The sequence below is a fragment of the Anastrepha obliqua genome, chromosome 5 (genome assembly GCF_027943255.1).
Source record: "Anastrepha obliqua isolate idAnaObli1 chromosome 5, idAnaObli1_1.0, whole genome shotgun sequence".
Lineage (NCBI taxonomy): Eukaryota > Metazoa > Arthropoda > Insecta > Diptera > Tephritidae > Anastrepha > Anastrepha obliqua.
The window spans coordinates 103,101,454-103,245,632 of NC_072896.1; the positions used below are offsets into that span (position 1 = coordinate 103,101,454).

Here is a 144,179-nt window from a genome sequence, read left to right on the forward strand (position 1 = left end):
AAGTTTGTTTTTGTCACACAGTGCTATTTCTTTACCACTTTTTTGTGGTCTTACTCTTTAATAAAAAGTCAATAATAATGCCACGAATATTAAGAACTGAAATATAAATAAGATTATAATAAACGCGATAATAGCACGAATGACAATTTTAAAAAATTCGACATTAAACTAAACCAAAAACTCTAAAAATACTGCGCTGGAACTTTTTTAATGCTGTCGTACGTTTAAATAAATTAAACTTTTTATCCACAAAAACATTATCTTATAGCGTACATTTATATTTACACGGCAATGGGAATCAAACAATCATATAAGCTGTCAAATACAATCTGCGCCAATGGCAATGCCGCCTTTGACCTGCTTTAGCCGCTGAGCTGTGCAACATGCCTTTGGCTTTGCCACATTTGTTTCTGTGCAACGTGGCGTACACTCGCATGCACTTGTATGTGTACTTACTATCATTACCATCGTCAAATGGGGGTCACAATTGCAGTTGCGGTTACACAGGGTCTTTCAAGATCGGATTTTTCAAAATAAGCGGTAAGCGAATTTCAAACTGTATTTCAAATAAAAATTGCTCTATGACATCACCAGGCTCCAGTGCGCAGCAAATAGCGAAACAAAAGAATTTAAAACCTTCTCAGCATATTACCATGAATTTTCCAATATCTAAATAACAATTTTTGAATTTACGTACCCATTTATACATATGGAGACGAGTTTCGTTTAAAAGTATGATTTTTCAGCAAAACCACTCGGTCTTGGATGAAGCAAATTAATTGTCAAAGTTGCCAATATTAATAAGGCTTCTACTTTTGCTTTTAGAGAACCTTGTAAGGCTTAATGGCCAAGTTCTTTTACTCAAAATTCGTCATGTTTTACTTAACTGTCATATTTAAGTAATTTTTTTCAGAATTTTTTTCTTTTTATTGCCGAATTAAATAGGACTCAAATACGTTTCGTTTGATCCTACTTGTAAAATACTTTGATTATCTTACCTATTCAATGCATTCAAAGTTTTTTAGTCAAGTGGCAACCTTTTTCAAAAAAAATATGTTTATTAAATCTTTCTCAAACTCTTTAATTTGACACCAACACTGCACTACATTACTTAAAAAACATATATAATTGAATAACTTTTTTGTAGGGTGGCAACCCTTTTTAAAATTATTCCCGTGTTTAATAGTACTCAAATATTTTCGTTTGATATTCAGCTAAAATACTTTTAAGAGCTTAAAAATTCGATTCATTAAAATTTTTTAGTCACATGGCAACTCTTTTTAAAGCTATGCCTGTATTATTTAACTCATATATAATTTTTTTGAATAAATAACACTCAAACACGTTTCTAGTAGTAGTATCAAATACTTGCAAAATATTTTTACCACATAGCTTACAGATTCAACTCATTAAATTGTTTAGTCAAGTAGCAACACTTTTTAAAAATATTGTAGCTTTCCTAAACCTTTAATTTCGTACCAATATTATGATATAAGTAAATTATTTGACTAACATATTTACTTAAATAATTTTGTTTAGGGTGACAACCCCTTTCAAGAATATGCCCGGATTAAATAGAACTCAAATACCTTTCGTTTGATACCACTTGCCAAATATTTTTACTAGTTAACGATTCAATTTATTCCGATTTTTAAGTTAAGTGGCAACTCGCTGTATTAAAACTTCCTTAAACTCTTTCCCTTAATATCAAATATTATATTATATTATTTACCATATTTAATTGAAATTACAAACTTCCACAGATCCACCATTTAAGTAGTCCTTTGCAATTTTTTTTATATGGAGCCCCCGCAAACTAGAACTCATATCCGTAAACTGTAGTTTTTTTACTTACAATTCGTCAAACGAGACTCCATCGCACTGCGAACAGAAATTCAAACTTGAAGGACCCTGTAGTTGGACCTCAAAGTAAAACCGCGCTTTCGCTACAAGGCACACGCATACGAATCGTCACAAACAGTAACACTCACACACCTTCACAAGTGCCTATAAGTGCTAGAATGCATCTAATTTTTCACCCACAGTCACACGCCGACGCTAAAAAGTATGCTTCTCTAATGCGTTTTTATGCGCTTAGCTACTTTTGCGTTAACGCTTCGACGCTTCTATGATGCTGCTGTTGCTGCTGCCGCTGCCAGGTCCCAAGTGCTCTACTCATGTGCATACAAATGTTGCTAGTGTTCTGCTTGTTAATTTGTTACTGATGGGCTCTTGATTGTCGCGATTCACCTGCTCAAACTCAACACAACATGTGGGTGTGTGTATTTGTGTGCGTGAGGGTACATCACCCACGCCATTAGATAGAGGACGCGTAAGTCCATGACGTTTCTAGTTAACACGCACTACCGCCTCCGAATGTTCAATGCATTTTTACTTTTGTTCTTTACATTGCCTGGGCAAGCGGGTACGTACTTACGTGGTAGCAGCCCTGTAGGAAAAATCCAAAGGAGTGCATTAAATTATAGTGCTTCTGAAATTATAAATACTACAATTTCCCCAACAGCCAACTAGTTTGCCATTCATCTTCTGAGTGTCTGTTTTTAGACTTCAGGACTTCGCGGTCGTGTTGTGTTAGCTGCAGATAACTTACCGATAACTAAGTGGTTCGAGTCGTGCTGGAAGCGGATGCGGTTCTCCCAATTAAATATAAATGTGAGCTTTTATACTAAATAAATATATAAAATACAAGTAAATCAGTAAATTGATTAGAAAAAACGAGCTAACTTATTTATTTAGTTTCGTTATTTGTAATAAAAGGAGGTCTAAACTTTTTGAATTTACTTTTGTTTGAAACCAGTGTTATATTAAGTGCTTTAACGAGTAACAATTCTATTGATAGGAATATTCCAATACATACCTAACTGCCAATTTATTTAGTTTAAGTATTTTATAGGCCGCCAACCCTTTTAAAAAATATTATGAGATAAATGATATTTATATACCTTTCACTGGATACACTTAGTGTAGTATTTGAACTAATTTACACATCTAATTTATTCAAATTTTTTAGACAGATGTTAACCCCCTTTTGCAAAAAGTTGGTATTAAATCTTAATCAAACGCCTTTCGTCTAGTACCAATGTAGCAGCCAACATTATTTAGCAGCCTTATTTAATTAATTTCATTTTTTTGTAGGGTGGCAACACTACTTTAAATTAATTTTAGATTAAATTGCATTCAAATATCTTTCGTTTGATACCCACATTGGAATATTTCAATTAACTTATATGTTAATTTTTTTAAATTTTTATAGTCGAATGGCAACCCTTTTAAAAAGTATGTCTATATTAATGCTTTCTCAAACCCCTGGCATTTATTAGCATTCTATAGCAATCTATTATTTAACAGCCTCATTTAATTAATTTAAATTTTTAATAGGGGGCAACCCTATTAAATTAAATTAACTTCAAATACCTTTCGTTTGATACCCACATTGGAATATTTCCATTTTCATATATTCAATTTGTTAAATTTCTTTGGTCCAATGGCAACCCTTTTCAAAATATGTCTGTAGCAATGCCTTCTCAAACCTCTTTCGATTGGTACCAATACAGCAATACATTATTTAACAGCTTTATTTAAAAACTTTCATTTGATACCAATATAGCTTTCACTTTGTTAGAGAGTTCACCTCTTAGATGTTCAATTTGTCGAAACATGAACATTTTCAAATGCAACACTTTTTTTATCTGTAGACTATTTTTCGCGTTTTGTACACACAACCATAGAAATAAAAGGGTTCTTAATATGTATAAAATCCTTTGTATTTAAACATAAACTTACCTTTAGGGTTTTGTATAATCTGGCAATATCAAAATATCTTTCAAGCTCAAAATTATCACTGGTATTCTGATTAGGTGATCGCCACTTTAAGAGATCTTACACTGTTCGCAGGCTGTTCACAGTAGTTCAAAAGTCAAAATTAAAACTGTATGTGAAGGTCTACCCTTACGTCTTTTTCCTGTTCTTGATTGGCGCGATAACTATCATACTTAGGCGATTTTGGCCGAGTTTAATAAAGCGCGCTAGTCGATTTTTTCTCCTGCCAACCGGCGGCAGTTGAACACATCAAGTGAATCCAAGGCCTTCTCCACCTGATCTTTCAAACGCAGAGGCGCCTTTCTTCTTCCTCTGCTACCACCAGCTGGTACGGGATCGAACACTTTGAGAGCCGGAGCGTTTGTATCAATTCGGGCGACATGATCCAGCGAACGGATCCGCTGAATATTTATTTACTGCACTATGTCTATGTCGTCGTAAAACTCATATATAATAATAATGAGCATAAGCATAATGAGAGCTTTATAAAGTCGAGGATCATTCCATGTTTAGAAGTCCATGTAAGTGGGGAAAGTCTCTGATTGCCATTCATTTGGGAGTGGCCTGGGCGATTCTTCTGCATGCAGACCATACACCTCACAACTTTCGGGCTTCAAGCAAGTATCCACTGCGTAGTTTCTAAACATCTGTTTGAGAGTGGGCTAATGCCAGAAGGCAAAAGAGTTTAGAATATCTGGTTGTTCGCTGAGTTTGAGACCCGCTACCAAAAATATTTCCCCAATGTAAAAGCAAACAAAGCCTAGAATGAGAACGCCAGAATTCTAATGGCGACCACGGTGAACGAACTAAGGACTATGACGTGCGGGTATGTACCTGGAATGTCGGCTGCCTGAATCGGGAAGAGCCTCTTCTCGATTGGTTGATCTCTATGTAAGGGACCTACGTAAAATTCACCAGTAGTTCATATAAAAAACAGGAGCACTGCGAAGTAGTCACTGTTCAAAATTCCCCGGATAGAAACGCTACAGTTCGGTGACCTGGACCTCCGTGCAGGGTTTTGCTTACCCACTTTCACTTGAATTCATGCCAGTGATTTCAATGCGTATCTGTATGCTTTCATTTATACGCACACATTCACACACAAAAGTAGAGAGTCTTCTTCAGCAAGTGTTTATCTGCAGCAAGCATTGTTGATGCAACAGGAAGAATGCCTTCGTAAGTTTTCAATTTAGCGTTTACCGTTACTACTCTCTGTAATTGCAAATAACAAGAAGCTATGGCCGTTTGATTACTCCGTTTTTCACTTTATCATTCCTTTGATTGCTTACGATTTGTGGCTATTGCCCAGTTAAGCTCAACAGAATTGATTGGAAGTCCTCAGCCAGTAGCGCCGACTATTGTGTTTACATTCACTTTGTTGCATTTTATACTGTGCTCAATTACCTCGTTTTTCATGCCTTGAAACTTTTAAAGGAAACATTTCCGCTTTTATACAATTTCGTTAATTATTTTCTCTGACTCTGGTTTGAGTATAAATCGAAAGTGCTACCTTCAGCTGGGTTCTATGCGCAATGATATCTTGGGTGTACACCGAATATCTCAATTGGTTTATTATCTGCCTAATTCATAAATATCATGGCGTACATCTTTTGTGTGGCAAATGATGTAGGACTGAGCTTCGCGTTTCTCCACCTTAATACTTTATAAGTAGTGTACATATTCGATGTGCAGATGTCCATGAAATGGAGGGCTTCCGACAGTTATTTACCTGGAAGGATGAGAAATGATTATTTCGTTATTAAAGACACTCGGTTGATTACGAGCTGTATTTGAAAAGCAAACCCTTTTTGAACCAGTTCGACTTACATAACTTAAGGTTTCCTCAGGCTTTGTGGTATTTGCTCATCAGTGGTTGAGATAGTAAGCGGACGTCTAACAAAGAGCAAGCGGCTCAATATAGAAATGTTCTAGTTGGCATAACGTGAATTGGCTACAAAGCTCGTATGATTAGACCCCACAAGATTCCTTTTTGCGAGTCTTTTTGTAGTTGGAGATCTTTGTAAATATGGTAAACCGCAATCGACCAATGAACTCATCATGATAGCATTACTTGGGCCGTTGTTCAAGTTAAGGATCCGCACTTATTGGATCCGTGGCACCATGTGAGGTCGTGGTTGGAATTTAAGCGATTTCACATTCCATACGAGTAATTGAGGCCGAATGGCTTGTGCGTGTCTAACGTTCGGTAGGTCCCGGGCTAGAAATCCATCAAATATGTTTTCTAATAGTGGCCGCCCCTCGGTAGGCGATATCAAACCTCCAAGTGCATTTTTGCTTTGAATAATTTGCTCGTAAAAAACCATCTGCCGTTTGGAGACGGCATAAAACTGTATGTTTCTCCATTTGTGGAACAACCTCAAAACGTACATCACAAGTACAAAGGAGCTGGTATATGGCCGAGATACCAAACTAAACGTGTACGCGCCAATTGTACAGGGTATTTTGTTACCGACTTTTAGATTACATTCCAGGGTTGATTTCGCGAGAAAGAGAGTAGATAATTTTATTGGCTTCGAAATAAATTCATTTTCCTAAATATGAGATTTTAACTTAAGTCGTTTTTAAACACTCCTTTATACTAAAGAAACATAAAAGTAGAAATGGCTGCCGTTTGCAAGGCGTTCGAGCTGGACCACAATATTTAAGTCTCTTCTGTCATGAAACTAACTACGAAATGTAAACCTAAAACCTTTGTAGTCGACAAAAAACATATTGCATATACACAGACGTATAATCGCATACTTGGATCTTTCAAACAAACCAAGAATTTCGTTAAAACCTCACATGCTTTGATTATGATACATCAGCTTTGACTTGGCTTTATCGTAAATCTTCTTAGCTGCTTTAATGACAATTGATAAATTAGCTGGCTCAATAGGAAAAAGAAATCAGCTGCCTTTCGTTATTCTTGTTCTTGATGGGCGCGATAATGCTTAAGCAATTTTCGAGCAGTTCAGGAAAGTTTCTCGTGCTAGTGTATTGACGCCAAGTCCTTCTCCACCCAATCTTTTCCTTGTAAATGGCTTTCGTCTTACTTTACTACCACCCGCGGAGACTACATGGAATACTTCATGCTGCTATAACATTGACAACAACACCATGGAATACTTTCAGAGCTGGAGGACTTGTGCCTTCGAGCGCCTGATGAAGTTATCCGAGCTGCAGGATCTTTATTCACTGCAGTGATGTCTGTGGCGGCTACCATAGATGAATGGGCTGGTGCGTAACTACCATTTGTAAGTGCTGTTAACTTTTCTTTGACTGAGAAGAACCACTTGAACTTACCGTATGCTGTACAAAATACGCTCAGGGAAAACCAAAACCGATTTGAAGATAATATATAGGAAATTAAGGGTAGTAAGAATGATAATAATAAGAATTCACGAGAATTTTTACACGGCATTGTGGACTGAATCATCGCCTTACTAAACTGGGCATATACGCCTGTCGAATTCGGAGGTTCCGTAAGGAGGAAGATGAAACCGCAAAATTTTCGTAGGCATTGTGTCCAGATATGTGATTTGTGATGCATAAGCTTCACAGACACTTGCGTAAACATATTTGGTCAGAGAAGGAAATAAAACTCAATAAAATAGGACAAATAGTAAAATTTCTTGAGGAAGTTGGACTCAGAGGAATACTCTGAATTCATGAAGCGGGTAAAATAGATTTTTTAGGTCGAAACATGTAACACGCAACTCCCTCATAATACTTATTTAATAATAAAAATATATAAAATAATAAAATATTAAAGAAGTTAAAAAGTTAAAGTAAACGAAAAGTACGCGGAATAAAAATTTTGGCTCCCTTTTGAAATATCCTTTATATGCATATTTTTTAACTTGTTTCACTCGTAATTGGCATTAACACATTAGTTGTGTGTTTTTGTTTTTGGTTTTCTGTGTGATTTTACGTTTTTGCACTGCGTGAAAAATGCTGCAACGAGATCAAGTTTCGCTGCGATAACAAAACAGAAGGAACCAAAAAAAAAAAATATTTTGAATTATTTGCAATTTCTATGTACCAGTAAAAGTTTATACGAAAATAAACGAGCATGTGGTTTTTCAATGCATATTTTCGCAATACATGCCATCGAAATGCTAATGTTTTGCACAAAACCGTTAAATGATGTCGAAATGCAATTTTCCAATTAAATTCGTTAGTTGTTGATGGTTAGCTACAAAAAGAAGGACAGAGAGAAAAAAAATATATATCTTCAAACCAAAGCATGATGGTAATGGAAATTAAATTTACTGCTTAGCAAAAACAAAAGTGCATACCATTATATTGCACGCACATACAAGTATGTGTGCGTGTGTGTGTATGCAATTGCACAGTTCAAGTTACGTATACGCAGCAGCATACTTGCCCGAACATTTGCTACTTTTACAAAAAAAGTTTGCTGTTTGTGCGTACTCGCCTTTGAATGCATTTGACCACAAACACTCTCCCACGCGCCCGCACGCACACATGCTCACGCTTTTTCAACGATTGCATTAACTCAGTCAAGTGCATACCGTACCTTTATAACCTTTAGTTTGCCTTTATTCATTGAATTACTCTTTCATTAAATGAATTTCTTCAATTTCCTATTTTTATCGAGCAGTTTTTAATTTATTTCCATTTATTTAATTTATTTCAATTTTTTCTTCTTTTTTCATTTTATTTCATATGTTTACACGCATTTTGAATTTTTTTAGTTCAATTCATTTTTGCTTTGCACTTAATGTTAGAGTTGTTGCTATCTTTTGGTTCGTTCTCATTTTCTTTGCCTTAATCACTATAAATACATTGTAGTGCTTACATGCAATTGTGTATGTATGCATGAATGTGTGTATATGTTATTTTCGCTTGGACTTATCTGCTATATATAAGTAGTACCACATAAATATAACCATATTTTTTTTTTTTAATTTAATTCTAAGTCTGTTTGTCTGCAGTGTTTGTGTATGTGTGTCTCCTATTCATTGTTTTACAATTTCTTCAATTTTCTATTTAAAATTACATTCTTGCATACGACAAGCTTTGTGTTGATTTTTTTTTGTATTTCTTTATTTAATTTTATTAAACATTTCTTCGGTTTTCACATTTACCGAATTATTTATATTATTTACTCTTATTTTTTTCTTCGCTCTTATGTTTGAGGATTCTTTTAGGCATATCCTTCTTCTCCTATTTGCTTTACTTTGCAAAGTTTTATTTTTGTTTTTGTGCTTCTCAAATAAATATCACCGAAAGTTGCCAGTTGGGAAAAATCGTTTACGCCCAAACGCCCGAAAACACCCGCCCGAATCCACACGCGCGAATGTATATTTCCCCGAATTGACAGTTTCCCGAATTTTTTTGCCCGAACGTCTTCGCCCGAACCCATTTGCCCGAATCCTTTTACCCGAAAAGAAAAAAAAATTTAAAATAATTAAGAATTAGTATACACTTGAAGTACATGCAAGAAAAGAACAAAAGAGTGCTATTCCTTTATTTATTCATAACAAATGTTGTCAAAATTCTTGTGTCAAATTCATCAGTCAGTCATTCGTTCTTAATTATTCATAAAAATGGAAGAAATTGAGGAAGTGGGACAACTTGTCGGAAAAAAATTAATAATCGGAGGATACATTTATGTCAGATCCAAACCGTCGAAAAATAATCAATTCTATTGGGACTGTCAATTGGTTCGAAGAAAAGAATGCAAAGCGCGGGCAATTACATTGCAGACAGTTTCTGAGTTAATAGTTTTAAAAGGCCCTAAAAAATCTCCTCATGAACATCCGCCCAATCAGGATACAGCGAAAGCGGAATTAGTGAAGGTTAATTTAAAACGAGTCGCGGAAGATCATCCGGAATGCCCTCCAGCACAAGTACAAAGTTTTGTTTATTTCTATTTTTGTTATATTTTTTCCCTCTTTTTTTAATTATTTATTAACATTTTTATATAAAATTTATTTTTATTTTTTTGGGCATTTTTCGGGCATTTTTCGGGAAAATTAATAAGATTCGGGTATTCGTATTCGGGCAAATTTATTCGGGTAAATTATTTTCGGGTGATTGGGTTTCGGGTGAATGTCCATTCGGGCATGTGTTTTCGGGATTTTGACCTGGAATCGGGAAAAATAACAAATCGTATGAAATATGCAACAAAGTGAGGCGATAGAGTAACACCAGCTTAGGAGTTTTCAACCTAAATCGATGTTTGGGTCCAAGCATGGTTAGTTAGTTAGGTGAGCTGACAACCCAACAAGCCATTAACACTTACGATCCTCAAACGTTAATCCTCTTGGCTAGCAGTGATGAAAGGTCGTTTTTTTTCTCCTCGACAAACTTTAGTAGTCTTTTAGTTCTTTTAGTGATGGCTGTTTGCTAACTTTGAAGTTGTCTTTCCCCAAGTATAGATACTATAAAATCTTTTTTTCAACAAAGCCCAACCCACGCTTCATTTTCCGCTAAATTGGATGAAAGGCGCTCCTCGAAGTGGATCAGCGAAAATATGGAGCTGAATAATATAAGTCTGACTCTTCTGACCGTAGCCTCATAATTGAGTCCATGAAAAGAGTACTTTATAAAGGCATCATTTTAAACCTGAAAGCTATAAAATATTTATCCGAAAACATAAGAATCTTACACATTTATAAAACTTAAAACAGGGAATTTAAAAGATTGTTTTTTATGGCTTACAAAATTCTAATTTGCTCATCCGACTGCTCAGAATTTGTGTTAATTTGCAATGAATATATCTGAGAAGATTCCTGAATTGGTAGCCTTGGAGTCAAGATATTTATATTATTTTAATATATGTATTTATCTACTTACAAAGAAATGTCCCCAGAAAAAATATACTCCCCAGGTAGCGCTGGTATAGAGAAGCTCTAGAAAATATTATATGATCAGACTTAAGTCATAGGTGAAATACCATTTGTATTAACTATCTAATCATAACATCATCCACCGTAGCCAAATTGGTTGGTGCATATCTAACATTCGGAAGCGCATCGACTCGAATCTCTGTGCATGAAACAGCAAAATGCTAGAAAAAGTTGTTTTCTAATAGCGGTCACCCTTTGAGAGGCAATGGGAAGCCTCCGAGTGTATTTTTGCCATAAAAAAGCTCTTCAAGAACAAACATTTGCCATTCAGAGTCGGCTTAAAACTGTAGGTCCATCCATTTGTGAAACAACATCAAGACGAACGCTACAAATAGGAAGACGAGCTGGGCCAAACACCTAACAGAAGTATTCTAGCCAATTATTTGTTTCTCCTTTTTTAATGAATTGACATACGTGAAATTTTTTTTGAAAACTCAAATTAAAACGTGATTGATGGGAATTTGTTAAGTACTGTTTTTTTTCTGTAATTTCTTCAAAGCCTTAAATTGGAATTTAAGTGAGCAATTGACGAAAAGAGGAGGCAACTGGTATAAAAAAAGTGTGTTGATGACACTGGTAAAGAGCTTCCAAAAATTACATTTGTCTGGAAGCGCTTAATGATTATAAGTAAGACTGCGTTTATACAGGTAAACATTTGCTGTTTCAGCTCGTTAATTGTGATGCTCATGATCTCTCAACATCCTTTGCCTTGTCGTTCTTTTCTGTCTGACTAAAACAATTGTGACATATCCGACTAACAATTGCAAGAAGTGTGAACACGACAGGCAACACCAAAAAAGAATTCGCAGGGCAACAACAAAAGTCTCCCAGTGTGAACGTGGTCTAATTAAACGCGGTTCAAAGAGAGTTAGTAGCATTGAAAATAGTGAATTTATGAGGTATAACCATATTCGCTAGCAGGGAATCTTGCTCGATAACTGTTTTGTTGCTTTAACATGCAAATTTCTCGTCAAGTGAGCCAGAGATAGCGAGCAGAGAAGTAGCGAATCGATGGCGCCTATAGTTTGTGTAATACAATAGAATTTACTATATTTTCATAAAAAGGGTATTGAAATTAAACAAAATGAATAAGTTGTCAATATTGGTCAAGAAGTCTCTGAGCTATGCAAAATGCTTAGGGAATGTGGGAGCGAGGGAGCTATTAACATATTTTTCGATAGTCAAGCCGCGATCAAGGCTCTCCCGAAGTCATGGTTTGTAAGTAAGTTTATGCAATTTTTGTAGAAAAGAACCTTCCAGCTGGTATTAGCTTCAAAATACAAAAAATCCTATCAAAGTGGACCATTCTGTACAGAGTTTTTAACATACATACGCAGATTACGGAAGAAAATAAACTAGTGACGTTAGCTGGCGCTAAAATCGCGAGATTTATGGAAATCGATGATTCCTTTTATCTATGCGCGGTTTTTTGGTTCGCATATGTCCCGATAGACTTAACACTTTCCATTTTTTGTGGAAATGAAGGGTTAAGCATTTATTCGGAAACAGGTAAATCAAGGGAATTTAAACCTGCGCTTTCGATTTAGCAGTCAGATTTTTATAAGAAACGCTGCATGTTCGGACCTATGGGTAAACATTTACAGAGAAGAAGAGATTTATGAGAGTTTGAGTATATTTTAGAAAATATTATTGGAATTAGTTAAAGTATTTCGATATAAAAAGGTAAATATAACCTTGCGGAGTCTGGGTTCCTGGCCATAGCGACATTGCGGGAAGCTGCGAAGCGGATGAACCCGCCACGCAAGGAACCTGTGAGGTAATTTTAACGCGAAAGGAGAGGATTGGGATCTCCTTGATCACCTGCGGTCTACTCCTGGAAAGATGGTTTTCGCGCCCACTCGGTGCGCGCTAAGCAAGTACACAAACTTGTAACGTCGCGAAATCCTTCTGGACACGTGTGGATCGAAGGTATTCGAGCGATCTTCGGAGGTTGACAAAATCTCAGCTCTCGAATTTCTCACAGGATACTATCTGCGAGGAATACAACTCAGCACCTTCCCCTAGTTATATGGCTCTAGCGCGGCTAAGATATAGGCATCTTTGTTCTCACTGCTTTGCTACGCCTGCTGATATAGAAGGCCTTGGTTGACGTTTGTGATCTGCAAATACTCAACCCCCCTTCTTCCCACTATCTCTCTTCCTCTCTTCCCTTTCGTCCCATCGGTCTTCCTCCACCTTACTTTCTTCGCATTGGCATCACAAAGGATGAATTTGATTTGTTCGTCCAAGTGTGTTTACTCTTTGGGCAACTAGTTTAACCTAACCTAGGGGGAAAAATGTAGTAAATGTCTGTCACCAAAATTTGATAAATTTTTTGAGGAACTGTATTTACATATTTTGAATTTTTCCAAATGCTCTGCATGTTTTTGTATTTGCTTATTGCCTGTTGTTTACCAAGTAAAAACGGAAATATTTATGGGCTTTACTTAATGTAGAACACGCACTTGTTTCCTTTGTTTCCCTCCGGAACACATTGCCTCATTTATTTTTATTTTCTTTATTTACTTTATTTGATACGATTTGAGTTTCTTTGTTTTTCGCAAATTTTTGAATTCCCTGTTTCACTCCATTCCATCCCAATTACTTACCTCACTCCCGAAGGCAAGCAATCAGCATTCAAAATAACCAACGTCCATAAGGACAAGAACAACAGAAGAGGTTATTGCCTAGTAATCATCGTGTCTTCAGCGCAATGTAAGTCAATACATACGCGCGCGACAACGTCTTCCACCACTACACGCACACTGTTATTGCGACCAGACAAAGGAAATACCTCAATGATACTTGTTGTTGGATGTGTAGCTGCCTTACTGCTCTACTGACTGCCTCGCTGACTGACTTACTGGCTAGATGATTGGTGGCCAGCACAACCTTAGTTATTTGTTGCGGCGTCATCTGGTATTATGTTTCCCAGTGCATGTCGCTGCAGCAAACTTCGCTGTCGCTGCCACCAGTAGAAGCTGTGTGCGCAAATTTCTCTCATGAAATACCTCAGCGCTGAAGAACAATGCGGCAATAAATTGCAAGCAACATGCAACAGCTTAGGAGGAGCGCAGCGGCGGTGGCAGCCACAATAACCGTAGTGTGATGCCACATTACAATTAGGCGGCTGGGCGGAGTGCTTGGATGGTGTGATGTGGTGTGCACGAGGGAAAGCTAGAGAATTCATGGCAATTGCGGATGGTCGAGACGCTAATGAGGATGCCAGTAATCCTGTTGCGAATACTCTAGCTATTTCTAATGATTACGCCAATATAGCTGTTTTTGTTGCTGTTATTGCTGCCATTGCTGGTGCTGCTGCTGATGTTGGTTTTGATGAGAAAGTTGCAACTGGCACTGACAAGTATATTATCCGGTATGCAGAAGCTGGCACCTGACATATCTAGTATTTTTATTGTTGCTGTTGTTGGTGCAGTACTTGTTATCATCGTAGCAGAGGTGCTAGCGGCTGTGGCAGCAATGATGTGAGCAAAGGCATGGGGGGCAACAATAACGTCCAATACAGCTAAACTTGTTACTAACGTAACAATAAAGCAAAAACAAAAACAACAACAATAAAAACAAACAACAACGTCTGCTGCTTGAGACATTGCGAAGAATACAACAAAAGATGTTGCAATTGGAATTGCTATTGCTGATGCTGATACCGATTGTTTTGTTGTTTTGCCTGCTGCTTCTGATGACCATTCACTGCTTCTTTCTTGCACTGCCACCGACACACTTCACAATTAGCGCGCATCATCGGTGTATCTGCTATTGTTCTCGTTATTAGATTTGCTCTTGTCATTAGTGTTTTTAATATTATTGTTGCCACCAAAAGCATGAGCATCATATTTGTTCTATACTTTGTTGCTATGATTGTAGTTGTTGTCGTGCACAATGAGCCGGCACTGCTTTTTTGCATAGCTGCTGGGTTCTCATCTGTAATTTGAAAGAGTGGAAAAGGAAGAAAAATAAAAAAAGATGAGTTGGAAAAAAAATATTTATTTTTATATATATAAATGTGTGCACGTACGTTAGGTCGGGGCGGTCTGCATTAAAAGGAACCATTTCCTAAAATGCCCCTTGTTGGAGTGCCTACTTAAAGTTAAAATTTCCGCCCAGCCCCCCTTAAACCAGTCAAAATCATTTTATTTTCAAAGTCATTTGATTTATGATTCAATTTTAAAGTGGAATATTTCGTCTAAAAAATAATTTCGAGTAATAGAGCTGCTACAAACTAGTGGGCCCATTGCAAAACTTGATATTAGTTTGGGAAAAAGAAGTCCATGATTTTTGTGTAAAACTTTTGAGCAAATGGTTTAAAATTGTTTTAAGGTCGATCTTTACCTCCTGGGCGATGCTTCGACTAATAACATGCCGGTCAACTTCGATTATTTCTGCGATTTTATCCACATTATCGACATTTTTTTTATAAAAATTGCCTGAGTGGAATCGGTGAAACCAAAATTGCACGTAATTAACTGTTACAGTAGCGTGACCATAAACACTGTTCACAATTTCAGCGACCTGGTTTGCATTTTCGTCTTTATCAAAGAAAAACTGTGAAATTTACCGAATTTTCTCTTTGTTGACTTCCATTGTTAAAACCCTGTAACTCACAACTGAATGGAACACACAAACAGCAAAATATGTTTTTAGTGTTTTGACAGCGATCATAAACTTTAAATTGTTTGACCAATACTTTACGAGATATTGATCACTACAGCCATCTACCGAGAAAATTATAGACTTCTTTTTCTCCAAAATAATATTTTGACGTGAGGAGTGCTTGGTAGTGTAGAATTCAAAAGTCGACAATTCGAGTTTCAACACATTGGCTCTAATAATCACCTGGTTGGTCAGCGAAAGCATCGTATTGATGGATCATCCGCAACAAAGCTTCGTAGCCCATATTCATGAGAACAATAATGTGTATACAGATTTTTTTTATTATTGATAAATAATTATTCTATTCTATTTTCAGCTATGACTGGACCAGATGAACAAGTTGCGAATATAAAGGCGCGTTTTGAGTGCTCCGCGTATCTATTCAGCTCTCTCGAAGCGCTTGAAATCTACTCGCTTTTATTTGGAATCCGAAGGATCATAACAAACAAAATGTTTCTTGTCATAATTTCAAAGCCAAGGCGATTGATGATCGACAATATTTGAGAAAAGGAGCGCTTTCAATCGCGTGATCGCATCCAGATGGAATAGAATACGTCAGTTGACTACCAGGATTGTTGATTATTTCGGTTAATTTTAAAAGTGGCGCCATTGTGACGTCAAATCGACAATTTCAAACGAGAACTTGAACAAGAATGTTTAGAGAAGCGACCGACTGGTTTTCATCATCATCAGTATTCCCTTTATTTTCCATTGCAGCATAAGGCCTCAATAAAGACCTCGATTTCCTATTGGTCCCTGCCTATCAAACCTAATAAATCGTAAGCTTTCACTGTTCTGGACTCGCATTCGTGTTTTCGGTGCGAATACAAATTTTAAGAAATGAAATTGAAAAAAAGCGAGCCAAGAAGCACCGAGAGAATGATAACTTCTAAAACATTCAGGCTGAAAAGCCCATTGAAATCAAAGTTCAGGAAGGTAAAAGGGTAGGCAGAGATAAAGAATAGGATAAAAAGAGACAAAGACGGAGATAGAGGAGAGAGATAGAGATGTGAGAAATGACCAGATTCTTCGGCAAATCTGAAAATATCCTCCAGTTTGAAAGAACTAATATTACTAATTCTCATGACATCGGCACCCAAAATTCGTAGCCTTGCTTTAATAAAGGCTTCTAGAAAATGCTCAGTGCTATGTACCTCCTTTAAGCAAGACAGACAAATCAAGTCCTCAATAGTAATCAAGTGCTAACCTCTTCCGAACCGAACATCTATTCTACCAAGTTTTAGAAAAAAGTTGTACAGTTTTCTGTTCGGGATTGTCACAAACCACTTTGCAGTTCTGAAGCGTTCTAAGCTAGACCATCGCTCAATACGTAAATTGCATACATAATCACTGATTCAATTCATGATTCCTGCAATACTGATTCCGAATATTGGCTCGGATCCCTTTGGGGCAACCGCTGATCCAATTCATTCGCAATTTCATTGTCATTCTAGAAAAATCTTTGAGATTTACTTCGCATTCTCCAAGGGCTCCAGTGCAGCTTGACTGTTTCCCAACTGTTTCTCGCTCCATCTCCTCTCAGTTATCCATTCTGCTACTTTGAGAATGGCAAAAATATTCGTTTGGAAAACAGTTGCCATTCCTGCCATAGCGTAATGATACTTATTACTATTGTTTAAGTACCATCCGGCTCCAGAACCCATTTCATTATTGGACCCATCGGTAAAGAAAATGTCCGTCAAATTTCTTTGAATGCACTCTGGATTGCTCACACGATTTGGCATAAAATCTCCTTCCAAATGAAACTATGGGCGTAAGATCGCCCTTATTAGCCGAAAACAGTAGATATTGCTCGGATAGCGTCGAAAAGTATTGTGTTTTTCTGTCTCGATTTTTACTGAATTTACGAATGTTTTATCTCGGGAGCAGTCTCGAAATTTCGGTACTTCATTTAAAATATAGCATAACTTCAAATGACAAATATTTTAATAAGTGATCGGGATAGTAATAAAGGTTCATCTCGGGACCATTCTCGATATTTCGAGACCACATTAAGCATATACTGAGCTTCTGATATCAAAAATTAGCGTTAATATTGGCATCCCCATCTCGTTCTGTATAACTTTCTAAGATAATGTTGACCCGGGATTAACGATTATCGCTAATGTTAGTACCCTATCTCGTACCATATATATGTAGATGTGAATATCCTTTTAACACCATATGGATCTATAGTATTCTACTAATATCGATCAGTGCACTCAATCATTTCAACTTTTACGCCAAAGTGGAATTTAATCTTCAAAAATTTTAATTTCCATCATGAATGCTCTTATAAAAAAAATTAACTTAAATAAAAAAATATAATTAAATAATTATTTCAGTAAGTGATACATTTTTTTGCTTAGAATATTTCATATCATATTTCATATATACCAGTACTATATGTAACTAATACTCAAAAATGTATTTACACATAGAAATTGGATCATAAATAAACAACTTACGAAACAAACGCCATTTTGACCCCTTAGTGGAGCTTGAATGGGGCGGAAATTTCGTTGACGCTAAAAATTTCGCGAAGTAAGCTTTTCAACTAAGTGTGGGGGATTATACATTTTTTTGCAACACAGCCCCTAATGTACATAAATACATATGTATGTATGGTACATGTACAAATGTAAAAAATAAAAATAATACAATAATAAAAACAAAAATAAAATGAATAATCAACAACTGACGAATGAGCGGCCGAAGCAATGGCACCGGCATGATTTTTTGTATGTATATATGTGTAGATAAATAACATTATAAAATGCAAATGTTGCGCATAAAAATCAACAAACGGGCAGACAGCCAGGCTACTAAAAAAAAGCAAACAATTTAAAAAAATGAGCAGCGCTAAGGCTGTATTGTGAAAGGACAAACAGCGTTGAAGGCATTTGTTTGCTTAGAGCTTTCGAGATGCCAGGGGATACAGTGCTGGAGATAATTGTAGGAAGAGGGCTTCGTTTAATTTATTTATTTTTTCTTTTATTTAAAAATAGGAGGTGGAGTCGATTGTACGTTATGCTGTAATGTTTTATTTAAAAGGCGTCGCATAATAAATAAGCTGTGGTTTTTTAAATTAATTAATAACAAAAAAAAAAAAAAAAGAAATATTAATAAATAGGCTACTGGGTGTGGGATTGAGTCGGACCTTTTTTGTGGATGTTGCTTGCATCTTGGAAAATTAGAGAATTTTTTATTCAAAGGAGACAGTTACAATCATCGTTCTTCTTGCAGGAAAATTCATTTATATATTTATTTAATTATTAACAAACAGAATGCTTACAGACTATGAGATAGAAAGATACTTCAACTTTTAGATGTATGTATGTAATGCTAATTTATATAACCAAAACTATGTAATCAAAATTAACAAAATATTTAATTTTAAATTTTAAAAAATTCAATAAAAAATGTACACCTATTATGCTGAAGCACAAAATAATCAGATAGAATTACATAAGTCTAGTGAGTAAGCCGCTTAGAGCAGGGATTTGCTGTCCAGCTAAGCTCATATACCAGCTAAGCTCCTCTACCACCTAAGCTTCTCTGCCTTTGACCGCTTTGTACAGTGTGATGGTATATTCTCATCAACAAAAATCATTTCGTGTTGACTCATTTGATATTCTCTACGTTTTTGGAGCTTATCACATTTCAATGCGATTAGTTATTAACTTGTAACCTAACCGGAGTAGGTCATATTAGAATTAAAAAGAAAATAAAGCCATGAAAATGAAGGCACTCACATATTGTGGGTTTGGTTAGTTGCAAGATATTGAAAGCGAAACATATTAACCAAAAGAGAAATAAAAATAAATACAAAAATAATTAAAAATAAATAAATAAATAATAAATAACAAATTTGTCATATAGCATTTTACATCTGTCAATTTACTCTTTACTCACAAGTCATTCGACACACAATGAAGTTTTTTACAATGGGAATACTCGAATATCATGTATAAGTAATATTGCTTTTTTTTGTTTTTATTTTTTTACTTTTTATTGAAGTGTTATAAAGACTTAAATAGAATTCATTCTATTACATCTAGTTTACACTATCAGGAACTATTTTACTATAAAATGCGACAGTATTTACATGAAATACATGAAATTACATGAAATATAACTGGAAGACAGCTGACAGAAATTAACATCTGTTTAACAGCCGTTAGTTTCTGGAACAAGATATTTTAGGTTTTTTGTTTAAGTCCGGTTTTAATTAGTTTATGGCTTGAATAAAAGCTATTGCAGTTGATCCTGAAATATCTGCTATTTAGATATGAAGTAAATATGTCCGAAAACTCCATTGGAAGCAAGATTTTAAGCTTATGGAGTAATCCGTCATGTTATACTTTGTGGAAGGCCTGAGCAATATCGAGAAATATAGAAGAGCACTCTTTCTTTTTTTCGATTACTTCTTCTATCACGTGTGTGATCCTATACACTTGTTCAATTGTTGAGTGCTTTACTCGAAATCCAAATTGGTGAGTAGGAATAAGGCGTTTGTTTTCAATCAAAGGCTTTTACCGCTGTAGAATTATTGTTTCGAGTAGTTTGGAGAATATATAATACATAGATGGCAAGGAGATAGGACTGTATGATAACACTTCATGGGGCTTTTGCCAGGTACATTGGCACATATTTTAGCATGCGTTTATAGTTTTTGTTAACTTAGTTAAAATTTTTTGAGGAAAGATTTAAAGAGATTTATTTCACGCTTTGTCTCAGGAGGCGAAGACAAAATGAGCTGGTTTTCAGGTTGATGAACATCTGTAAGCAGTGGTGCATAATGAGCTTCGTGTGGCTTACATGTTTTTTTTTAAATGATCAGCAAAGACTTCCGTTATCGTTCTTTGCACACAAGATATTGAGTTTTTTAATTGGAGAGTTTTGTATAGTTGGTCTTTTGAGGTATTTTGTAGATTTTCATCGAAAGTAATCAGTACTTTTTTCCGCTGTCAGTTCCTTTATATACTGATTGAAGAATGCATTTTTTAGTTTATTCATTTCTTCATTTCTTCATGTAAGAAATTGAGTAATTTTTTTTGTGTGTGAAGTAATATAGGGATACAATTCTTTGTTTGGGAAGATTATCAGCAACAAAAATTAGAAAAAAATGCTACAAGCGTTAAAAAATCGTTTCCTTAATTCCCAAATGTGTGCCCATCAAAGCATTTTGGAATCCAGCGTTAAAAATTCAACAAAAACCTGCGGAGCCGTATTTGGCAGAGGTTCTGGAAAATCACTACAGAGATATTATAAAAAAATATTGGAGGAACATTGAAATAAGTTTATTGGTGTTGAGGGAAATTACATAAAAAATAAAAAAATAAATCATTTAAAACTTTACTTTCTTTTACCTTTAACTTTTTAATCAACCTATAGTACGAATATACAAAACTCGGCATGATTAGAGCAGGGGAAAAATGGACCGTTGCGAAAAAGAGAACAAAGTCATAAATACTTTCATTTGGTGCATTCCAGCTTACGCTATCTGTGGGGTATTTTTTAAGAAATTGAGAATTTAAAATGATAAAACAAAGCAGAAATATTGTTGGAATGAATTTTTTTATTGCTTGTATTGTATAATCGAATAGATAATTTCGTGTTTTATTTTTTGAATATAATATCCGGCATATGTCCGCCTTTGACAGTATCAAGTGGTGCCAATCTGGGGAGAAGAGGTATCCCTGAAAATTTGTTGCACTTATATGGGAGACTACAGAGACACAAATTGCTACGTCCTTCATACAGGAAAACTGTCGGACCCTTTTCACGAGCTTAGCGGTGTACGACAGGGCTGCATTTTGTCACCAATTATCTTTCTTCTTGTCGAAGACATCTCAAGCGTTGCCTTTAGCAACGAAAACCAACAGAGGGACATCCAATGGCAGATTAACAACACATGCGTCAGATATCTGGCACATGCTGCTGGCACCTCTTTGCTCACATACTCGTACAAGCTCTGTGACCTCAAATGGCTGGCACAAACCATGCAGGAGAAGTTTGAACCAAATGGCCTCAAAGTCAACGCCGGAAAAATGAAAATGCTCATCTCAATGAGACCATATCGGAAGCACTGATAGTGAGTGTACAACAATTCGAAACCGTTAACAAATTCTGCTACCTTGGTTGCATGGTCACCGCGGATGGCGGTTCTAAGGTGGATGTCGAATATAGAATTAGTAAAGCTAAATTAGCTTTCGGCATCATCGCTCCATTGTGGCAAAACAACAGTATCAGTCTATATTAGCCGTTCTATTATATGGTTACATCATTTGGAAAAGATCATAAAGCGCCTGCAAACTTTCATAAATCGCTGCCTTCGTCGGATTTTGCGAAGTTTCCGGCCTCGGATTACAACCACCGCTGAGTTGTCTCGCGCAAGCTAACCAGGTCAACGTTGCATCAGAAAGCCAAAAAAAAAAAAAAGAAATGGCAATGGGTTGGCCACACGCTAAAGAAAAATGACGACATTTTAACAAACTGGTAGAGAAATTCACAGACGCGGCGCTGAACAGAAGCTGAAATGAAGTCACTTGGATTATCGTGGAACACATTAAGATCCCTAACACAAACCGTGTCCGTTGGCCAAGAGCGGTGTTTGACGCCCTATGTTCCAAATAGAAGTAAGAGGATCGCTTATATATATATATGTACGCCCGCCCCTCGAGCAGTCCAATTTTTTACAACTTTTTCCAATAAATCTGACCATATAGCGTCCATCACCATTATCATTAGCACTACAGTCTTATGCATACCATTGCTTTCACAACACAACTACGGTTCCCCATTCCTATTAAACCTCTACTAGGTCTTTCCAGTTTGTGATCTCTATTTTCCGCAACTCGGCTGTGATCCCACCAACCCAACGTTTTACAATTTGGGACGTGCTTCAGTCATCTGATTCTTGGATTTTTATATAGCTTATTGTTTTTCCATTAGGTATAAATGCGTCCAGCTCGTGATTGTATCTCATCCCATATATTCCTTCATCTCACTGGAAGGGAATAAACAGATATATTGTTAGCAGCATCTGTTTTTTCAAACCTTAGTAGTTGGTCGATGTCTGTTGTTTTAAATTCCCATACCTCGCTGCTGTATTGTAGTATGGGTCTTATACATTTTGGAAACAAAAATTTAGTCAACTTTGCTCGATAGTGGTCGCCATTCACGCTAACGGCAGTTCCTTTCTCATTTGAAAAGAAGTAAGAGCCGCTGATGCCGCTAGTGCTTTACAGAACTTTCGAATGGATTTATTTTTTTCAAAGTTCGGGAGCGTTGTTGTGGTAATAAACGAGTGATGATGACTTGCCAAACATTTCTTTACTGTCAAAGCATAGTTATCGATATCGATAGTTCTGATGTAGCTAAAAAAACACCCGATATATGCAAATTCCGGTTTCATAAGTATTCAACTTAAGTCACTTATTTTCCGATAAATCCTCGTAGTTCTTTTGACAATAAATTTGCTTATTGATTTCCTCTTCGATTTGAATTTACTGGAATTGTATGAAGTTATTGAATAATAATTCGCCACATTCCCTTTAATATTTAATTGACATATCGCGCACATTGCCACACACAAATTCCACATGCATTCCAACAAATTTACCACTGATTTATATGCGCTCATATCTAATTATTATCACTTCCTGGCGTCTGTGTTGAGGATTGTTACACATATATACGGTATATTAACTCACACGTGCACACAAAAGAATGTATGAATAAATTTAAATGGAATACAGTATATAAGTTAATGACACTTGGCAATCTACTCCTACTAGGCGGCAGTCTTAAGCATAGTCATGATCTTTGTATGGTGTAGCGAATTTTATAGGGTGATAAAAATGCAAACAAAGCATGAAATTGGAACAATGAAAGGCACGATGGCTCTTAGAACATCAGAAAGAAATTTTAGCAGCGGAACACACTTACACATTGAAACATATGTATGTAACAAAAACACTACAGGGTGGTTTTACAGAGGAGTTCTCAATTGAGACGCCCTTACTCGATGCCCTTACAAATTAATATACTATCTGCCTATTCTATACCATTCGATGTCTATCTTAGCTTAACCTAATTTTTAAAACATTATAAGCGACACTTTGCTTCCTTCCAGAAGATCTTCAGTCAAGATATGACGCTAGCAGTGCGGCAATAAGGTTGAACATCTTAAGTAAGTAATCAAGCATGGGCTACGGCTACGGTAAGATCTTAACGCACAGAGGGGGAACGAGACAATGAAAAGCAGGGCGTGCCCATCCACGTATACACTACGTACACAGATGGCACAAAGTTTGAAGGTAGGTTGGGCGGACGTGTACATATATTCCGAACATCTGGGGATTTTCCTCAGTTTTCATCTTCCTGATTACTACACCGTATTTGATTTTAAACTGAGGGCAATAATAAGCGCTGTGACAATGGTGCAGTGTGATGCGATACCTGAAGAGGATATCTAATTTTCACTGATAGATAGGTGGCGATGAAATCCCTTACAAAGAAGTCGATAACCTCTAAGATGGCCATGAAATGACGCAGATCTCTTAACGAGATGGTAGAGCTATTTCACTCCAATATGACTTCCTGGCCATTGCGAAATTGAGGGAAACTGCATGGTCGATGGACTTGGCTCCGAGTCGAGTGATGAGTACACAGACAATGACAAGGTATGTCCTTCCAGTCTTGTTAGGTACTTATTTTTGAGAAATTTGTAAGAGTAGCAATTGAAAGACGGCGTAATGAACTCATCAGCGGAATCGCTCGACAAATGTGGTCGGCTCTCAATGATAAACGCACAGAATCTGTGCTAAGCCGAAATATGCACAATTTTAGCACACTGATTTCCGTAATAATGGGGTACTCCCTAATAGGCAGACATGTTCTGAGATTTGCGAAAAAATTGTTTAAGTGAGGAATGGGATGATATCGCACCTGCTGTGCCATTGTTCTGCTCTATCCAGATGTGGATCCACCATTTTAGGTAAAGAATTTTTTAATGATTTGGTAGATCTAAGTACTGTGAAAATGAGGGATCTTCTAAAATTTGTGAAAAGTTCACTCTTATTTCTCATCTAAAACAAGTTCTAAGGATAAGTTTCCCACACGGCATCACAATGGGTAATGAGCCTGTGTGTGCTCTTTAATGCACAACCCCTACAATCTAATCTAACCTAACTTTTCATTTCATTTTATTTTAGAGATGTTGGCGATTTTGACACTTTCTTCTCAGTTTTTTCTCCTGCAATCACTCAATCAGCAAACGAATCGCTTTATGCTTGAAAAATATTGTGAAACATTTCAACGTCGAATCCATGAACCGACCCCGGTTGCTGTATGCAAGTTTGTACAAAGAGTTTATCCCAGTCTAGGTTAGAGTTGATCAATACTCGTGCTCTTCTTTGATGGGTACCGATAAAAATATGCTATCGGCTATGACCGTGGGTGTGCAACTCAATCTAAGAACAGCGCCAGGCCATCGATCTGAGCACATCATCCATAGGAGATTTTACATATTTACTCACCAGAGGGGACAATTGAAGACAAAAGAGCACTCGCTTCTTCAAAAGTTCCTAGTTTGAGCAAAGATAATTTAGAGGTTAGAAGCTACAAACCCAGATTTTTCTTATCGATTGGCGCGATAACCGCTTACCCGATTTTGGCAGAGTTTAACCAAACGCCAAGTAGAAAAACCAAGTGGCAGTTTGAATTGGATGTGGATTTAGCTGACAAATTGGCTGCTTCATTCTTAGTTAACAAAATTTCCTTCTAAGAGACTTGGTAGTGTGTTCAGCATGTGATTGACAAGAAACCAAATTACGAATTAAATTTTTAATTCCAGAATATCAGAACAGGTGGTCCAGGGAACGTAGTGCTTCGGACGGAAGGTTAAAGGTGAGTTAATGTCTGATAATTTGGCTAGAGGTGGCACCTAAAGAGGTGTTGGCTATCGTACGATATTTTTTCACATGCGGTATTTTACATTGGTTTGGTATTTCGGGGTAATTTAAAGTGTATCCTGTTTTAATATCTGGTACATAGTTGGTGCCAGTTTTAAGCGGGTTTCATGAGGCAACAAGTGCTCTTCATCTGCGATATATAGTAGTTATTCTCTACTTACAGCATTCATGAGGCGAAAGTAAGCAAAGTTATTACAATATATGTGAGAATAACGAAGTAGTTGTTGGGTTCAGCGATCAACACACAGCCCTCGCTGTAGAAATATGATTTGGGAAACTTTAGAAGCTACTTGTTGGCTGTTATATGTGCAGTGAAGCTTCGCCCATTGCATTTCTAGCTGTGTAGTAAGACTGGCAAGCCGGTGAGCTTTTAAGCTATCTGAAATGTTTCTTATTCTTTACTACAAGTAGAGTTGCTCCTTCTACATGCTGTCCGGTGGCAGAATAATTTATTAAATTTAAACCGCTCAGAGTATGAGCATTATTTAGTTTCGATGTGAAGGGGTGAACAAGAAGTGTTTGCAATCGAAGCATATTTCAAGGACAATGAGTCGTGTGCAACTTGCGTAGATTTTGTTCACTTCACAATATGCGACGTATACGCGATGCCTCAAGTGAATATTTGATTTGTTACTCACGGACGGGGCCTACTATTAAATCAAAATGATAGTTTGGTGTGCATTATCAACCATTGTTCAGTACTCGCACATGATTTCAGCAAGACGACAGGAGACCATGACGATACTGCGTGTTTGCTTCCTTAACAAACTGTATGGATTGCAAATTTCCCAGATCTTGCTAGATATTTGACGCTATTTCTTTAAAGTGCAGGACATTCACATAGGAGATATTGTACCTACTCAATTTCTTCACAGCTCTTGCAGAATTCATTGAGAGGTACACCCATTCTTACACACCCATCCGTTCTTTCATTTCCCTCCACTCCAGAGTGGCCGGAGACCCAACAAAGAGTAGTGTTGTGTTGTTGAATAAGCAAGAACAATCTATTGCATTCTTTAACACAACTTGAATTGATGCGCGTTGAGGCCAGTGCGTTGATGGCTGCTTGAATATCAACTGGCATCAAATGTTAAGGTTTGCCGGAGATAAGTCTATTAGTCTTATCGTTTTTAGTTTTCTGCCAATAACTTAGATCTTAGCTTGGAAGACGCTACACTGGTTTGGGGGCCTAAAGGAGCAACTTAAGGATAATGGTTCCGAGTCATTTTTGAGTCATCAGTACAAATATGGTGACCGCTACCATCTTATTTGACTCTGGTCTGCCAATGCTTTCTGCCGGGTATTCCTATTTTATAGTCTTTGTTCAGCTTTATCTTGGGAACCAGATATTCTGTTTTCGATGCGTCGCAAGAATCAAGAAGTTAGGTCTTTTTCATTTTTCAATTTCTCGACTATTAATAGCTGTTCCAGCCTTCTTAAAGTTCTGAAATCGCAGAATTCAAGAAATATCAATTTATTTTATTTGCTTTCCGCGAAAATGTGCTCGTACTCGGAACACCCTTTATACACAAAATCATGTATGCCCTTTTACATCCACCCGAAGCGTGATTTATGCGGAGTCATTTGTAATATCCAATAAAATAGGCGCACACCGAGTCACCATCAACATCATAGGAAGCTACGTAGCTATACAGTGAGCCAGTCAGTCAATGGAAGTAGTTGAAGAGAAGACAAAGCATTAAAAAGAAATTTTATTAACAAGGCAGAGAATTGCTGACTTTTTCATCAACTCAAAGGCTCCCGTAATGGCAAACACATGCATACATACACACATACATACACATATACATATTGCTTTATAAATCGAGTATTTTATTAAATTTACTCACATTTGCCTTTCAGACGCTCCTTTCTTGTACTGTGTAAGGATCTGAGACAAATGATATCGGAGTAAATGTGTATGTATGTAAGTGGGTGTGTGAGCACACTTTTTCTTTGTCATTGTAGGCGCACATTGGCATGACAAATTAAATTAATTTGTTATACTACAAAGTGGCTAAAAAGAGCATGCATGTACTTATAAGTAGGCGTATGTGTATGTGTGTCCATTTGTTTGTATAAATTTATGCATAGATTACATTTGTTTAGTACACACAACCGTACACACGCATAGGTATGAATACATCCTTTGTTTTGGTGCTGTTGAGAAGCCTTCCATGACAGAAATGCACTCTGTGGTTTATCATTGCCTGCCGAGGGGCAGTCGTTATTAGAAACAACTTTTTCTACCATTTCATGTCTCATGTCTGGTCCGCACGGGTGAGTAATTGAATGACAGTCATACGCCAGCGCACATGGCTATGGCGCCGATACATAAAACAAACACCAAAACAAAAACAACATCAGCCCAGTAATGTGATACCTTACTGTATACATATTTTGTGGACTATTGCGCTTTGTGGTCCTTATGTGTAATGGATAAAATTATGTTGAGTGTTTCGCAATATATTATATGTGTCTATGCGTGTATGTGTGGGCGTGTGTTTGCATGTGCAAATGCATGCGTGACCCAATTTATGTAGGCATTTCATTCATCAGCTGCTACAACTGGCCGTAGATATTCATTTGTTCTAGTTACGTAGACAAAGAGCTGATTGGTTGGTCATTGTAGTCCTTTAAGGCCTCACGAGGATTGTATCCAAAGTGTTAAGCTCTGACTTCGTGTGAGTAGAGTTATTGTCTAATTAATTGCTTTTACTTATGTGCATTACCATTTGCAGGCTTAAGCTTGAAATTGATTTTAAAATACATTGTGATCTACAATGAGTAATTAGAATTGAGAACAAAGTAATAATCTTTAGTTAACCCTGGGTTAATCCTCTTTAACAATTTTAGGAGTTATTAGGGAATAATATGTTTATCTATGTCTATGTACATATGTATATGTACATGTGTACGATTATGTCTTGTCGCATCTGGTATGACTTTGGCTAAATACCATATAATTCAAAAACTCAACATGCGTGGAGTTGAGATGGCGGCGTACATGGGCGATGTAATCCCTATTATTGTGATAACAAAAAAGAATGTTCGAAAAAAATGGGGCTTAGTAAATAAAAAATGGCACAAAATTAATCATCAATTTTATTTTTGAGTAACTTTTTTACTAAATAAAAAACGGACAAAAAATTATTTTGAGTGATGGAAATCTTTATTAGCACCTTTACGTGTTCCACTGCTTGTGTTTTTGTATAGTACAGCTGTCTAATTCTAGTGTCAAATATGATTCATGACGCCATTTGCAAAAATTATAAATCTATGTTTTTTGTGGCAGCATATAATTTCGCTTGAGCTTGAGCCGTTGCTTACTAAGTTTTTTTTAAGGAAGTGGGAGGATTGACCTTAAGGTACATATTTCAAACTTTTTTTGCCTTTTTTCATTTTATAATTAAATATATAATTTTTGTATTATTAATCATATGAAATTAGATTATCTGAGGAGCATAACGGCGGCCACCGTAGCCAAATGGGTTGATGCGTGCAGTCACGGAATTCACAGAGAAAACGTAGGTTCGTATCTCGGTGAAACACCAAAATTAAGAAAAACATTTTTCTAATAGCGGTCGCCCCTCGGCAGGCAATGGCACACCTCCGAGTGTAATTCTGCCATGAAAAAGCTCCTCATAAAAATATCTGCCGTTCGGAGTCGGCTTGAAACTGTAGGTCCCTCCATTTGTGCAACAACATCAAGACGCACATCACAAGTAGGAGGAGGAGCTCGGCCAAACACCCGAAAAGGGTGTACGCGCCAATTATATACTTGTATATATTTGTGTTAAAGTTTCAAGTCGATCGGAGCAAAATTGACAAAGTTATGAGTATTGTGAGCGTCTGTTGCTCCAGGCCATATGTCTATACAGGCTCGACTGTAAAGCGTTTTTGTGAAGCTTGTAATTTTTCGCACATTAATGTTTTTACTCAATTCCAATTTGTGAAGAAAGGGCCTTACAACTATGTGCCACGCACTAAAAGTAGTTTTTTTATGTGAACGAATGACAAATAGTTTCTATGAGACTTTTTTGAATGTTAGTAATTCACTGTGGAATTCACGGTCAAGAGGCGATAGCTTTAGAAAAATCTTTGTCTGTACTTACTAAACAGTACGCATTACCCCACAGTGAACATCAAACCCTAGAAGAACTATAGGCGTCCATCGCCAATACGTTAATTAATCAATAAGTGATTTATTTTGCCACCTTTCAATGCTTAAGCGCACGATGTTTGTTTCTTTTGCTGCTAAGTATCTGGAATTTTGAAAATATCTCCACTGAGCTAAAAGAGGGCGTCATCGCATTCTTGCGGAAAGAGGAGAATCTAGCCGAATGCCGAAACTGAAGAGGCATCACGTTGCTCAGCATGGTGAACAAGATCATAGCCCATATAATCAGTACACGATTATCTGTTACACTGATGGATAGTTTGAAGAGCGAATAAGCTGGATTTTGACGACTATGATCATAAAAAAATAAGTAAATAAAACAGTCCGTGTAATGGCGTACGCCGCTTAACATCTGCTTCATCGACTTTAAAAAAGCGTTTGATAATATTAACCACAAAGCTATCTGGAAAGCACTCGTTTGCAAAGGTGTACCTGATAAAGTCAGCAATCTGCTAAAAGAGCTGTACACAGACACCAGATGCCGAGTTCGGCATGAAAACATCTTCGGCAGCTGTATCCAAGTGCACACAGCAGTAAGGAAAGGTGTGTATGTGTTCTGTATCAGCTCTTATTTAACCTATGCGGCACGCTTCTGGCTGAGAGAAGAGGCATTTCCTGATGCTTGGGCGACAGTCTTGAAGATCTCGACTATGTGGATGTTATTCGTTTGCTCTCGCACACGCAAATGCAGCCCAAGATGGAGCCGTAAACGCATTTGTAGTTCAGACAGTTTTAAAAATTAACATCGCAAAACGAAGATGATTTACCTACAACAACACCACAGTAGCTCAACCTTTAAAAATATGCGCTACCTAAAACTACGAAGTAAAATCATTTTGTTATCTTGGAAATGTCATCAATAAAGACGGCGGCTCGGCAGCTGATATTCGCAATGTCAGTTGTTGCCAATGTCAAGTTAGTTGTCTTATACGGATGCGAAACACGTTTGTGAGAGATATAATTGACCTACAAGTTTTTATCGACCGTAGCCTTTGCAGGATCACGCGCATTCGGTCTAAGACTATCTGCAACAACAATATTTGGGCTATGGCTAAGCAAACGGCTGTTTACCATGAAATTCGGCATCGGAAGTGGATATGGATTGACCAAAAAGTTAGTTTTAAATTATTTATTGAGGTCATATGTTCCACCTATGGACGACGGGAAAATATAAATATGTACATTTTTTTAAATAAAATTTCCATAATATAAATAATGTGGAAGATAAAATTCATAAATTAAAATCGGAGAGTCTTTTCAGCTTCAATTGTTTATAAAGTCAGTGCTTTCAATAGTCATGGATAATGTTAATTTAAGATTTTAAACTACCCATGCCCCATATTAGCTGCCGATTTGTTTTGTCCCAATTTTGCAAAAATTAATTTGAAAAAGTTGAAAGTCAAGTTGCCGTTTCTAGTTAGCTGCCCATGGAGTAAATATAAAAATACCCTTGCGCATGTATTTATAAAACTTTTTGAGCGGAGAGTTAGCTAACTATTTATCTTATTTATCTTAGCTTATTCAACCTTCTTTATTTTCTACCTAAGTTTTATCCTTTTTTGCTTTCTCTACTACCCAAATTTATTAGGCGGCTTTGAAGTGAAACAATATTAAATACTTTTAGAATAAGTTATTAATAGAAAAGGGATTTATAATTTACAATTTTCATTTTTGCACTTAAATACATAGGCACGTAGATTCGTTTGTATGCGTATATACATAAGTGTATGAGTACATCTGGATCCATACGAGATGCCACACTCTAGCATCGCTTCTAATCATTAATTTTACTGACAATTGCCGCATGTAAGGCGCAGAAACATTCAGACAGCACTCACGCACATACAAGTCTAACACACATATAGGTTAAGTAAAAAAGCCGACCAACCATGCACACAGGAAGTCATTTACAATCGACAAAAAAGCCATGAAACAAATTTCATCAAAACTGACAAAGGCGAAAGGCAAGTGAGTAGAAAAAGACAACAGGGTCGTTTTTAGATAGAATTTTCATCAATATTATATGTGTGGACAACTAGCTGAAATTTATACGAATTCAAATTCAAGTAAATTCATCCATATTTTTTCATACATATCTCTGGTCAATATACCCTGGTAAATTAAAATTCAAAGACTTAAACACTAAAAAAATTTATAAACTGAAGTTGAGAACTGGAAATTCACTGTCGGAGCACAAAATTAAATTCAATAGCGTTTTTTAGAGTAATTGATTTAGCAACGAGGCTCATCTCTGACTTAATGGCGATGTGAATGAGCAAAATTTCCTTATTGTGGCGAGGTACGATCTTATTGTTTCCAAAAGAAGAATAAAATATAAAAAAAAACGATGTGTGTGTTTTTCATTAGCATAAAAAAAAATAAAAAAATAGAACTCAAGCTGGAAGTTCTTTATGTTCATGTATTTCCCTAATTATGTATTTCTGATCTTTATTAATCCTTTTCCAATTATATCAGATCAGTCCATAAGTTCGTGGGTTTTTTAAAGGGGGTTTTAAAATGAATAAAAAAGAAGTTTAAAGTATCTATTAATCAATAATATATTTTCCTTCATTATTTACAATGTCTTCCCAACGTTTAGGCAAATTTTTACTTCCCTGCTCAAACAATTTTTTGTCCTTGGAGCTAAAATACTCTTCGATACCCCTTTTTATAGCTTCTTTTGAGGTGTAGTTCTTGTTACTCATATGGGCTTGAAGTCCACGGAAAAGGTGATAATCACAAGGTGCAATATTCGGAGAGTGTGGTGGATGCGGCATTAGCTCCCATCCGAGCTCGTTCAGCTTGCCTAATGTTTGTTTTGCGATATGAAGTCTTGCGTTGTCGTGGTGAAACAAAAATTTGCGTCTATTCACTAAAGACGGTCGATTTTTTTTAAGTGCCCCATTCAGGTTTGATAGCTGATGGGAATAATAATCAGCAGTTATCGTCTGGTTTGGTTCCAGAAGTTCATTTTAAACAATACCGGTCATATCCCACCAAATATGGTAAACTGGAGAATCTTCTTGGGGTGAAGGCCATCTCTAGGGGTCGGTTCTGGTGTTTCATCTTTATCTAACCATTGGCGTTTGCGAACAGGATTATTGTAAAGGACCCATTTTTCATCACCAGTAATGATACGGTTCAAAAAACTTTCATTTTCAAGCCGTTGCCGCAGCTGAGAACAGACATTCACTCTCTGCTGAAGGTTGGCGGCGAAAAGTCTATGCGGAACCCATTTTCCCATCTTTGAAACCTTTCCCAACTGAACCAGGTGCCTGTGAACTGTTCCATGCGATGAATTTAACCTCTGAGCTATCATATCGACTGTGCAATTTGGCGTCGGAGTTAAAGACTTCAGGACGACATGCGCGCGGGGCATCCTCCACGTCGCAGTTACCACTTCGGAATTTTGAAAACCACTTTTGCGCAGTCCTTACAGTCACGGTATCTTCTCCGTGAACAGTGTTTATTTCTGCAGCAGCAGTTGTTGCATTTTTACCACTTTTATAAAAAAAATAAAAAATATGCCTCTTATACGCGTTCGAAGATTCCATTTTATTTTTTAACATCACGTGCTTCTATCCGCGATTAAAATCACTTGTTGAATGCACAATATATCAAAGAAAATATAAATAGTTCCGTTATATTCCACGAATAATTTTTTGTATGCAAAAATCGTACAAAAGTGAAATTATGGGTAAAATACGCACGAACTTATGGACTGACCTGATACTTTTATTTATTTCAGAAAGTCAACTACAAAATAATGAAATAATAATTGATAAAGTTTTCTGCCGACTCCGAACGGCGGATGATGTTTGTTTACTATTTCATAGCAGAAATACTCTCGAAGGTTTGCCATTTTCTGTCGAGGAACGGCATACCCGGAGATTCGAAGCTGTGCACTGGTAGTCACGCACCAACCCATTCTGCTACGGTGTCTGCATTTATAAAATAACGTTTAACTTGTAAAAAGATAGAGTTAAATAGTACGGAAATTTCTTTCTTTGAAACTGGAGATCTCACTTAAAATCACGAAGAGCACATTCAATAGGAACATTGCGAGCATAATCTCTGTTGAACTATTTAGATAGAAAGGAAGGACGTTACGAGGAATTCTTGGAGTTGAAGGAAATTATAATTTTGAAACAGAAATGAGCAATTGATGTGAGCCCTAACAACAGAGCAAGAATCGATCTTCTACTTTTTAAAGGGATGCGTAAGATGGAATACGATCAGAAAACGGGTCCAAGCTGTGCTCATGGCTTTAGACAGCCCCCCAATCACATCAGAGGTAGTCGAGTCCTGTAAATCCTTGCTGAACTATATCGGTAGACATAATAGCCTGATGCTAACATGGGTCTCGGAACACGTGGGTTTCGTGGGCAACGGGACCTCTGACTCCTTAGCTAGGATGAGCTCTGAGGACAACTTCTTTGGCCCGGAGCCCGTTCTGTCACTCCCTTCTGCAGCCATCAAAGCCACGGTTAGAAAATAGGTTACTACAACCCACAAGTGAGCTTGGCAGGCTGGGAGAGGCTGCAGTTGAACTAAACTGCTGTTACATGTCATGTCCGACCGACTGTCGCAAACCTTCTGTCATTAAGAAGAAGGGCCTGCAGACAGCTGGTTGGACTGATGACGGGTCACTTTTTGTGGGTTGGGTGACGCACATGGAAAAGGTGGGCATTCCAGACAGTGTACGCTTGTGAAGAGCCTTCGTTCGAATCAGGCTTGAGGTCTTTGGCACTGATGTGTTAAGAAGCGACCACCTTAGGTGCTTGGCACTACAAGATCTACTTAGATTTCTTCGGAGATCAGATAGGTTTTAAGAAAATTAAAAGGGAATCCGAATGTAGGACAATGGACTTAATTAATGGCTGAGTGCTGTACGTGCTGGTTGTTCCGACAAAAAAAAAGGTTAAGAGCTACGAAGATTGTACTGTGGCATATTAAAATTGATTGTTTCCAAAAGAAATCAGCAGTCAATACTGCCATTGCTGATATTGTAAACAAACAGCGAAGGTGCTGATCTTCTTACTTCCAAAGACTTTATATGAATGAAAAGTACGCGAGATTGATAGGATGGAATGCAAATTATGCACGACTCTCGAAAACTCAGTATATTTTCCATTTTGTGAGAAAATGAATATAAAATAAAAATATGTAAATAGTAATCAAAAATGAGTATAAAACCAGCGTTATCGTAATTTCCACCTCTTCATCACAAAAAGATAGAAAAACTAAATGCGGCAGACACATTACTCTACAAAATTTCATTTCATTATCGCGGGCAAGCCAACTTATTGCTTTGATAACGCCGAGCGTCGGTTTGTATTCCTTTTATAACCGTTGGCAGGACAGTCGGCGTACATGTATGGAGAATGTTTATGATGCTACAATAACAACAACAACCCGTATCATAAGTTTTTTTTATTAATGGGCAACTCGATACATGTGTTTTATAACAATTTTCGTAAAATGTCTTTCATGTCAGAATGTCTAGACGAACGCCGTAAAAATTAGCAACCTAAATTTAACTTTAGATTTGCTCAGTTTACAGACTGAATGGCATAAAAACGTGCAATAGAAGCACTATCGACTGCCCGGTGCCGATATTGCACAATCTACAGACGCACTTATATTCATGCTTTGTGAAAATTCAACTGATGTCTTAGATTAGTTCTCGGCATTCTACTAGAAGTTCTTCTACTCTCTTTACGATGAAGAAACGCACGTTGCCCATTAATAAAAAGATAAAAAATGCATAAATACCACCTTGATTGAAAAGTTTTCGGAATATATTCAGAAAATTCAAAATACAACTGAAAGTGACATTATCACCTTCAAAGTATTCCCCATCATTTGCAACCCACTTATGCTAGCGTTTGCTTCATCTCTTGAAACATTTCTAGAACTCTATTTTCGGTAAAATCATTAAAGTCGTCTTCGATTTTTCCACTACTTCGTTTCAGCTGTTAAAACACGTTCCTCGTTGTGGGGAATGGGAGAATAGTCATTATCTATTTACTGTCATATGTACCAGAGGGCCTACATTCTATTAACGATAAATGGTAGTTTATATGTAAATATCAGTCAAGATGACATAAAGGTATAACCGAGGTTCAGCCCCTGTGATTTAGCATCCAATTTCACCTGTAGGAGCTTGATGCATTACAGTTATCTCTCCTAAGTTCTATATTTGAGATGAGCCAACAATAGTCAAAAGGCGAATGCTTGAAATTTTTTTATATGGGAGAAAAATTTAGAAAAATCAATGCGATTTTTGAGTCACTTTAAATTTGCACTTTGAGACACCAAAATTCAAGGGACTGTAATCCTGTATATCAATATTTTTTTTTTAATTCTCAGTAAAAAGTTTAATCTCAGATGAATTTTTATGTGAAATTTGAATGAAAGTTTTTTATATTAAGTTTTCTTTTTCGACTTTTTACACAATTTGGAACTTGAATTTATATGGTTTTTGTAGTGGAATGAACAACATTTTCATAAAAAATGATTAAAATTAAAGGAGAAATCCATAAATTGTCCAAACTGGTCAATAAGTCCCTGTTACTTAATGCAGTGTGTATTAGCAAGGTGAATGCATTCATGGAAATTCATTCTTAAAAAGAAACTTGAACTTGAATGACCCTGTATGTACCATAAACTTGCATAAAGCAATGCTCGCGTAATTTAATAGAAATGTAAATGTGCAGTGAAAAACCAGCACAGATGTATTAAGATATCTAGGCTGGCGCTATGTCATACACATTTCATAGCTTATTTTCATTCACACATACACATGCATAAGTACATATATCACAATACTGCTTTTTTGTGCATATAACAAATACATATGAAGAAACATCAAAAACACCAATTTCATCACTCTTATGCTTTTACACAAACACACACCCACACCCATACAAATGTTCATACGCATGTGTGCTCAGTTTACGTCATATCCTTACATTAGAATACAACTAATGACAAATGTGGCAGCGTGTGGAATTTAAAAAATTCATTGCTGTCATGTCAATGTAACCACACATCCCACCTTCAAACGAGTATGTGCGCAAGAGTCGGTGTGTTAATGTGACAGCCGGCAGCGACAAATGATGACAAAATCATTTCATTTGCTTTATAACTCTCTTTATAGAGCTGGAGCATATTCCTAGAACAGGAAACTGCGCGCATTCAAATGGATTATTACACACATAAGCATGTAAGTACATGTACAGATGTACATACGTATGCAGGCGTGCATGCATATACAGGGTGTTAGAAAATAATATAAAATATTTATAGAGGGAATAGTAGGGACGAAATGAAGTAAAAAAGTCGTAATAACAAAAATGAGTTAGATATTTTTTTGAAAAATTTAGTTTTTATTATTATTATTATTTAAAAAAGTAAAAAAATCACAAATTTTAATTTTAATTTCTATCACTAGCACCTGAAGGCCTAATCATCTGTTTATTTAAGTATTTTTTTGCTTCTTTTGAACCATTCCATTAACTCCTTAAATAGTTTACATTCCCGTTGAACACCCTGTACGTGCACACGCATACTCAAATGCATGTAGGGAATGCGCAAAATGAAGACAGAATTATTAACAATAATAGGTGTACCTAAGCATTGCATGTCTTGACTGTCTCCACTGTGGGCTGCGCTGTTCCGTTCATCTGCCGCTGGATATAAATTTGACTAAGTCGCTGACTAGCGCAATGATGTGGCTAATGCACAGTGACACATTTTTATTAATGATGAAATACTTTTTTCCAGTTTGCGTTTTTTGAAATGTTGAATATGACAGGAAGTAATGGCATTTCAAAAGTCGAAACCTTCAATTACCTAGGAGTAAACATAAATATTACAGCAGATCCACTTATCTGAATAAACGCCAGACTGTTAGCTGCAAATATAAGCTATTCGACACATCTCTAACTACTTAAAAACAAACTCTTGTCTTAGGACCCTTATAAGGCCAATAGCAACGTGTGGATCTGAAGCATGTGTTCTGACTACTAATATAGAGAACTCTTTCTCTTGCATTTTAAACAGAATTTTCGGTCCTGTACGATAGTTTCATATGTAGAATAAAACATAACAACGAGATCGATGAACTTTTAAATGGACAAACCATAGTACGTGTCGTGAAGCCGCAAAGTCTACGATGGCTGGACACGCACTTCGAATGGATGATAACAAAATTGCAAAGAAGACTTCTAACTCTAGAATTTCGGGCAGCGGGTAGCCACCAAAAAGTTGAATAGATGATGTGGTAGATGGCCTGAAACGCATAAACGGGCGAAGAAGCCGTGCAATGAATCGAAAAGTATAGAGCGCAATAGTAAAGCAATCATTGGCCTGGGCTGTGAATATTATGATGACGATGATGATGATGAATGGCGTAATATTTTTTGCAAATGGCGCTCAATATCAAAATAACTTTGACTTTTAAATTTGGTTGAAAGAAGGCCAAAATACAAAAACAAAAACAAAAAACAAAAAAAAATACTGGTACATAAAAACTTTATACACCGTGGCGCAAAATTCCGCATCCATTTCGTATTTGAATAACAAACAAAGAGATTTTAGGTAAGGGAAATTTTTATTTTGACCTTTACACGCTCCACTGCTTGTCTGGTTGTATGCTGCAGCTGTTAAGTTCACAAAATTGTAAACCTTCCGAAAGGGTGACTAATTTTGCACCACCTTGCACTTTTTAAGAAATAAAATTCGTCGAAAGATACCACATTTATAAAGAAAATAACGTTAGTTTTTGTAGCAAGATGACTTACAACTTTTTTTTCTGACCAAGAATTGAACAACATCATCTGAATTCGGATGATGTGGCTCTGCTTACTTTCCTGCCTTTCCAAGACACGAACTGCCAATTCGAGGCAGCTCTACTGAGTCCTTAGAAGGCGTAAAAGATAATTTCCGTTGAGAACTTAAGTCGATTTCGGAAAATTAAAAAAAAAATGCTCTGATTATTATGGATTTTATATCTTCGTTTGCGTTTCTCTAAACCACATTTTTTCGAACGGATAGTGACAAACAAAACTGTTTTCAACCGATTGATCTAAAATTTTGTGCAGAATTTCGTGACTCGTTTGATAAATAAAAAATTTTTTTTACTAATATAATTTTTTTAGCAAAAACAAAAAATAAAAATAAGTAGATTTCGGAAAATTAGAAAAAAAGATGTTCTGATTATTATGGATTTTATATCTTCGTTTGCGTTTTTCTCTAAACCACATTTTTTCGAACGGATAGTGACAAACAAAACTGTTTTCAACCGATTGATCTAAAATTTTGTGCAGAATTTCGTGACTCGTTTGATAAATAAAAAATTTTTTTTACTAATATAATTTTTTTTAGCAAAAACAAAAAAATAAAAATAAGTAGATTTCGGAAAATTAGAAAAAAAATGCTCTGATTATTATGGATTTTATATCTTTTTTTGTGTTTTTCTCTAAACCACATTTTTTCGAACGGATAATGACAAACAAAACTGTTTTCAACCGGTTGATCTAAAATTTTGTGCAGAATTTCGTGACTCGTTTGATAAATAAAAAATTTTTTTACTAATTTTTTTTAGCAAAAACAAAAAAATAAAAAATTTAGTTTGACTATTTTTTTCTGTAGAGAACTCAAAAGATCATACATTTTTTGAGATCCAAGTTAGCAAAAAGCGATATAAAAACCTTTCTTTGGGGCTTTCTTCGGGAATTCTTTTCTTTCGTCACTCTGTATATAATTTATCAAAATCTATAAAAAAATTTTAAATAACATTTTTTAGCAAAACAAAAAACAAGCGCTTATTTGCGTAAATTCTTTTTTTTTCTTTTCCCAAAGACGGCTACTACACCTACTAGAAGATTTATCAAAATTCTTTTTAATTTGGTTTCCTTTTTTTCTTTTTTTCTTTTTCCTTTTTACCTCTTTGAAAACATAACTTGAAAAAACTGCCTCACACGGAAGTAAAGTTTGAATTTTTTCCTTTTTTTACCCCCTTTTTCTTGTCTTTCCTCATACTGAGCCATGCCTCTCCGATACTTAAACATTTTTCTTGCCTTTGTAAGTGTTTTTCAGTTCGACTTCTAAAAATTTCCTCAAACAAAAAAAAGAAACAAAAAAAAAAATCAAAGAAATATGTAACCAATTCATTTTTATGCTGCCAGGATGGCACTAAGCACTGAACAAAAATTGTTTTGCACCTCACTTCATTGCCAATGCGACTTTATTGGAGACGACCCATGGGATGTCGAGTGTAGATGTCTTGTAATGGAGTTGCAGGTTCCTCGTTACTGTTGTAAGCACATAAAATATGCTTTACAACTTTGTGTGGAGTATTGCTGAAGTTCTTGGGTGGACATAAATCCAGTACACTTCGTCTGCACGCGTCTTCGTGGGATCTATCCGTCAGAATGACTTGTTGGTCATTTACTATAATACTATTGGAAAATCTATGCTTCCGTAGTATGTTGTTCTAGAACTATATTAGGTAAGAACTGCAAGAACTAAAGTAAATAAATTGCTGCAACGGAACAGGTGGACTGCTTAGTGAAATTATAAGTAACAAAATAATTTCAAGTACCAGAAGCCTTTTGTGGGCTGACTAAAGTGCAAACAAAGGAAATTAGAAAAATACGGAAGACGGGAAGGCACGGAATTTATACCATACTACTTGTAGATGCTGGACTCTTCATCAGAGACAGCCAAACCATTTATACTTTCTTGGAGAAGAACATCAAATGAGCTCATAAACCTACATTTCGAGAACCTACGAACCCTCCCTCGTTATTATACGCGATATTGTTGTCTTCGTTACATATCAGGAAACAGGTATAAGGAGAACAAGCAGTTTAGTCTGGCGTTTTTCAAGTTGGATGATGAAACTTCAGAGCACATTTTCTGCGAGTGTGCAGCTCTCGCAAGAAGAAGGCGGGCATACCTAGGTGGTGCGCCTCTATGTCCATTGCTGATATGGAACGAAACGCCTGAGAAAGTGGTCAAAGTCAATAGAAGCCTTTTTTACGGCATCGCGTGTAAGCTTAAGAGGCCGCCTTAGAGGTCGTAGTGCACTATGATTAGATAAAAATATTAATTTTAATATCGAGCTGACTGGATGATTGGCAAAAATGCAAACTCGTCAATCCTTTCGATATGTGGTGAACTCTATGCTTGTCGTGGATTTCTTAGTTTTTGCTGAAATACTTAGCTTGTTTGAAAAGCAAATTAGTATTCAAAGTCGGAAGTAATACAGGGTGCATATCTGATATTGCCTTTCCACGCCAGTGATATATTACAGTACTTAATATAACAACTAATACCCTCTGCATATTTCAAACATTTCGAAACACTGTCTAGGAATGCTGGTTTTCACAATCTTTCGCCCTTTTTTTACTATTTAGTATTTGAACCTTGCTCAGCTAATTCTAAGTATGTAGGTGACAGATGCTGCTGTCCTTTTCTGCGTACAAATTGCCATAACATTGCGACACCTAGTGAGTGACTTTGGTGTACATATGAATGTATGGGAGTGTGGTTGCTCATTGAAAACACCACTACACCCCTGATTCTCCATTGCCAATACGATTTCTAGCTGGCGCTTTACGATTTCCTATGCCGCAAGGATATTTCTAGGGAATCATAGTAAATTGCGTTAGCTTTTGTTCTTGTCATGCACACAAGCAACCTTACGTACTACTTAAGACTTGTAATGAGAAGAAAAAGCAAATGAAACTACTCACCATTAATCACATGCACCATGACGCTGGCGCTGCTCGCCGTTGTCGGCTGACAAGTGTAATTCCCCGTATCCGTTGTCTGTGCATTTGAGATGCGCAACCTGAAGAAGCAGCAGGAGTAGAAATGCAGAAGGTAGTAGAAATGGAAGCAGAAGAAAACAACGACAAATTGGAATATATATAAATAGGTATGTGAGTGAATAATTGGTATGACTGTGGGAATGAGTGTGAAGCAATAGTAAATACGAGTATAAGGCGATGCAACAGTAAGCGCGCCACAAATACATACAAGTGAATATGGGAAAAGTTGACATTGCGTGACAAAGTGAAGCCCCAGAGCACTGAAAGCAATGCATTGAAATGTAAAGGCTTAAACATTTATTTATGCCCGCTGCAGTAGCGCCAAGTAATCAAAGCCAAAGTGTCAAGCGTACACACATAAATACATAGTATATATGTGTATATATACATATATATAAATACAGCAATAAGGCATGTGGCTATATGACTATCTGCCGTTACTTGGCAACATTCATTTACATGCTGACACGGTCAACCGACCGTGGTGATGATGATAATGATGACAATGTGGATGATGATGATGGTGATGTTGGTGGTATTATGCTCACATGCACATGACTATCACCATCATCGTCCTGCATACAAGCGACCACATCCATGGCCTTTAGTCTGCGTCTTATAGCCTTCTGACTGCCGCTTACCTTGATTTCATTGTGTCACCCAACTGTGATTCCATTGCTATGCGCGCCGTGAAGTCCGGCGTTATTTCGTTTGTTAAGTCATCATGTTGAGTTGCTGCCGCCGCATTCGTCTCCCTGCCCGGACTGGCATTGCCTGCAGCAGCCAACGCATTGGCATTCGTTATAGTCGCTGTCACATCACCTTCCACCTCATTGTCTGCTAGTGCTGGCGCACCTGCGTCATTACCAACACCGCTGTCTGTGTTGCCGCTTGCAACGCTGTCGCTTTCGTCATTATCCACTTCGAAGGGCGTGATTATATGGTCACCGCGATACCAATAAATCGGTCCGATATCACGACTGCTCGGCTGTTGCACATGACAGTTGAGTATAATTGCGCTGCCGACTTTGAAATGCAGATCGGCTGGACCACTGATAACGGCGCGTGAATCGGCGGGTATCTCTGTGATGGACAAGAAGAGAGAAAGAAAAACAATACTCGTATAATAGTGAAAAATAACTGACAATATGATTTACTTATACAAACACCTGCATGTGTATGCGTGTGTGCGTGTATGTGCGTGTGTATGCATGACTGCAAGCGCTCAAATTTATGCAGATAAAGAGCATAAAATATTTGTTGTGGAGGAATGCAAAAATCAAGAAAGTATTAAATGAGTTAAAGAGAATTTATGAAAAGGAAAATTAACAAATATAAAAAATAAAAAACAAACGAAAATGAGCGTAAACAAAATGGCTTAAATACTTATAAAAAATATATACACCGTCAGTGTCCGAATAAAGTGTAAGCCACATATTGTTAAGTTTTAACTATTTATTTAATTACTTTGTGATTTCACTAATTTTTTATAAAATATAAATAGTTCATACTACATACAACAAGAAGCGTATAAAGCGAAGTTTCGTTTGTATAAGTTTGTCAGAATTCAGCGAATTTTCATCAAAATTTCAAACTTTTTACTTTGCTTTTACTTTTAGAAAAATTTCGGCAATGCAGTTTTATAAATCATTGAATTTTAGTATATAAGTGCAAGTATGAAGTGGCAAGCGGCCTGCGTAGTCTATCGTAAGTGCACTAGCCTGCCATCCCAGAGGTTGTGGGTTTGAATTCCACATAAAGAACTGTCCTCGCACTTTTACAAATTTACCTACTTTCGCAGTTTCTAAAAAAAAAAAACAAAAAATAAAATCTCATTCCTCAAACCCAAAAACTTATCCTTTCCATCCTTACTTCTGCACATTATTTGCATTGTGGCTGTTAAAGCAAGCAAAAACAAGCAGTTACATATCGCATCAGTGGTGCCAGCAAGAGGAAGCGGGGAACTGCGGTAATAGCGCATACACACCAAATTTAGCGAAGTTCTCAACCATCGGTGTGATCCTTCTGCCAGAAAAATGTGACGCACAGAAGGGGCTCCAAGCAGTAAGAAGGCGTTGTTCCTAGGCAAAGACAGGTGGGCATTTCCACCACATAGGACTAGTAGCGGGAGGCTAATCACCTACCCTGTCAGCAATCAAATAGGGTAGGTGCCAGGATCTGTCTTGCCTGCTTCCTTGGTCCACCGATAGTTGCCATTACCTTTGGACGAAGCTACAGTTGCAACCGCAGGTTTGTTGGTAGCGTTCTCCGAGTAATAATAGAAGCTAAGTCGATGATCTACCAATATATGAAGTAAATCAACTTTTGGACAGGTTCTTTTACAGAACTGGAAATTTTAGTCGTTAATAAATTCCGCATATGATATGTCGAATCTGCAAGTTGAGACTGACAGTTTTTATTCGTGGTGCGCTAGATCTTATCTTTGTTTAAATATTACTCCAAATTATTTGTTATTTATGAAAGCTCCTATAGTATTGCTAGCCATGTCCTGCAGGCTGCTGATCAAATAAAATACCTGGGTGTTACTTTTGATACGAAATTTACATTCATTAATCACATAAACCTTATCATTTCAAAATCGTATGCGATGCTAGGTTTTATTTACACATACACATTAAAATTGCTTCACACCTCTTTTATACCTTCTCACCTTGAGTATGCCACTATTTTTTGGTGGCCTTGGAATTGGTGACAATTCTCAATGACTAGAATAGAGAAAATTCAAAAGATTTATATGAAGTATGGTTTTTTTATTACTATTGCAATCTAGTTAACAAAACTAATAAGCAATTCATTTTACATATATTTAATTAAATTAAAACATCTCAAGTAAAGACAAAATTTTATGAAAAGAGATCATGCGGTTTCGTCCTTTTTAATCTTCTCGTGAGGTCATCAGTTACAAGTAGTTTGGCTGCTTCATCATTGACGTGCTGCTGAAGTCTCTCTTTATGTTTATTTGCGAATTTTTTATGATATCCGTAATGGTGTCTATATTAAGATTCTTATGTAGATTGCAATTACGAGTGTACCACGGCGCTCTAACGATGTCCCGTAGTACTTTATTTTGGAATCGTTGAATGATGTTTGTGTTGCTTTCACTGGTGCAGCCCCAGAGCTGTATGCCATATGACCACACTGGTTTCAGTATTTGGTTGTATAAAAGTATTTTGTTATAAATAGAGAGTTTAGAATTTCTCTTTAAAGGAAGTCAAGGGGATTTTATCGATTTTTTATCGAATAGGATGAGGTATATTTTCTAACTCATCTCCTTCGTTAGGATGAAAAATGTTTTGAAGATATTCGGCAAATCTCTCAGCTTTTTGTTCGTTAGATTTGGCCCAGCTGCCATCATAATTTTTTATTGGTGGGGAATGCATAATCGGCCTTTTCAAGGTTTTAGTTGCCTTCCAAAGTGAATAGTCCGTACGTTTATCGCTCGTTAAATTTTCTAGAGCATCTCTAATGGAGTCATTTATAAGTTGTTTTATTTCTTCTTTTAGTTGTGTAGAGAGTTTATTGAGTTTGGCTTTGTCTTGTGGTGCTCTGGTTTGTTGCCATTTTCTTCTCAATCTACGTTTATTTTTTATTAGCATTAAAATCTCCCTCGGATAACTACTTCCTTTAAGTCTTCTTTTTATTTCCGGTGTGCATGTTGGATAATTTTGATATATTTTTCGATTTCTTCGTCTAATTTCTTTCTCGATTTTATGGAAGCATTCAGATTTATATTTTCCTTTAGAATTAACTTAAAACTTTGCCAGTCGTTTTTATGATTCACGAATGTTGGTTTGTTTATTTTTGATATTAAGTATTCGCTTAAAGTGAATACAATTGATAAGTGATCAGAGTTTAAATCAGCGCTTTCTTCTACTTGTAGATAGTTGCAACTGATATTTTTTACTATGAAAAAGTCTATTAAGTCTGGAACTTTGTTTTGATTTGAGGGCCAGTAAGTTGGACTCCCTGATGAAAAAGTTTCACAATTATACTGGTTTATTGCACATAGTAACTCCTTTCCCTTCGTTGTTGTCAATCTGGATCCCCAATGAGTGTGCTTTGCGTTGAAGTCGCCACCTATAATAAAGCGACCTCCAACATGTTTGAAGAATACAATATAATCTTCTTTTTTAAGTGCATGTTTTGGTGGACTATATAGACTTGATAGCGTTATGCTGTGCTTCTTTGTATAAATTTTAATTAGTGTTGGCTGAATTTTTTCCGTTTGATGTTTTGGTTCTTCACTGTACTTTAACGTTTCTTTGATGATTATGGCACTACCTCCTCTTGCTGAATTTGATGGATGTATTGTGTGATACAAGTTGTAACCTTTAAATTTTATAAACGACTGTTTTGTGAAATGTGTTTCTGCTATTAAGCAGACATCTATGTTGTTTTCGTCTAAAACAATTTGTAACTCATGTTCATGTTTAGAAAGACCGTTTGCATTCCATAGCATTACTTTGAAGGTATTCAATATGTTACTTCTTCTTTTGGATACTCCTTCCGTTATTATATTCTTGTTGTTTTAATCGTTCATCAATATTTGTAATAGCTTCTTCCATATTTAATAGCTTTGACAAAATATTTTGTAAGTTTTGACTAGTATCAAAGTTTTCGGTTGGCTGCGGTGCATTATCAGTTAGACGGGATCAGCTGCTGTATACAGACAGCTGTCCCGATGTGAATTGAGCGCTTTTAATTCCGGAAAAGTTTATTTTTTTCCAAATTTATTTTTATTAATGTGTATTTACCTACGTTGTTTCCAACGAATTTGGCTTTGAGGTGGAAATGTAGGTGAATCCTTTTAATCACGTAAGTAAAATCGTATTTGTAATAGTTTTTTTTTTAATTATTTTCACTATATTTTACAGGAGTATTTTCTTTACACCTCTTTACACTCATATGAAGTATGATTTGAGGTCTTTATGATTTACTAAACCTCTTTCATCTTTAACGCTCGCTTAATTCTTTTAAATCTCAAACCTCTAGAAAGTAGAATATCTGTTCTCTCCTTAACTTTTGTATATCGCTTTATAAAGGGAGATTTTGGGCAGCACACCTTTTTGCAAAAAATAAATTTAATGTAATATAAGTAATGTATAAACCTCTGTTAATAACAGAGCTAATGTTATTAGCATAATAATAATACAATTGTGATGTTAAACAAATATTAAACAATACAAACGATGTTAAATGTTAAGATCTGTTAATGGAGAAACAATGTTGGGGAACCTAAACAGTTCTCGTAACAACAAATAAACAAATAGTAAAAAGGAATGTTGGATGAAAAAATACCATTGCAACTGAGCTGCATCAGAACTGCAACGGAGCTCAAGAAAAATGATAGGTGTTTTAACAGGTGTTTTAACTGGTCATTGTTTAATAGGCCGCCACGCTAGAAGGTTAGGACTCCCTTATGTATAGATTAGTCTTAAGTTGACGTTGAAGATGAAAGTCCTGTCTTCTGCAAACTACTCACTGTTTCATTTTAAAAATATAACTCGCGCTCCTGTACCTCAAACTTTAAACTCATTTATCTCCAAACGATTTTTTTCGGCCTGGTGTTGTCAACTAAAAAAAACTATTCAACCGAATCGTCTGAAATTTTAATATTTATAATATTCACTACATCAAAGGCTATCGCCGGTACAAGAATCATGTGATTATTTCAATTATTTCGTATTTTTATTTATTAAAAAACTGAAAAGAACCCGATTTTTAGAGTGTCAAATTCAAAACCGGGCCTGGTACGGTACATAGCTACAGTCATACTGATTCATATTTTTTTTTGGTTTTTGTGTTTCAGATAAATAGAAGAGCCAAAATGGATAACACCATCCATGACCAATTTTCAACTTAAGCGCCATTTTTAAAACTATTGATATTAAAAAAATATATTTTTTTCATTTTTGTATGTCAAAGCAGTTCAATTAAAAGCCTAAAAAATTTAAATATCGTTTTTCATTTTTTTATTGTAAGCAAAAATTACCGAAAATACCCTGAATTTTCGAGCTGTAGACCACCGGGGCCCCTTAATGAATTCAACCGGATCTAATCTTTTATCGAGCTTGATTTTTCTTTGTCTAACGTTGTTTTCATTAAACTTTTGAAAGTTTCTTTAAAATATTTTTTAATTTGTTGTTCATAGGCTCTACATTTAAATAAATAAATAAATATGCCTAAGTCCTTCACATATGCCTTAGTCTCACTGATATTGCCGTCAACTCTGTGCTGCACCTTTCCTACCCTCTTACGACTGCTGTTGAGACATTGAGATTTATACCAAGTGCTTTCTGGATTGTGTATATACCGAAAGTTCTAATTTCCCATGCTAAAAAGTAAGAAATTCACATACGTACGATTGCAAAAATCCCTCTGCTTCTCGTTTACTTACACACACAAGTGGATATACCTGCCCAGCTCGCTTGCTGCTGACCTTCAACAATAATTAACTTTACTGCAAGCATGCGTCCACAATTAATTGTTAATTAAACTATGGCAGCCCTGTGCGTTATGTGTATGTTAAAGCAAATTGCATTTATGTTACTTTGCTGCAGTGCGAATCGCGTCAAGCTGCCACCCAGTTGGCAGCACATCGGACCAAAGCGCAAGAAGTAAAAACAAAAGAAATGTTATACGAAAAAAAAAAAATATATATATATATAAAAGTGCCTGTTGCAGAGAGAGGGGCGAGTGCTGTTTCGCTGCGTTAAGACACAATCTCATTTGCATTGCAGCAAGTAGTTCCAAGCGCATCCTTTTCATTTTCTTTACTTTCATGCGGCTTTTATTAAGGCCTTTGTGCGCGATTTTTATCATGGTTTAAAAGCGTGTGTGCTACTATGCGAGGCACTGCTTTGAACTTGCGTATGTATGTGCGTGTATGTGCGAAATTGCCTTATAACAAGCGCCAAGTATTTTAAAGTTACCGTTGAGCTGCAGTGTTTTAATTAAGCTAACTGGTCCCGGGGCTACGGACTTCGAAGCAGAGCGTAGAATGAGAACATTTCTACTTTTGCATATATTTCTCTGCACATTTTTTTTAATTAATTATTTTTCTTCTTACTTCAGTGCCTAATTCAACTACGCGTTTATTACAAAAAAAATAAAATAAAATTTTCCCCGCAAAAAAGCCGCAAATTTGCGAATACGGAAGCTAATTGTGGCAAATAATATCGGGCACAGCTCAGCTGAGGCTTCAATGCAGTCGCTGCATGGCTAATTAGGCAGTGGATTGGCGGAGCTTGCCTGCTGTGGCAAAAATCTACGCAAACGGGCACTGCATTCACAACCAATGACGAGTATTTCCGCATCAGACACATAAATTGAATTGACTGGTTTTTGCTGAGGCAGCAAAAAAATAAAAATAAATAAATGAATAAATAAGAAATAAAAAAGTTAAAAAAGGTGAAATAAAAAAAGAAAATAAGTAAATAAAAAAGAAAATGAAAAAATTTATTTTTATTTATTTATAAAATTAAACTAGTTTTATTACAATAATTACTCAACTTAAATTAAACTAAAATTTAATAAAAGCCTTTTATACAGAAATAATTTGTTCCACTTTAAGGGGTTATATACCTTGTGTTTTTCAAAAAAATCAAAATAAATTTTATTTCTTTATCGTAAAGTACAATCCATTGAGAACATTTTCCAAAAATTTCATAGAGATCTGAGCAATAGATCGAAAGTTACAGCGTTTTAAATTGTGCGTCGTCACGTCCTGAGCGTACGGCCTCATGCGGCGCTTGAAACTTTAAACGCGATTATCTCAAAAACGTGTTTTTCCAAAAATGCTTTTGCGGTGGACGCGATTGCAAAAAAAGTATTCAACCGATTTTTATAATTTTTTTTTAAATTGTTCGTAATTGATGTCGCCTCTTAGTGAACGATCAACTTTTTATGTATAAATTTTTATTTTGCAGATATGAATTTTTTAATGCCAATTTTAGGACTGTAGAAGTGGAGTTTTTTAAAAACATGTTCCTATTTTCACAAAAATCAAAATATTTAATATATTGATCGTTCACTAAGAAGATATAACCCTATACTAATGAAATCTTTTCGATTTTTTGATTTCAGTTGACTTGGTGGACTTGAATCGCGTCCACCGCAAGCCTCTTCCAAAAAAAGGGTCTTGGGGGAAAACGCCATAACTCCGCCATTTTTAAATATTTTTACACAAACAAAGCCTTTTTTTCTTTAAATATTGTAATATCCAATAATAAAAACTTTTATACAATAAAATTATTGCTACATATCTTTAAAAAAAACCCAACTTTCGCTAATTTCACCGGACTACAAGGTATATAACCCCTTAATTTAGTAAATCTATTGCGTTTTATGCACAACAAAAATTTTATTAAAAAAATTAAATTTTATAAAACAATATCTGTGGCATTGCGAACGAAGCGCTTTTACGTTTATTTGTAATTTTAGTTTTTATTTATTTTTTATCGCAAAATTTTCGTCGCCACTCACAGAGAAAATATCTTAAGTTCGTTTTGCGTGAAAAGTGCTGCAAACCTGGTTGTGCGCTTGACTTAAGACCCGTCACTTAAAAACAAAGAAATTTAGTGTCAAGTTTTTCTTGAGTTATTTCTCCTTTGTTGACGACCATTACAATTGCTAAGGGAATATTATTTAAGAGCATGCACCAAGAATATTCATACTCTTAATAAGTTAAGCACTTCGCGCTAGCTGATAGGGACCCTTTTAAAAGTAAAGGTTGTCGTTATTACGGCCCTAGAAATGTGATGGACAAGGAAAGATAAACAACACTTTGATCTTACGAAGCCCATAGCAGCGGTCTTGAAAAGGAAGGCATATTTGGCTTCGCCATCTAGCAGCTTTGCTTAAACGGACGTTAGGCTGAAGTAATGAAAAGGGACTCAATCAAATAATTCTTCTATAGCGACATGAACTCGAATATTGGCAAAGAGTGTTTTCTTGCTCCCACAGTTAGAAAAATTCGCTGCCAAAACAATATTTCCTCTAACGAGCTATGGCTGATCTACTTTACTGGAGCCGGAAATGTAGCATCAGGTTGTAAGGCAAAAAATTCTCCTAGCGACTTGACTATCTCCTAATTGAAAAATTTTAAACAAAGTCTATCATATTGCGATGGACTGCAGGCACGCAAAACTCATACATCTAACTTCACAAGAAAAACTCGAAGTCGTAAAGCTGCATTTACAGCAGACATCCAGTAGCATCCCTACTCCCTTGCTTTCTGAAATATTCTTCATAAAAAAACTCGCGAGGGCAAAGTGAACAAATTTTTCGATCTCTATGAACTGCCGCCGAACAGAAGTTAGACTTGTAAACTACGCTGCATAGAACGAGGAGCGATATGTTGTCACATAATGAAAATACGTTGCCTACAGAGTCATGCCGCGATTTGAGAAAAGAAGGTAGGCGTATGATTCGAAGTAAGAAGAGAAAGGTCGAAACATGTAAAAGTAAAGAGCTTGAGATGATGGTCGTAAGAAAAAACGTCAGAAAATTTCTTAAAAAAAAAATTCTATGACATCCAGAAGCCTTAAAGAGCGGTGCGATTTTTTTTATTTCCATTTTATTTGTAAGAATAAATGCAGCAAATAATGGGATCAACCCTATTGTGCTCCCGTTACTTTGCCCACAGCGAATTTGACAATATAAGCGGAGTTGTGTGACGTCACACTAGCTCTATTGGTGATAAGTGTAACTTGATTTAGCAGTTATTTTGTTCTTTAGCCCCAGAGTATTAGTTCTTTCTTTCTAATATTTTTCTAGACTCTTCTAAACTCTTAAATATGATGTTTTTAATTATGTAAAATATAGATTTTTTTAATTAGTTCAAAAATTCACTCAATTATATTTAGCTTTACTTTATTTTATCATCTGGTTATATCAATTAGGTACTGATACACAGTGGCGTAAAATTTATCACTCCACCGAGAAGATTTATAGCTTAATAACTCTTGCAAATGACGTCCCATATGAAAAACTAAAAGGTTATTCAAAAATGAAACTAAATGACTAATTTTGCGCCACTTAATATTAAATAAAAAAAGAGAATAGAAAAGTAGATGTCTAATTTTTTTTTTGGAAATAGAACAAATTTAGGGGTTCATAAAAATAAACGATTTTTTTTTGTGGGTCATTCGAATGTTTATAGGCTGCCTTAGGGACTACATTGGAAGCAATAAAATAAATAACAAAGAGCAAGGGAACTATTTTAGTTTTATCGCCAAATTGCGGCTACATTTTGAGTCGAAGTTAAAAGAAATATTGATTTATTAATATTTTTAGGGACTCATTTCAATAGTTATGACAATTTTTTATTTTTTGGTTTATTTTTTGAAAATATTATATGGTTACAGAGGAGATGTGGCTAGTAAATAAATCAAAATAATCCCATCAAAACTAAAACAGTCAAAAATAAAAGAAAAAAATTGAATTTCCCTTTATTTATTATATATTATTAAAAACGTTTTGTGAAAAAAAAACAGCTTGAATGATTAATTTTGCACGCCTTTGTATAAATATCGATGCACTAAAGGCATTTGAATAAGCAAATTTTTGCTTGATACAAAAAAAAAAATATTTTTAAATACCAGCTGTGTGAATTTTTATATTCTGGTGTAAAACTTCTCACCTAACATAGATTTCCAATTGCTGCGGTATGAAAACAGATTTGAATATCGTTAATCAATCGTTGGGGCGCTTTGCACATCCATGCGCACACGCATACATACGTATATATGAGGGTGAGCTGAATACATTTGCATTTAAATGAAATCTCACGCATGCATTGCCAGTGCTAATTATGCCATTTAATTGTATTGATCTTTTTAATTATCAACAAGAGAATTTTATACCATTTTTTCACCATTTATGGCATTTCATTAATTCGCTACTTCAGGCAGTAAAAACTGATTTAGTACGGCATTTATTTACGTAAATATGTGCCATATAATTTAAATTTAAATTCTCCAACTGCAGTGACACATATTTTCGAAAATATTTAATGCGATAATAAATATATCTAAGAGATTTAAATAGTTAAATTTCGAGCAAAACAAAAAACAAAAAAAAAACATGCATTCAAATGGCTTTGGTCAGAATTGCAGTGGTGCTCCAGTAATACTAATGCCGATGTATGAATGTAACGAGTATTCAGTGTAATAAAGATTTTTTGTAATGCATTGTTGACTAAATTTATTTCTTTTATTCTTTTTTTGTGTGGAAAAACATTTAGACGCACACCAAAAATAGGAGGAGGAGCTTCAGATATCCCATTAAAGGTGTAAATTCCAAGTATATATGAAGTCTCTTTCAAAAGTGACGTCTCTTTAAAAAATGAATAGTTCGTGGACGTTACCTTTGAATTTTGTTAAGAAGAAAGATCTACATTTCTACAGGTAGAATAACGCGTTCAAATGATTGAAACTTATTATGAAAATCGTCGATCTTTCAGAACAACATAACTTCGCAAAAGTCGTAATTTTTTTGGTGAAATTAACTGCCCGAATGAGAGAAAACGTAGGTTCGAATCTCGGTGAAACACCAAAATTAAGAAAAACATTTTTCTAATAGCGGTCGCCCCTCGGCAGGCAATGGCAACCCTCCGAGTGTATTTCTGCCATGAAAAAGCTCCTCATAAAAATACCTACCGTTCGGAGTCGGCTTGAAACTGTAGGTCCCTCCATTTGTGGAACAACATCAAGACGCACACCACAAATAAGAGGAGGAGTTCGGCCAAACACCCAAAAATGGTGTACGCGCCAATTATATTATATATATATAATGAGTTATGTATAACGAGAATAGAAAGTGGCGTACCTAAAGGTCTAAATAAGATTTCCATTCCTCAAAATCGTTTTATTTTTTATTGAGTAAAAAAAAAAACATATGTGGGTATCATATTACGCTGTTCAAATATTTCAACCTTTTAACCCGTTTTTGCCAACATAATAAGGCAGTAGTTAATCGGAAATAATATTTAGTTTAAGGCGTTTTTTCAGATTTTTAATATAAAAAAAAATTAAAGGAAAAGAAAAAATTAAAGAAAATCAAAGAATTGTTTTTAGGTCTCACAATTTACCTTTTTTTAAGATGAGGCGTCATAGTTAATAACAAGAGCTTTTCATCTGAGGTATTCAATCATGTTTCTGGAAGCATACAACAAAGGCGTTCTCTTACGTTTCAGAAATTTTTAATTCTCAAGTTTGTATTTAAAATATTCCTTACTGAATTTACTGGGTTCACAATTTTAATTTATAATCCTGAAATTGATTCTTTAATTGATCCGAACCGATTTGATATCTAAAATCATTTTTCACTGTGCCTTTAACCTTTCAGAAAATGTTAAGTGTTATTTTTTAATGTATATCTAGTATAATTTTTTAGTGGTATCAAATTTCAAAAAAAAAAAGGATATTTCTCAAGTTCATATTGAAATTCATTCTTTGATTGATCTTCCGTTTTGAGGAAGTTTTAGTTTTCAAGTTGATATCGAACTAAATCTCCCAATTGATTTTCATCCTTCCAGTAGTTTATAATTCGGGAATTGATATCCACTTTCTGAGAAAGTGTTGATATCCAAAGCTATTTTCAAACTTATCGCAAGCCTTTGAGCAATTCATAATTCTCAAGTTGATATTGAATATTTCAATTGGCATTTGCTAAACGATTCTTCATAAATGCCCTACCGACATATGTATGTACCCTCACATAGAACGCCTGCAAACATAATGGCCTTTTGTATCCATCTAACCAGATTCATGAGAAACTTAGTTGGAAGTTATTTGGTTGAATTTATCCCTGTTTAAATAAATTGCTGGTTAAAATTTATTCAATAAGGCATTTAAATAAGTTACATTTTATGAAATTTTTTGTAATATACTTCTTTTATACATTTTTGTATATTTTTAAGAAGAAATTAGCAGATAATCTTAATTTAACTAATTGAAAAGCCATTGTAATCCAACTATATAAATAGAAGTTCTAAAATAGGCTTGAAGTGCTGAAATTGCGAACTGGTTCCCACAAGGTTACCAACCTTTTATAAATTTTGAATTTCCAAGATGATATTAAAAATATTCTTCAATTGATCTCAAGCCTGCTAGAATTACCAAGCTAATATCTAACTTTTCTCTATAGGTTATGTCAGGATAAAGGTCTGCCCGAGGGACGGACCTAATTGTTCTTTGTGGTGCCATATTCTCAGCCAGGAACAGGTACATGCCATACAATTACCAAATTACTAAGTTATGACCCGTATTTGCTGGGCTATAAAAGGTGTAACATATTGTACGTTGCTGAAACGGTTTGAAGTCTATACTAACAATTTATGCTGGCGGGTATTAAATTTCTGAAAAAATTATCCAGAATGGATAAATTGACATGCCGAGCTAATTTCTTTTAAACCATGTAAAGTAACTTATGACCTTGTGGAACAATTTTGCTCCTTTTAGCAAGATTTTAACTAAGATAATATCCTTTCTCTATAAATGGTTGACGATGATATTCCTCTAACAAAACACTTAGCTTAGTCTCACTCAGAAAACTTAGTCTCCGATTGATCGTACTTAGTTTAGTATCACCCCAATATATAATATATGTAGATGCAGTTCAATCTAAAAAAATAAAAAAATAAAAAATTTGAACTAAGTTCACAATAACATTCAGAATCTTCAATTAATGAATCGACCTTCAATTAAAATAAATTTCCCTAACTTAGATGCACGCGTACACAGCAGTTTTGAAAACTCAATTCAGTCTGAATTCAAATTTTTCGGCAGTTGCTACAAATCCAATTATATTTCTAGAATTCTACAAACAAGCAGATTAAAAAGCTTATGACAGCACTCAATTTGAATGGCGCAGTAAAAATTGCAAACGCAGTTAAAATGTTTGCTAACGCAGATTGGCGTTTAATGGCAGGCACATACGCCACACACACACACACACACACATACATTCGATTTGTAGAAGTGAGCCTGATCGATTCCAAATGTATTTGCTGCACAAAATTTAGATTTTTATAGTTGATGGTAAATTTAATGGGTGTAGCCGCATATATGGCAGGTAGTGCCAATTTCGGTGCGCGCATGGCGTTGGAGTAACATAATTGAGGTGGGGGGTAGAAAATTCACAGTTCGCGCAAAATTTGCTGCGATTCATGATACAAAACTTCACTTACTATTAAGGATATCGAAGTGCAAAATGCTACATGGTACTGAGCACTGAGCACTGCAAATGGAAAATTCACTTATTTTTGGAATTATGCAAAGCAAATGTAGCGATAAAGTTGAATTTATGCGAACGATAAAATGTGATAAACGCATATTTTAATAGATACAAGGTACTAAATTGAATTTGAATGCGCCAGTACAATATTAATGGCACTTGCTGCATGTTTTATAAACCAATTTGGTTTGCTGGGTACAACACGACGTATGAGTGATGCGATGACAGCACTTGTGGGCAGACAACGTGAATATATTTTTTATCTTATGTGTGTGCAATGCATTTTATCGATGATTGTGAGGTTTAAAATTTTTTTTGTTGTTTTCACGGCTGAGTTTTGGTTGCGAAAAAATTACCTATGAAAAATTGAAAAATTCGACGAGCTGTGCATCTAACTTTTCCAGGTAAATCCAATAAGTTCTTGTTGTAAGTACGCACTAAGTTTGATTAGTACGCACTGTTGGGCCCAAATTAGCACTCTGTGTGTAACCAGCTTATTCACTGTAAATTTTCTGCATTAATCAGCGCTTCTCTGCGTATTTATATGGCAAAATGATATCCTTTTGTTGTGTTTTGGTTCATTGGAAGCTGCTTTGTTGTTTTCAGGATGTGAAGTAATTGTTTACAGCATTTTAGCCCAAACTACAATAGAACTAATTAAAGTTTAATTTGGTTGTAGTTAATTTTATTAACATTTTTGAGGCTACTTGACTCTTAACAGCGTGAAAATATGTCGATAAGGGTAGAAAGCTCAACATTTTACAATTAAATTATTTACCAGTAAAAGCATTAACTCTATTGGAAATATAAAGCCTTCAGTCTTATGCCTCACTAGGCTGTAAACAAAAAATTACCTTTATTTGATGTCATAAAAATATGTTTTTACTTTTGATTAGAATTAGGTTTGGTGTTTATTTTATTTGGAAATCGCAATATGTTAAGCGAATGGCTGATATTTCGTATGGCTTTGCTTATAAAATCAATTTAATATTGCCTGCTTAAACCTCTAATAAAGTATTATTTATTTTGTTTATTACTTAAAAATTGTACTATATTACGGCATCAGTACATTAAAGTGTTTCACTAAAAAAGAAGCTGCAGTTTTTTCATCGAAACTATAAAATTAATTATATTTGAAAGCTTGTGCCAAAATATTTCGGAGAAATACTAAGATTTAGACACTCCAAAAAGTTCCTAAGTTTCAACGCTAAAAGAGCTAACATGGCAATCACGTTAAACAAAAAGAGCATTCGCACTCTCACAGGCGCCCTCAGGAGCCACTTCAACTGCAACAAACACCTACATAAATCAGGCATAACTAGCACCAGCACCTGCAGATTTTGCTGCGAAAACGAGGAGTCTATAGAAGTCTATAGAACATCTCATCATCGAATGTCCGGGGTTGGCGCATAGAAGAAAAAGGTTTTTAAATAAGTTCATGCTTACAGATGAAGACCTTCAATCACTCCCTCAGAAGGAACTGGTACAATTTATAAGCATACTTAACAGTCAATAGACAGCATAGGGTGCAAAATAGATCAATATGGTCGCAGTGCTAAAGGCCCATGCCTTAACCCTTTACTACCATTAACCATTAACCATTAAGATTTACCTGCGCTGTCTTGTTTAGAAAATACCTTCAAGAATGTAATTATTTATAAATAAAATTAGTTTTAAAAATTTTGTTTTTTTCCGTTCACCTTGGAGTATAAGAGACCATATGTATTAAAGGTCTTCATGAAAATATATGAAAACCCGTAAAGCATTTACACAATAGAACAAAACATTAAAAATATTGAAAATTATTATGAAAATGGTCGATCTTTAAGAAGAAGATTTCGCAAAGTTCCTGATTTCCTTGGTGAAAATAGTCGTCCGAATGAGTCGAAAACTCAAAAATTTTGTGAAAAAAAGAGGTTGTCTGTAAAGTCGGTTTACTGACGATAGCTTAACGTGATAACGTCATAAGAAAATACTGATTGAATGGTTGCATTTTCAAAAGAAAATTTTAATTTTATTTGTTTGATAGATATTTTGTATGGATATAGAGAATGAGTTAACATTAACATAACATAATATACTTTAACATAACATAACATAACATAACATAACATAACATAACATAACATAACATAACATAACATAACATAACATAACATAACATAACATAACATAACATAACATAACATAACATAACATAACATAACATAACATAACATAACATAACATAACATAACATAACATAACATAACATAACATAACATAACATAACATAACATAACATAACATAACATAACATAACATAACATAACATAACATAACATAACATAACATAACATAACATAACATAACATAACATAACATAACATAACATAACATAACATAACATAACATAACATAACATAACATAACATAACATAACATAACATAACATAACATAACATAACATAACATAACATAACATAACATAACATAACATAACATAACATAACATAACATAACATAACATAACATAACATAACATAACATAACATAACATAACATAACATAACATAACATAACATAACATAACATAACATAACATAACATAACATAACATAACATAACATAACATAACATAACATAACATAACATAACATAACATAACATAACATAACATAACATAACATAACATAACATAACATAACATAACATAACATAACATAACATGACATGACATGACATAACATAACATAACATAACATAACATAACATAACATAACATAACATAACATGACATAACATAACATAACATAACATAACATAACATAACATAACATAACATAACATAACATAACATAACATAACATAACATAACATAACATAACATAACATAACATAACATAACATAACATAACATAACATAACATAACATAACATAACATAACATAACATAACATAACATAACATAACATAACATAACATAACATAACATAACATAACATAACATAACATAACATAACATAACATAACATAACATAACATAACATAACATAACATAACATAACATAACATAACATAACATAACATAACATAACATAACATAACATAACATAACATAACATAACATAACATAACATAACATAACATAACATAACATAACATAACATAACATAACATAACATAACATAACATAACATAACATAACATAACATAACATAACATAACATAACATAACAAATTACCCCGTATTAAAGCACTTATCAACAGCTTTCATTTGATACCCATACACAACCAAAGGTTACCCGGGTCCACGTTTTGACCTATATCTCGAGACCCCAGTCACGGAGCGGCATGAAAAATACTCTGTACTAAAGCATTCACCAACAGCTTTCATTTGATACCCATATTGTACATACACGTCCGAAGGTTACCCGGGTCCACGTTTTCACCTATATCTTGAGACCCTATCTACCAATAGGTATTCAAACTATACGGAAATCATCTTCAATACCTACTTAACAATGTGTGTAAGTTTGGTTTAATTCGGTTCAAAGACACGGCGGGTCCACGTTTTGGCATATATTTCGAGACCCTAGTCATCAATAGGTATGAAAACTACCTCGTATTAAAGCACTTATCAACAGCTTTCATTTGATACCCATATTGTACATACACAACCAAAGGTTACCCGGGTCCACGTTTTGACCTATATCTCGAGACCCCAGTCACGGAGCGGCATGAAAAATACTCTGTACTAAAGCATTCACCAACAGCTTCAATTTGATATCCATATTGTACAAACACATTCTAGGGTCCACGTTTTGGTCTCTATCTCGAGACCCTAGTCACGGAGCAGCATGAAACATACTCTGGACTAAAGCATTCACCAACAGCTTCCATTTGATACCCATATTGTACATACACATCCGAAGGTTACCCGGGTCCACGTTTTGACCTATATCTCGAGCCCTATTTCCAAAATAAAATATAATCCATGTTACTCGTGGATGATGTAGCTTTCGAATGGTGAAAGAATTTTTAAAATCGGTCCAGTAGTTTTAAGCCTATTCATTACAAACAAACAAAGTTTTCCTCTTTATAATATTAGTATAGACAACATATCTTATAAGGTATATGGTAAATATTACCATACATTTTTTCCTTCATATATAATAAAAAAATTAATAATTATAACATTAAAACAACAGGTATTATTAACAAACTTGGTTTTATTTTAAATTCTTCAAGTGTATCAAATTAAAAATAATCAATAAGAAGGCATATGCAACTACAAATACGTGAATTTATATATGTACATTTGCGCATATACATACATACATATATACGCTCACTTAAGTAGGAGAGAGCAAGATATCGAACGTTGCCGTTCGTTTGCTTTGTTTGCTTTGTCGTTCGTTCCGCCCTTTCGCTTGCAGTTCATTCAATGCAATGAGCAAGGTAACGGCAATGAGCAAGGTAACACTAATATGAGCAAGGTAACACTAATGAGCAAGGTAACACTAATATGAGCAAGGTAACGGCAATGAGCAAGGTAACACTAATATGAGCAAGGTAACTACATATGAACAGTAATGAGCAAGGTAACACTAATATGAGCAAGGTAACGGCAATGAGCAAGGTAACTACATATGAACAGTAATGAGCAAGGTAACACTAATATGAGCAAGGTAACGGCAATGAGCAAGGTAACTACATATGAACAGTAATGAGCAAGGTAACGACACATTTTTTCGTGCGTGCAGCCTGTTAAATCGAATTATAAGACGTTATCACGTCAAAATTTAAAAAAATTGGTTCTCTCGAGGTTGAAGTGGACGTTCTATGGACGAGAATATTCCACATCAATATAGCGACCTTCTCAACAGTTAGGCATTCGCAAATCGAGTGTTTGGCAGATTTTTCGTCCTGTAGCCGTTTTCATGGGGGACATTTAAATGATATAATTTTTCACCTATATATGTTAAGAGCTGTTTTTTTAACAAAAATAGTGAGATCTGAAAGAATCTAAATTTTTATAGGCATTATTTTAATACAACATCAATACGCGCCTTTCGAAAAACATTTTATTTGGGCGGAAACTCTAAAATATAATATATTTTATAAAATCAAAAGATGATTTTTTTGTATGGAAAGTGGTACACTCTAATTTACATACATAAATACCAGTCTAGGTACCAAGCAATACATTTTATGTGTATACGTATATAGTTGGCTTACATTCTTTTGGTGTGTTGGCCGAGCTTCTCCTCCAATTTGTGGTGTACGTCTGGATGTTGTTCCACAATTTTACAACTTTAAGCAGACTTCGAACGGCAGATATTTTTTATGAGGAGCTTTTTTATGGCAGCACGAAACATTTTATTAGACGTAAAAATTTGTTTTTGCCAAATTTTTGCTAAATTCTTAAGGGGCCCTGGTGGTCTAGAATTTTCAAAAAATCGATTTGTTTTCGATATTTCGAAAGTATAGGCTTTTAATTAATTTAATTTTTGGCAGGATATTCCCAGTATTTTCGATTCTACATCCGTTTTAGCAGGTAGAGTCAGAGGCCGCACTCAGAACTTTAAACTCAATTTTCTCCAAACTAATATACTTTTTCGGCTTGGTGTTGTAAAAAAAAAAAACAAAAAACTATTCAACCGAATCGTCTGAAATTTTAATTAGTTGTTCACAAGATCACTGGCTGTCACCCGTACTAGAATCATATTATTATTTCAATTATTTCATATTTTTTTTATTAAAAAAAACTAAAAAAAAACCGATTTTTAGGGTGTCAAATTCAAGACCGCGCCATTTTGTCACTTTTTGTTTTTATTCTAGTAGCGGGACATAGCTGCAGTGAAACTGATTCATAATTTTTTTGGTTTTTGTGTTTCAGATAAATAGAAGAGACAAAATGGATAACACCGTCCACTTCCAATTTTTCAGGAGGGTCAACTTCAGCGCCATTTTTTAAATTATTAAAATTAAGAGGAAAATTTTTGTTTTAATTTTTGTATGTAAAGAAGCAAAATAAAAATGTAAATATCGTTTTTCAATTTTTTTTGGCAAAAAAAAATTCCTGAAAATGCCCGAAATTTTCGAGACCACCGGGACTCTTAAGACATTTTTTGAATAACGGATTACATATTAATTGTTCAAAAATAGGTATTGTCCATTATTTGTCACTGCTTTTCCTTATTTCTCGGGTTGAGCACAAATTCTACTCCAGAAGGACTCCGCATATTTAGAGCCAAACCACATATCGCTCATTTTTCCACTGTTTCATAAGGCCGAAAATCAGCCTAAGTATAACCTTCAATTTCCGTGTTTTCAAGTATGCTTTAATCTCTTTACAAAATGAGGTCGGAGATTTTTACGATAGAGGATAACTTTCTCTTATCCCTCTTGATATTGTTGCTTCGTTTACTCCAGTGCTCGACTAACAAACATTAAATGCATTCTATACAGTTCGGACATCAAAACAACGCTCCTGAAGTGTTAAATGACAAAGAAAATAGCATCTTGGTTTTCAGAACTCTTCAAAAGGCAAATTATACATATAAATTCGACCACTTGCTCTAAAAGTAAGTAAAAGGTCCATGAAAACAAATGTGCATATGTATTAATAGTGATAAATGTTCTGCTTTTCTAGCTCTCATTAAAAAATAAAAACTTAAAGCTTCTATTTGACTTTTTATTTATTTATTGGCAGGGCGGCCCAAAAATGGTCATAAATTCTGCTTCATTTCGCTCAAAACATATCCATGGTGCTCAAAATAGCTCCTGTTTAAAAAATCAATCCCTTCGAATGAAGGAAATTATTAAGTAACACTTCGAAAGGTTTTGGCTTAGCTGAAGCCACGTTTTGGCCACTCCAGTTTAAGCTGTTCTAACCTTCCCTGAGCAGGATTTATTATATTTCCGGCAGCTGCATGACCAACTTATCTTTTAATCTGGAACAATTAACAACTTCCATCAAGCTTAATGCTAGACATACAGTGCATTTAAAACCCTACAAAGACTAATTATTATAAATAAATGCCTGAGTAGAATTTATATGCTAACACCGTCAATTTCCGACTGCTAGATTGCTACTCATACGCACTGTTGGCCACACAACTGGTTGACTAATACTCTAATTAAGTCAATGCATTTAAGCGCACAGCTGCTTATGATTTTTGTTGTCGAGTATATAAATACGATTTGTAAAATTTTAAATAATCCCTATATTAGTGAATACACTGTGCGGCAAATCCTTAGTACCGATAAGTCACCAAGATGAGCGTTTAACCATTGAGTGGAGTTGCTTTGCAGAAGATTTTCAGGGAATATATTAGCCCTGATTCGTGAGGACTAACCTTATTCATAAGGAAGTAAATGTAGGTTAGGAAATATTTTACATATTCATATTTTTTATTAATAAAATTGGCGCATACATTCTTTGCTTGGGTATTTGGCCGAGCTCCTCCTCTTATTTGTGGTGTGCGTCTTAATGTTGTTCCACAAATGAAGGGACTTCCAGTTTTAAGCCAACTCAGAATGGCAAGTATTTTTTATGAGGAGCTTTTTTATAGCAGAAATACACTCGGAGGTTTGCCATTGCCTGCCGAGTGGCGACCGCTATTAGAAAATATTGTATGTTTTCTACCATTTTTGTATTTAATGCTCGAAGATTCAAACCTACGCACTAGCGAATGCTACAACCACTCGACTACAGTGCTCTATGGTGGTATCAAGTCACGGAGGCAAATCTTGATATTGTGTGGCAGTTGAGCTAGCTAAGCAAGGCGTAGTCTTCTTTAAATATCTAGGTCATACACAAGTCAGTTTAGTAAGCACAAATAGACAAATCTGCCTGCGCTGCCTTCTTCGATAGATAGCCTCGGGCTAGCTGGGTGAATATCACGCGGGCACCTTCACATGTAGAGCTCTCTCAGAGGAGAGATTTTGTAAGGTTATCCAACGGGTAACCATATGATGGGATTTCATATAGCTTCCAAAAGTTTTTGCTGAAGAATGAGGACGTAGATGAATCTACATTTTAGTATCTCTACTTTCGCGAGGCTTGGATTTGGCCTTGTACGTTTTAACTACGCTTGAAGTACTACCAATGGCTTTCCATTCACAACTTTTTATCTTATTTGCATTCGCTTCCTTCTCTTTTCGTTTCCTAATTAATTTGCTGACGAAATGACAGTTTTGCATTAACTTTTGCATGGTGTGGCCTCATAATGGTAAAGAGAAAATTTACGCTACTTACAATAAAAAAAAATTTCCATCAATGCATTAGCGAAGAACTTTCACGTGCATACAGTAACAATAACTCATATTAAAAAAAATGAGCAGCCCATAAAAAGTTTGTGATACGATCTAAATCCGATCCACGTAAAAGGAAAACTCTTAAAATTTTTGAGTTTCGAAAAATGGAAAAGGCGTTGTGCAATTGGATTACGAACAAAATACTTAGCATCTACAAGTGATATGCTAAAAGAGAAAACCAAGTTTCGCTGGCTAAAATTTGGGGAGAAAAATGATCAAATTAGTCTGACGCCATCAACGCATTTTTGATCAAATTAAACCAACCAATTATGGATTTATGCTTGACAAAAGCGCAAGTATGTAATGTCGATGAATCTGGCTTATTTTGGAAGCTCTTACCCGAAAAAAATATTGAACGCTCAAAAGAAACCTTGGCTCATATACATGAAACCAGTAAGGAGAGAATAACGTTCCTTGAAGGTACAGCTGCTGCGAAATCGTGGAATCTTCGTTCATTATAAAAATTTACTGATATGCATGCTGTCTACAAAGGAAATAAAAGTGCTTGGATGTCCTTAGCTTTATTTGAAGAATGGTTTTGCAGAACATTTGTTTCAAAGGTATTGTTATTTTTTGTCAAAATAAAGAATCCTGTTTTTATCCAAAAATGCTTAAATAAACAAGTAAAAGAGTTCATTCGTGCGCAGAATCTGATTGAAAAGGCACTTCTTCTTATTGATAATGCTCCATGCCATCCTAAAGAAGGCGAGTCAAAGAGCTACGATGGCCGAATATCGGTAATGTATTTTACTCCTAACTATACGGCACGAATACAGGATCAAAAAGCTATAAGACTTACTAAATTGAACTACAAAAAATCTCTGTTAAGTCACATTGTTGCTTCCAGAAAAACTATCGATGAGTGACTGGGAAATATCAACCTGAAAAATGCAAAATGCTTTTTGGCTGGTGCATGGAAAGCTCTTACAGCACCTTCAATTCGGTTATTCTTTCAAAAACTGTTTGAAAAAGCGTCTGACTAAGATTGTGACAATATTATTCCTCTTTCGTAGTTACGATTACCGATAGCTGATAATATTCAATTCATTGCAACTTTGCTTCGGGAAGTAGAACCATTGCAGTTTTCCAATGTGAAATCGAGAAATGTATTTTTGAACTTCATTTGGAACTCACAGCTTTAAATGAAGAACGCTGCAATGAAGACGACAAAATAGTCAGTGAAAGAGCTAACGGCGCGATGCTAAATACGAATAAAATTACAGTAGTGGATCCAGTATTAGCATTCAATATATGCTTGGATTGGGCAGAGCAAAATAATGCTTGCTTAAATATATAAGCATTTCAACATATAAGCATTTCAAAAATCACTTTGTATGTGCTATAGTTTCGTCGTCTACTGTACGCGATTTTATATTGTTTAATTAGCGTCACACTCGAGTGCAAATAAAGCAATCTACACAGAAAAATGCAAAAATAAAAAACAATAATAATAATAAATAATACCTAAATAAAATATAATGAGTGTAGCAAATTTTAATTTGATGCAACATTTTCACGGAAATTACGCGCAGTCGACCAAACAAGCATAATTATGGTTTTATTTATTTACCAACAATTTGTAATTATGCGCCCATATGCTACTGTCCTCAACTATGTCCACGCATATGCACATATCCGTTAACTAACCATTTAATTTGTATACACAGAAATATTTTTCACAAGCAAATAAAATAAAATAAAATTATATTTATGCGTATCAATGTGATAGTGAGGAAAATCGCACTCGAAATGAACTGGCAGTTGTAAGCAAGTATTGGATGTGTGTGTGAGTGTTGATACAGCTGTATGGTACTTTATATGTTCTGTATATGTATATATTTAAGCATTTAGTAATACTCGTTTATGGATGTGTGTAGGTATGTCGCACATCACATTTTTCAACTTACCAATGATGTTCAACTGAAATGCCATCGACATTTTCGGTTCCGTATTCACTTGACATTCATAGATGCCACTGTCACGAGCCTGCGGCGATTTCACATGCAATATCCACTCACGTCCATCTTTCGATGAACTCACCTGGAATCAAAAAATATACATTTGTAACAAGTGGGGCTACAAAGTGAAAACCCGTGGGGGAAACAGAAGTAGAAAAAAATTGCTTATGCATACGTACATGAAAATGTAAGTTTATACGTGGCTATGTATGTGAAAAATTAAAACGTGTCAAATCGGTATGAGTACCAACTTCACAGACATAAAACGGAGGATATAAGAGGGGCAGTTGCGTTTGGGGTATAAGGCTCCACCTATTTTATAACCATGTTTAATTTTGAAAAATTTAAGCAAAAACAAAATAAAAATAGTTATCAAAGTTATTAGTAGTATTGAAATGAATCCCTGGAAAGATTAATAAATCAATAATTTTTTATGTAACTTTGGCTCAAAATGTGGCCGCAATTTGGCAATAAAATTAAAATAGTGCGCTTGCTCTTTGATATTTATTTTATTGCCTTCAATGTAGTCCCTATGGCAGCCTGTGAACATTAGGATGGACCACAAAACAATTTTTTTTTAAATGAACCCTTAAATTGAAAATGAAACATCTTTTATTGTATTATTATTTTATTTTATTTAATATGTGGCGCAAAATGAATCATCCATTTTTGTTTTCCAATAATTTTTTTATTAAATAAAAAAAAAATGGCCAAAAAAATGAGACATATATTTATGTAGTTTTTCTTATTCAATACAAGGTGGCGGACAATTAAGCTCGAATTTTTTTTGGAATAATTTTTTACGAAATAAAAAGTAAAATAAATGAGACAGACAAGGTGGCACAAAATGAATCATCTAACATTATTTTTGAATAGATTTTTTAATAAATCAAAAGAAACGGCCAAAAGGTGAGACATCAATGTTTGTATTTTTTAATACAAGGTGGCACAAAGTTAATTACGAATGTTGTTAATGAATAAAAAGTAAAAAAATGAGACATCTATTTGGGTATGTTTCATTTTTTGAATTTAATATGAAGTGGCGCAAAATTAATCATCCATTTTGTTTTTGAGTAATGTTTTTATTAAATAAAGCAGTACGGAAAAAAATTAGACATCTATTTTAGTGTTCTGGATTTTATTTAATACAGTGTGGCACAAAATTAATCATCCAGTTTTGTTTTTGAATAACTTTTTTACTAAACAAAATGCAACATTTAGTTTTATACTTTATTCTGTTTTATTTAATACAAGGTGGCATAAAATTAATCATCCAATTTTGTTTTTAAATTTTTTTTTTACTAAATTAAAAAAAAGGGTTTTGAGTGTTGAATATCCTTATTTGCAATTGTCGGCTTTTATTCGCAGCTGTCCATTTCACAAGTGTCAAATATGATTGATTGACGTACAAAGCCATTAGCAAAAATCATAAATCTTCCGATAGGGTGATTAATTTTGCGCCACCTTGTATTAACCTGTGCCGCCAAGTTTGAAAGTTATCATAGAATTCCTTTGGAATATAAATTAAAATAGTAAATAAATAAAAAATGTAGTTTTGCACAAAAATGATTACAGACCGACATTACTTACTTTCCTCTCTTAATGTCCCTTCACCCTAAGCTTTGTTCAAAAAAAGTTTTAAATTTTTTTATAGGGCACCTGAAAAACTGCTGCTTTCTTTGTAAGATAAAAAAGTTATTAAATGTCAATAAATTATTATGCAATGCACTAATACAAGGTGGCGCAAAATTAATCCTTATACTTTTTGCTAATAGCGTCGTGAACAAACTTGTGAACCAACAGTTCCAGCTTTCAAACAAATAAGCAATCGAGTATGTGGAGTGTGAAAATAAAGATATTCACCACACAAAATCAATTTTTTATTTAGAGCAAAAAGTAATTTAAGAACCACATGGATGATTAATTTTATGCCACCTTGTAGTAAATAAAACAAAAAGAATATAAAATTAGATATTACTTTTTATTTAGTAAAAAAGTTATTCAAAAACCAAATTGGATGATTGATCGTCAATCAAAAATTGCAATTTTACGTCATTTGGTGTTGTTGTTTCGTAGTGATGCGCGTACAATGTACAGACATTTACCTTTATGGTATAGATATTTTTTTTATTAATTTTGTCTGGTATTCAGTCTGTTTGCAGCAAACATTTTTTAAATATTTTTTGTCCCCAATTTTAGCATGGGAACGTAAAGGCATGAAGAAAAACAAATGCTTAGCCCACCCTAATGCTAATATTCTAGCAGTTTCACCAATCTTCTAAGCTACGTGCACACAATATTCATGAACAATTTACTAACTACAAATACTACTAAGGCTCTCCTGGTACATTGTCAGATACGCCTTTGAATAAACCCTATAGTCAAAGCCACTTTTTTGCCCGTTTGCTTCGCGGCTGCCGCAGTTCGCCTTCTAACCTTCTTTAGTGCTAGCAGCTGGTATTTTTAATATGACGATGTTCCACGAAATGTCAATTGCGTGCCTCTGTATCCATGCCATATCAATTGATGAACTACTCAACCTACATATGTATCCCCATTAGTTCGTATTAGCTAGTGAACTACAAATGTGGCCTCTATAAGAGCTTTCCAACAGTTAGCAAGTCTTTCTATTGGAATAATTTGCTATTTAAACACTCTAAGTAGCGATTTATCCTGTGTAGCTTTCCTGAAAATTAGCTTTCTTATTTGGCCAGAATATATGTACATATACTTATAAAATAAAAAAATATATGTACATATACTTATAAATTAGCGCTTACACCCTCTAGGGCGAGAGTGACAGAGGTAGCAAAGATAGTGAAGGTGGTATCGTGGAAAGAATGCAGCAACTTTCCGTTTTAATCACAAGCTGGTACAATACATCTTCCTCACCTGCCGGACACTTTTGGTTGCCGACGTCTCTTTCACATCGTCTTTTTATTACATTTTAGTAAACACAAAATATAAAATTTAAAATAGAAATTGGTTTTTTTAGATATGGAAAATTGGAACAAGTAAGTAATACGTATCGTTTCGGTAGAAATAAATAAACCAAAAGTAAGGTTTGATAGAAATGTTTACGCAGTTGTATAGTGCGGTAACCACTAAAACCTTTTTGAGGATGTAAAATGAAAAGTAATCGAATATATTTTTTATTGAAATTAGAGACAATACTATGGACAAAAAAAAAAACAACTAGAGAAGCGCAAATAAATTCTAGTGTAATTACCTTGGTAAAGATGTAACTGGGTTTGTAAGCAGTCAAGTGGTTTTTCGGATATTATAGATTCTATGCTTAGAAATGATTTTTGACCTTTGAATGCTCTTCTATTCTTATTTGTCAGTGCGCAGACTTAAGCTCCGAGGTTCTTTGGGTCGACCTCTACGGCATGAGCCTTGTGGACTTCAGTCTAAGGACATTCTGCTGATGTCGGTCGCAAATTTTCGCAAAGTATGACCAGTTAATCTCCCCTTACGCTCGTGAATTTCAGTTTCAACTGGTCTTTGCTTACCTCCCGTATGGAGCTTATCATTTGACACTTAATTATCAAGACACCAGGATGACTCCAATGCAGCGGTTCATGACGACCTAAAGCTTTGTTGTTGTTGCCACGGCCACGCACCATGTTTCATAGTCATATAGGAGCACCGATTGGAATAAAAAAACCTTAGCTTTGCTTCCAAGGTTAGCTGTTTAGAATACCATATACTTTTGAGTAAGGCAAATATGATCGGGCTTTAATTATTCTGCATAAATTTGCAGAAAATTCTAAAGGGGCACACAATAACATGATACCCTTCCAGTTCCCGCAGTCAGCTGCCGCGTCTTTCTTTGGAATCTTCACCAAAACACCCTGCATTCAGTCCTGTGCTAGCGCTTCAGTTTCCCAGATGGTTGAAACAGGAGAAACAGCATTTCTGCCGAAGTTTTCGGATTGGCTTTTAGCATTTCTCCCGTGATGTTGACCACAACCTAGATTTTTCATTCTCCATTCTTCCTTTTCCACTTCCTGTCTTAATTTTATCCACACTTGGATGCTGGGAAGATACACAGGATATTTTTTGAGTACATCGCTCGGGAGTTTCCCAGCGACGTGCTCAAGAATTTGAGGCCTCTGAAAACTTCATCAAAGGGTACCTATTTCCCATCGTGTGAACTGTTCATCAGGGTCGGGTTAATTTTCCATCTTTGTCTTTGAAAGGCATTTCAGAGAGTCCTTTCGATCCTGTGAAAGAAGCTTTAAGTCATCGTTTTTCCGCTACCGTCTATGCTTCTTCTTCCTCCATTAAGTTCCTTTATTATTATTAAACTCGTCCAGTTAAGTTTTGTTTTTTTATTGTTGGAAAATTTATAACTTTCATCATATCTAACGTAAATTGACAATGAAGCGCTTTGCAGGTGGCTTCGATACGAGTCATAAAAACGCAATTTCGATACAATGCAAGTCTTATTATTTTTGTGAATAAATCGGAAAAACATTGCCGCATTGGAAACGGCATCGTATTATAAATCGAAATTTAACTAAATCAGCGGGCCAATTAGGAATTGAAATATTACACAAAACTTATTTTTTTTTTAAATTAATAAATAATTTTATTTTCCAAATTTTCTTTATTTTTTTCTTTCGTGAAATATGATTTCGCTAATACTGAAAGTCTCATTTTTAATTTTAGCGCTTTGAGTAATACACTTTTTATTTATTAGTCTGTAAAGAATTTGTGTTTTCGCAGCCTTAATTCATTTAAATAAACAAATAAATCAATAAACAAAGGCAATCCAAAATAAAAATCATTCAATATTTATATTCAAAAACATGGCAAACATTTAGCAATAAATTCAACAAACATAACATAAGAAATTTTTGGTTCGTATACACCTTTATTTGATCACTTTGCAACTAGTACAATTCGAGTCACTAACAAACTAGTCTGATTCCTGCCATCCAACAACAGTTTATGAACAAGAATATTTGTTAAGGCATTAGCATGCAAACGCTGAGATATGTGTGTCGAACAGCTGCACATTTCCTTTGATAAAAGTTAAGTTCTGCCCATATTCACCATGGAAATGGAATCTATTCTTAAGCAACTGAAAGTAGAAGCTACAACACAGTGCACCAAAGCCGAATATAGTACACGCATATACATATGTAATATACACATACTTACATGCATACACATGTGCTGGCCGAGAGACGGGTATGGAGAGAAGGGAGCAGCTTTTATGTGTATTATTGAGTGGAGGGCAATAAAAATAGACACTTGCATACTTCTACTTAAAATATACGTAAATGTACGAGAATTTGTTTGGCAAATAAATAGAATTTGTGGAAATAGAAAAACTTACGTATGACTTCATTTGATTGCAATTGGTGAATAATATACCCATACATATGTAGGAATTTAGTAGGGCAAGTTTATATGTAGTGTCTAGTTTTTAGGAATGCAGAAGTTTTAAAATATATGGAAAGGAATAAATTGACCTAAACTTTGATTTTATTACCTATTATTTTCGTGGCTTTATAAACGCATTTAAAAAAACAGTTATTGCTACAAAAATACTCATACTTAAGATCCCTTAACGCATCTCTTCTAGAAATATTCGTAACTTTTACCAAAAAACATAAAACAATCGATTTTCACACACTTTTGAGAATTAAGAATTTTTCTTCAATGTTGCTAAATGTTGCTGAGAAAGTCGTATTCGAATTTGTTGTTGTCCCATTGTTAGTAAATGCGGCAGGCAGATTTCTGAAACCCAATTCTTCAGTTAAAATGTTGCTTATACTGTCCAATGAGATGCCTAAGGCTTCTTTTAAATATCTTTCAGTCACTCGATGATTTTCCAATAAGATATCTTGAATTTTTTCTACGATTTCTGATGTTGTTGCTTTGTTTGGACGTCTTTGACGTTGATTGTCTGAAAAGCTTGTGCAGCCGCGTTTAAATTCAAAAACCCATCTTTTTACTGTACTAATTGATAGAAAAAAAGTCCTTATACATTACCGGTATTCGTTGATAAATTTCTTTGGCTTTGAAACCTTTTAAAAATAAAAATTCAATCACTGCGCGACACTTGATTTTTGCCTTTGTAGAAAATTCTGTTATACGTCAATACTAAATGGCTTGTATTATTATTGATAAATATTGAATTGACAGATTGAAATGAGACTTCACGTACGTTCATATGAAAAGTGTACCAACATAACAAAAATTTTGAAATTTAGGCTAAAGCAACGCCCTTTCTTATCGAACAACCTAGTAAAGTATGCCTAATGGATACCTGCATTTATGTTTCTCTTTTAAAATGAAATTGATAAGAAACTGAGTATACAGTTTTACTGCAAGGTGGCGCAAAATTAATCCCCCAATTTTGTTTCTAATATAACCTTTTTTTTTTATACACATTTGTTTCAGACATGGAAATCTTTATTTTCACCTTTACGCGCCTGCCCACCATTGTCTGTATGTTTGTATACTGCAGCGGTATAATTCTCAACTGTCAAATGTGATTTGCGTCATTTGGAAAAATTATGATACTTCCGATAGGGTGATTAATTTTGCGCCACCCTTTATATAAAATGTATAAGTATAGTGTCACATGCGTTTGCAATTTCTTTCGGATAAAAAAAGGTTGATTTTTGTCGCTTGGTGCTTTGAATCTCCCAATAAAGTTTAGAATGTCCCAATCAAGCTTCCGGTGCTTTTGCCAAGATGTTTGTATGTGATCTGCAACGCTCTGACGCAATGCAACTTATTTTCTATTGACCAAAGCTAGCCGCTTTGGCTGTTACTTCCTATAGTTGGTCTAGTTGTTGACTGGTTCGAGTTAAAGGAAGTTGCTCGTAGTGAATGATTAATTTTTTGAGAAAAATAGAAAGTCACTTTTTTTTAGCAAGCCTCTTATATGTGCTTAAGTTTCTTTTTGTATGAAAATCAGCCGAAGATGGCTCTCTCGAACACTTACCTACAGAGCACCAATTGAATAAATAAATTTAAGCTTCGTATAAAGTCGGAGGTGAGCAAAGGAGGGACCTGCCTATATTTCACTTCTTTCAATGCATTTACTCCGCTGCGGTCACTGTGTATTTTTCATTTGGTAATTTTTTATCTCCACTCTTTTTACTTTCACTAAATAAATACTCATACGAATGCGCCTCTACACAGACACATATACCTATATTAGATACATACACACATTTATTACTTGGCTGGTGGCAGTTAAGTACTTTTTTGTGAGAAAGAGTGCAAATTTTGTGTGCGCTTACCTGAAAGCGTTTGTCCGATGTATACGTGGCTGTGGCTACCGTCAGTATATGCAAATCACGTTTACGTATCCACGAGACCTGTTGACGACCATCAACGTAGAAAATCACATTCAGTCAGAGTCCAATCGCAGGTGGCCAAATGAGCAGCAACAGCAACAGACACATCCGGAGGTGGCGAAGAAAGCGAACAAAAGAAAGAAAAAAGGTATTTTGTGAAAAAATTTAAGTTTGACGGGGTGAGTAATGTGCCAGCAAATATGTAAGTAAAAATATGAAATGGCAGCTGAAATAATTTGCGGTCAGGAAGAAGGGCTTATGCGTACAAGCAAAAAATAGCAAAAAAATTGAATAAGAATAAGAAAAAATAGCAGTCACCTATGCCGCGAAAGTGACAAACGGAAATTGATTAATGAGCCTCGATCAGCATGAGAAATGTCCGTAAGGGTTAAGGGGAGATTAAATAAAACTACCATTGATGTGGCAGTAAAATGCGCAGCGCCAAGCAGTCATTCGTAAAGAGCACTTTCCGTTCACTTGCCCATTGCCCCTCAAGTGTGCTGGAGTTGAGTGGGATTTCGTTTTAGGTTTTATTTTCTTAGATGGAGCTGATAGCAAAACGGAAAAACCGCAAATGACCAGTTAAATGCGGGTAAAGTGTTTCTTTTTTTTTCGTCACTTCAGCTTGAGTGCGCCCTAAGTACACAATGGCTTGGTAATTCTGGTAGTGCTTATCGGAGAGTAAGAGAAGCGCAAAAGTAGTAATTAAGAACATTACTTACTTATACTTAAGGGTTTGATTATTTTCATTTGGTTCGAAAGTTAAAGTTCTTCGACTTAAAGGGAAATTTCTGAATTTGAAATATACTGCAGCTGAAAGCGCGCTTAGAATTTGAGTAATGCTGCTAGGGCGACAGTCCTTGCCCGGTTATAAGTCTTGGTAGTACCGGTAACGTAGTACCCATCCTCGTAGAAACTTTGGTTATCTTATAGACTTCTGTTGAAGTGCAAAGGCCGGGACACCTTCCTTAACTTTTGAAGGTATAATCTAGAAGCTGTGTCTATCAGTCTATGGAATTCGACTTTGAATACAACCCCGACGCCAGTTGCGGCTGGGAGTGTGATGCCGCACTGAGTCAAGAAAAACGTATGGTGTTTTATGTTTCAGGCGCTATAGCTTTTGCCGCTTTATTCTGCTATAAGATTTGCCAGATATATAAAGCGCTAAAAGTCACAACACCGCGAAAGTTAGATGTGTAGTTCTGGCTTAAATGATAGCAATCTTCATATACGTATCAAGGAGGGACAGGCCAATGGTTTCAAGTATTTCCTCCCAGTAGTTTCGATTAAAAGAAGCCTACAGGTGTGCATTTCTCAGTTGTGTTTTTCATTCAGAGACGTTTAGTAACCAATTTTTCGATTGCATATTTAATGCCAGTTAGTGGGTTAACTGCTGTAAAATAATTTTAAACAGGTAATATTACTTGTTGGGATCGACTATGAGTGAGGAAACTTATTGCATTAAGAGAGCGTAGTTTGAAAGGTCCGTGGAAAAGTAAAAACTATTTAATTGTTTGGGGAACAACATCAAGACACTCGTCATTAATAGGAGGAGGAGCACGCGCCAATTATTTATTTTTTTTTACTTTTTTATTTTTCGACATAGTATCCTTTTAAGCTTATACACTTTGTCCAATGCTGTTTTAGTTTGTTGATTCCTTCCCTTTGTTGATCCCAGATTCACCTCCTCATTTAAATAAAGTATTTTTCCTGCCAGCCGTTTCTTCAAATTGAGGAACAAATAGTAGGCTGAGGGAACCGGGGAAGCCAAATCTAGAGAATAGTGGGGATGTGAAACGAGTTGGAACCCTATTTCCATTCATTTTGCGACCACAACTGCTAAGGCGTGAGCTGGTGCGTTTTCGTTATGAAAAAGGAAAATCACTCGACTTCCTCAATTCAAACGAATTCCAAACACAAGGAGATAGACCAATCTAACTAAAACTTGCTGTGTGTTCTTCCAAAGGAAGCTACTAACTGAACATGATCTCAATACACTTAGGTCCAAAAATAAACCAGTTTTAGGAGAATTGACGGCAATGACCAAAATAGGTTCGAACCATATTAATTTTTAAAATTCCAAAATGAAAACTGCTTCGTTAATGTTATGAAATGGAGAAAGCAAATAAAAATTTAGCGCTTTATACGTCACATTGCAGTTTATCATAAATAAAATATTATATTTAATTAGAATCACATAAGTGATCCAAAAGAATTAACTGCCGGCCTGGGTGTAATATCCAAACTCTTCGACTTAAGTAGGAAGCTCTGGCTCTCTTTGTTAGGAGTCTGCTCTAATGAAGCAAGTAACATAGCCATTGATTAACTTATTTCATAAGTCAGTTGAGAACTGCAGACTATATGCTAGGCGAATGAAGTAATAAGCAAGTACTGCAACTTACTACAATCCATAGTTTTAGTTTTCTAGCACTTTCAGCACTGCAATTTTGCCTTTATACATTTAATATTTATTTCTCGATAAATTTGCTTTATAAAAGCGTGAAACTTCACTGCTCTTCCACATTTAATCCACCCTTTTACTATTTTTCTATTTCTATTGAGTGTGACTTTTCACGCTTTATTTGTTTCCTTTCACCACATAACCCACCCACTAACTCACTCACTCACTCACCGATTTATCATCCAATCGCTCGACACGACATTTAATTGTAGCTTCCGTTTGACCGGTACGTGCCGTTATATTACGCGGCAGTCCAAAGTCAAAGATTGGTAGCTGATTCATGTAGCCCTCGCCCATATCCGACGCCTCTACAATCGATGAAAGACTCTTCAAGTGGTTTGCGTTATCACCGCCGATGATGTTGTTGTTGCTACTGCTGCTGCTGCTGCTGCTGCTCGCATTCAACACCTCAATATCCATTATTCGCAACGTTGCTGGTGGAGAAGTAGGCGGCGTAAGTGTGGCCAGTGGCAGCTGTGAGTGTCGACGATTGTAATTATGTGACGAAGCAGAAATAAAAGTACTGATGTTGTCACTAATGCTATAATGATGGTTGTTGTTGGTGTTGCCGTTGTGAAAGTGTTTTTGCAGCGTTTGTTGTGTTAACGACAACAGTGAATTTTGCGTCACAAATGGTGCCGCCGTCACGGAGGCCATCGTTGCCGCCATGGCTGTTATGAGCACACAGCGTAACACTGCAAAGAGTGAAAGCAATCGAGAAGAGAGATAAGTAGAAAATTTCTAGGTGTAAATGAGTTTAAGTATAATATTAATTTAAGTGAAAATTATATAAATATTTATACAGCAGCAGTGCGCTATGCCTTAATTCAATTCTTCAGCGCAAAAGTTGTCAGTCAAGAAGAAGTTGTTTTAATTTAATGATATTTATTCAGTTTCCCCTGAGTCACTTTATTAGTTTGTTAGAAGATTTGTTGGAAAAATTAAAATGCAGTAAAACTTTTAAGACTGGTTTTCTTGTGGAGTTTTCTATCAGTTAGTTTACGCATTTTAATTTGAATTTTATTTAATTAAATTTTTTATTTTATTTCATTTTATATGCCGTATTTTGTTTACGTTACGTTGTATCCGAATGGGTTATTGCATAACGAACGGGAGTGCGTACATTCGAATCTCCATGCATGAAACAGCAAAGTGATAGAACAAATTTTTTCTAATAGCGGTCGCTCCTCGGCAGACAATGACTCATAAAAAACAATTTACCGTTCGGAGTCGACTAAAAGCTGTAGCTCCCTTTGCTAGCGGAACTACATCAAAACGTACGCGACAAATAGGAGGAGGAGCTCGGCCAAACACCTAGCAGAAGTGTACGTGCCAATTATTGATTTATATTTTTACACTCTTTACATGCGTTTGCCTACTTTTAGAGGATGCCTCTACGAATACTTGGACACTTTTCGCACCCGCGCACTTCTTAACTATAGCACTAGAACCTATTGAAAAAGTATAATTCATTATACTACAAAAACCGTATATATACAAATGTGAAACTGTGTGCAAAAAAAAAATAAATAAATAAAAACAAAAAAGTTTAACAAATTTGCATAAAAATTAAAATGGAAGATATACTTTTTAATCACTTGTTAATTTTTGAAAATATTTGAGTATGCAGTGTTTTAGCCTATCGGATGTTGAAATTTCTTTGGGTAGAAGAAAACACCCAAAACCGGTAGCACCGATCTCACATGAAACTTGCACTTTATTATACCATTTGAGTATAAGAAAATCGGACTAAAAAACTGCATACTCGAATTTTTTGTAAAGATTGTGATTAAAAAGTGTGTAAGTTTTATGTTGTTCCACAAAATGGAGAGATCTATATAAATATTTATGCCGTCTCCGCATGGCAGATGGTTTTATTATGACCAGCTTTTTCATGGCAAAAATACACTCGGCGGCTTGCCATTGCCTGACGAGGGGCGAAAGCTATTAGAAAACACTTTTTTTCATTGCTTTGGTGTTTCATGCACGGACATTTGAACTTACGCATTCTCGAATGATGGCCACGCAGCAACCCATTCGGCCACGACGGCCGCCGTTTACTGTTTTGTTCTATCTTATAATTTTTTTTCCATTTAATTTTATTTATTTTTATCCAAATTAATTGAATTTTATTTCATTTAATGTAATTTTTTTCTATTTAATTCTACGAAATTTTTATTTAGTTTTGTTTTGCGGAAATGTATTTTGTAATTTTTATTTATTTAATATTTTAATTTAACTTTTTTTTAATTAAATTAAATTTAATTAAATTAACGAAATTTTGTTTAATTTTATTTTGTTTCAATTTATTTTATAATTTCTTTGAATTTAATTCAATTTAATTAATTTTTTTAATTTAATTTAATTTTTTACCTTTTTATTTTATAATATAATATTTTTGAGTAAATTTCTTCTTAGCGTTATTCAAATTAATTTAATTTCAATAAATAAATTTAATTTAAATAATATTTTTTCTTAAATTTGTTTTATTTATACATATAATTTTATAATTTTTTTCAATTTTATTTCATTGGGTTTAATTTAATTTAATTATATTTTTTATTTTGTTTTGTTTTACATGTTCTTATTTTATAATTTTCTTTTAATTTAATTCGAATTAGTTTAATTTTATTTTGTTTTATTCTTTTTTTATTGTATTGTAGGCGGGCCTGCAAGAAATTTAGAAATATCATGCGTTTTCACGACTTATATGAAAAGGTTATTGAGATTTATAAATAGCTCAGTAATATTTCTACGAAGTTCTAAGAGATCAGCAAATTTAAGTGAGGCTTCCAAAAGATGCTCGCAATACATGAATTTATTCCATTTCCAGAATCACGTCCACATATTCTAAGAACTTTCTATAATCTACCAGGTCGCTGCGTAAAGCTAATGATTTGGGAGTGCTTCTGGTTCCAAGATATTTCAAACAACAAGTAAGTGTGGACACCACCACCTATGCATCAGCGCTTCACTGATCACAAATTACACTATAAATACTCAACAGTGATTGCCAAACAGAGGACATGACTGATTGTAGCTCCCAAATAGTGATAAACATGAGGACAAATACAAAATGGCAAATCTAATTTTAATGAAAACCATGTAAAATGCAAATGCCATAACAAAATAGTTGATTTTTTTAGTAAGCAGATTTAAAAAGAAATATTTGCATATTAAACAGTTTTTACCCGCTTTTGTTTCTCTTTATTTTATTTATTCGTCTGCTCTTTCCAAACGCTACTCATACACACACGCATTCACCCTTACATATGTAGAATGTACTTTACAACAGTTTTTGTGTCCAACTTTCCACACAAATCTAAATAAATGAAAATACTGTCAGTGCGGTAGCAAATCAGTTAGTTAGATATTCCAGTGAATGGCACTTTTGTTGTTCAAGCTGACAAGTTGACTGTCAGTGTGGCAATGTGTCACTGTGTTAGTAAGTCAGCCGTAAGAGAAAGTATATAAGTATTTGTCATTGCAAATTTGCTTAAGTGTGTGCCGTGTGCCTTTGTCATTAAATTTTAATTACAATTCGTATTTTATAGCATTAACGAGAGTACTGGCTACACAGATACACAGATGTAATTAAAGTTTTAAAACTCCTTTTTTACGGTAAAATATATTTTAATGACCACTAATAGCTTTTATGTTATTATGAGGGGTTTAGCGCAGCAACCTGAAAGATCTATTGTAACCCCTTTATGGATATAGAGTATTGCTCTGAGCCCAACTTTCTGAATAATATTTTCACGTAGATTTTTGCTTATAACTTGAAACTATGAAATATTTATTTTAATTTATGTTCAGCTCCAATGTTTCTCTATTCGTGAGAAAGACCCTGTAAGAAGTGTTTCCTAAGAATTGTCTAAGCGCTATCTTCGAACTGCTGAACTGTCGCATGGAAATTTTTGAATGCATTTTGCGCCAGCTTCTGCGAAACTAGTGTGCGGTGCTGCGAACTTGACAGGTATATGTTCAATGATTGAGTTACTCGTTGGTGATCAGCGAAGGCAAGGCTTTGAAGTTAGTTTGACTAGAATAAAGGAAAAGCAAAGTTGGTTCAATGCTTTGACTCAATTTATCGAGGACATAGATCAGCATATTTTTCCGAATAATCACTGCGCTGTTATTATCAGCCACTGAATCCTTGTGCTCTTATTTAGGAGAAGATTTGAAGGAACATCTGGAATTCTTGTAAAATATTCTTGAACGACTTCGAGTTAGTTGCCAATGACGAGGTAGCTTTGACTACCCACAATGAAGAGAATAGAATTAAGTTACATCGCACTTAGTTATTTTGCCAAGCAGTGGTTTCAATGCAGATCTTGTAAATTCCTTTTCATTTCTTTTTGATGACACTTTCGAATAATTTCTTTTAAGGCCACAATTGATTTGCCTCCCACTGTTGGATACAGCTTCGAACTTGTCCTCTACGCTTTGATATATGACGTAAAGAAACAAGGTAATCGATGATAAGACTTAGACGATTGTTCGCTATTGTAAAGGCCTACTCTAGCTAGATCTCCCCTGTTGCAAAACTGTTGTTAAAAACGTATGGTACTTCAGACATCTTATCGAGAAAACTAAAACTATTTACTAAACTAAACTAAACTATTCATTTTTAGCTCAAATGTTAAGTCTGTTTTATTGCTCGGCTGGCCAACATCACAGGAAATGTGATATGGAAAAATTATTGAAATCCGTAAGAGGAAATTGGTGGGCCTAGATCGGGCATACTTTTAGAAAGCCAGCGCGAAAAATTCCGGTGATGGACTAGATAGATGGAGTGGAAGCCTCTTTGGCACTGAGGACGGCCCAAAGCATCCTGACGACGCAACCGGCAAATAGCCAACGATAGAAGAAAGCAGAAGTCATTGACTTTGGCTCTATGCGCCTCATAATTGGCGCTTAAGCAAAAAATAATTAAATAATACAAAGAGATTTGATGCCCTCTCTCTAGTGTTTTATTTAATTTTTCCACTTCATATTTATTTAGTAATAATAATATTAATCAACTTAATAAAATTTTAATAAAAGTCGCATTAGGAGGTAACACTAGTTAAAATTGTCGGTCTCAAATAATTCCCACGAATTCACATATTAACATTTCGTTAAATTCACATATTAATATAGTATTGTATATATTTATATTTTTAATTATATTTTATACATATATTTAAGTGGCAACTCTATTCTAAACGAATACTATATTAATAGTATTTCAGAAGCTTCTGATACCAATATTATGATGTATCTGTTATTTTACTTTTAATGAGTTAACTAATTTTATATATTTAATAAATTAATGGATAGTTGGCAATCAAAATTTAAAGCATTTCTGGTTTAGAGCGCTCATTAACACCATTTTGTTTGATATCTATTTTGTAATACTTTGACTGCACAATTTTCCATAACTAATTTTAACTTTTAGGTGGCAACTCTATTCAAAACTATGCCTATATTAAAGATTCTCAACATCTTTTGATTGATATAAAAACTTGGAGTGTCAATTATTTATCTTTTAATTAATAAAATAATTTTATAATTGTAATGCAATTGAAATTTTTATGCAATTACATTTACCAAGTTCTTCTGGTAAGCCACTGTAGAGCCACATAAGCAGAAGAGAGAGCTCGTTGGCCCTGGCGGCCGTGGAGCGCTTATCGCTCAGATTCATAAGTGGCTGTGAGTAGCCATAGTAACTGTTAATATGAAGCTTATAAAAAGACCCGAGCAATTCACGCCATCATTTAAAAATATCGTAAGCCAGTTGAGAATTCCAGACATGCGTACTATGTAAATGAAATTTTAAGCAAATAGCGCTATTAGCTTAAACACAAATTAAAGTGTGCTTGTGTGTATATAAGTGTGTGCATATGTGTGCGTGTGCTTTTATAGCTGTTGATTGCTCTTTTCTTCCACTTTCTATGCACTCTCAACGCCTTAAGCTCTATTGCGTTTTCACTCTTTCCACACCTCATTTATCTATTTCATTGTACATTGCACAATACATGTATACGAGTATTTGTGTGTCTTCGTATACAGCTTGTGCGCTTTTTTCGTTTTTTGTTTGGTTCGGTACAATAGATTTTCCTGTCATTTGTTTCACTTTCGCAGGCATTTACACAACGCCCTGCACATACAGCCACATCAACTTTTCTACTTTTTTAAAGAACTATTTTATTCATGCCACATTTTTTTTATTCATTGCGTTTTTGGTTGCTGCTTTCCTCTTTCTCTGTTGTGTCTTAAGCTTATGTGCTACTTTGTGTTTTTTTTTGTTTAATACAAATTACACTTGTGAAACATTTTATTGCCTGCAGGTGTAATAAAAAACACAGCTTAACTGGGGGGATACAAAACACAAAGCAACAGCGGCAGAGATATGTTAAGCAGGTGAATGAGTGGTGTGAAAGGGGTTCAAAGTGAGCATCAGTGCTTTCAGCGTAAAATGTATGACTTACAACTGAAAATTAGAGGATATTGCGTCGATTTGAAAATGCGGTTTTTGTAAGTTGAGATATACGGGAACATATAAAGAACTCACTAGTACACTGACAGTTAAGAGAGTTGTCCCATTTTTATTGTTCGACGAAGAATAAAGAAATGTTTCACTTAAATTTGTATCTCAGATATCGGAAGTCATACAAACTAACTTAAGATTATTCCGAAGATACCAACGAGAACGTGGCGAGACGTCAAGGAAGTGTTGAAATTGTTATTATTATAAATGTACGAAATATTCTCCATAAATTTATTGAGGATTGCCACTGAACTGACAGTCGTTGGTCGGATATAAGCTGTCTCTATTTTTGGCGGCCAATTAGAACGTATTTAAGCTTGATTTTCTTCACATTCTCAAAAAAAAAAGCAAAAAGGGGAAACAATATAAATATAAAGCTTCTACAACTTTTAAGCAAGTATAGCATTTTTTTCTGTTTGTTTCTAATCTTTTGTTAAGCCCTTACAAATTTTAAATTTTACGATTTCTTCGAGTTCATCTAATAAAGGGTGATTTTTTAGCTATTATCTTTTTAAACAGTTGGCTTAAACAGCTGACGCACGTTTCGTGTTTTGTTCCACTGTCAAACATGTTCAGTTTGGTCCGTAATTTAACCATGAATCTTCTTACAAACGAACAAAGTTTGCAAATCATTGAATTTTATTATAAAAATGGGTGTTCTTTTAAGAAAGTTTAAAGTCGGAAAATTGTGTTCAGCGACGAAGCTCATTTTTGGATCAATGGGTACGTAAATAAGCAGTTTTGTCGATTTTGGAGTGAAGATCAGCCAGAAGAATTGCAAGAGCTACCAAGGTATCCAGAAAAGGTCACAGTTTGGCGCGGTTTATTTGCTGGAGGTATCGTTGGACCGTACTTCTTCAAAGATGCTGCGAATTGTAACGTAACTGTGAATGGTGAGCGCTACCGTGAAATGATATCCAACTTTTTTTTACCCAAAATGCAAGAGCTTGACTTGCATGACATGTGGTTTCAGCAAGACAGTGTCACATGCCACACAGCACGCGTAACAATGGACTTGTTGAGAGGCGAGTTCGGTGAACATTTTATTTCACGTTCGGGACCTATCAATTGGCCACCCAGATCGTGCGATATAACGCCTGTATATTATTTTTTGTGGGACTATGTTAAAACTCATATCTATTCAGACAAGCCTGCTTCAATTAACGCATTGGAAGACAACATTAAAGCATTTATATGTGAGATGCCGGCCGAAACATTGGAAAGAGTATGCCGAAATTGGACTAAGCGGATGGACCATTTGATGCGCAGTCGCGGTCAACATTTGCATGAAATAATCTTCAAACATTAAATTACATGGCCTGTACTATCGATTTAAATAAAAAATTTCATGCATTTTTTCTGAATTTTACGTGTGTTTTTTTGAAAAACTTTCCTATAGCTCTTAAAAAATCACCCGTTGGAAAGATATTTGAAATTTGAAATTTTTTTTAGAACTTTTGACATGGTGTAGTCTCGTCCTCAAAAGTAAAGTCACTACTTAAACAACAGTAGGTCCAAAATAATATTTTTTTACGGGTGAGCGTTAATACTTTCTTCAAAATGTTACAGGCATTTAGGTTTCTCTGTCAAAGCAAAAAAAAAAAAAAAAATCAATCACAGTTCTGAACTCTTTACATTATCTGTTTACACACTGCAAATTGAACTTACTTCCGACCGTCTACTTGATTTGTCTCTGGGTGAAGCATCTACAAATAGTTTCGCTAACTTTGCTATTGACTTGGATAAATATTAGTAAATTTTTTTTTTTGCAGACTTTTACTTTTAACGCATACTGATTTGGTCCGATTGATTGTTTTTTTTATCCTTATTCACTCCGCTCGGGAGCATGGAACCTCGACAAGACTCTTTCATCGTCCATAGTTCTGGGCTGTTGTTATTGCGCCATCCTATGTGATGACGGCATTTACTAGCTCGCGCTACATCGACCTTCTCCAAGTAATCTTTGGCCGACCGCGACCCACTGGCAGATTCCAGTCCATTCCGTGATTCTATCTGGTTTGCTAGGTGGCTTGCTAAGCGTGTAACCTATCTATTACCATTTTCTGCGTTTGAATTGCCATAGGATGGGTTCTTCATTCGTTGATCTCCACAGCGCGTCATTGTTCAGGGTCTTCGGCCAGAATATTCTACAGATGATTCGGAGGAATTTGTTGACGAAAAATTGTAGCCACTGTGTGATGGTGTTAGTTGAGAATCCCCATAGTGAAATTTTTCGGGTAAGTATTCTTTGGAATAATTTAACTAAATTCGGACTTTTCAAGAAAGTGGTAAAAATTGGTGGTTCGTGCGTGTGTTAGTAGGTTAAAAATTTTACAAAAATATTCCTCTACATGCGCCAAAGTGTGTCCTTCACTTATTCGCGCATTTTAACGTTTTTTTCAACATTTTCGAGAATTGCCATAGGCCTGCCAAAATTTACCTGAAAACGCCAAAGGCTTCAAAGGTTTTGCTATATGGGTCTAGTAGGTACTTTCGTCTTCAGTGGGAATCATTGGCTGTTTTTTTAATATAGAATGGAATCCTTTCAATACAGAAAGAAAGTTTTGCACTTTGCTTTGATATATTATGAAAAATTCAATAGCGCTGCCAATGTCACTGTATTCATGGCCCACATTGTATGAGTTCAGGAAACTCTTTTCATCTTGAGTACACCAAATATGTTTGCATTTGTATATGCATATTTCTTTCCCGGCACTGTTCCTTCTTCTTCTTCCCTGACAAATAGAAGTTTCGAAATTGAAATAACTCATACGCCACAGTGGCTTTTGAAATGAAGGCAGGCGTACAGTGGTTTGAAACTTGGAAAAGACAGAGTAATTAGAAAAGAGATATTTTTGGCTGAGATCTTTTGTTTGGTATGTTGCGCAATATTATCTGTACATCAGTATATTTTTTATCACTCATTTCAATACTTCATGCGTCCATAGATACGAAAATGCACTGAATAGAGCAAAAAGCATAATGAATAAGTAGCGACTTTTTAACTAATACGGAAAAGAAGGATTTTCGTTTTTCAATTTTTACTTTTAAATTTGTATCCAAATAGCTTGAAATATCATCAGAATCAGTACAGATAACTTTACGTTTCGCAAAGATCCCTGCTCTTCCTCAAGTTGATCAGGCAAAATACCTGATACTTGCTGAAGCGTAAGAAACTGGGATTCAAACTTCGCTCACTTTACTGGCTACTCAATAAGAATCTTCATTATCTCCGGATAGTAAAATTTTGATCTGCAAACCCATACTAAAGCCAGCCTCGTAATCAGTCATTGAAATCCTTCAAAGGTTTCAAGCCAAAGTACTACGCTTGGGTACAAATGCACCTTGGTATTTAAAAGTGTCAACTGTATTTGATGGAACTAGCAATAATAATCGCAAATATAATAACCGGCTTGCTATCCATCCAAATCATGAAACCTCTAATTTAATATATAACACCAACTTACCGTATAGACTAAGATAGTGTATACCCACTGATTTACCACAAAGATTTAAAATCTGAATTATATCTGATGCCTTTCTGCTCATAAAATTTCTTTGATCAAGCATCTTTTGTAATACCTTATTCATACAGTTGGTTAAGGAAATTTAGTTTTTTGCCTATTCTATCAATTTTATAAGTCGACATTTTTCATTTTTTATAATCCGTGGAATGGTTCTACCATTTTCATACCATCATGCAAATATAAAATAAACAAATAATAGGACTATGAATAAGTTCCTTGCGGTTTTACAACAGATGGCGTAACTTGATTATTATTCCATCGATCCACATTTCCAAACATTCATTGGAGAGCTACTGTCGTAAGGCACAAACGTCAGTATAAGTTTTTTATTTGAAGCGTAAACAACAATATTTTTACCACACTTGAAAATGTCGAATTTCGTGCCAAATAATGTGTTTTTGCGGGGAATTCTTCTTCATTATTTTAATATGAAGAAAAAAGCAGCCGAAAGTCATCGTATCTTGGTGGAAGTTTATGGTGAGCATGCTCTAGCTGAGCGAACGTGCCAGAAGTGGTTTGCACGCTTTAAAAGTGGTGATTTTGGCTGGGAAGACGAAGAACGCGAGGGTGCGTCGCCAAAGTTCATGGATACCGAATTGGAGGAATTGCTCGATCAAGATCCGGCTCAAACGCAAGAAGAGGTTGCAAAAACTTTGGGAGTTGATCAATCAACCATTTGCAAACGTTTAAAAGCCATGGGAATGATCCGAAAGGTAGGCCATTGGGTGCCGTATGAATTGAAGCCAAGAGACGTTGAACGCCGTTTTATGGCATGCGAACAACTGCTTCAACGGCACAAAAGAAAGGGTTTTTTGCATCGAATTGTGACTGGCGATGAAAAGTGGGTCCATTACGACAATCCAAAACGTCGGGCAACGTATGGATACCCTGGCCATGCTTCAACATCGACGTCGGCGCAGAATATTCATGGCCTGAAGGTTATGCTGTGTATCTGGTGGGACCAGCTGGGTGTTGTGTATTATGAGCTACTGAAACCGAATGAAACGATTACGGGGGATGTCTACCGACGACAATTGATGCGTTTGAGCCGAGCACTGTGAGAAAAACGGCCGCAATACGCCGATAGACACGACAAAGTTATTTTGCAACATGACAATGCTCGGCCACATGTTGCACAAGTGGTCAAAACATACTTAGAAACGCTCAAATGGGATGTCCTACCCCACCCGCCGTATAGTCCAGACCTTGCGCCATCCGATTACTATCTCTTCCGATCGATGCAACATGGCCTGGCTGACCAGCACTTCCGTAATTACGATGAAGTCAAAAAATGGATCGATTCGTGGATTGCGGCAAAACCGACCGAATTTTTCACAAAGGGAATCCGTGAATTGCCAGAAAGATGGGAAAAGTAGTAGCAAGCGATGGACAATACTTTGAATATTAAATTTGTAACCATTTTACGTCAATAAAGTTTCAAATTTCGAAAAAAAAACCGCACGAACTTATTCATAGTCCTATATAAAATATAAAAAGTTAAAGAAATCAATATAATCGTACTTTGTCAAAAATTTTATTTCTATATTGGATTCACAATTTTAATCTCAAAAGCATCCGAATTATTGCAAATCTCTACATATAATCCACCCCTCGCAAATCAGTGATTTAAACAAAAAATTATCCGGAGTTTAAAAATATCGAAATACTTTCACTAAATTTTTTCATCCATACGAGCCTTTCGTTATGAATTTAAAAAAATTGGAGTTCACTAATCGGAATCAATGACATACAAAACAAACACAAAGTTCGTTTGAAACGCTCACGCAAAGTCAGAGAGATAAGCACTTTAAACGCGTATCGAGCTAATGTTTAGTTAGTAGTATCTCTTCAAAAATCACATAATTAATTTCAGCCAGATTGGTACATTTATTTATGCTTGGCATTCGTTTGAGTCGATAAAGTTGAGTGATTTTCGCATAGGTCGTTTTCCATTACTACGATGCACCAGCTCTTGCTTCAGTAGCTGTGGTCGCAGAATTAATCCCACCCACCCCTTATTCTCAAGACTTGGCTCCTTCGGATTCCTCGGAATACTAGATATTTGTTCCCCAATTTGAAGAAATGGCTGGCGGGAAAAAGGTTTTATTAAAACAAGAAAGAGATTCCAGAAGCTAATGGCTATTTTTCTGACTTGCACGAATCCTATTATTCGGAGGAGATCAACAAACTAGAATAGCATTGGACGAAATATACAATAAACTATATACCTAAAAAGAGACTATGTCGAAAAATAAAAGTTTTCATGTTTGCATGGACTTTTCAAAGGCCCCTCTTAAACGACCTACGTATAGATTTTTAAGGTTCTCGAAATACACTCATTAAACTTTTCTCCCCATTTTGAATCTACTAATTTGAGTTTAAAAGACTCTGTCAATCGGGTTTGAAATTGAACGAAAACTGGTCTCCAAAATTCTCAATTCATATTGAGTTCACCATTTTGAATTCGAAAACATAACTTTGATATCATAATCCGCGGATTCTGAAACGTAAATATGGTATATCGATTTTAAAGCAGGTCAAAGCATGAACAAAATTTTCCGAATTATTGTGTGCGCCATTTTGAATACTTGCAGATATCAGAATAATGGATCTACAGCTTCACAGGATTATTAACCACTGTCAGGCGTGTGGATATATTGGCTCTTCAATGTATTCGTTAAGTGGCACAAAAGAAAGTTACACAAAAGCGAAAATAAAAAACAAAGAGAGAAAAGAAAACTCACAAGCGAAGAAACAGAACAAAAGGAAATTACCTGAAAGTATAAAACAAAAAAAAAAAAGAGAAAAATAGGGAATCAAAGCTAAGCAAAAAGAAGAGGAAGCCTAACTGAAACTTAAACACGAATAAAAATCAAAGTGACAATTGTCATACTCAGGCTCACGCATACATACTAAGAAAACACATACCCTGTAGAAAAACTTGCAGGCTGATGAGCGGTTTTAGTTAGTTTGAGGTCAGTTAAAGAGGTGCCTATCCATAGTACATATTATTTTAAAACATGGCGCTTATTCTGACTAAACTACAACACGTATAGATATGAAATATATATCAAAAGAAATGTTTTGATGAGCATATTTCCGGAAAATTATAAAAATTAAAATTGGTTAATTTGTTCATGAAATATTTGCGTGTAAAGTTATCAAAATTTTCATATTGATAACAGCGATGTCTATGCAAAGCGGGATGACACACAAATATACGCATATACATACATATATGAGTACGTTTGCATTGTATACATTTGGATTCTCAATAATTGTTTTGTTTTGTTCTCTTTACTAATAAATATGTATTCATGAACATAGTCCCAACGGGTGCTGCGAATTTTTTTCAAAATTTTGTTGTGATGGCAATAATTGGTATGAATTGACAATTGACTTGAAATTTGTCAATTCACTTCACAAATTAGAAAGAGTTTTGGACAGACGCAAAATAGAATTTATTTTAAGAAAAAAGTACATCCATATTTAATTTTAAAATATGCCTAGAGGACGACCAAGAAGAGTTCGTAGAAGAGTTCCTACTTTAAGTGGAGGAATAGAGCAGGTAAGTAAGTGATAAATGTTTGAAACGTCACGTATTGGATATGATTGGTAGAAGCATCCACTTTTGTTTTCGTTCATATATGGTACAATTGAACTACAATATATAAACGTATGTATGTATGTATTTAAAAATTTTGTGTGCGTTTGATCATTTTTGCAAAACTCAAAATTTTAAATAGTTTTAAAAAATGAGGAGAGAGAGACAAATTAGTTATTTATTTGATACTATTTCAAAAGTAAACTGTATTTGGGCTATTCTCAGACAAATTTTATAGTAATAGACGATGCCCAACGCCATTTAAAATGGCACAGATATACATTTTTAAGTGCTTTTTTTTCTTTGTATTGTATTCTATGTGTGTACATGTATATTTTTATGTATGCAGCCATTATCAAATCATATATGAATATGAACTTTGAAAATTTTTTTTACCATTGTTCTTAAAATTTTTAAAACGTAAAGATCTGTGAAAAAAATGTTTCCTTTTGCAAATCCAAGAAATTTTACGAATGGCAAAAAAAAAAAAAATGTTATAATTGTGTTGGTGAATGGCACACGACTTATCATAAAACAAATGCATCCGAATTATTTGCACGCGGAAGTGTTATGCGGAGAGGCTCAGGGAGGCGATTTCTATTGCCTCGTATAAATTTGCAGCCGAGCGAAACCACACTTCCTTTTACGTTGAAGCGCCGCAAATTTCCCATTACAATAGCCTTCGCCATAACAATAAATAAGGCCCGGGGGCAAGCATTATCAAGGGTGGGGCTTCATTTAAAGGAGGATTGCTTTGCTCACGGCCAACTTTATGTTGCGTAGAGCCGGGTTAGATCCTGGGAAAATATACGAGTTCAAATGGGCAATAACGAAAACTTGACGTTGAATGTAGTTTATAATGAAGTAATTTAAAAAAAAAAATACTGATTTAACTGAAAAAAATTTTAAAAATGTTATATGCATATGTTATATGCGGCCGCCGTAGCCGAATGGGTTGGTGCGTGATCACCATTCGGAATTTACTGAGAGGTCGTTGGTTCGAATCTCGGTGAAAGCAAAATTAATAAAAACATTTTTCTAATAGCGGTCGCCCCTCGGCAGGCAATGTCAAACCTCCGAGTGTATTTCTGCCATGAAAAAGCTCCTCATAAAAATATCTGCCGTTCGGAGTCGGCTTGAAACTGTAGGTCCCTCCATTTGTGGAACAACATCAAGACGCACACCACAAATAGGAGGAGGAACTCGGCCAAGCACCTAACAGAAGTGTACGCGCCAATTATTTATTTTTTTTATATGCATAAGTTCTTACATATTACATATGAATAAAAATATACACTTTTCTAATCATCATAACTTTTAATATATAAAAGTGTCACATATGCTGTTTACTTTCCGTGGGAAAAAAGTCCACCCGATTTTCGGGGGTTACATACTAGTTTCGTTATATTTATATGCAAAGAAGAGTGGGATTAATGAAAGTAGCTCTCTTTCAGAAGTCACCACTGATTAGTTTCCCGACACACATACTAGAAACCTCGGTATTGAAAGAGCATTTGCTTAAAACCTAGGATTCATAAATTCGGGTCAACCGGGAATTATAATTAGAGAAGATTACTTACATCAAACCAAACTGTTCAAGGTCCATGAGTAAGAATATAGCATCATTTTTTTCGCTAAAATAAACCAGTTCCTCGAATTACTCTTCAGTGAAATATTCCCACACCTATTCTTTGCACTGCGTTGTGCTAATATGAAAATAAAGTTCCCAGAAACGTTGCGTTCATTAGCGTTAGTTCTCTACAGGGTACGTACAAAAAGCGCGTTCACCAATACCTACATAAGTATTATATTTGTGATTGGCTGCAACCAACAGGCGAGAAAATCTGTCACGCATATAACTTCGCATTCTTTTTTCGATTGTTTTCGTAACTTTCTTCATTTTCTAAAGCGGTTGTTGAGCCTGAGGATGTAAAGTCATTGCATTTGAAACTTTTTCATTACGTTTTTTTTTGACTTAGTCTTGTTATTGTTGGTTGCTTCTTTTGTTGCGGGCTGTATCTATGGAAGGCAATGCGCAACTTGGATTTATTCATGCGTGCACACACATTGACAACAAAGTTATTTTACAGGGAGAGAAATAAGTTTCCTATATTTTAAAGTTCCATTTGACAAGTTTGAAGATTGCAAAGTGCAAGTTTCAAGTGACTATAAAATATCATTGCTTTTCGGCAATTTTTTTATTGACGATGCTAGGCATTTCTTCAATACAAAAACGATTCGAGCATGTGCTCGAAATATAGAAAAAAATGCGACCAATGCGTATATGGTTTTGTTGTAGTATAAACTATATTTCTATACAATAATAGTCGTGTGATTATACCCTTGCAATGGGGTGTATGTGAAAATAAACCATAAGGCGCATTTTGCGCAAGACAAATTTTCTTCTTATTTAACTATCATTTCAAAAAAGGCAAACAGAGGTACTCCACAGGAAAGAGTACTCTCTCTTCTTCTATGGAATCTAGTGATGGATCAGATTCTCATTAAACTTGGGGTTAGCGGACCAAAACTGATGGGATATTTTGACGACTTGGCTGTTTTCACCTCAAATATATGTCCTAAAACGTTGAGTGAACTACTCACAAGGACGCTCAGAGAAATCTACAAGCGGCGAAATTTTTTGGACTGCAAGTAAATCCAGATAAGACGGGCTTAATAGAGTAAAAAGCACAAGGTTCCCAACTAGTCACCACCGATGCTTGGAGGAGGTGAATTAACACTTAAAAGATCGATTAAAAACATAAGGATTAATATAGATAGTAATTTCTCAGGCGGATTTAATGTTGAAGAAAGAGGTAAGATAGCTTTTAAAGCCTTATACGTATGCAGGGAAATGCTCGATAAGACTTGGGGGTCATTAGACCAGTAATTCTCTATGGTTCGCTAGTATGGTGGGCGGCGTACGATAAAGCGACTCACTCCAAAGGATTGCATGATTTCAACTCCAACAGTGACAATAGAAAAACTTCTCGACTGGTATCCAATCAAATTTGTTGTAAGAAATTCTGCCAAATGATCTACCCTAAGGCTGAGAATGACAGGAAAATTCCTACAAATCCCTTTTGCTCACAGTAATATACAGGATATAAACAGAAGGTCAGACTACATTTTCAACAAGTAAACTTTGGCCTCCTGGTTTCCTAATAGAACGGATTTGCTGGCAGAAGGGTTTAGGGTTAGAATTTCTTTAGAGATGGATCCAAAATGATGGAAGGAGTAGGAGCGATTGTTTTTTGCCCACAGTTTGATCTCCAAAAGTCTTGCAGGCTTTCTCATCACTGTAGCATATTTGAAGCCGAGGTCTATGCTGTAACCAAATCAGCTGATTTAGTGTTGGAATGTACTCATCTCGACACTCCCACAAACATTTTCATCGATGCTCAAGCTGATATTAAAGCAATAAGGGCTGTAATGTCTAGCTCGGAATACGTGCAGCACTGTAGAGCGCACGAGCTCTGCGAGTATAGACAGGCCACATTTCACTGAGTACCAGGAAACAGGGAATAGAGGGAAATAAGAAGCTTGATAAGACAGGCACTCGTTTACCTAGGAAGAGTACGTCCAACATATATCCCTCATTCTCAGTTTTGAAGACGGAACTGGACGTGGAACTAACTCGGGAAGCACAGTCTATATGGAAAGACTCGAACTTCCACAAGATTGTCAAAATAATGCTACGAACTTGAAACACAAAAATAACTAACTTTATTTTATCACTCCCAAGGAAGGAATGTAAAATATTGGTAAGAATACTGACGGTACATTGTCTCACGCCATGTCACGCAGCTCAAATAAGGTTGGCCCAGAATGACGCGTGGAACTTATGCGAAGAAGGTGAAGAAGAAAGATGTACGTAAAACGCCTCCTTTGCCACTGTACTGCTCTAAGCAGAACTTTTCATTTCTAAAGGTTATTGTTGATAAAAGTTTAAACTGTTTATTAAAACTGGCCAAGACATATTTAACAAGGTTCTTATGGCCTATGCGAATCCTTATGGCCTATAAGAGATCTATTCAGATCAGCCAGACATACCTAATCTAACCTAATCTAACTTCACTATCGTAATAAAAAACCATCTGCCATTCGGACATGCTATAAAAGTGTAGCTTCCTCCATGTCGAAAAACATCAGGACGCATAACAGAAAGAGGAGGAGGAGCTTGACCAAACACCCATTTGGAATATGAACCAAATATGTAATACATTAAATATGACTTTATAAAAATTTCGTCAGTTCAACGACATCTGGCGGATTAAAGTAAACCTTTCCAGTTATGGAGTGGTTGGATGAATGCTTTAGATAATCAAAAACTACAAACAAACTTTCACATTTACAAAATTTAAGATTAACTGGGATTTTCAATTATTAATTTGCTTTATTTTTAGAGAAAGATAATGTACGGATTCTTCCTTGGCATATTGAAATGAGAATATTTTTTGGTTTCAAGAAAAAGTTCATTTGCCATACCTAATTTTTTTTTTCAGCCACATAGTTCACCACATCATAATTGATTGTAATTAGTTAAAAATAAAACTAATTTTAAAAGGCCAGTAGGCAATTTATTTGAACCATTTTCAACCTTGATAAACTGTACCTACTCAAAATGTTTAAGTCTATGTATGTAAGTAATATTTCGTCTACGCACACAAGTCAAATTCAATTTGAGTTAAATTTCAACAGCCGGCAGCACACACCAGTGCACATATACAAATAAGTACAGGGTAGTCCGATAGGCTTTCGATGTTTCCTCAAACAGTCAGAAAAAATAATATAAAAAGATATAAAAAAAATATTAAAAAAATATAAAAATAGGATGGTCCGAAAACTTCTATTCAGCACTAATAAATAGCGCAATCGATCGTGCAGTATTAAACTATATGCAAGGGGAGGATTTCAGACCAGCGTTTAAAATGCCACGAAGGTATTCGTACAACGTAATACTAACTGAAAATTTCACTTAATCTCAAATTTTGTAAATGTGAAAGTTTGTTTGTAGCTTATGGATTCTTAAACTATTCAGCCGATTTTGTTAAAATTTTTATTGGGAGCATAACTGCAGTTTTTTTCATTTCAGTTGCTACGGCTATACTTAAGCTGCGAAAATTGCAGCTTCCACAGAAAAAAAGCAGAGTAAAACCAAAAAAATAAAAATAAAAATACGGCAACCGAAGCCGTGCTATCGCTCTGTTACGTCGATTGTTACAGAACGACAGCACTTGAGAAAGATTAAGAACTTTGCTGTGGCGATTGCTGTCGTATGGTTTTTATAATTGCTGTCATTTTGCTATCGTACCAGCACCCAAAACCGCTGTTGTACTCGCTATTGTCTCACTTTTTGTGTTACAAGATTTTGTGCACAGTAACAACATCTGTTGAGGTTAAGATTGAGAAGGGAACAGGTAGTAAGCCTCATATGTTTTAAAGTGCTGAAAATAATTACTTGACAATTTGGAAGGATTTTTTTTTTCGCTGCTGAAGTCAGGAAATAGACCATCGGCGCGTAAACATTTGAAACTATGTTGTGGCTGAGCTGTTTGGAATAGTTCAGCAAAAGAATAGTAGCTGAAGCCACTGCACAGCTAAACGAACAACTTATTTGTGATGTAACGACGATTGCTGAAGCGTGGTTCGTGCGTAGCGTAGCTAAGCTGAAATTGTACTCAAATAAATTAATTTAATTAATATTTTTCGCAGCTCAGTTCTAGCATACTTTTTAGTGCTACTGCTGTAAAAGCAAGCAGTCTTCCGAATGCTGCTCAGGAGTGATTAACTGATTGGCATGCAAGCCATGGATTGCATTCAAATATTAAAATAGGAGCATTACAGTCTTAACATTAACATTTGACGGTCAGATGGCAGCATATAGGCATCATGTCCCTTATACTTATTGGATCCCATGACTCTTGTATGGCACCAAAAACCATTTCATTATTTTTATTACTATTACGAAAACCCTTCTTCTGGGGCCTTGAAATATTCAAAAAGAAAAGAACGAAAAAATACTTTTACATTACGAATTTATAAGAGAATTGGTTGATCAGTTAGTAAATGACTTTCGTATGTTGGAAAAACCTCGAGGTCGCGCTAATACTGAACAAGGCCTGCAGTGATTATTTGGTAACCTCCGAATCATTCGCTTGAATCTATAGAAAGACGAGAAACAAAACTTTAGTGCGATATTTCCACCAACAAACCAGGGATTAATATTGGACAGTGCTTCGAAAAGTATTATAATCTAAAAAATATAAAATTTAAATCTTATTGTTATTGTTATTATCCTATTAAAAATTAATAAATTTGCACTAAACTAAAAAAAATCTTTCTCTATTTCTTGATTTCCTAGGAAAATTAGCTGAATCTGTTGGGAAGTAAACTTGAAATACCTCCAGACCATTAAGGGTTAAATATCTGTACTTTAATAAAACTGTAAGACGGTCGATTATCTATAATATTCCTGCGAGTATTATTTTAAAAATGTGGTGTGTGTGGTTATGTGTTTGAATTTGCTAATCTCCGGAAAGCCACATCTAATTTGACTTAACTTTCTCTAAAACCAATCCACTAAAACCAAAACCATTTTTAACACCTATCTCAAAAGTAGAAATTCTCCCAAGGTTCGAATTGAAGATTCTACATCACGAACAATCAATTTAACTATTTCTTCTGAAATTAAAAAGCCTTTCCAATCAAAAAATTCTTAATTACCCAAATCCACTTATTATTTCAATATACACTTCTCATACAGTGTTTTTTTAGCGACTTATGAGGAAATAAATATTAGATCTGTAATGTTGGGTTTGAATTTAATGAATTTTTAATTTTTAGTTTTTAATTTTTAGTTTTTAATTTTTTATTTGAAATACATATTTCCTATTGCGAAAATCAGATTGCAATAAGTGAAATGAATTTATAAAAATCATTAATAAGTAGAGAGGTGACTTAAATTATAGGCAACTTTTTATGCTGAAAATGTAGTATCACTATCCAGGTGACTTGATGAAATGAAATATTTCTAAAAAATAGTTCCTTCAGTGGATATTTGGTCGAGCTTCTCCTCGTATTTGTGGTGCAAGTCTTGATGATTTTCACGCCTTTTGGAGGCAGCTATAATTTTATAACACCTCTGAATGGCTTTTCATGAAGAGATTTTTCATAACAGAAATACACTTGGAGGTTTGCCATTGCCTGTCGCGAGGTGACCGCTATTAGAACCAACTTTTTTTAACACTTGGTATTTTATAACCGAGGTTTCGAATTCATGTAGTCCTGAATCATTGGATTAGTCAGTGCAGTCACCAAGATTCACTCACCTACCCATTCGGCTATGGTGCACGTCTTATCAAAAAATTAGTCCGCTCAGATCGAAATTTCGAAATATCGTGTATTTGAGCTTTTTTAGTGGAATTCAAAAAATGGTTCCCAAAGTATTGCTGAAGAACAGCTCACAGTATTTGAAAGCGTATGCTAAAGTGTCGGCAAAAATGTGGGACAAATTCAGTGTTTGGATCCACTTGATGTGCCACGAAAAGTATTTCTCGCAAAAAATCTTTTGGCATAATTATGAACCCAAGGAAAAATAACCCTTGCTATGCCTAATTTTACATAATTACATAATTTTTATGCAAATATATTTACTTCTATAACAAAAATCACATAAATCCAGGTTTCACACTTTTTAAAAAATTTATAATTATTATGTGAAAACTTTGGCACCACCCTGTGCATTTATAATATACCTAATTGTGTATGTAAATAGACACAATACAAATAGATGTCGGTAGCATTAAATTTCTCAAATAACTGAAAGGCCTTGAAAATATGCATTCACGTTCGCACTCACATTCACATGCACACTTACATTCACATTCCCATTCACATTCATCACATTTGCATATATCACAAAACGACCACAGCCAACATTGACGCTATTGCCTTCAAACCACAATTCAATTCAAATAGCTGTGTGGGAATTTCGTAGCAAACTTTCAGGTGAAAAATATTCTTTCGTAATTTTCGTGCATTTAAATTGATGAAATACTGCGTTTTTTATTTTCTAAATGGTTTAGTGAAAAGCTCTGCATATGCAGTAGCTGAGTGCGCTTGTGCATGACTACCATGCGGTTCATACTGAGTTCGTTACCTACCATGTGCATGGAATATCGAATGACAGGAGAAGTTTTTTGAATAGCGTTTGACGCTCGCCAAGCCAAAGAAAACCTTTACGGTCGGCACAAAGCTGTAGGCCCCTCCACTTGCAGAACAGCATGAAGACGCACACCACAAATTGGAGGAGAAGCTCGGCCATGTAGAAGGCAAAAGATATAACCGCCAATTATAGGCAAATATATTTAGCATTGAAAAGATGCAGCCAGCCAGCCGGTTTTCAACGGTTCACTAATTTATTTCGAACATTCACTTTAAATCCTGTCTGGCTCCCATTTTTTGCTTACTCATTTTTGTTAAAATGAATAAAAATGTTTTGCTCTTTTTTTTGGTCTTTCACTGCCTTGCCGTGTTGCCACCGGCCGTGCGCATATTCCCCATGCAGCCAATCAACATAAAAACTTGACTCTAATTGTGTTGATTTCCTTAGTAGGCGATACTTTTTACTTGATTTTGCTCAATATTTCACTTCGAATGCCTATTTTATTTATTCAGTTTTATGTTATTTTTAGTTTTTTTTTGGTTTTTCTCTTCTTTTTTGCCATTTTCTATTCTCTAGACAGTGTTAAAATGATTTCGCAGCTTGAATATTTACATTTTTATGCAAATAGGAGTAGCAAAGTGCTTGACGGAGTCTCGACTGTATGTCTGGCTGCCTTCAGCGTCTCAAATGGCGGCGTTGTCTTGTGAGGAGCTGAACTCGATGACGAGTCAATGACCAAAGATTGTAGGAAACCGCAAAAATATTGTGAAAAGCATACTCAAGGAATTTAATACAATAGCAATAAAATTTTAAATGGTATACTGAAGAAAATATTTCTATTTTTACGTGATTTGAAATGCGTTTTTATAATATTTGGTATTGAGTCTTTAAAATGCATATGGTGGATATTTAAGAGCGGCTAAAGAAGGCACCGCTTACTTATACCAAACGCCCGTACCGGAATTCCTATATGGAATATTACTTTTTCCAGGTTCGCATATCTATAACTCTATTTAAGCTTGTTCGTGAACATTGTGAACCATCGCAGGCGCCCCGAAGATTTATTATGATACCACGTCAAAGTGAGTCTAACTTGTAAATTACAGGTACAAATTCACCTACTTCTAAAAGTCTCTAAAGCGCACCCAGGTAGATCGTTTCTTTGATAAAGCGAATAAGATTCTTCAGACACTTAGGCATTTATCTATCCGGGCAAAAGGCTACCTGTCGACAAGCAAGCAGTAGATATTGCCCTCTCATTCCGTCTAAGCTCCCATAGGTCTGTGAATCCTTTTTAGTCTGAGCGTTCCGTTGGTAAAGCGAATAAGGTACTTTTGTTTAAGTTTTATAAGATGGCCATCCATGACGAGCATCTTGCAGGGACAAACGTACTTTAGTCGATCAAGGGCTTGATATTCGTATATGCTGCTTAATGCAGTTTCATTATCTTTTATGCATATTTCACTAAAAGCCAATTTCGCTGAGCTGCTTGGTAATAAGAATGACACCAAGATGCACGTTTTTCCAAGTCAGCAGCAGTTTAGTATGGTCGCTGGGAGCATCGAGAAATATTTTCTATGCCAGCAGTCAGAGTGTTTCTCTGCCAAGATTTGGTTGACTACAGTCTGAGCTGCATCACGCCGGATCAGCTCCAACAAGTTCCTCAGCTTTTTCATCGCTCTTACATATTATATGTATGTATGTCCTGGCATGCACCCAAGTGTAATAGGGTTGTACCTGTCAAGTTTGCTCAATCTGTATATGGTATCATGCATCTTCGGGTTTAACCATACATCTGAACAGGCGTTGGTAGATGTTTGGCTATCAGAGCAGAAGGATACTTCAACTACCTTTGGCCATCTCTGTACCACCTCCGCAGCTGCTGCAAATATGGCGAATACCTCTGCTGGTAAGATCTTCAAAGAGAAACGAGAACGTATTCACTTCTCGAAAAGGATTGGGAGATGCAGTTCATTGCAGATACGTTTGTGTACACAAAGAGAGATTCAAATAGTAGCCCATCTTAACTATCCGAGTTCCACTTTGATCGGAGAACGATCAAGTGACGAAACTGCTCTAATGAAATTGTATAAGCTCCATAATCCAGGTATTAACATGCGTTTGACTTTCTAGTAGCAGGATACTAATAAGAACCCTTCTACTATACATCCTTGACCCAGCGCTGATAACCAGGTGTCTTCTGAACAACACATAAAACGATATGTAGTTCCAAGAAAGTGTAACTTAAAGTGGGCCATATTGTGGTTGCTGATAATCTCGAAGCGAACCAACAATTGTCTCTTATGATGGATTATGGGTCTATAAATATAACCAAGAAGTGAACCAACAATGCTCGGGATGGCGCTTCTTAGATATTGACATATGGGTCTTTGAATATAATCCCAAAGCGAATCAATACCATATTTCTGTAATTGAGCTAAAATTCCAAAAGCCACGACAAAATCCAAAGTCAATGTTTTGCTGAGCGCGTAGTTCTAGATGTATTCGTCGCATCGGTTCACGCTAGAGCTTTTTGGAAAGCTCTTTTCACGTGCTAACACGTGTTTGATTAATTGTTGTTTGCTTTTAGTCGTTCGTGAGTTATAGCGTCGCAGACATGGAGCAAAATAAAGAGAAAATACGGCATATTTTACAGTACTACTACGATAAAGGCAAAAATGCATCTCATGCTGCCAATAAAATTTGTGCAGTTTATGGACCCAATACAGTTTCCATTTCCACCGCACAACGACGGTTTCAACGTTTTCGTTCTGGTGCAGAGGTGATCGAAGATGCGCCACGGTCCGGAAGACCTACCGCCGAAAATTGCGATAAAATCGCTGAATTGATCGAAAGAGACCGGCATAGTAGCAGCCGTAACATCGGCCAAGAGCTGGGTATGAGTCATCAAACCGTTATAAACCATTTGAAGAAGCTTTGATTCAAAAAGAATCTCGATGTATGGGTGCCACACGACTTGACGCAAAAAAACATTTTTGCCCGTATGGATGCATGCGAATCGCTTCTGAATCGCAACAAAATCGACCCGTTTTTGAAGCGGATGGTGACTGGCGATGAAAAGTGGGTCACTTACGACAACGTGAAGTGCAAACGGTCGTGGTCGAAAAGCTGTGAAGCTGCCCAGACGGTGGCCAAGCCTGGATTGACGGCCAGGAAGGTTCTTCTGTGTGTTTGGTGGGATTGGCAGGGAATCATCCACTATGAGCTGCTCCCCTATGGCCAAACGCTCAATTCGGACCTGTACTGCAAACAACTGGACCGCTTGAACGCAGCACTCATGCAGAAGAGGTCATCTTTGATCAACAGAGGCCGAATTGTCTTCCATCAGGACAACGCCAGGCCACACACATCTTTGGTGACGCGCCAGAAGCTCCGGGAGCTCGAATGGGAGGTTCTTTTGCATCCACCGTATAGTCCAGACTCGCACCAAGTGATTACCACCTATTTCTGTCCATGGCGAACGAGCTTGGTAGTCGGAAGTTGTCCTCAAGAGAGTCCTGTGAAAATTGGCTCTCCGATTTTTTTGACAATAGGGAAGCGAGCTTCTATAAGAGGGGAATTATGAAGTTGGCATCTCGTTGGGAACTCGTCATCGAACAAAACGGCGCATATTTGACTTAAATCGCATTATTATAACCAATTTTATGAACAATTGAAAATTCAATAAAAATACCGCAAGACTTTTTTGACAACCTATATATATATATTTTTTAACGGTATTCAAAAATTACATGAGAAAGGAGAAAATTAGTTTCATCAGGGAAAAAAAACTGACGAAACTAATTATATCTTTCAAACTCCGGTTTCACACCTATACAAGGTAGGTCTATGGCCATCCATATGCCATATGAATGCTTGATGCTTTTTTCAGATTTTATTTTGATTTCATACATCTTTGCTTTATATCCTCTTATGTTTAGGGCTTTCCTTCACCACTGTAATAATCCATGCGAATCTTACATTGATCGAAAGCTGTTTTTCAGCTCTTTCAAGACATTATCTCCTTCCTTCCGCCTTCCCTTCAAATTCTCAATGAACGTGAATGTAGGTTTTAACTTACGAAAAGCAATTTGTGAATTAAGGATGCAAAATAGTATTTTCCAAGAGGCCAATAGGTCATGGAGAGAAGAAAATGGTCCCAAATAGATGAAAAAGGTTAGGAGAATTGCTCAATCTCTCGAAGTTCGTGCCTTGTATCACCGTCATAGGCTGTAAGGTAGGCACTCTTCTAGGCTAGTAGTATTTTCTCATAAATACTGCAGAAGGTGTAGAGACAAGAGGACACTGGAAGACACTTCCTCTATAATTGTCCAGCCTTAGCTAGGAGCTAACTGAACCACACTGCGATACTGTTATGGGCAATCCGGGCATGTTCTAACAATATATTCAAAATCATTGAGAAATGAGCCGGCGCATTGGCTTGCTCTTCTATTTTAAAAGGCTTTAGAAAAAACGCGGATAGATGTTGTTTTAAATAAAACATGTAAAAATGTTGATTCTTTCAATTTCACTAATTTTATGTAAGGTGGAAGGGAAAAATAAATCGAGTGCTAAGAAGGCTGTGTCTATACAAAAGCCAGAGCTGCTGCTTTTGAGAGGGAAGGTGGTACGTAAAACAGCTGGCGGCCACTGTCGTTTGGCCCATGCGATTTTCTTCTGTGAAAATTTATTTAGTAGCCGCATTTCGTACATATAATGATATTACCATCACTTTTCGGCACTCAACATTTTCACGGTGCTTTACGATTATAAATTTTTACTTAGAAATCACAAAAAATATCCGAAAAATATTTTGCGCTTTCATTTCCATATTTCAAGCATGTCATTACACTTTTCCTGCCACCACCAATAAAATACTTCATTGGCTTGAATCAACGCCTGTTTGTTGGTGATATTCGCACAACGACCAACATAAAAAATTATTCTTTTTTTTTGGTGACACAAATCAATGATTTCCGCTAATACTCTGAAGCACGTAAGCAAAAAAAAAAAAGAAAAAAACATGTTGCAAAATTAAAAGACATCAAATCAAAGCACTTGCAAATTCGTTCACAGAAATCTGCTGTTTATCTGAGAAATACATATTTAAAATCACCAGCTGTGCATGCGGATTTGTGTGATTTGCGTGATAAGAATTATCTGGCTTATACAGCTTTCTCACATTTATCTATTTGACAATTTTAAGCCGCATTGCTTTTGTACTTTTATGCACATATTTTTGTTTCTCATTTTCACTACTCACACCTATTTTTCGAGAATTTTTTGAAGCACAATTTTTCCAGTTGCTTCACCAGAAGCTTAAGTGAAATTACATAGAAGCTGGTTGATACTTTTTTTCTGCTACCAACTTGAACGCGAGAAGGTCACATTGTTATGCAACCGGTTCGTCGGTCATTTGTGCAGTCAGTTAGTCGGCGGTCCAGTGATTCAGTTTGCTACTTCGCAGATTCGTAGTCGATTATGTAAATTTTATGAATATCATACATTTTTAATACCCTTGAATGAGTGCTACAAGACATTGAGACACAAGGCGCTTGTTTTCTTTTGCTGAAATGATATTTTGCAATTTGCTTATGGTTAGCAGATAACAGCATACAAAACACGAGAGAAACAAGCAAATGCACTCAGCCGGTTAATGTGGAAATAAATAAATAATCAAATGGCTGGTTTTATGATGAAAGCTGTACTAAAATGAAAGAAAATGTTCCATGAAGAAATGGCCATGATTATTTATAAAGGAAATTTTAATTTTAGTCAGGCGAAAAATTCGATTAGAATAGTAAACATGTTTTTTTGAAAAAACCAAAAACAAAAATGACGCAAGCAAAACAAATTAGTGCAATATGACTGGTTTTATTCATTAACTTCTCTAGTGCAAATTGAATGAGAGTGCACTAGAAAATTTGGCAGAACTTTTTTGCAAATAGAAAAAAATGTGACAAAAAGTAATTAATTAAATGAACTCAAAGCATATTGAACAAGTCGTTAGTAATAATGAATCTAGCGATGGGCTCCTTCTACTCAATTGACACGAAAACAGCCGCCCGCATGACGCACGGCTTATTTGGCGCTGGGCCAAGAAAGACAAGCATTTATTATTTGTTCAGGTACAGAAAAAATGCATTAGTTATCACCAGCGCAATGTAAGATATGCTTTTATAAATTTATTTGCCATTAAATTCTAAAAAGATGCTCCAAAAATGTTTTTAAAATCCTTATGCGCCTTAAGATATGCTATCTTATTTCATATGTTCATTTAATAACTATGGCACAGACACTTATTGACAAGTTTTTTGAATTTATTAACTTCTTACTAATTTTCTTCCTAGAAATTTTCAATAAAAATTACAATTTTATAAATTAAATAAAAAAATTTCCTTGACAAAAAAAAAAATATTAAAACTTGAAAATTAAAGCAAAGCAAAAAGAAATTAATTATTTTCATTAAAAAAAAAATCTTTTCCTTCACCAAAAAAATATTAAAACATGAAAATTAAAACAAAAAATAAATTTTAATTATTTAAATTAAAAAAATCTGTTTCTTGACAAAAAAAAACATATAATATTAAAATTTGAAAATTAAAAAAAAAAAAAATAAGTGGTAGAAAAACTAAAATTATTTAAATTAAAAAAAAAATATTTTTCTTCACAAAAAAAGATTTAATAGAAAATAAAAAAAAAATCTGTGGTAAAAAAAATTTTAAATGGTAAGAAAAATTTTCATAATTGAATAAATTTCGAAATTTTTTAATTTTTTTTTTTGGTTATTTCTTCATATACTCAAGCCTACAAGTAAACCATTTTTCAGAAAAAATTGCGAAACTAAGAAAAAATTGTTGAAAAATAACCCAAATGTACTGGAAATGGTGATGAGCTTTTTGATATTATTTCTGCTTAATTAACCAATAAATTGGTCAAAATTGAAAAATTTTGCACAAAGTTATTAAATATAAAATTGGCGCAAAGTAATAAATTGTTTTTGAATAACTTCGTTGCTAAATAAAAAAAATGAAATTGGGCGGTGAGTATCTTTATTTTCACAGCTCCTTTTCTTGTATGTTTGTATACTGCAGCTGTCTAGTTCGTAGGTCTCAAATATGATTGATACGAAGCCACTTGCAAAAATTTTAAATCTTTCTAGGAGGTGGTTAATTTTGCGCCACTTTCTGCCAGCATACGTAAATTATAAGTCTTTACTTATATCTGGTGTTTTTTCAAGAGCTTGAGAACTTGAAATGATAACACGAAACAGAAATATTGTTGGAAAGAATTTTTGACGTGATAACGTCTTATAATTCGATTTAACAGGCTGCACGCACGAAAAAAGTGTCGTTACCTTGCTCATTAGTGTTACCTTGCTCATATGTCGTTACCTTGCTCATTAGTGTTACCTTGCTCATATGTCGTTACCTTGCTCATTGCCGTTACCTTGCTCATTTGTCGTTACCTTGCCCATTGCATTGCAAGCGAAAGCGCGGAACGAACGACAAAGCAAACAAAGCAAATGAACGGCAACGTTCGACATCTTGCTCTCTCCTACTTAAGTGAGCGTATAAATGTATGTATATGCGCATATCTACATATATAAATTCACGTTTTTGTATTTGCATATGCCTTCTTATTGATTATTATTCATTTGATTTACTTGAAGAATTTAAAATAAAGCCAAGTTTGTTAATAATACCTGTTGTTATGTTATGTTATGTTATGTTATGTTATGTTATGTTATGTTATGTTATGTTATGTTATGTTATGTTATGTTATGTTATGTTATGTTATGTTATGTTATGTTATGTTATGTTATGTTATGTTATGTTATGTTATGTTATGTTATGTTATGTTATGTTATGTTATGTTATGTTATGTTATGTTATGTTATGTTATGTTATGTTATGTTATGTTAATTATGTTATGTTATGTTATGTTATGTTATGTTATGTTATGTTATGTTATGTTGTGCTATGTTATGTTATGTTAAAGTATATTATGTTATGTTAATGAGAATGAGGTAATCTCTATATCCATACAAAATATCTATCAAACAAATAAAATTAAGTTTTTTTTTGAAAAATGCAACCATTCAATCAGTATTTTCTTATGACGTTATCACGTTAAACTATCGTTAGTAAACCGACTTTACAGACAACTTCTTTTTTATTATAATCTGGTAAATAATTTCACGGTATTTACTAGTTTTTGAGTATGACATCTGACATGCGTCCTGCGCGGCTACGAGTTACATGATCCATTCGAACAGTTCAAATTTTGACTACTTTTTCGCATAAATATGGCCGTATGTTTGTGTATGTATGTGTTTTTTTAGTACATTTTCACAATTTGAAAGCGCCGTTCGGTCGTTAAACCATTAATGATGACTTGCCAAAACTTACTGAACAGAAAAGTCAACACAATTTCCCATTCTCAGCTGTCCAACCATAGTTATCGAGATCGATAGTTCTCATGCAGCTAAAAACGATGCCCGATAGTTCTCATAAGTGAAGTATAGTGGGAGCACCCTGTATATTTGCTTGCTTGTTATAATGATTTGTTATTGCATCTATTTTTAGGTAATTTCGTATTTCTCCTGTTTTCTCACTCGTGTAGGAAAGTAATTTCCAAATTATCTTAAAATTATTAAACATTTGCAATTTCCTGGAATAGAATGCAAATAATTATTTTACAGTTATTCACTGACCTAAATATACAACTAACTTACTACAGTTCCACTTTTTCTATATACATACAGATTTACATAAAAATCTCTCGTTCATCATCAAATTGAGAAATATTACAAATAAACACAAGCGTTTTATTATAATTCTCGAAATTCGAGTTTCGTTTTTCCGGAGCAGGAATCACATTAAGACCTTAAGTAAATGTTCACAGTAGTAATGTAAATATGTACATATGTATGCAAATATGAACAGACAAACGCACTATTCTTCAAAAAATCTGGAAAATTTACATAGCAGAAATCTGCTGAGAAAAATGGGGAAAGAAAAAAAAACAGAAAAAGCATTCATGCTTGTCCAAGCACTCTGTGAAACTGGAAATATTTAATTCAACAACTGGATAATATGAATATGCAAACCCAATTCATAAAAAATATTTATGTACATATGTAAGTACTTATTTGCATGCAAATTTTACTAAATATATACACTCTTGACCAACATTCATGTGCATGTGTTTGTGCCTTGCTCTTATAGTAATTCCAAGAGTTTTTGTTTGCCAAAGGAGAGTATACTTTAGTATTGTTCATAGAATTTTCTAATTTAAAACGTTTCTTCGAGTTTATTTTTTCACTTATAAAATGCTGCATTCGTTTTATTTTTGTTACTTAATAATAAAGGTATGCAAAAATTATTTTTTTTTTTAATTTTTTAATCTAACAAAATCTTAAATGTTAATATTATAAAATTGAAAAAAAAGAAAAATAAATTATTTTAGATGTTGTCGAAGGACATGTAAACTAATGTACATAATAAGAGCAATTTTAAAATCTTTGTCTATTAGTTTGCCTATTTGAAGCCGTTAAACTCAGAAACGGTTGCATCCAATTTGATGTTACTTTCACTGATAGGCAGAGAGATTTTTAAGCCGTTGTATGTTACCTTTAATACTAAAAATTCTACTCTTCGCTGGATTCCAAATATTTCTAAAAAACCAACAATTGCAGCCTAAATTCAGTACATATTCAAAAACATTTAATGCCTATGTAACGCGAAGTGCGTTGAAATGCGAGAAAGGAGTGCTGGCTTCAGAGGATTATCTAGCAGTTACAGGAAAGGTGCTGCAGTGGGGAAAAATACAAAAACTAAGAACAACTTAGGTTCTCTCCTTTCTTTTCTCTCTCTCTCTCTCTTTCTCTCTCTCTCTTTCTCAGTTAGAAGTTCACTGCTTAAACTGCAACTGGTGCCGTAGCCATAAGCCCATAGCCGCTTCATTAAAGGATTTGTCGATTAACCATGCCGTAACCATTAACAGTTGATATTAAAGTGGGATTAATTACATAATTTCCTTTTGTCATAGAAAACAAATATACACTAAATCAAATAATCCTTCGTCGTTCATTTCTAATATTCAAATCATTTGTAATATTCAAATTTATCGCAAATATTGAAATAATTTTAAAGTATTTCACAGTTGCTTATGGTTATGGGGAAAAACCAAAATTCAAAAGATACTTACGGCTACGGTTACGGTTATAGCGTTGTGGTGCGGTGCAATTTAGACGAATGGAAGCCAGCAATGACACGTTGGCATTTTAAGAAATTCTTCTTAGTTATTTAAAGCAATCGTTTTTAAGGCTTTCATAAAGTTTCGGGTAGTGTAAGTGAATCGCACGCACAGATAATGAAATTGTTGAAGATTTGAGTGAATTTTCTTCTTTAAACGCATTTTTTTGTCTTTATGAATTTTAAGCCAACGATTTCTAGTATTAGCAGAACTTGTGGATTTATCAAATGATGGGATCTACCAACTTCTAGTTGACCACTCTGAACTGAGGATGATATTTTCAATGAAGAAATATTTAAATCAAAGGAAGGAATGCCAAAAATCGGTATTAATATTTCAATTACCAGTGCACCCACATGTGAGGAGAGTTAAGAAAAATTGTTGGCTATGCCTTCTAAATTCTTTTGTCCAACATCTAGATTTTAGTAGAAAAGTATCCAATAATATTGCCTGTTCAAAATTCAGTTATAAAGCGGTGCCCAAAAAGTATTTTCGGTGAGAGGGATGCTATTTAGATTCCTGGTCTCTGGCCCGTCTTGTGCTGTCAGGTGCCAGCTAACGATTCTATTGGAAAGTTTGATATATTTTACCATAAAATGCTCAGAACGTTTTGGTGTGTCAACCATATTAATTTTGTTTACAGTGGCTTGCAAAACTTATCAAGATCATTAAATATTATTAAAAAATGGAAATAAACCATACCATTTTGTGCGACGATTTTTCACAATTTACAATGAAGAATTTTACTCCATTTTCACAATTTTCAATTCGGATTGACAAGCTAAGAATGCATCGGTGAACTTAAAGCGTTATACCATTATTTAGCTCCGTAAAAACTGGTTGCAATGGAAATACTGATGAAACCGGAGGATTCAGGAGGATATATACTTGAGAGTGAAGAGCTTTTCCATGACAGAAATACACTCGAATACTAGAACCCTCTAACTCCTCAATAGATGGGACTCTTGATGCCTACTTTGCGGAAAGACGCAAAAAAACTCTTAACTAATTCTCATAGTGGATTAAAGTACACAAGAAAAATATTTTGAAGCAAGCCTAAAAATTTAACTTAAAGACCAGAAATAAGTCAAAATGAAAGAGGGTATGGGTTAATAGATTATTTTGGTAAATTTTCAATATATACGAATACATGAATTTCCGAATAAAAAAGTCCGGGGCTAATATTGTTTGACCTTGAGCATAACTATACGGTCAAGTGGGTTGTTGGTCCAGCACTGTTCAATGTTATTATGGACGAAATCATATAAGTAGAACAAATTACAATAACCGCTTCAGGTTTCCACATGACAAGTAATGAATTTGAAATAATATGCTTCAGAAAAGGTGCTGTATTGATAGCAGAATACAAAGAGGACCTGCAGAGATGACTGTTCAAATTTGAGAAAATGGCTTTATTCCGGTGGAAATGGCCAAGGCAATGGTAATCTCCAAACAGCCAAAAACATGGAACTTGGCGGATGTTGCTGGATGTTCTAATAGAACAAGTCATGGAGTTCGCAAACTTAGGTTCAAAAATTATCAGCAGTAAAGATTAAGGAAAGTAGTGAAAGCAGCAATACCGTCACGCTGCCTAATATTGTCGATATGGAAGAACAAATACATTGAAACATTGAAAACAAGCTAAGGGAATATAAGACATGCATTCGATTCTAACGTATGGGGCGGAAACAAGAGCAGACACTTCCATAACCCGACAGTACTATATATAGCATTAGCACTGTCGCAATGAAAACAGTACGAACTATAACAGATCACACGTGGCATGACTGAGACTAAATGACGGAGTTAGAGAGATTTGTGTTGTAACAGACGTAAGCCGGTGTCGAGAACATGTTCGCAGAATGTCGAGCGAACACATAACGACTACGGCGATGATCGGCAGAATAATCAACACTAGGCGATCCGGGCGGGCAGCGAAAAAATGACACGAATGCTGGACATCCTGCCGTAAAAGTCGTCCAAATATATTGTTTTAAACAGGAATTTTCTTAAATAAACGAAGAAGAAGAGGAAAAGAAAGAATAAAAAGTTATATTAAGTGTATATACTTGCAAGGAAAACCTTTTTTGTGCGCGTTTCTGCGCTGCTCCCGATTGCTCATCTGCCAGTCTCTTTCTCTGGTAAGAGTTATTTTGAAATTTAAAAATTCTAAAGTTTTTAGGTCGAAAATTGCACGCATGCACCTCATAAATATTTCTTCACTAGATGTCTGGTATACCTGGGACCATAACGACCTTCACCTTAAATTCTTGATACAAAATTTTTTGGAGAAAAATTTAATTTATCAAAACTTTTGAAGAACTGAAATAGTCTCTTTACTACTTGTCCTTTCATCAGGATTTAATTACAAATAGCGCTTATTTTCCATTTTAAAACTTACCATTTTATAGAAAGTGGTTGGGAATATTGGCCCGGTTTACCTATTTTAAATGTCAATCTACCAAAGTTTCATTAAGATGGAGGTCAAATGAAACGGGTCAACTGCCCCTATTCTTAGACCAACAAATATATATACATATATATATATTTATATTCCCTCATATATATTAATTTTTACTAGATATATCCATTGCACAGATACATAAGCGGTGTAAGAGCCGCTCTATTACTTTTTCCTCCATCTCCTCTGTAGGTGGGATATTTTTATTATGAGTGCAACTTCAATCATTTTAACTGCCTGGCAAAATATCACAAACTTTATTAAACTAGCATTTATGTAAATTAAAATATCAACACCATTAACTTATTTGATTTTCAATACTTATTTGATTGAAAACTGTAAATTAAAAGTAATTACTTAAAACGGAAACTTTTTTAATTTTCACCAATAAGTAATACAAATAAACTTTCATCATTGCCACACTTTCTCTGCTCACATATTTTTTTAATAAATTCAATTTAAATCTTTTGGCAAGAACTTTTCTGAAAATTTTGTTTTGTTTTTAATATTTCTTTATTTTCTTAGCAAATTACACCGCACTTATTACACAAAAATACATCACGCAGTGTTTCGAGTGTTTTTAAGCAACAAAACTTCGTTGCAATAAAATTTAAAATCGCTCAATATTCGATGCCAACAATTCGGTTGCAACTACCACTGCAACTTGAATTCAAACAGAACTTTCAATCAACTTGGCTCAACTTAAGAGCTCATTTAATTAATTACGTACAAGTAAAATGTTGGGTGTGGAATTCCCAGAAACGTGTCGTAACGCTGGCATATCAATTTGTATGTACGCACGAAGGTGGGCATTGTTTTGCTTCGCTGTACGAGTATGGGGTTTGCATTGGCAATTGTTGTTGTTTGCATTGTATCGTTCAGTTTTTCGCCTGTTGCACAATTTGCATCGACAACTGCAACAAATAGTTGCAAACAAACTTTTGCATTAATTAAATGAATGCATTTTCACCTGCATGCCTGAGAAAGAGTGAAAGAAAAAGCAGGCGATTGAGCGGGTAAAGCCAAAAGAAGAGGAAATAGGAAGGAGTCGGGCAAACTTTCACTGCAACATTCAGCTTCGCTAGATTGGGAAGGCTTGTTGTTGCCATAATTGCTCGAGTTGTTTTGTGTTTAATCAAAAAGATTTGTTGAAGTTTTTCAGTTTCATAGTGATTTGTGATTTATGTACTCTATTCGGTGAAAATATTTTTTTTTTAATTTCCATTTTAATTCTCTTCAATACTTTAAACTATTTCATTTTCCCATATTTTATGCCGGTTCCTTTTATCGGGTATGGAAAATCAAATGATGGAAAAAATTTTTTCTAATAACTTTCGCCCCTCGGCAAGCTATAGAAAACATCCGAGTGCGTTTCTGCCATAAACCATAAAAAAGCTCATCATAAAACGCATTTGCCATTATGAGTTGGCGTGCATTTGTGGAAAAGCATAATGGCGCACACAACAAATAGAAGGAGAAGCTCGGCCAAACACCCAACAAAAGGTGTCAGCGCAAATTATTATTTATGTCATGCCGTTCTAGTATTTTCTTTTAATTTAGTTTATTCTATTTTTAATTAACTCAAAATAAATTTATTATATTTTGTTTCTTTTTTAATTTAATTTATTATTTTAATTTAATTAATTTAATTTAATTAAAAGTGCACGCATTTTATTTTTCTTCAGCTGCATTAAACTATTTCATTTTTTATGTTTTACGCCATTTTATTTGATTTAATTGATTCTTATTTATTTAGTTGCTTTAAGTAATTAATTTGATTTAGTTTATTTGAGCTCAATTCATTTTTTTTATTTAAATTACACTTATTTTATTTCTATTTTTATATAAGTAAATTCGATTTAATTTAATTTCGCTCAATTCATTTTTATTATAGTTAAATTATTTAATTCTTTTTTGCATATAATTCAATTTAATTTTGCTGTGTTATTTTATATTATTTATATTAATTTAAACGTTATTTTTTTTAATTTTTAATTGTTTCATAACTCTATTGAATTGAAGTTAATTTAATTTTATTTTATCTTTGGCTTACTTTATTTTGTTTTTATCTGATTTTTATTTTCGGTTTCATTTAATTGGTTATTAATTATTTAAATGTGTCAATAAACTAATTTTATTCTAATTTAATATATTGAATTGAATTATTTAAATAAAATATATTTTTTGATAAAATACATTTTAATTAAATAAATTTAATTAATTTTAATTCAGAATTTAAAAAATATTAAATTATGTAGCATACTTACATTTTATAAATTATTAACGTATTTATTTTTATATGGTAATACCGTATATTTGTTAAGATTTAATTTAAAGTTTTTCTTATATGGCAATGCCCTAAAATTGTAATGACTACTAGATGTCTTTTTTCAAACAATTTCATTAAAGGATTGCCTTTCCTATGAAATGTCTGCGCGCTTTGGTAATTGGCGGTGAGTAGGGCTTAGGTGCTTGCCAATGACTACCTTTTTAGTATGGACAGCGTTGGCTGGGCGCTGCAAAACATGTGTTGTTCTTGCTCGCGCAGCTTAGCTTACTAAACGCATTTATTTTAGTTTTTCGGCGTTTTTATTACGGTTAAAAATACAATAGTTATATTTTATAATAAAATAAATACAACATTACAATTATGTAATATGAAAAAATGGAGAGTTGAAAGTACATTTTAATTTTTGGTTGAATAAAAGTTTAACTTAATTTAACTTCTCTGCATTTTTTGTTCCTCATTTACTGTAAATTATTTTAATTTGCTTTGTTATATATTTGTCATTTTATTTCACTGCTCTTATTATAATGGTGTTGTCGTATTTTCTTTTATCCTTTACACAATTTTATTTTATTACATTTTATCCTTTTTAATTAATTTATTTTAGTCACAAATAAATATTTATTTTTGATATTTATTTTGAACTCGATGTAGCCGTCTGCACGCACCAAAAAATGCGCCGTTACTTTGCTCATGCGGCGTTATCTTGCTCATGCGGCATTACCTTGCTTGAACTGCAAGCGAGAACGCGGAACGAAGGACAAAGAGGCACAACTGGCCTCCGCGTTCGGCAACGTTCGACATCTGGCTCTCTCCTACTTGAGTGAGCATATATATGTATGTATATGCGCATATGTATATAAATTCACATATTTGTATTTGCATATGCCTTCTTCCTGTGTGCATAGTAATCAACAATTTCTCTGTTGAGAATAGGAGTGTTTCGAGTGTAATGTGTCTTGAAAAAGTCAAATCGATGATGGTTCCTCTTAGTGTTGTTGACTTATTAACGTCTGATGCGCAATCGAAATTGAACATATATTTCATGAATTTGATAAAGGTTTCGTCATTTTTCACGTTTGTTTAAATGTAACTTGATCAATTACATTGCGATTCCATTTACCTTCTTCTCTATATCCATACAAAATATCTATCAAACAAATAAAATTAAAATTTTGTTTTGAAAAATACAACCATTCCATCAGTATTTTCTTATGACGTTGTCACACTAAACTAGTGTCAGTAAACTGACTTTACAGACAACCTCTTTTTCATTCTGATTTTATTTACTATATTTATATATAGTACATATATATTTAGATACATATATAATTGGCACATACACTTCTGCAGTTTCTAGCCGAATCCGAGCGGCAGAAAGTTTTTATGAGGAGTTTTCATGACAGAAATACACGCGGTGGTTTGCCATTGCCTGCTGAGCGGCGACCGCTATTAGAAAAAACTTTTTCTTCATTTCGATCTTCCATCGAGATTCCTACATTCTCTCTGAATTGCGAATGGTAGCCACGCACCATGGTGGATCGTGGATGGTTCCATGTGTAGAAGTCCACGCAAGTGGGGAAAGTTACTGATCGCCATTCACTTGGGAGTGGCCTGGACGATTCTTCTACATATGGTTCAAACAGCTGACAACGGTCGGGATTAGCCCAAGTATCCTCTGGGTAACTTCCGAACACCCGTTCGGGAGTGAGCTAAAGTGAGAAGGCGAAACATTCCAGGATAGCTGGTTGTGCGCTGGGTTTGGGACCCGCCACTTAAAAACCTCCCCCAATGAAAGCATATACAAAGCCTCGGATGAGAACTTCCAACACTGATGACGACCCCTGCAAACGAACTAAGGACTATGATTTGAGGGCATGCACCTGGAATGTCCGGCCCCTTAATGGGGAAGATGCTTCTGCCCTCCTGGTTGATGTCCTCGTGAGAGTAAAGGCTGACATCACTGCCCTCCAAGAGATGCGATGGCCGGGGCAAGGTAAGAAAAACATAGGACCTTGCGACGTCTACTACAGCTGTCATGTAAAGGAGCGCAAATTCGGTGTCGGATTTGTTGTGGGAGAGAGACTTCGTCGCCAAGTACTGTCGTTCACTCCGGTGGACGAGCGTCTCGCAATAATCCGCATCAAAGCGCGATTTTTTAATATCTTGCTAATTTGCGCCCACGCCCCGATGGAAGAGAAGGACGATGCGACCAAAGATTCCTTCTATGAGCGCTTGGAACGTTCCTATGAGCGCTGCCCCCGCCACGACATAAAAATCGTGGTTGGTGACTTCAACGCCAGAGTGGGCAAGGAAGCAATTTTTGGTCCCACAGTCAGAAAATTCAGCCTGCACAACGAAACATCCGGTAACGGACAGAGGCTGCTCGACTTCGCCGGCGCCCGAAACATGGTAGTCTGCAGCACCAGATTCCAGCATAAAAAGATACACCAAGCTACCTGGCTGATGGAAGATTTTTGGAACTTTGCACGTTGGCAACGGCGAATATCGCAGACGATGGAACGATGAGCTGTATGAGCTTTACGACGACATAGACATAGCGCAACGAATAAAGATCCAGCGGCTTCGTTGGCTGGGTCATGGTCCGAATGGATACAAACGCTCCGGCTTTGAAAGTATTCGATGCGGTACCAGCTGGTGGTAGCAGAGGAAGAGGAAGGCCTCCTCTGCGTTGGAAAGATGAGGTGGAGAAGGACTTGGCTTCACTTGGTGTGTCCAACTGGCGCCGGTTAGCACGAGAAAGAAACGGCGCTTTGTTAAACTCGGCCAAAATCGCGTAAGCGGCTATCGCGCCAATTAAGAAGAAGAAGAAGAAGAAGTCACGCACCAACCCATTCGGCTACGGTGGCCGCAAATTTTATTTACTAATTGTTATTTTTTTTAATTTGTTTATTTTATTTTATTGATATTTTTTTTAATTAACTATAATTTAATTTCCCCGTATTTTACTTTTCTTCTTTAGCTTAAATTATTTTTATTTTCATTTGGGTTTTTTTTCTTGTATAGTTTAATTTAATTTTATTTCATTATTGATTTTATTTTGTAACATAGAATTCTCTGTAATATCCTATAAAGTTTTACCGCAATTCCTTCTCGTTATGCCATCTATCCAATTACTCTCACTTTCCTCGTATTACACAATTTTTTTCTAAAAAAGAAACCATTCCATTTTCCTAACAAACCTTCACTCAAGTTGTTGCAACCGCATATGTTGTTGCTTTCAAAATATTGCTGCTTAGTTATTTTGCTATTTCTAGTTCTGTGGCAAGTAAAACCTGCAATTGCAACTGTAGTTTATTCAGTTGACACTTTTATTTGTGTACCTATGTATATTTAAGTAAACATAACTGACAGGCAGCACAGCATATTTTCTATGTACATACACATGTAGTTGTAAAGCTAGGCAAACTATTCCCACACGTCTAGTGCTGTTTATAAATACGTAACAGTAGTAGAAATATAACTCTGCATCGCATTACATACGCACAAGTACACCGACAAGTAAGTATTTGTGTGTTTTTGCTTTCACCTCATCATCCGCTATGCCGTCATATGAGGCGTATGAGCAACATTATATACAACGAGTAAACTAGCAAATTTCAATGAACGCATTTATGTATGTATGTATGTATTAATGCCCATGTATGAATGTGTGTGGTACACAGGTAGCTGGCACTCGAATGTTTGCTGAAGTAGTTTGGCATTTTAGTTGCTTATTTGCGGGTATACAAAGAGAAAATTGTTGTTGTTGCAATGGGTAATGCCACTTCGGTTGCTCTTGTTGTAGTTATTGCCACTGTTAGTGTTGCCGTTAGTGGTATTTGTACACATATGTAAATTATAACATTCAAACTATACTGTGAAATGGTGTAACGGTACACGCCAACTAGGCGTAGCAATGTGGTTGGCAAGCTGTTGTGGTTTATTGGCAGGTAAATGTACGAGCATGAGAAGTGAGCACACAAAAAACTTTATACAACATGTGTATGTGTGTGTGTACATGGAGATGCTAAATATTATTTAGAACATGTAAGTCTTTATTTGTTTAGAACAACAGTTAGTGGCAGAAATTTACACCTGCCGGTAGAATGAAATTGAGTGGTTTGCTTCGATATCTTCGTTATCGTAGTGGGGCTGCTTAATCAAATCTATACTTTTTTCTTGGCTTGTGAGTCGGGTTTTGGAACTTTTAAATTAAATTAAATTGGAAAACTTTCAGGTGATAACTTATCTGCTGCCAATAGAAAACTATTTAGGTGCACATATTCTTGTATAAATGTGCAAAACTACGATTTCTTCTCCTTAAAAATGGGAATATTCGTTGCGGTCAAATAGTTTTACACTTATTCTAGAAAATATTATACAATGCCAGCAACAATGTTCAACCATTTTTTGTTTTTTGTTTTGTTTTTTTGGGTATACATGAAAACTGGGCCCAAAAAGACTCTTCAATATTTTGTCAATCCTAGATTTGGACCAATTTTGTGCCTTTATAAATATAAGACGGGAATGCGGCTCAGACAGGTTCAAGAAAGGCAAAAGTAGTAAAGAGCGATGTTTGGGCTGAGTGGTCCAGGAGTAATATTTCACATGACAAGTTTGTTACACATTCGGCTTCGAACTGAGTTACACGTGAGCGATCATTGTCGTGCTGGGAAACGCTTTGTGTTTCGTGTATTCCTGTTTATGATTATAGAGGTTAAAGGCTTAATTGAGTTCGGTAAGAGCGAAAATTTGTGTTGATTATATCACTAGGTTTCTACAGTTTCTGATATACGCCGCCAAGTTGGTTCTACCCTCTATTATAGATGCATATTTACGGATACCAGCGATTTCTTTCGATCTAAATTATACTAAATAAGTCCATTTTCTATCACAAGCCATCTTTATGTTTGCTCTTTCAGTAGTTTTAACATTTCCTTCTTAATTGAAGTATCAGCGAGCGAAGCCGAGCTCAACAAAGCGTCAAAGGTTTTCTTGAAGTCAGCCAATTTATCTATTTCTTTTATACTGCCGAGCACTGCTAGTATTTTCCAGACAAAAGTCCTTGCGGTCTTACAGGCATATAGAATCCTCAGAAAATGCTGGAGCGAGGGAGATATTAATGTTGATAATCACAACGCCATGGTGCAGATCCAGGCTGCTCAACTCCTGTAAAGAGGAGATCAAATCTCTTGGGTGTACAGGTAAAAATTTTCTGATATGGGTTCCGGGGCATAAAAAAGTAGCTGATGAGCTTTCCAGGAAAGGGTCGACTGAATTGGTCTCAGAGATCTCCTACCTGGTCATCGACATACCCTCGTCTGGGAAGGAGTCTGTCGAGCACTTGGCAGCTATATGGCCTTCGGCGGCCTGAGGCAGGGCTCCAACAATATCAGCTCTAGTTGGCTATAGATATCAGTCCATTGGACCCTCACGGCACTTTAGTACCCGTGAGTACCAGACTGGTATTTTAACTATTTAACTTACCTACTACAAAGCGCGCCAATCAAGTGTTTCTTGTCAATTAAGATCACCAAGTGAAACTAAAAACTAAAAACTGGTTTTTCTTTTCTTCTGTCGTCACCTGCTAAAACCGTACGGGATAAAGATATTTATAAAAGCTTATATCCTTCAGCAGTTTGTTAAGTTTGACTTTTTGCGACAGCAATTGCTTGAAAAAATTTTTTTCTAATAGCTCTCTCGGCCCTGGCTAACTTTGGGATGTATTTCTGGTATGAACAAGCTGCTCATGCGGCATATAAAAGTTCAAAAATCGTTCGCTGAAGCTTTTCTCGAAGGCGCTAAGGGCTGCACCATCAAATATAGAGAACTTTTATGAGAAATTAGATTCTTATAAATCATGGTTTTTATTCGTCGAGTCAACTCAAAGTAAAACCTTTCTGAAAGAACGAGCATTTCTTTGAATGCAAAATCTCACATTCGAGATGTATTGCTCAGTCATTCATTGGTCTTTCTAAGCGCATCCTCTCAAGCTGAGGGTCCCCAAGCTTTTCCCTGCCTGTGGATAACGTTGATCTTACCTTTAAGAACTTTAATAGTACTAGGTGTATTTTCATTTTGCTGAACTTACTCTGAAAGTCTTCATTTTCCGTCCCATTTCCGTTATGTTTGCATATATATGAGAGACCGTTTTCAATTGGCAAATGTGTAGTCTTATATAATACATATAACGCAAGCAGTTTTGTTTGTATCCATGAATGGCCTGTTTGTAGCGTTTCTGCTTCAACTAGTCGCCTTTACGTGTTCGATTTTCGGCCGTGACAGTAAATCCCTTGTCTAGAGCTATTTTTGCAATATCTTCGCGAGTCTTTTGAAGTGTATGCCCAATTCACTTTCATTTTTGATGTGTTGTCTTGCTCCTTGTGAATTCTATGATTTTCGCTATTCACTCTATATTTGCTTTAATGCTTCTTTTGTAAATTCGGCTCGTTGAAAATTTATTTTTTGATTGTATAATTTCTTCAAAGCTCATTTACTACATCTACTAATATAATATTTCTCACCATATTGTAACAATTTTCCAAGCTAAACAGGTTTGGCAGCCTTAATAATGAAGAGATATCCACTGCGTATACTTTACTTCATAGGAGGAAAAATTCTCTTACGCTTTAATAAAACTCGAAGAAGAATGAAGTTGAAGTATGCATTACTACTTTATATATATAATTTTAAAGTATATTTTTTCTAAAACAGTTTATTAGGAAATTTCACGTTTGTTGAAGAATAAATTTTTCAAATTATTGTACTATACGAGTATATGCCTTGGGTAAAAGTAAACAAAACCAAAATTTAAATAGGTGCATGTAGTGAGAGAGTATAAGTATTTAAAATATTGATGAGGCAATGAAAATCTGAGAATATATGTGACAGTACTATATAAATTCCATTGCTGTAAGGACATACGAGGGGTGCCTTTTATATTTCGGGATTTGACAACCCTGGTGTTGCAATCTGGCAACTGACAGCTGTATCGCAAAGTTTGACAGTTTTTGGCTTTTACGTACTCAGAACGTTTTGAAATACCAGCGCTATTTGTGTTGTGGTCGTAGTTCACTCCAAGACGAATTTTGTGAAGGCCGTCCAAAATGAGTTGTTGTTCCGAAAACCATTGATGCTGTGCGCGAACTGATATTGCAAGATCCGCTGGATCGCTGAAGGCATTAGTGGGACCAGCATACATTCAATATTGCTTAAACATTTGACTGTCAAAAAAATTTGTTCGCGTTGGATCCCACACAATTTGTCAATCGCTCAAAAAAAGGCTCGTGTCGATTGGTCGAAGGAAATGCTCAAAAAATACGATCGCGGGCTTTGAAACACGTCTATGACATCGTGACAGGTGATGAATCATGGATTTACGCGTATGAGCCCGAAAGTAAACAGCAGTCGACTGTATGGGTGTTTCAAGATGAGCCAAATCCAACAAAAGTGGTTCGCGCACGAAGCACTTCCAAGCAAATGGTCGCCTGTTTTTTCGGAAAAACTGGACATGTCGCAACCGTACCACTAGAACAACACAGAACCGTAAATTCTGAGTGGTACACAACCATTTGTTTGCCAGTTGTCTTCCAAGAAATTAGGAAAACCAATCGCCAAAGACGGATCACTCTTCACCAGGAAAATGCGAGCTCTCACACATCGGCTCAAACAACTGCATTTTTGAGCACCCAAAATATCGAATTAATGGGTCATCCGCCGTATAGTCCTGACTTGGCGCCGAGTGACTGCTTTTTATTCCCGTACGTAAAAAACAAACTTAGAGGTCAACGTTTTCCGACACCTGAAGAAGCGGTTGCGGCATTCAGAATGCATGTTTTGGAGGTACCTCATTCAGAGTGGCAAAAGTGCTTCGACAATTGGTTCAAACGCATGCAAAAGTGTATAGATCTTCATGGAGAATATTTTGAAAAACAATAAAGTGATTTTCGGTGATTAAAATTTGTTTTTGTTCTCTAATCCCGACGTATAAAAGGCACCCCTCGTATACATTTTTTCTAAAAAACCGCCGTAGCCGAATGGGTTGGTGCGTGACTACCATTCGGAATTCACAGAGAGAACGTAGGTTCGAATCTCGGTGAAACACCAAAATTAAGAAAAACATTTATCTAATAGCGGTCGCCCCTCGGCAGGCAATAGGCAAACCTCCGAGTGTATTTCTGCCATGAAAAAGCTCCTCATAAAAATATCTGTCGTTCGGAGTCGGCTTGAAACTGTAGGTCTCTTCATTTGTGGAACAACATCAAGACGCACACCACAAATAGGAGGAGGAGCTCGGCAAAAATATGTAGTGAGCGAGTATAAGTATTTAAAATATTTTTTTTAAATTTTGCGCTATGAATTGAATTTGAATTTTTAATGTTTTTTAGAATATTAAATTGATGAGGCAATGAAAATCTGAGAAGATATGTGACAGTACTATATAAATTCCATTGCTGTAAGGACATATACACTTTTCCTAAAAAACTTTTATTGCTACACGGCGTAATATTCCCTTGTGTTCACTAAAGTGAGAAAGATTTTGTGCACACCAGTGCAACGCACAAAAAAAATGTACTGCGTGACGAAACACGTAACGAGTAGGCTGATTCTCCTGCATTGTGCAGAATTTTATTCGAGAATATTATTCAATCGTATTTCTGTGCGGGTATTTGAAGCAATTCTGCATTGGTAATCAATTACCGCATTGGGATGTGTTGAACAACTTTCTTGTGCTCGGAAAATTCATTCACCATAAAATATTGTAGATTCACTAAATTTATTCAATTCATATCTTACATTTACCAAAATGCATCTCCACACGCATATATTTGAGAAAATATGGTCACATAGACCAGAAGCACACAATGCGCTATCTATTCATGAAAATAAGGCAATTGGAGAAAGCTGTTAAGTTAGCCTGCATCATTTTGCACAAATACACCCATAAGCATTTAGCTTAATGCATTTAGTGGTATTGCACAGGGTCGTCCAAATACAGGCATATCTTATTTAGAGAACTGGCGATCGGTGAATTCGTATGCGATTTTTGAATAGTCAATGCAACTGCAGGAAGCAGCAGTTGGTGTAAATTTTGGAATTTCGGTGGCACGGTCTGCCATTTCTGTTTACCCGAGCTCCTCCTCCTATTGTGGAGAATTAAAGTGGAGGGACCTACAGTTTTTAGCCGACTCCGAACGGCACCATTTGTCTGGTGTTTGGATTTTTTTATGAGGAGCTTTTTCGCGGCAAAAATCTACTTGGAGTCTTAGCATTGCCTGCTCAAGGGCGACAGCTTTAGAAAAAGCGTGTTCTATTATTTTGGTGTTTCATGCACAGAGCTACAATTTTAACGCTTTAAACTTTTTGTTTGCTCCAGTAACGATCTAGCCTCTTAATCGCGGAGTATCGCACAAGTCTTTCGAAAGTTAGAGACAAGAAGCCAGGAAAAAAGTTCTGAACAATTTTATGAACAAAATATGCTTCTGCATGCATGACTTCAAACGTAATGTGAATGTCTGGTTTTTCTTGCCTTAGGTTACACCAAGGTGTCTCACCCTGTATACTAGTGTATGTATGCTATGTGCTGCTCTCGTTGAGTATGCTGCAAATGGCATTTTATTTTGAATGCATTGGGAAGCCAACCACACATTCGAGCTCACCGAAGCATCTTTAAGCTCTTTCGACTTTTATCGAATTCTACCAAAACTTTTGTTTTCAAACAAATATTTATTTTCAGTTTTGGCTCTTACGTACACGCATACACCTTCATGTATATATATATATACAAACATGCAAGCGGGCATGTGTTGTGTGTAGTTATGCGTGCATTTTGTATGTGTTATTCTCCATCAATTCCATTGTACTGCTGCTGGCATTGCCGCTGCTGCTGTTGCTGCATTTGGGGCAAAGTTAAAACAAATAATTTCTTTATTTTCAAACTTCACACTAAATGAAAGAAAACGAAAGTTTGCTATTGAAATGTGTATTGTTGTTGCTTTTTGGTGTATTCAACTGTAAGACCAAGCGAGTTTCAGAATAATTTGCCAATGGGGAATAGAAAACCACATGTGGCTTTGAAATATTCAAAATATTTTTTTTCTTTGTTTTTTTTTCACTGATAACAAAAGCTATAAAAACTTCCAAATCGATCATGCATTGGGGTCTTTCTTAATCATTTTTATTGGGATTTATTTATTCGGTGTCATGCGAATATTTTTCTAAGCTAGGTGAGGTCTGTTAAGTATTGATATTTATACATAATTGGCACGTACACCCTTTTTGAGTGTTTGGCCGAGCTCCTCCTCCTATTTGTGGTGTGCGTCTTGATGTTGTTCCACAAATGGAGGGACCTACAGTTTCAAGCCGACTCCGAACGGCAGATATTGTTTATGAGGAGCTTTTTATGGCAGAAATACACTCGGATGTTTGCCATTGCCTGCCGAGGGGCGATCGCTATTGGACAAATTTTTTTCTTAATTTTGGTGTTTCACCGAGATTCGCACCTACGTTCTCTCTGTGAATTTCGAATGGTAGTTACGCACCAATTCATTCGGCTACGGCGGCCGCCTAGTTAATAGTAAGAATTATAAGTTCGCCGTAGCCGAATGGGTTTGTGCATGAGTACCATTCAATAGTGCCCGGGCCCAAAGACTAGAAAACATTTTTCTAAAAGCGGCTGCCTCTTGGCCGGCAATGGCAAGCCTCAGAGTGTATTTCTGCCATGAAAAAGCTCGTAATAATAAACTATCCATTCGGAGATGGGGTAAAATTTTAGGTCCTGCCATTTGTGGAAAAAAATTTAGCTGCACGCTACAGATAGGTGGCCAAACAGCCAATTAAGGATATAAGCGCCAATCATTACTGTAATTAGTAGTAATTAATAGTTAGTATTGATAGTAAGTAATATTAATTGTATTTATAATTCATCCTAGCTTAACCCTTTCAATACTAACGGGACACATATGTCCCAATGAGTGTTTTCGTTTGTAAATGCCAAATATTTCTTTGCATCGCTGTGTATTTTCTTCCCATCAGTTTTTTACGAGATATACCATCAATTATGCTCCGTATGACCCGTTATACTTTGTATTTTTCTCTACACATGTTTTGCAGTCGTAGTTAAATCGTAGCACGTGCTAGGTCAGTAAGTGGAAAAACGACAATTATAGATCTACTGAGTGTTCATTACAGGTGGGACAATGTTTTCCCAGGACATTTTCTCAATTCCTAGAAATAATTTCTTTATTTATACAAGAGGATATACTATTTAGATCACTAGTAATAACTTTTCATGGTTAAATATTTTTTCCCCTTAAAAAAAATTCGTATTGAAAGGGTTAAAACTGATGCCGATTTGTCCACCGTTTCCTAATGGTTTTGCGATTATTCGCCAGAAATTCTACCTGCCAAAGCAGCAGCAAAGAGTAGACATCTCGACATAGTATATCCAGAAGAAAAACACCTACGCACATCCCAACCCTAGCCTATCCTAGGCTTACAGAGGAAACTGGGCTCTGCTGGGTTATTGTGATTAGCAGAGGGCACAAAAGGTGTTTAGATCAAAGTTCAAAGCTCAAATTATTTTATATTGACAGTTTATTTAACAAACAATAAGATGCAATAAGTGATTTAAATAGAGACCTTGGAATTGCAAAATGAAGACAATAAAGTCGATTACACTCTTCAAGTCATTTTGTTAGAGGGGCGTAATTAAGATAAAATGGATTATAAGAGCGAAGTATTCTATTAAGAACATTCAAACTAATTTGGCAAGTCAATCGTGCCGGATATTACATCGTATATAAATATTAAGATTTGAGTAAGTCGTCGAATCTCAATGATAAAACATTGATAAGCATGTCCCTAGCACTGTAGGATGGCAAGGGACTATCAAATTGTAAAGGTTGGAGAGAAACGTAGAACCTGCGTTGAACTTGAGCTTTTTCAATTCTAAGATAATGTGAGGAATACATCTGCTTCCAGATGACGGAGGCATACTCCAACTGCGAACGGAGTAAAGCAGGATATACGATTTTCATTAACGAATTTCATGAACTGAGCCAAGAGCCACATTTGGAGCATAATAAGTTGAAGCTGGTGAAATTCATCAGTAGCTTGAAACGGCTAATACGAACGTACATAGCCACTGTTGGTAGCCACCAATTTCTAAGTCCTTTCTTCCTTTTTTCCTGTATGGTAACACAACGGACGAATTTTGAATATGTGTCCAAATAGGTCGTTTGCCTGGGCAGCAATTTATCCTAACCTAAGTTGAAGAGAGGGGATCCATAGAATTGGAAAACGTCATGTCATAACACTAACTAGTATTAAGGCATAATTTGCCTTGAAGAGCTCAGCCATTCAGAGCATTCAAGTCTTTTAGTAATAACAATGTATCCGATAGACTGGAGATGCCGCGAAAAAGTTTCAAGTTGGAGCATAGAGTAAATATTTAGAATACTTGAAACAACGGCCAACGTCGTTAATAAAAAGTATAAACAGGATAGGACCAAGAATGCTATTTTGTGGTACTCCAGAAGTTGACACAAATGCATGAGATTTAATATTCCCAATTTCAACAAATGAGATTCTATTTGACAGATATGATTTCAGCGATAAAAGTGAAACCGAGTGGAAGCCTAGATTTCCAAGTTTCCAGAGGAGAATTTTGCGCAAAACCGTGTCAACCGCTTTCGAAAAATCGGTGTATGTGGTGTCAATTTGAGACTTGCTCTTGAACTCAGAGACACAAAACTGAGAAAAAACAGCTAAGTTTATCCATTAGTCTTTTCACAGCAAATACTAGCCTTGCCCTAGAGAACTTTCCCAACTTTCTAGTTATAACTTAATGCAAAGTATTCAAGTTTTAACAGTTGAGTTTATGGGAATTACTCCCAGTGTACATACTTGTTTATGTGAGTACAGACATGTAAGAAATGCCAAAGTTTTCAACAAGTCCCTAGATTTTGAACCAAAAGTATAAATAACTTTTTGTGCTTTCACTTTAAATTTAAGAAATTCATGTAGGTATCACTTTTTGTTTGCGCAAAATAAAATAAATTCGATCTATTTATGGTTATACATCTTATATGCACGCGTGTGTGTATATATCTGCTGCCAAACTGATAATTAAATTTTTCCTTTATATGCAAGCACTGGAAGATATGAGTTTGTGTGCTTCGATAAATAAGTTGTTTACATTCTTCACGGATAATCAACTAACAGTAAATAATATATTTGTGAAGTCATTTTGTCAACATATCAGCACAAACATAGAGGAAAACATGTACGTGTGCACTTTACGTCCATATAATCTGGAGTATGCCCGTACCATAACGCCCCTAGCGTGCTTTGCAGATGAAAGTAGATAAAAGAGAAATCAAGAAAGAAAAAGAGAAAGAGATTCACGTGAATCTAGTGAAAGGAAACACGCTCCTTTAAATTTAAATTTATTTTTATGAATTTATTTTTTTTAATTGTGGAAAAAAAGCAATGCGATGTCGAAAGTAAGTAACGGAACTGAAAGAAAATTATTTAGAAAATCTAAATCCGATAAATGAGATCTGATGCATACGGAAGGTTGGTCGTTTTTAAGAGTCGTTCGATACGTGGCATCTAGTGTGTACGAAAGCATCCCTTTTCAGCAGCTCAGAAGCTTGGTGGTTCAAAACTGGTACTAAAGCCGATAGGTGAGATCTGATGTATACGAAAGCATTTCTGTTTCAACGAGTTTAATTTAGTAGTATACCCGATAAATGATTTCTAATGCATATGAAAGCTTGCCTTTATGAACAGTCTACAACTGGTACTAAATTTGATATATCAGGTCTGGTCCTTACGAAATCATCTCTTTTTCTATGGTTATAACTTAGTACTAAATTTAATAAATGAGCTCTTGTGTACATGTAAACTAGCCATTTTGGAAAGTTTACAGCTGGTACTAAATTTGAGAGATGAGGCATAGTGTATATAAAAGCACTCCTACTTCGATAGTTAGAATTGAGTACTAAATTCAATAGCTGAGATCTAGTGTATACGAAAGCATATCTGTTACGACGATTTTAATTTAGTACTAAACTCGATAAACGATTTCTTGTGCATATAAAAGCCTTTATACCATATTTGAAGAGTCCACAGTTTGTACTAAATTCGAGAGATGAGATATAATGGAAGCACCTCTACTTTGATAGTTAGGAATTAGTACATAGTATACATAGATAATGTCTTGACCATACGAAAGTAACTATTTTCCATGGTTATAAATTTGTACTAAATTTAGTAAATGAGCGCAAGAGTACATGAACGCTTGGATTTTAGGAAAGCTTACAACTAGTACTAAATTTGAAACATGAAGTATAGTGTAGATTTTGTACTCTGATAGTTAGAAATCAGTACTAAACTCTATAGATAAGGGACCCTCTATACCAAATCACCCTTTTTTGATGGTTATAATTTAGTACTAAATTTGATACATAGGCTTTAGTATATATGAGAGCTTGCCTGTTTGGACAGTATACAATTAGTCTATATGAAAGCACTCGTACTGTGATAGTTAGGAATTAGTACTAAATACTATAGATAAGATAGGAAATAGCCTCTTCTTCGCTGGTTATAAGTTGGTTCTAAATTTGATAAATTATTTTTAGTTTATGCGAAAGCTTGCCATTTTTGGTGCTGTACTAAATTTGTATTAGTAATAAATTCGGTAAATGAAGTCTGATGCATACGAAAGTATCTCTTTTTCGACGACTATAAATGAGTACAAAATCGGGTAAATGATATTTGGTATATACAGAATCTGTTTTACCTCTATAGTTCGGAAGCTCGGAACTAGTACTAAATTGTATAGAAATATCTTTCGCGACGAAAATCGAAAATAGTTCTAAATTCGAAGGCTGCGATTTAAGGCTTAATTCTTTGGCACTTAATTCCTTGGACGTTTTAGATAGTTCCGTAAATAAATCAGAAACTAGTTTATAACTAGTCTCAAATTTGACTAATCAGTACCGCACCTAAATCTAAAATTCCTGATGCTTAATAATAAAGCTTTCGTATGGCAGAGCCGGTATCGTGAGTGATATGCTTAAGCATTTATTTATTGGTAATAGAGCTTTGATAATTTGTGATCAGTTTAAATGTTAAGACCATCAACCGTAGGAGTATAGGATAATTACTGTGGCGCGCAGGACAGAGATACTCTCATCTGGGTACCTGGCCACAAGAGCATAGAAGAATATTAGAAATCCAATGAACTGGCAAGACGCAGGGCATCCTGTAACGAATCCGAAACGGTAGAAATAGGAGATCGCCAGAGCGTGTGCAAAAGGAAGATCTTCTCGCTATTCCAGAAGTACGCCATTGACAGATGGACTAACACGGACACCTTCAGAACAATTAAACAAACATGACCCAATTTAAACAAATTCAGAACTGCAGAGTTGTTAAGAAAACAACTAGCAGTCATATTTAGAATTACGTGAATAATAACCGACCATTGGCCTTGGAACACCATCCGAGGAAGATGGGGAGACCGTAAAATGACAGATGCAGAAGCTCCAATCAAGAAGAATCTAAGGAAGTAGTGTTTCACTATCTGTGAGAGTGCCTAACTCTGGGTGCTCTACGACATAGAACGCTGGGGGAATTCTCGATGGTTAAATCAAAATCGTTCGACCAATAAAAGCCAGTGGTTCTACAAGTGGTGTATCAAAATGGCATTTTTGTGTAAATTAGGTGTGGACTGTGTCATTCAGCAACACTCCCATCAGTACCATGACTTGTGACTAGGGCCTTTGCGATACAATTTAGATTATCAAATATTTAGATTCTCCTCCTTACTTTCACTAGTTCGTAGAATCTTAGCAGTTGACATATCTTGCCTTTGCGCTCAGAGCATCGACAAACTATACGGGCAAGAATTTTTGTATTATAAACTGAAAATTTATGCAATCGCAGGGTAAGAAATCTCAGCTTCTGATTCTTCTTCATTTCGCTTGCCGAAGTCAATGAGGACCTAAAGTACATCAACTTGGCTATAATTTGGTGTTTGTAGCTTATAGTTTACAGTGATTTTTTAGAAAGCGGCTGTCTAACCTCTTAGATAGTAAAAGCAAAATGGTTAACGGTTATCATTCCTTAATAAAAATAGAAAATTTTGAAGATAGATAAATATTGTAGTGATGATCTTTGTTATTGGTTACCGCCGTAGACGAATGGGGTGGTGCATGTCTTCCATTTGGAAGTGGACAGGTTTATTTTCGAATAGCGGCCGCCCCTCGGCAGGCTGTGGCAATCTTTCGCGTGTATTTCTACCATCGAAGAGCTCCTCATAGAAAATGATTTGCCACTCGTGTCGGCTTTTTTTCTTTTATATTTGCAAATTTCTAATCTATTTGTTAAAACACAATTTATTTTCAAATTTTCCGCATTCACCTTGCCTTAAACTGGTAGGGAACTAGTCACTAAAAAAATAGTTGCTGGTTTCCAACGAAACAGATTCAATGATTAACCAGAAACATGTTGTACCGTTCAAGCATTTCCCCGCAGGTCACCGCCCTTCAATACCGGTCGATTGCACCCAAATAAAACATCATTAAATGTTATTCGATGCCAATAAACAATAAATTTACTTTAATTCTAGATTGCGCACAAATTGTTATTATACAAAATTATACAAAATGAGTTAGCTATTTATTTATTTATTTGCTCATTCGGTGGATACTTCGACACAATCAGCTACAACTGGAAATTGAAACGGAAATTCAGTTTTAAATGCGAGCAGTTATGGGTTGTGATTTTGTTATTTTTCGCTTGATTGACTGAAAATTGGTTATGCAACAAAAAATGCGCGAATAAAATTGTAGCCATTATAAATGTGTGTGTGTGTGTGAGTAAGTGAGTTGTATTTGTGCAATTGCAATTGAAATAATATTTTAAAATAATTTTTGAAAATTTAATAGGAATAAAAGTTATTTTTTATTTAGGCGCATATTTACATGGCATAGTGTTGATACTCGTATTTGGACGCAATTTATTGGGAATTTTTCAAAAATAATTTACTCAGATGTGTGTTTGCAGTTACAGGTTGATATTGTTTAGCAGCCATTTTGGGTTTGAGTACTATTTGTCAGTTGGCAAGGTGTTGCTGAATGTACGGACACCTCTCATTGGCTCACTGAACAATAATTCTAAATATTTTCGTACGATATTTGTTGCAAAAGAAAAAAAATATTTACATATTGTATTACCCATATAAAATTTAATTGACACAAAACAGCGTCGTCAAAGTGACCATGAGCGGATTAAAAGTGAGCGAGTTTTGTGCGTGACCATAACTCGATTAGTCCAGGGTTCGAAGTATAATTTGAACAGAAGATATCAAATAATCAAACATAAAATATCAAAATAGAGTTTTTTTCTAATAGCAGTAGCATCTTGGCAGGCAATGTCAAACCTTCGAGCACATTTACATAGCCGATAGATTTAATTTGAGTTTTGCACTTCCACCTTGTGGTCTTTTGTGCCCTCTACTCATTACAGCATCTCATCCAAGCCCAGTTCCCTTATTAAACTCAGGACAGAGCTGGGTTGGACTGAGCGTATGTGTTCTTCTTCTGGCTGTAATTAGCCGAGATGTGTCTACCTCCTCGCGCTATAGCGCTACTCTCAAGGAGGAGGTGTATTTTAGTCTTCCGGAATTGGTCGCAGAAACGACAAGAGTCAATATACCACATCCTAACTCTGTGCATCCTTACTCTGTGCAATCTGCAATGGCCCATGGGAATGTCCGTAAATATTCTCCGTTTAACCTTAGGGAGGGATGACTTTGCTAAGTCTCTTTTGATTGTGCCCCGCCAGTAAGGATTTCACCTGGTGTAGCCCCACAATTAACCTTCCTTAGTCTTAGCTCTTCACTCCTCAGCTTCTCTTTAATTGTGTGCTGTCCCATGGCAAGGAAGGGTTCGGGTTCTATTGGTAACGAGACCGCAGCCTTCCTTAGTCTTGGATCTTCACTCCTAGGGTTTTACTAATTGTGTGCTGTCCCGTAGCCAGGAAGGACTTGGGTTCTGTTGGTAGCGAGACCGCAGCCTCTCTAGCCAGAGTATCCGCTACTTCATTCGCCTCTGTCCTGGGACCTATATGAGCCGGATGCGATTGTGCGTTCCTAACAAACTCAGTTTCTCGATACACTCAAGGATCAGTGAGAACTTAACCTCATTGGCTGACAGAGCCTTGAGTGTCGTCAATTTGTCGCTCAGAATGGCATTTCGTTCTTTCCAACTATTTCTGTCTGAATTGATCTCTGCACGTAGGCAGATGGCAAACTCCGAGCACTTTTACGCTATGCAAAATATTCTCATAGAAATCATTTGCCGTTTGGAGGCAGCATTAAACTGTAGGTTCCTTTACGCCACAAATTGCAGGAGATGCTTGGCCATATACGTAATAAAGCATGCATGCGCCACACATGCAAACGTACGAAGAGTTTGCAAATAAGTTGATATTTTTTTTAAATTTTTTTCTTGCCATCCAACGAGGTCAAAATCAGTTGACAGCTCAGTTCTGTTTCGCTGTAATTGATGTCAAAATAAAGCTAAGTAAATTGACAGGTGAATGTGCAATCAAACTTTTTCATAACCACAAATAAGAAAAAAAAAACTAAATGAACAAAACAAAAACGAATTTTAGATTGAAGTGTATATTGGAGGGAATACTTGGTTGAGAGATTATTGTTATCTGAAAATTAAAGGCGACAAAATGATTTGACAATTGTGATGGTGCTCAATGAAATCAATAGTGAAATGACTTTTTTTCAAATTCAATAATAAAATGGTGATAGATACTCGCATTTATAGTAAATTTATCAAGCATCAATTTTTAATTATTTTGATTTAAAATATTAAATAATTTAATGAGATTAAATAAAACCTATGATGTTTTAGGAATTAAGTGTTCAACATTCAACAATTTCCTTTTATCTAAATGGGGCTTATTGTGTTACGCGCCCATAAGAAAGTGTGGCGGTTCAAATAAATAAAATAGGTTAGGTTTGTGTTACCCCACATCACTCCCGCCTATGCGGAAAAGCGAAACTATACACATCGTGCAATACGAATATAATATGGAAAAGCTCCTCATAAAAAACTGTAGGTCCCTCCATTTGTGGAACAACATCAAGATGCACACCATAATTAGGAGGAGGGTACGCGAGGGTGTATGCGTCAATTTGCGCGCTTACGCCTTTTTGGAGTGTTTAGCCTAGTGCATCTTGAGATTTTCCAGAAATGGAGAGACCTATAATTTAGTGCCGCCTCCGAACGGCAGATAGTTTTTTATGAGACAATTTTTAACTTTTTCATCAATTTGGGTTTCGTGACCAAGGTTTCGAACCTGTGTACATCCGAATGGTAGTCACGTGCCAACCCACTCGGTCACGGTAGCCGTTTAAGTAATTTGCCATGCTAAAATACCAGTACGAGTATTATAGGAGTGCTGCTGCCATTTAATATTTTTCTTTACTCTTTTCTCATTACCATCCACCCTCAAACCCTGATTGAATTTGCTTTTACATGCCACTATCAGGTACACATATCTTAAAAGTATTAGTACCATACTTATGCAAGGACTAGCGCTAAGCCTTCTATGAATGACTGGCTTTACTAGAGCGAGGAGTTGTTAATTTAGGTAAGTAATAGAAGCAGAATTGTAGCAAGAACCAACACCTTAGTAATACATAAAATGCCTTTTGAAATTAAGCATGAATGAATGATAAATGAACAGATTGATAATTGATAAGATTGATGAGGCACTGCCAGTGCACGTCATTGATATTGCCGGTACAGTGCCTGTGCGTATAAGTAAACGCAGTAATTTCCAGTGCAATGCGAATTTCTTCCACACAGTAAGTAGCTGGCAAATTGATTCCAAAGTAATTGTGAAACTAAACTATAGAACTGTAAACTAAATCACAAAGGCTATTGTGAGGCAGGTGGCCAAAGACTGCGAATGCCATAGAGTAATGACAAGTCACAAGCAGACCTACTTTCCAAGCAGACCGATAACAGATGAAAATCTGTTAACGGATGTTTCAGTATTGCACATTCAAGAAAACTTCCTTGCTTGCAATTCTTGCACGGTACTGAGTAAGCCACTAGTCGTACTGTTAATATTCGGTGGAAGTGTAAAACAGGCCATGTTTTATGTTTCTAATACCAAAATTAACCAACTGATTAAAAAGCAAACCAATTAAAGCCTGGCTCTGCTTCTGCTGAATTTCTGATGAAAAGTGTACCAAATGAAATCTTAAGACCTACGCGAGCACAACCAAGTGCCATAATCAGACGCTTAAGGCAAAATGTGTGCATTGGGGCAAGTGTGAGAGCACTTAGATCACAAAAGTGGATAAGCTGGGCAAGAAGGACACATTAACAATCACAAACTACGAAGAACTATTGCACACATCCAATTTCACTGGAAATTACTACATTCACAAAGCTACTAATTAGTATGCACCGCAATTAGCACAAAGCCATTCGTACGCTCACATGCACACGTCCGTTTACGCCCACACGCAAAACGCTAAAGACAGTTGGATAAAAGACCGACCGCACTTACAAACGTAATCGCTAATATTTGCGCAAACAAGCGTACACATTCTCATGCATACATACATTGCATAATAGACAGAAATTATTCTTGGCCTCTGTTAGTATAGTGATGGTGTGGTGATTGCAAATATACCCAGCTTCGCCACAAATGTACCGCAATACGTTTATTTGCTGTGATATGCCGTACTTGAGGATGTATGTAATGTCGACAATGTGTCTATAATGAGTGACCATTCCAAGAGACACTTATTAAATTGTGCAAACATACCACCACCGTTCAGTAATTCACCACACCATTCGGTGACTATTCTAATTTGCACTTAATTATTATTTGCATGCGTTCGCTACGAGGCGCCTCTCTCCTGCTCTCGCCCCGCTGGCGACGTTAAGTCGCATATTCAATTATCTCTTTGTCAATTGGCTGTGAAATCCGAATCTATTTCGGCCAAATTAAACCAATGCAGAGATATAATTACGTATATGTAAATTTCCAAGTAGACACGGCTGAATGTATGCGCAAACATCAGTTGCCATCCAATCAAATAGACAGGATTTTGCGAGAGTTTCAAATAACTCTTGACTAAGTAAGATTGAAGTTTTTCGATCGACATCAGATATTTTTAAATCTATGGAAGAGATTCAAAATAGCGGCGCTTTATTACCGGGTGTGCTTATTTACGATATAAATAATTCTCAGCACCATCCCTAAAACCGCTGAACTAAAAACGGCACCTTCACTTTCGCCGAAAGTTGTTTGTATGTTATCGAAGTTATCTGTTTTTAAATCCGGCGACCGCCGTAGCCGAATTGGTTGATGAAGAAAAAGTTGTTTCTGATGGCAGTGGCCCCTCGGCAGGCAATAGCAAACCTCCGAGTGTATTTCTGTCATGAAAATAAAAAATTCCTCATAAAAATCATTTGCCGCTCGGAGTTGGATTGCTACTGTAGGCCCCTTCAATTGTGGAACGACATTAAGATGCACGACACAAATAGGAAAAGCAGCTCGGCGAAACGCCCAATAAAGGTAAGAACCGATTGTACTCGTATACTTACTCTTGCCATAAATTCTGTGACAAAGTTTACAAATTCACAGAAAAAAGTTCCGTTAGTTTTGCTTTTGTTTGTAAGCATTGGGTACTCATAAATTATACTCAGTTTCGTGGCAAATTTCGCTTGTTAACAATGGAGTGGAGAGCTAAGAAAAATTGCATTGCAATGATTGCATTACAAAAGTGTCTTAAAAATGCAAGTGAGATTTACGAGTTGCTGAAAAAACTTATTATTTCGAGAATGTCTCTAGTGACAGACAGAAAAAGATGTGGACGTCCTCGCATGGTGCGAACTAGTGGAGCCATAAAAGCCGTTCGAGAAAAATTCGCAGAAATCCCCTTAAAAAGCAGAAAATCATTTTTAGGGAAATGTATATATCGACCAGATCCATGCCAAGACTAATTAGAGATGATCTCCATATGACAGCCTTCCGTCGCTCAACTGGCCCTCTTTTGAACGCGTTTGATGAAAATTAGACTCGACAGATGCAAACAGTTTATCCGGGCAACAACCATGAAAATATTCTTTTCACAGATGAGAAAATTTTCACTGTTGAAAAAGCTTTTAATAAGAAAAATCACAAAACGTATGCTAAAACTTCTAAAGACGCAAAAAATGTTGTTCCAATTGGTCAGCATAGACACCACCCCGCCTCCGTTATGGGTTTGGTGGAGAGTGTTTTGTAGGGGCGTTACATCTCTTCAAAATGTCTTAGGAGGCGTGGTGAAGCAGTAGAGCAGTGATCTCTTCAATGGAGGGCGTTGGATGTTCCAGCAAGATTCCGCTCCAGCCCATAAGGCAAAAACCATCCAGCAGTGGCTAAAAATCAATATTATTGGGTTCATATCCACAGAAGATTAGCCGTCTAGAATTCCAGATATGAATCCATTGAACTACAGTTTGTGGTCAGAAATTAGAGAACATAGCTTGTCGAAGGCTTCACAGAAATTTGCAGTGTCTCAAACCAACTTTGGTTCGAGCAGCCACGTCAATATCCATGGTAATCGTGTGTGCTCCAATGGATAAATGACCTAAACGTTTGAAGGCTTGTGTGAAAGCAAATGGTGACCATTTTGAATGAAAATTTAAAATTTTTATTTTTAATATTTACATAATTACTAAACTAACTTCATTAAAAAAACTATTGTAAATTCAGAACTTGTAACATAACTTATGACAGGATTAACTATATGAGCATTAGGCCGGGTCGATTTGTGAGGAGGCAAAAAAATCGCCCATTGCTCTGTGAAAATCATATTCTAGAGATCAAAATAAGCAACTTTGCCGAAGGAACCATACCTCTAAAACGAATTCTGATGACCCCCAATTTGGGTCGAACTTTTTAGTTTCTTTTCTCATGTAAAGGCCAAAAATGGTGATATTTTGAAATGATTGCATGGGGAACCCCCCAGGGGAGTTCTAGGGGGTGTGCCACTGGCATGGGTGGATCGGCCGTCCAAAGTTAGTGGGGGTCGGTCATACATTTGGACTCGATTGGAGCACTCTAAATGGGTCAAAGTGGGATTTTTCGTTCGACCCAAATTGGGGGACATCAGAATTCGATTTAGAGGTATGGTTCCTTCCGCAAAGTTTCTTATTTTGATCCCTAGAATACGATTTTCACAGAGCAATGAGCGATTTTTAAATCAACCCGCCCTAATGAGCATATATATGTATATGAATAAATACGGCTAAGAATAGTGATTTCGCCAACATTCCCTTAATACTTATTTCGGCAACATTTTCCCAATAACTACAATCATCACCTAAAACAAAAAGCATACAAAATTCGCTGAAAAATCAATATTCGAAATTCTTAGCTGGCGGTCGCTGCGTGCTGATACTTGAGCCTATAAAATTTGTTTGTTATTGAAATGAATAAAGTAATGGGTATCATATTTCGGACATTTGTTAAGGGTAATTAAAGGAAGACATTAAATAATATCGATCGGTAAATATTTTACAGCAAATTTGCGCAAAAGTGCATTGTAGCAATTTTCAAAGGCCGCACGTGTAAATATTAAATACAACAAAAAAAAATGATGTCTCATTTTTGTGGCCATAGAATTTAGGGGGTAGCATTAAGAAGAACATTTGTTTTTGGGGAAGCGTAGTGAATGAGGAAAATTTTTTGGCCCCAGAATAAATTAAGGGAGTAGCATTAAAAAAAAAACAAAAAAACATTGTGGCATCCTAGTGAATGTGGTTTTTAAGAATAGAATCCTAGTAAAATTTTTGTTTTAAATATTAGACATCCTGCCTTTTGGGAATATTTTAAAGCAGCAAGCAACGCTATTGCGTGCTAGAAAGAGTGTAAGGAGCTACTGTCATTGAAATCAGCAAGGCTCTACAGACTATTCCTGTTCCGTGAAGCTTAACGCTGGCTAAATGCTCGTAAATATTTCAAAAAAATATACCGATATTAGGTAAATAGGCGCGGAATTTGTGCTTTCTTACTACAGGTACTCAAAAATTATAAAAGCTGCCACCAGGCAGTGTGCACACACAATAGATCTTCCACACACCCTAAATGGTGAGATGGGACGAAATGCATCACCTCTGCGCGCTTGGCTCGTTCGAATCTAGACGAACGTAATGATCGACAAACTGTTTCCGAAGAGCTCTCTATGAAGCTTAAATTAAGGCTTGCATATTACAGCAGTGTTATCCAAGAGGAGGTAGTCACTATCAAAGAGCCAATCTATTAGTTGCGGACTGCTTTTGAAATCGACATACTTTCTGGCAGCGGATGCTACTCCACTCACTTCAAGTGAAATTTAATGGGAAAGAAGCATTGGGAAAGCCCAGTGTACCTATTAGCAGAACATACAGAGTTGAATAGATGCTTACAGTTGTTAGCCTAATCCGAAAAGCAGATGTTTTTGTTTATGAGGAACTTTTTCATGGCAGAAATATACTAGGAGGTTTTTCATTGCCTGCCGAAGGGCTACCCCTATTAGAAATCACTTTTTTCTATTATTTTGGTATTTCATGCACGATATTGAATCTACGCACTTCCGAATGGTAGTCTCATACCAATTCGGCTGTGGCAGCCGACGATTACAGATTGCTGCCTTGAATTCAAAGCAGAGGTTGTTCTGTGTTTCTGCGTCAGACCTTTCCTGGTACTTAACATGTTCTGAGTATACATTATAACAGCCTGCCCTCTAATTTTTGATATACGGCTTGTTGTCATATCACAAATGAAAATACCTATAGTTTTATGACGCCCTCAAAAGGCGGACGGTTTTTCGTGAGACGCTTTTTCATCGTCAGGAATGAATGTTATGAGAAAAATCTTTTTCTGTAATCTCTGAATGATAGTCACACATAAGCCACTGCCCGAGTCTGATGAGTATCATAGTAGTCCGTTTTTGGTTTGGTTTTGAAATTTGGTATGAAAAAAAATGTTCCTATCATGGAGCCAACCGAATGATAATCACCCATAAATTACTGTGAGAGCCTAATGGTTGCCATAGCAGCAACTTTTTCATGGCAGAAATACACTCGGAGGTTTTGCCATTGCCTGCTGAGGAACCGCTAAAATGTTTTTCTTAATTTTAGTGTTTCATCGAGATTCGAACCTCCGTTCTCTCTGTGAATGCGGCGGCCGCATTCGCTGACATATAAAGGGTGTTTTTTTTAGAGGTTAGGTTTTCAAGATGAAATAAAACGTATATAATTTAATGTTATGGCCAAGAATTTAGCTTTATTATAAAGATAAGGGTTTGCCATTATGTTTTAAAAATGATTTCGGGCAAGTGGCCGCCGCGGCTGGCTCGAATAAATTCCAGCCGAGAGGCCCAATTTTCGACCACTTTTTGCAGCAATTGGGGCCGTATGTCAGCAATAACGCGCCAAATATTCTCTTCCAAGACGTCAATCGTCTCGGGCTTATCTGCGTAGACAAGCGACTTCACATAGCCCCACAAGAAATAGTCCAGCGGTGTTATATCGCACGATCTTGGAGGCCACGCCACAGGTCCACGGCGCGAGATAATGCGCTCACCAAAAGTTTCCTTCAATAAATCGATTGTTGCGTTGGCTGTATGGCATGTAGCGCCATCTTGTTGGAACCAAAGGTCGTCCACATCAACATCGTCCAATTCTGGTACGAAAAAGTCATTAATCATGGCTCTATAGCGCTCTCCATTGACTGTAACATTATGGCCGGCTGAACAAAATTTTCTTCGATGCGTCGCGCGAACCGAACCATTATTTTCGTAATAAATTTGCATGATTTGCAAATGTTGTTCAGGTGTAAGTCTATTCATTATGAAATGGCAAACCAAACTGAGCATAAATCAAGTGACAGCTGTCAAAAAGACCATCTACGAAAAAAGTAGTGCCAACTTGAAAACCTAACCTCTAAAAAACACCCTTTATTAAGATTTCAAGAGCTGCATGGTGTAACGCGGCAGTGCAGCTTAATTGAAATGAAGTTCAGCTGCTTAAAGTCACACAACAGATAGTCAAATTAATAGTTGTACTCTCTGTGTGCGGAGACTCTACTCCAAAGGCTCCCCGCACAACCAGCACATCGGCCTCCAATGTCTCTGTGAGTGAAAAGAGATTTGAATGCACCGTCAATTGGCTGGGAGCCTTGAGTGCTCCTGACTATCTTTAAAGGACATTGATTGCATCTTGATCGACTTAAGCATTATAACAGTAGGAGGGTGTCATAAATGGTAAAGAATGTTGAGATTTTTCTCAACATGTTTCTGGACCTAGATGGCCGATTCCACCCACTTATACCCATAGCCGTACTTCTAGTTGTTGGGAATGCGGCTAACAAAGAGCTTTTAACATTTATTGGGTAATCGTGTTGGGTAAGACGTGTTGGGTTTTCTTGATTAGGGACGCGATATTGGAATGCAAAAAAATCCCTATTTCATATGTACTATGACTAAGGACTACTGTAGGACTATGAATAAGTTCGTGCGGTTTTTTTTTCGAAATTTGAAACTTTATTGACGTAAAATGGTTACAAATTTAATATTCAAAGTATTGTCCATCGCTTACTACTACTTTTTCCCATCTTTCTGGCAATTCACGGATTCCCTTTGTGAAAAATTCGGTCGGTTTTGCCGCAATCCACGAATCGATCCATTTTTTGACTTCATCGTAATTACGGAAGTGCTGGTCAGCCAGGCCATGTTGCATCGATCGGAAGAGATAGTAATCGGATGGCGCAAGGTCTGGACTATACGGCGGGTGGGGTAGGACATCCCATTTGAGCGTTTCTAAGTATGTTTTGACCACTTGTGCAACATGTGGCCGAGCATTGTCATGTTGCAAAATAACTTTGTCGTGTCTATCGGCGTATTGCGGCCGTTTTTCTCGCAGTGCTCGGCTCAAACGCATCAATTGTCGTCGGTAGACATCCCCCGTAATCGTTTCATTCGGTTTCAGTAGCTCATAATACACAACACCCAGCTGGTCCCACCAGATACACAGCATAACCTTCAGGCCATGAATATTCTGCGCCGACGTCGATGTTGAAGCATGGCCAGGGTATCCATACGTTGCCCGACGTTTTGGATTGTCGTAATGGACCCACTTTTCATCGTCAGTCACAATTCGATGCAAAAAACCCTTTCTTTTGTGCCGTTGAAGCAGTTGTTCGCATGCCATAACACGGCGTTCAACGTCTCTTGGCTTCAATTCATACGGCACCCAATGGCCTACCTTTCGGATCATTCCCATGGCTTTTAAACGTTTGGAAATGGTTGATTGATCAACTCCCAAAGTTTTTGCAACCTCTTCTTGCGTTTGAGCCGGATCTTGATCGAGCAATTCCTCCAATTCGGTATCCATGAACTTTGGCGGCGCACCCTCGCGTTCTTCGTCTTCCAAGCCAAAATCACCACTTTTAAAGCGTGCAAACCACTTCTGGCACGTTCGCTCAGCTAGAGCATGCTCACCATAAACTTCCACCAAGATACGATGACTTTCGGCTGCTTTTTTCTTCATATTAAAAAATTCCCCGCAAAAACACATTATTTGGCACGAAATTCGACATTTTCAAGTGTGGTAAAAATATTGTTGTTTACGCTTCAAATAAAACACTTATACTGACGTTTGTGCCTTACGACAGTAGCTCTCCAATGAATGTTTGGAAATGTGGATCGATGGAATATTAATCAAGTTACGCCATCTGTTGTAAAACCGCACGAACTTTTTCATAGTCCTATATATTTCTGTTTGCGTGACACCTAGACAACCCTCTTTCTCGTAGAGATGAAGAAGAAGAAGATGATCTTGTGAGCTTGAAAGGAGGAATTGCCACTCAACAGTCTTACCAGTATGTCCATAGTAGAACTGACAGGGTTTCAATATGCTTGAATTGGTTGTGGATAGATTAGAGAGGCATAACTAGAACTGTTTTGGGTCTATTTTTTCAACATTGTCTTAACTTTCGCAGATTGACAAACTTAGAACATGTTCTACAGTCAGTAAGTTTAGTTCAGGACTTAACCACAATATTCACTACGACGGATAAAAAAGGTTGCGCTAAATTCTAAATAGGCACCCTTTTCTTATTATTAATCCAACTCCTATGCCCCATATGCTTGGTTTTTATTCTCGTATTGATTCGCATTTATTAATCTAACAATTAGCTCAAATATCAAGACAAATCGAGCGGCAAGACGATGAGATTACACAGACAAAGTGGGAACGATAATGTAGGCAAGTGCTAGCCACAAATCAGTATCGATGTTGATTGCGTCTGCATAGATGCTTTCTACTCAATCTCAACTCCGCCCCCTGAAATACACATTATACTCCTTCGCTCAAGTAAATTATAGAGCCGCGGGTTAAATTAATGTTTTGTGTCAAGGACATTTTACGTGATGGTAAGCGGCGGTGATGGCAGCGTCGACAGGGCAAATAATCATCCCGGATTTAGTGCTAAATTGAATTTGCTGGCAAATTGAATTCCAATACATACTCGAACATTGACTGCCGTGACATTCAAAGCTATGGATGCTGTTGTTGCTATCGCGATTTCTACGGATGTATGTAACAATACCCATATGCACCTAAATTGTGTGTATTCATACAGTGCGTACCATATTTATGTGGCACCTAAAAAAATTACAAAATAGTTGGGATCTTGTCTGAACTCTTCTTATTAGCTACTTTAAATCAAATTTGTTTACTGTTTTAGGAGAAATGGTCGAAGGATTGCGGTAAAAGTTGAAATAAGCCGAAATCTAAGAAAATTATGGAATGTGACAAAAACAAAATCTTGGTGCTAAGGTAAGGAAAATACACTATTTCGAAAATGATTGAAAGAGTAGAATAAGACGATTTGCATTATTTTTGAAGAACTATGCGTAAGGAAATTATCCTCCACTTACTCTGTGAATGGCGTGCCCTATGGAAGGCAAGGATATTAATCCTTGGCAAACCACACTTTGAACCTAATGAGGTTTTTCTATCACGCAAACTGGATATAGTGGTGAAAAAATATAACTATAACTTGTTGGCATCGACGATGAGGCAACAAAATGCTGCGGAAGCGCTAGTGGATTCTTCGAGAATCACCACTTCAACCAACCAACCATAAGAAAATAAGTTAAGTCAAAAATACTCGCCCGAGTGAGGCTGGTTGGCTAGCACCTAGAAGTATCCCAACTATATGCAATACTGCTGAAAATATTAGAACGGAGTTTATAGAAAGCAGCGGTGTTGAATTCTGCATGAGAATAGTTCCCATAAGACCTCAAGATACTGTTTTACCACACCGGGCGTTCTGCCAAAGTGTAACGTTCGACAACAGAAATGAGAGTTGGACTTGTACCTGAGACCAAAGGGCACCAAAATGGGGGTTAAGTTTATTTATTGTAACTTTAGACGGCATCAAATTTAAACTTTGTGGCTCTCTTCTTGGTATACCAATAGCACGTAAAATAAAGAATTGATGCGGTTATAGGAATGGGTAGTTAAATGAATTATAAGATTTTTTTGTTCATTTACTCAGTCAATTTCCGTATAATAATGAATTTTAGAGCAATGAATTCTTAAATTTTCATCGCAAAATATTCAAAACTGAGCGAGTGACAGGGAATCTACGGAGGTACCAAAAAAATTAAAAAGCATTTGTTAAAGGAGATGTTTCGCAAGGTATCCCTGAAATGTTTTTTTCCGATTTTTAAGTTTTTCATAGCACTTGGAAGACAATGTAATGATTTTCACTTAAAAAATCGGTCAACTTTTAAATAATAATAAGAAAAAGGTGAGTAATTATTTTAAAAATTTAAAATTGTTGAAATAAAACACAAAAAAGCTTGGACTTCTACTTGGTAAATCATGTGAAGACGTACTGTGTGAAACGCGTTTGGTATGCGAACTTTTGAGTTATGGCATTCACGTACTTAAAACATTACAAATTTAGAAAAATTCTTCCAAGTCGAGCTGGTGTAGAGACCAGCAAGTCACGCTCAAATACTCACAACTTTACCAATTTTTCCTCAATTGACTTAGAAAAAAATGCAAAAAAAGTTTAAATACCTTGTACTTCCTTAATACTATTCTGCGATCTTAAATTGTGCCAAAGTTTAAGGTATCCAAAGTAAACTCTGTTTTTGCTTGGGTTGGATTGGATTGGCGAAGGTAGGGAGATTTAATGAAAACCCAGCCATATTACACGGTTGATTTCTCTTCAAACTCCCCTGATAAATACTTTGAAGATTTCGATGAGTTTGCTGACGGATAGAGTATGAAATACCTATATCTGAATCGAAAAAGTGTTTACTTAAAATAGCGAATGCCGAAAAAACTGAGAAAATGCTTTAATTTTTTTTTATTTTTTTTTTTATTTTTTACATATTTATTAAACCTAACATAGGTACCTAGAAAGAGATAAATAAAAAAGGTTTTGCATTGCCAGACACTTAAATAAATTTTTTCAAGTAGCTGAAGCAGTTATCCGATCAATTTTATGCTACGGAGCAGAGTCGTGGACTTTAAGTGGAAATAACCAAGCCAAACTCCAAATATTTGAAAAAATAAAATTCTGAAAAAAACTTTGAAGCAGTCAAGGACTACAACAGTGAATGGCGCATAAGATGGAATCATGATCTTGGCCAACTTATAGAAGTAGAGAATGTTGTACCTCTTCATCAAAGACCTAAGAAAGAACACTTTTAGTAACAAAATAGGTAGTAGAGCATATCAGTAGCCTCTAACTAAACACAACAACTTTATCACAACCTTCCCATATATATAGAAATTTAAATTATCAAAAATTAGAATTTGTTTCGTTGTTCAGATTTCAATGTCCGCAACTGTATCTCTATTATTTTATGTAAGTATTTATACGCATTTGTATGCCTAGGACTGATTTGGTCGCGCCTAAATGTTTGATTTATGGTCCTCAGATGAAATGATGCGAACCGGCTTTTGTAGTAAATTATCGAAATACTCACTCAATTCATCATGACATATTTCATTTGTGTAATTTATTCAAGCGTACACGCATACACACATATTCGTGAGTATTTACCAAAATTACTTGAATGTTGACTGATTGGCAAATATGTACCAGCATTTATATAAATATCATTAAAATCTCGATTTGTAGGTAAGCTTCAACTTGCTTTCGTTTATTTAAAAGTAATTCCTCACAGTTGTTGCTATTGTAGTAATCACTTTTTGAAATTTTCATTTTGAAAACTAATTAATGACTTTTGGCTTTATGAAATTCATTAGCGACAAATTCGTCTGTATTTAAGTCAACGAACTTACTAAGTTAATGAGAGATTTAGAGAAGCTTTGCTGATGCCTTGTGATGAAGAAGCTGAGTCGCAAGTGTATGAGAAAGTTAAGCGAACTGGCGTAAAATATGAAAATATGAAGCCTACGCTAAGTAGTATGTCTCGCTGCGTACTTTTATCAGTATCAGGCATCAGTGTGAGGTTCTTATTGATTAGCATAGCTCGAAAGGAAGCGATGAAGGCGGCACAAGTAACAGG

General features: G+C 35.7%; 1 protein-coding gene across 2 annotated transcripts; it reads right to left on the minus strand.

Annotated features, from left to right (window-relative positions):
* Positions 1 to 9,970: 9,970 nt before the first annotated feature.
* LOC129248432 (uncharacterized) lies at positions 9,971 to 76,392 on the minus strand. Of its 2 annotated transcripts, none has more exons than XM_054887973.1 (7): positions 75,874 to 76,392; positions 73,185 to 73,262; positions 65,866 to 65,998; positions 42,037 to 42,478; positions 41,318 to 41,415; positions 13,331 to 14,663; positions 9,971 to 10,437 (listed from the first exon to the last, which is right to left on the minus strand). In XM_054887973.1, the coding sequence occupies exons 1-6, from the start codon at positions 76,369 to 76,371 to the stop codon at positions 14,371 to 14,373; spliced, it is 1,542 nt and encodes a 513-aa protein (XP_054743948.1). In that variant the 5' UTR covers positions 76,372 to 76,392; the 3' UTR covers positions 9,971 to 10,437; positions 13,331 to 14,370. The 2 variants fall into 2 exon arrangements, with proteins under 2 accessions (XP_054743948.1, XP_054743949.1); XM_054887974.1 differs by having other exon boundaries at positions 9,971 to 10,444.
* Positions 76,393 to 144,179: the final 67,787 nt, after the last annotated feature.

What these genes read in the sequence shown, in the direction of transcription:
- LOC129248432 (XM_054887973.1), bottom strand. Translation starts at nt 76,371, where the DNA reads ATGGCGGCAACGATGGCCTCCGTGACGGCGGCACCATTTGTGACGCAA. An exon ending in CATCGGACAAACGCTTTCAG is followed by an intron (nt 65,999 to 73,184) that starts GTAAGCGCACAC and finishes TTTTGATTCCAG; the next exon opens with GTGAGTTCATCGAAAGATGG. An exon ending in ATTTCAGTTGAACATCATTG is followed by an intron (nt 42,479 to 65,865) that starts GTAAGTTGAAAA and finishes TGTCCATCACAG; the next exon opens with AGATACCCGCCGATTCACGC.